At 47.2% G+C, this 144,179-nt stretch overlaps 1 protein-coding gene across 1 annotated transcript; it reads right to left on the bottom strand.

The window, feature by feature from the left end:
• Positions 1-67,464: 67,464 nt before the first annotated feature.
• DBI (diazepam binding inhibitor, acyl-CoA binding protein) lies at positions 67,465-113,304 on the bottom strand. The gene is made up of 4 exons (XM_078682393.1): positions 113,166-113,304; positions 84,573-84,690; positions 80,504-80,566; positions 67,465-67,724 (listed from the first exon to the last, which is right to left on the bottom strand). The coding sequence occupies exons 1-4, from the start codon at positions 113,172-113,174 to the stop codon at positions 67,651-67,653; spliced, it is 264 nt and encodes an 87-aa protein (XP_078538519.1). The 5' UTR covers positions 113,175-113,304; the 3' UTR covers positions 67,465-67,650.
• Between the last annotated feature and the right edge of the window lie 30,875 nt (positions 113,305-144,179).

Here is a 144,179-nt window from a genome sequence, read left to right as displayed (position 1 = left end):
CCTCCCTATTATCTTCTTTGGGCTGCATTATTGGCCCATTTTGAGCTCCGTGCTTGTCGTTTTATTGTGTAACGTCTTTTAATTACTGTCACTTTTTCCTTTACTTATTTCTCCTTTTTTTTAAATTTTTTAACTTCAGTGGCTAGACTCTGACTGTCCTCTCATTTGGTACTTCATCTGTTCAAGAAAATGAGCGGCTTCAGTTGGCTCTCTTATGTTGTGCATCTTATTTCTCCACATGATCTGAGTGCTGCTGGGAACTTCATCTGTACAGTGGCTCCTAGGCCTCTTAATTCTTGCATGTACTGGTCTAGTTCCCACTGTCTGTCCTGAGTTGCTTTAGAAATATCCAACTGGATTCTGAATGACCAACCCCCCTTATCTTGGGGGCCATTTTTTAGGGCCTCGCTCAAGATTCTCTCCTTGAGGGTGTATGTTTTAAAGTTTATTAGTATTTTCCTTGGGTTTTCCCTCTCCTTATTTCTCACAAAAGGGTCGCGATGTGCCCTTTGTATACTTTCTTTCAACCCTGCTGTTTTTGTCCAGGAAGAAAGTTCCTCTATGAGTTGAACTATAAACTTTTTGATATCTGTCCCTTCTTGGCCTTCCGGTACATTTAGAATTCTTAAGTTGTTCTTTCTAGCTTGGTTTTCCATAGATTCCAGTTTTTCATTGATACTTTTATCGCTTTCTCTCAGGACCCTTATTTCCTTCTGATTTATTTCCACTCTTTTGTTCAGTGCCCCAACCACTGATTCTACTGTAGTGACTCGGTCGCCCAGAGTATTTAATTTAGTGTCCAGTGTTTCACACACCTCTCGGATTTTGCTCTGATTTATTTCCGAGACTGCAAATTTTGCTCTCATTTCCTCCAGCATTTTTTCTAGAAACTGGTTTGTTGAGTTTTGTATGAGGGTGGTATTTTGGGTAGGGTTACCCGGGCCTTCGCTGTCCTGTGTCGCTGTGTGCTGAAACTTTCTTGTTTGTCATTTGGCTAGCTCACTCCTGCGCCCCCTCGCACCAATACATCTCTAAATACCTTTAACTCCTTCTATCCCTGTCTTTCCAGTTGACTCTGGCTCTACCCTGCCATCCACTCACCCACATTGATTCAATTGTAGTGGCCCCTAAAATACCAACCCACCATCTGATTACCTCCTCAGTATCCATCTGTTGCTGCTTCGTTTCACCCATATCTGAAGTGCTTTTTTTTATTTTATTTTTTTAGGTCTCATCTACAGTCCGATATAGCTATCCGTAATGCCAATAATTGCAAAAGGATTTGGGTGAGCCCACTTTCCTGTCACTCTAATTTGCTTGCTTTGAATTAGATGGGTTTCTTTCCTCTTCTTGTATTTTTTTTCTCTACCATGGAGCACAGCTTCTTTACCATCCTTTTAATTGGATTAAGTTTATTATCTTTCCACTGCTCACATTCAGGAAACTACTTTTTTCTTCTGCTTTTAGAACTCAATGGAAGAGCTTATTTTTAGGTCTCGCCTAGGCAGCGCATGTGCCCTGTCTCTTCAAGACATGCTGTATTAACAATATAGGCTTCAAGCACCGCTTTGTCATTGGTTCCTCTTACCGTCCTTCATAAATGCGGGCTTTTGTTTGGTCAATACGCTTAGTAGTCCCTCCTTTTCTATCCTCCTGCGAGGACTGCTCCTGTTGCATGTGCTCTTACTCTTTGTTATTTAGGATACTTTAAGAGCACTTTTTTTGTTTCTTGGTCTGCCTCTGTTTGGGTTTTTGGATTGTAGTGAGAAGTGTTCGTGTTTTGTTTACTTGGTGCACCGGCTTGATGAAAGGTTTGCTGCTTCATGTACCATGCTTGATCTTTCCTCAGGTCCGACGCACACTCTTGTTTTTTACATTAGGCACCATGTTAATATTTAATTCAGTCCTTCCCCACTAGGACAGTGGCTGGTCAGATGTAAGGAAGCACCACTGCTTTGTGCTGCAGAATGAATATATGAAACCGTGTGTTTGCTCTTTCCCAGCCTCCCTTTCCTGCTTACTTAGGCTTCAGCGGATCTGCAAATTTCCTGCATGTAGTTGTTTTTTGCCCCACAACAATTCTCTTCAGATTATTCAGTTTCATCCTGGCAGGGGTGTCATTAAAAATGCTGCGATGACCCTGATGTTGTAGCCACACAACTCCTTCAGAGCAATAACACACATTGAGGGGACATTGTGGCGTGCACAAGCGTGTGGATAGGCTTTGTTTAATTACATTGTTTTTTTTCTTTTATGTAAGTAAATGTATTGGCCGTTCAATTAATTAAAATCTTTACAGTAAAATGAGCATAAAAATTGGTGCATCCTGTGCTGTCGTGTAGGGATTGTGGCGAGATGAAGACCGGTACGAGATAGCCTGGACCTGCCACTTCACTGCGTTTATTCCAGGCTGATATCGGGATCTCGGGTGAGAGCAGGTTCTTTGCTTCAATCTTCAAGTTCCCAATTGCATGGCTGAGCTTGGAATGCCAGGGTGAGTCCTCTTCCCTGAAGATGGGTCCCAATTGATGTTTAAGTGTATTATTCGGGACTCTTAGGACCCTAATGTGGAACTTAATTAGGTCCCTCTGTAATGCCAAGTCTGGTCTACTGAGACTGAGTTCCAGCCTTAGCCTGGCTTTCCTGGTTTGTCTCGGGGCTTGCAGCTTTGCTTTATAAGCTTTGACCTGTGCCGCCGCTATGAATGTGCCCAGGGCTTCCGGGAAAGCCAGACGACTGTAATTGATGCCCGGAATTAATTTTACCTTCAGGCCTGTCAGCATTGACTCCGTTGTTGAGCTTATCAGGCGTTGACTTAGTCACTTCAATGTAAATATTAAACGGTCGTCCTTTGCACTTTGATGTTTTATGTGGGTCTCTGGATTGGCCCTCTCTGAGAGGCACACCCCAAGGAAGTTGTAGGCAGATGTCTTCCCTATTTGATGTTCTCCCAGTTGCCAGAGGGCTTGTCTTTTGTGTGGATATTTGCCATATATGACTATCTTGGTTGTGCGCTGGTTTACTTGCAAGTGGGCTTCCTGATTTTACTTATGCAGTTCGTTGAGGGCTATGTGGAGACCCACCGTAGTATGGTCCATTATTACTGTGTCATCCGTGTATTGAAGGATGGAGAGCCTCACCTTGTCCAGCCTCGAGCCACTAAACTGGCACCATTCAGGGCAGACCTCATATCGGCAGTGTAAAGGTAGAAGAGTAGGAGAGCCAAACACAGCCCTGCTTAAGCCTATTGTTGGCATTGACTGCTGATGTTACTGTGGTGTGGCTTGTTTTTACCTGGGTCCATGTCTCCCCGTAAAGGGATGTAATCACTTTCAAGAGCAAGGCGGGATCCCCCAGGCAGTCAATTTTTCCCAAAGCATGCCTTGGTCCACCCTGTTAAAGGCCATGCTGTAATCTATGAAGCAGCAGAACAGGGGTGGGTGCTTTTCCTTGACCACTTGTTTGAAAGATAAGCCAGTGCAATGATGTTGTCCATAGTTGAGCTGTTTGCCCTGAATCCCGATTGATGAAATTGGAGGCTACTTTTGTTATTTACCCATGCTTTCAGTTCCTTCAATAAGATTCGGGCGTAGGCCTTGGCTTCTAGGTCAAGCAGAGCAACACGCCTGCAGTTTGCCGGTTTAGTGTGGTCACATTTTTTTAGGTCTCGCCTAGGCAGTGCTTGCGTGGTCTCTTCGAGACATGCTGTATTCTAAATATGAAGAAGTATGTTATCCCTGTTCACTCAGTATTGGCAAATTTAAGCAATATGTACGTATATAGAACAGGAGCGCTCTAGTCGTCGCACGTAGTCAAGCCGTGCCTTTAATGAAATGTCAAATGTTGAGGGTAGGATCACCTATCCTCTTGGCTGAGCGCAAAATAAACTACGAAACACAGAGGTTTCTTATCAAGGTTCCATGAATTTAAATTCCACGATGTGAAAGTTTCAATTGTTGAGTAGAACATAACGAATCAACAAAAGCTTCTTTGCGTGCTTAATGACATTCTTATGAAATAAGCCTAGAGGATAGGTGATCCTACCCTCAACATTTGGTATTCTGAATATGGGCATAAAGCTCCGCCCATCTTTTTGATTGGTTCCTGTCCTTTGTAAATTTTGGCTTTTCATTGGTCAATAGGCTTAGTAGTCCCTCCTTAGAACCGCCTTGTCTCTTCTTGTAAACTTCCATTAGGACACCCTCTGTTACATGTGGTTGTTTTCCCTAGGTTTTAAATACAGCCTTAAGGCACTATTTTTTCAAAAGGCTTCAGGTAAGTCACACAGTTGGTCCTAAGCTAGGCTGGCAGTGGTTACTTAACTCACTAGAACATCTCACCTTTATATGAGATAAATTTCCCTTCATCAGCTCCACAGAGTACAACCTAATCCGAAATTAATGTAATAATTATTTTCTCACATTTTAAAGCTACTAATTGTATATATGGACATAGCTATTTGAATGTACTTGTAGTACTGTCTTGCATGCAATGCATTATGGGTAGGTTGGATTTACCATATCTTCTGCAGGGTGCAGTACCATATGTGACCAAAAGAGGTCCACAGTGCTGGTGCCTTGCTCACTGGGGACTTCTAGGAGCAGTTTAGGGGACTGCACCTAGACATGCAGTGCTGGTGACTTACTTACTATGGACCTCTAGGAGCAGCTTGCGGTACTGCACCTAGACATGCAGTGCTGGTGACTTGCTCACTAGGGATCTCTAGGAGCAGCTTGTGGTACTGCACAGAAACATACATACAATGCTGGTTCCTGGCTCACTACGCAAGCATTTGCAATACACTAGGTCTCGCATTACTGAAAGTATGAGCTATTGCTGTTATTTGCAATACCTCAAACTATCAGTAATGTGAGACCTATTGCATTGTAAATGTTTGTTATGACTGGGGAATAAGATGGATCCTTTCCATGACTGCCGTGTCATTTCTGTCATGAACGCATAGTTAAAAAGTGGGGTCAGGATTAGAACTAGGTGTGCCTGAGCTAGCTTAAATACCGGGGCAGGGATCCCATTCAGCCCTGGGGCTCCATAATTTATCATTTAGTTGATGTTCTTGATTACCTTGCCTTCTGTAAATGGGGTGCCTTGGGCGATATCTTGGCCTGCTTCCAGGTCACTCTTCGTAGCGAGCCCATCATCTGGGGAAACTTTTGTGTACAGTTCTTTCACGTACTTTTCCCACACATTTCCGGCTACACCATTCTCTTTTGTTGGACCTTGAGTATCAAGCTGATTAATGTATCTCCATAGTTTGGAATGATTCTTTTCATTCAACAGAGAGAACGGTTCGAGCCCTTTCCCTTCAATGAGTTTTCTTTTGTGCTCCCATACTTTCTTCCTATATGTTACCCTCAGGGCGGCTATGGGGCTCACTTCAGACAATTTGCCTCCTTTCTTCTTTACTTGAGTGCCTTTTGAAGGGCACGTTTACACTGAGTTAGGCCCTTTGGAGCATATGGCCCTGGGATGATGATTCTAAGCTCATTCTATTATTTTTGTGTTGGACCTCCTCCAGGTTCTGCTGTAAGTCTACTATAAGGCCTTCCGAGTGTCTTATTACCTTTGTTGGAGAGACTAAAGACTCTGGGTCGAATTTGCTCTTTTCCACCCACTCCATCAGTTTGGCTCCAATGTTAGTTGTCCATTTAATTCTTTGGAGCACCATGTGCCACTCCTCTCCCACAGATTCTCCTATCTCATGCAGCGAGGCTACTGGTCGCACTGCTAGTTGTAGAGAGGCCCGCAGTGGCCCATAATCACTTTCCACTTTGTCATCGACTGCAAAATCTCCCCGATTGTTGGCCAGCTTCTCACTGAGTAAAATGTGAATTGTAGATGCATTGTTAAAAGCCAGTTTGGGGCACCATGAGGGGGAGACATTTTTTTTTTTTTTAATTGAGTTGATCATAACTTGTGATTTTGAAGAAAAGTGAGAAGGGGCGCAGCCTTGCCCTAATGCCTGTATGAATCAATTTTCATGTGTTGAAATCTCCGACTATGATCACATGATAGGATTCATATTTAATTAATAGATCTTCCAGTATGCTCGTTAGGGTTTCCATGAAGGCTTTCTTTTGGCTTTGGCTGGGGTTAATATAGCAGTTTATTAGCATCAAGCGGAAGGGTTGATGGTTCAGCCTCTGGCCCTTGCATCTCAGGGTATTTAAAGAGTATTTTTGTGACTATACGTTGATGTATGACATTGTTCTGCATTCTTTCCATCAACTGTTGTTTTGCATTTGTCACCCGAGTGGGATGGGTATGCTCAGACGTGAGTCCCATGCTCTCCACATCACTTGAGTCAAGCTATCCTGGCTGAAGATGGCTGATTGCCAGAAACCGGTCCTAGGATGCTTGATTCCGGTCCAGGAAAGACATGGCTTGGCAGTTCGGGCTGGACTGTTCCCATGATGCACAGGGTCAAGGCTGATTTGCATATGGCCATGTCTGAACTGGGGTGGTGTGGAGTGCAAAAAAACGATGGATTTAGGCCCAGATCTCTGTACTGGGGTGAATGTATGACATTGTTCTGCATTCTTTCCATCAACTGTTGTTTTGCATTTGTCACCCCGAGTGGGATGGGTATGCTCAGACGTGAGTCTCATGCTCTCCACACCACTGGAGTCAAGCTATCCTGGCTGAAGACGGCTGATAGCCAGAAACCGGTCCTAGGATGCTTGATTCCGGTCGAGGAAAGACATGGCTTGGCAGTTCGGGCTGGACTGTTCCCATGAGGCCCAGGGTCAAGGCTGATTTGCATATGGCCATGTCTGAACTGGGGTGGTGCGGAGTGAAAATAAACGATGGATTTAGGCCCAGATCTCTGTACTGGGGTGAATGTATGACATTGTTCTGCATTCTTTCCATCAACTGTTGTTTTGCATTTGTCACCCCGAGTGGGATGGGTATGCTCAGACGTGAGTCTCATGCTCTCCACACCACTGGAGTCAAGCTATCCTGGCTGAAGACAGCTGATAGCCAGAAACCGGTCCTAGGATGCTTGATTCCGGTCGAGGAAAGACATGGCTTGGCAGTTTGGGCTGGACTGTTCCCATGAGGCCCAGGGTCAAGGCTGATTTGCATATGGCCATGTCTGAACTGGGGTGGTGTGGAGTGCAAAAAAACGATGGATTTAGGCCCAGATCTCTGTACTGGGGTGAATGTATGACATTGTTCTGCATTCTTTCCATCAACTGTTGTTTTGCATTTGTCACCCCGAGTGGGATGGGTATGCTCAGACGTGAGTCTCATGCTCTCCACACCACTGGAGTCAAGCTATCCTGGCTGAAGACGGCTGATAGCCAGAAACCGGTCCTAGGATGCTTGATTCCGGTCGAGGAAAGACATGGCTTGGCAGTTTGGGCTGGACTGTTCCCATGAGGCCCAGGGTCAAGGCTGATTTGCATATGGCCATGTCTGAACTGGGGTGGTGCGGAGTGAAAATAAACGATGGATTTAGGCCCAGATCTCTGTACTGGGGTGAATGTATGACATTGTTCTGCATTCTTTCCATCAACTGTTGTTTTGCATTTGTCACCCCGAGTGGGATGGGTATGCTCAGACGTGAGTCCCATGCTCTCCACACCACTGGAGTCAAGTTATCCTGGCTAAGGACGGCTGATAGGCAGAAACCGGTCCTAGGATGCTTGATTCCGGTCCAGGAAAGACATGGCTTGGCAGTTCGGGCTGGACTGTTCCCATGAGGCACTGGGTCAAGGCTGATTTGCATATGGCCATGTCTGAACTGGGGTGGTGTGGAGTGCAAAAAACGATGGATTTAGGCCCAGATCTCTGTACTGGGGTGAATGTATGACATTGTTCTGCATTCTTTACATCAACTGTTGTTTTGTATAAGTTGATGGGCATGCTTTAGGAAGACCAAAAGTCCTCCTGACGAGCGGCCAAAGATGTTCCTTTTCGTAACAGCTACTTGATATTCAACACACTGTCTCCCTTTGCAAGATTGCCCTTTATTTTCTTGTCCAGGCTAACTTTCCTGCGCCCTGCTATGTTCCAAGATATTAATGTGAATTGTTGTTGTAGATCTGAGGGCTCTCACCTTTTCCGCACTTCAGTGATATGGCTTAGTCTGTTGTTGGGGGTGCTGCGGCCTGGGCTCATCTGTGGTTGCTTGCTGGAGCTGGCAATATGCATCGTCCTGGTTGTTTCTATATAGAATCCGGATGTTTGTGGAGGTGCTTAGTCCAGCTTGGTTGCTTCTGCCGCTTTTGCTGTGATAGTTTGTTCCCAGTTAGACTGTGGGGCCTCCTACCCTCATAATTGGGAATGGGAACATGCAGATATTTTGTCAGGCAGGGTGAGTGTGTGTCTATGCCTCAACTAGCTAACTGTTGCACTTCTTTTCGCACTGCCAATTGTAGTCGCTGTTGACTAAATCCCACTAAGGTGGAGTCCCATTGAAGCTTTGTGAATTTTACCCACTCTAATTTTTCTGAATCAACTTGTGCGAGGGTTTCAATGTGACTGAATAGACGAAGGATGCTGGACCTGTTCAATATGTCATGAGAGCCCTTGATATAGTATCTAGGGGTGAGCACAACCTCATAGATTTGGGGCCTTTCCTTTAGTGTTGGTGCGTCTGTAGTGCTCAGGTCCGGAGCTTGTAAGATGGTTTGGGGGCCTACGTTTGTGGGAGCTCTGTGAGTGATTCTGTGCTGCAGTCAACCAGCTGCCCCTCTTGAAGTGCTTGCTAGACTTTCATTTATCTGCTGTTCCACCTGATACCAAGTGTGATGCACCCTTCCGGGCTGCTCTGCAGCTCAGGTCTTGGATGGCTTGTTGCCTAGATCTGTGTGCAAACATCTGCCTCTTCTGGGCTTACCAACCATTCTTCGAGTCTGGAGGCGGATTCTGGCCCAACTAGAGGCACAGGAAATAGGGCTTACTTTGGAGCAGCAGGGCCTTGCTCCCTTGAGGGATTCCTTTAATTGATCCCCGTGACTTGTTCCTCTGCCTAACAGTGAATATGGAATACAGTGGCCTTGGATTGACACACTCCATTAGACTGCAACTGTGCAAAGTTGGAGGCAGTATTGATCTTCTTTTGACTTCCGTCTTTTTTTTTTTAACAAAAACCTTTATTACACCTTCAATTTACACAGCATAATGCCTACATCCCAGTGGGCTGGCCGCTATATCAGTTTGTAGAACATAGGAAATCTGTGCACAAGTAATGGAACAGTTTTGACTACTCAAACCTTATGTCCGTTGGTAAGAGGCAGAAAATATTTCCGTGAGTATTGGTTTTTGGTTTTACATTTCTTTCCCCCCCCCCCTCCGTAAACAACAAAGAACTTAAAAGAACAGTTAGGAATATTAACGTGGCCATGAAAATAAAATTACCGTTACATCAGGACCCCTCATCTAAGTGTGTCTATCCGTCTTCCCTCTCATGCCCGCCCGCTGCCCCCGGCTACGATGCTTGTGTTCGAGTATGTATCCTTACTAGGCTATGAGTTATTGATTCCCCTTGCCTACTCCCTACTAGTTAATGTGGTGGTGTACCCTTTCTCCATTCCTCCCTCCCTCACCAGGCCCCTAGGCTTTCAACTCTCCTCTTCTTCTTCATCTGATTCTGCTAGATCGTCTTCTGGCAGAGGGTCACAGATCTCCCCTCTGTATACATTCCATTTGGTCCAAATTTTATTCCATTTCCCCGGGCAGGCTCGGTTAGAGTACACCGCCCTTTCGGTGATCATTACTTTATCCATGTTTAGACACCAGGCCTATTTGGTTGGTACTTCTGCTACTCCCCATCGTTGTGCAATATCTCGTTTCGCTATACTTATCCCCACTGTGGCCCAAAGTTGCCCCTGCCTGTTAATATCTGTGGGTGCCCATACGTTCAGTAGGCACCTCCTCGGTTCTGGTAACAGGGATAGTTCTAGTGTTTGCGAGATAGTTCTCATTATTTGCCTCCAATATTCCTGGATCCGGGGGCAGTCCCATATGGTGTGGAAGAACGTTCCCTCCTCCCCACATCCCCGAAGGCAGTAGGGGTGCTGTGCCCGCGAAATGCGGTGTAGCATTGTCCTCGTATAGTATACCCTGTGCAGTATTTTTAATTGTATTAATCTCAGCCTCGCCGAGATGCCCACTTCTTTAGGTGAGGCTAATGCTTCATTCCACTCGTGTTCATCCATCTCCTCAGTGTCCCCCTCCCACTTCTCCTTCAGGGAAAGCATTGGGTCTGGCAGATTGTTAAGCAATTGGCAATATATGAAAGATGTTGCTCGTTCCATCATAAATTCAGTAAGGAGGCGGTCTTCGAGCGGGGAAGACTCTGGCAGGTCTGTGTCTGTGGGTATGGCCGTTTGCAGTGCGTGTTGGATCTGGATGTATCTGTAGAGTTCCCTGCCACTGAGTTCGTATATCTCCTGCAATCTATTGAAGGGTATCACTCCTCCTTTCTCCCAAAGATCTCCCACGGTGGATATCCCTATTGTGTCCCAGTGCGAGAAGCCTTTGCTATTTCTCATGTTACCAAGGACTCTAGAGTCCCACAACGGGGTTAACTTGGTGATCTTCCCCTTCCAGCCCAGGGCCGCCGTCGCTGCATGCCACACTGCTATCGTCAGTCTAGTGGGGCCCACTAATGTGCGGGTTTTACGGTGGTCATATAGCGGGGCCAATAGGGTGTCATTGCCCAGCTGCGTCCTGTCTGCCTGGAGAGCTGGCTCCGTCTGCGGAGCGTGGATCCATTGGTTAATGGGCTTAAGTTGTGCCGCCCAGTAGTACAGTTTTAGATTGGGTAGGGCAATACCGCCGTCATACCATCCCCTATGCAATTTGGATTGGGCAATGCGTGCTGGGAGGGCCCCCATAGTAGGGTAGATATCAACGCTGCAACCTTTTGGAAGAACCTCGGGCCATCGGAAAGGGTGTGTTTTCAAGAACATATAAGAATCTTGGCACAGCCATCATTTTATAAAGCGCGGCCCTCCCCAAGAGCGTCAACGGGAGTCCCGACCAAAACTAAACGTCACGTTTGAGCCTGTCTAAGTGGGGCCTCATATTTTTGTCCATAAATTCCACTGGGTCAGCGGTTACCTGAATGCCCAGGTATTTAAACGAGGCAGTCGCTATCCGTAAGGGACATTCTGCTGCAAGAACTGGGGCCTGTCCCTTCAGGACGTACAATTCTGATTTGCCCCAATTCAGCGTGTATCCGGATATCTTTCCATAGTCATCGCAAAGGTGTAAGAGTGCAGGGATCCCGCTGTCGGGGTCGGTTAAGTATATCAGCATGCATATAGAGACAGCCGGTCTTCCCACCCCTCCTTCCAGCATATACCCCGGAGTTGGGGCGATGTTCTAATTAATGTGGCCAGGGGTTCCAACGAGATTGCGAACAGCAATGGCGACAGGGGGCAACCCTGTCGCGTGCCCCTGCCCAGAGGGAATTCTCGTGATATATGCCCATTAGCCACCACCCGAGCTACCGGGTCAGTATACAGTAATCGCACCCATGCAATAAAGCGGGGACCGAATCCCAGCGTGACAGCGCCTCAAACAGATAGGCCCACTCCACAAGATCAAAGGCCATCTTAGCATCTAGTGCCAAGATGACTGCCCGAGTAGGGACCGAGTCCGCCTGAGCCAGCACCCCATGCAATCTGCGTAGGTTTAGTGCGATGTTGCGACGAGGCATGAAACCGGACTGGTCCGGATGTATAAGAGTCGGCAAGTGGGGCAGCAGTCTTGTCGCCAGGAGCTTGGCCAGGACTTTGGCCTCTGCGTTAAGCAGTGATATGGGACGGTAGGAAGAGCATTCTTCGGGAGGCTTGCCCGGCTTGGAGATGGCAACTATTGTCGCCGCCCTTTGATCTGGTGGAAGTGTACCCTTCCCCAGGCATTCGCTATACATTCCCAATAGATGAGTACTGAGGGTCTCAGGCATCGCCTGGAACCATTCCACTGGTATTCCATTGGGTCCCGTCGCCTTACCCGGGTTTAAGGCGTTGATCGCCTGTTGTATTTCCTCAGCGGTGATGTCCGCTTCCAACTCTGTTGACATTTCCGGGGTTAGCGTTGTAACCTCGATTGGGGCTAGCAACTCCCTGGCCATCTCAGGCGTCACTGTACGCTCAGGGGTGTATACCCTTTAGAAGTGGTCCGCGAGCAGCTCCACGATGGGTCCTGGGTTGGTGTGAACCGTACCCAAATCATCCTTCAGTCTTTGGATTCCCCTTGAGTTCCCTTCTCGTTTGTCGAGCCACGCCAACATTCTCCCCGCCTTGTCTCCCACCTCATATATTCTGTTCTGAGTATCTGTGATGCCGGTCTTGACGTGTACTCTTAGGTGGTCTGTATACAGTTGTTGTTGTAAGGTAAGTGCGTGTAGTGTGGACGGAGTGGGATGCTGTTCATGGGACTTAGTCAAATCCTGCAGTGTTAGCTCCAGGTCAGCCAGTTCCCGGGACCGTTCTCTTCTGTACCCCGTGATGGTGTTTATGGCTTGCCCTCGTAGAACGGTTTTATACGCCTCCCAAAGGACCTCTGCCGAGCTCACCGAGTGGACATTCTCAGAGTAGTATTGTGTCGTCGTTTTTTTAAGAGCCTTACGAATCTGAGGCAGTTTAAGGTATGCAGCTCGTATGGGATATATACGTTTACGTGTCGGTGTTTGGGAGGAAAGTGTGAGAGTCAGCGGAGAGTGATCTGAAATCCCCCGTGGGTGAATCGCCATCGCATCTACAAATTGGAGTCCCTCCCCTAGGGTCAGGAAGTGATCGATTCTAGACAGACTTCCATGCACCGCTGAGTGGAAAGTGTATTTCTGTTCTGTGGGGTGGAGGTGCCTCCAAATATCTACCAGACCCATGGCTGTCAGGAATTGTTGAAGACGGGGGATCCCTCCCCGGGAAACTTGTGTCGGGAACCTGTCGAGTTGTGTATCAAGGATTGCATTAAAATCCCCCCCGAGGATGACCTCCCCTTCTGGGAGAGATAGGATAAAGTCCCCCAGTTTAGGGAGTTGTATCGCGTGAAGTGCCGGTGGGATGTATACCGAAACCAGACTAATGGACCTCCCCTCCCACTGCCCCTGCAATGCTGCGAAGCAGCCTTGATTATCAGTTTTGGTTTGTAGGGGGATGAACCGTGTGTTCTTTTGCATCAGGATTCCGGTTCCCCTGGAGCCGGATGTGAATGCAGAGTGGATCATCATTTTGTAACCTCTCCTATCCAAGGCTTTGATAGCCCCCCCTGTTAAGTGAGTTTCTTGCAAGAGTACTATGGTGGGTTTTTGCCTCTTAATCGCGGTTAGGACTAGTCCCCGCTTCACCTTGTCTCCCAGCCCTCTCACGTTCCACGTCATTAGGTTCAGGGAGGGACGTTGTCTCTCACTGTCAGCCGTCCCTCCGCCATTTATTGAGAAGTTAGCCATTCGGGATTATGGGTACTATGGGATAACAGCGGGTACAAGCAGCCTTGCCAAAGAGTGTTAAGCCATGTAAGGGGGTGGTGTATTTCCCCACGGAGGCTGATTCCCCTTTTACTCTGTTCTCCTTCGGGGTCAACTCAGACAGGAGCCCGATAGTCTTCCGTGACCTAGCATCTAAATTCCTAACTAAACAAAAGCAATAACCTGTCCCCCTTCCCCCCCTCCCTGCATCCCTGCCTAACGGACTTACAACTGCCCGCCCCCCCAACTGAGCAGAGTGCTTTTCCCTTCCCACAAACAGAGTACTTGCGTGTAAGGGGGAGAGTGTCATCCCGAGCAGGCGGCATCCCTGCGAACTTTCGGTGCAACCATGCCAGAGTCCGTGTACAGCATTTGAACCAGGAAATCAATGATCGGCGACAGTCTTTAGCATAGATCCCGGGGTAGGAGTCATCCCCTTCCGCCTGCTTCAGCGAGGCCGCGGGACGGAGAGTGTTCCGCTCCTTCCAGTCGGCCAGACGTTTGTGAGCCATTCCTACTGCCTCCACTGCGATCATGATCCGGGCCATGAGTTCTGCGCTGCCGGCCAACAGTGTGCCATCCATCCAGCCAGTCCCGGGCCGCCTCCGGGGAGTCAAAGAACCAAACTTTTCTGTCCGCTACTACTCTCAGCCTAGCCGGGAAGATCATAGAGTACGGCAGTTCCTTCTCCCTCAACGTTTTTTTCACTTCCAGGAACGTCCTCCTCCTCCTGGAGACCTCCGCCGTGTAGTCAGGGAAGAACGCAACTCTCGAATTCTGAATTTGAATGGCCGGTGCCACTCTCGCAGCCTGTAGTATGGCATCACGGTCTCGAAAGTTGAAAAGTCTAGCCAGTATCGGTCGAGGCGGGCCCCCCGTCTTAGGTTTTCCTCCCGGGATTCGGTGCGCCCTTTCAACTGAGAAGAAGTTCGAGAGGCCCTTGGGCTGGAGTCGGTCTTTGATCATGTTCTCCACATAGAGGTCCATTGCCCCCGTGTCTTCCGATTCCGGCACTCCCAAAATGCGGACATTGTTGCGCCTGGAGCGGCCTTCCTGGTCATCCAGCTTGTCTTTGAGCAGTTTGTTATCGGCTTGTAGTCGCTCCATCGTCGTTTGTAATTCGGACACATCCTCGACCAGAGATTTAGTAACAACTTCGACCTGTTTGACCCTCTCGTTTATTTTCTGGAGGTCCGCCCATATTAATGTGACTTCAGTGGCTGTCGCCCCTACCGTCGCTTGTACCTGTGCCAGTGCTGCCAGGACGTCTTCCAGTGTGGCCTTTTTGGTCCCCTCTATCTCCGCCATTTTCCCGGCGTTTCTGCGTTGTTCCTGGGGCGGCGTCTGTTTTTCGTACGCAAATTTGTCCAACTTGGCCTGGGTAGCGCTGTTCCTGGGGCCTCTGTGTGTCATGACGTGTTCTTTACCTGGTCTACCAGATGTCACAGTGGGCCAGTGGCCAGGTTTTCCGTGCTCAGTCCGGTTGTTTGTATCGCCAAGGCGCGTGGGTAGGCGCACAGTTATGGAGAGTAGTGTCTCCTGTAGGTATGCCGGCGTTTGAGCGTTCCCTCGGTGCCCCACTTGTAGGATGGGTCCAGTGTCTAAGGTGGGCTTTGCGGCCCCCCCTTCAGCAGCGCCGCAGATTTAGGTCGTCTGTCGCGTCTTCTACCTTACATAGGGCCGGGGAAGGTATCAGTGGTGCTTTGTGTGATGATAGCTGCGATGCGGAACGCGCCCCTCCGGTATAATGGTCACCGGGGCCTCCCCTGCTTCAAGCTGCGCTTTCCTGATGGACGGCCTTACTTGTGCTTTCTGCTGTTGGTGCCGAGTTCAATTCCATGCGAACGGCCGCCACTGGGGGTCTGGACGCCCCGCTCTCGCCGCGGGAAAAAATGGCGGCTCCGCTTCCGCAGTCCGCTGCTCATTCATGCGCCCCTGGCCGGGACCCGCTGCTCTGTAGGGCGCCGAGGGGCGTCACGGGACTGTCTTCGTGTGCCTGAGTCTCAGAGGTGAGTTCCGCTAATTGTGCCGGCACCACTCCCGACGAGCCGGCACTTCCTGCCAGCCGCCTCCGCCTCTGGGACACTTCCTGCCGGCTAACGCATCACCACAGCTCCGCTGCTTTCAATCTGGCGGTAGGCCTGTCCCTCCACCGGCATCCGTCCGGTGTTACGATGTTTATTTGGGCCGTCGCCGACTCCAAAATTGCAGCGCTGGTTACCGTACGGACTCCAGGTCCGGTCCGCCCCGCAAAGCTGGCAATTTCAAAGGATTTGTGGTGCGGATTGTCGCGGGAAGCCGCCGTGCTTCGGGAGCCTCTCTAGGTTGCGGCCGCCATCATTGGCTGCTAGCCACGCCCCCCGACTTCCGTCTTTTTTGTTGTTTTTTCAGCTTCTTCTTGGAGCTCCAAGAAAGGGGAGGCTTTTGCCTGGGTGAGTCCCATGGTTCCTGCTGCACCCAGAGTGTTCTTTTTAAGTTCTTCCCCTACACTTGCTCTAGCTACCCATTGGATAGTTGGTACTTCAGGCCTTTCCGTACTTCCCTCTGGGTTTCCAGGGTGGCCTGGCTGCTTTGCCCTTGCCCTTCCTGTGTTTCCTTTGTTCCTGGACTTGGAGAGGGGTGTGGGGGGCAGCTGCCTTTGCCATTTGAGGCTAATCGGAGCTCGGTCCCTGATGTTGGTCTGATGAGATCACTGGTCGCGGTCCATGCTTCCCCCTTTCCCCTTGATGTTGCTACCATGTCCCTAATATTTCAGGCAACTCAGCCCACTTGTCAATGATAACTGCACATACGCACGAACAGGCTTTCATGAACTGGCTGCTGAGGATGTTTGCTTCCATGTTTGCCCTCCTGTTACCCTAGTTCTCCAGGTGTTGCCCGATTGATTGCAGGAACTCTATTTGAACATCCATTTTTGTTGACTGACATAGCAGAGCCCTGGCAAAGGTGTTCTGTGCTTCTCTTATGGATTTCACATGAGGGTCATCCTGGTCGTTAGTGTGCAGCGTCTCTGTTCGAGGTTCCTCTGCTTCTTTTGTCGGCCCAAATACTTTTGGGTAAGTTCCAGTGTTCTTTCGATTATTATCTCCAGGTTTTGAAGAAAGGAGGCTGTAAGATCTTCTGCTTCCGTAAAATCTTTTTGACCGGTTACTGGTGAGGCAGATAAAGCAGACCTTTAGGTAGATAGAGTTTGGTTCTTATTTAAGGCTTCAGAGTCTTGCTCGCTTCGTCGATATTAGCGTTTCGATGCAGTGGGGACCATTTCCTTAATATATTGTCTCCCTGGTGTTCTTTATGTTCAGTGAGTTCTTTCGGGTTGGTGATATGTTGCCACTTTCATGGGGGTGGTGTAACTGTTACCTTCGTTTGCTCCTTGTTTCCCCATTGGTAGAGCTTGGTCAGGAACTTCCCATTCCCTGGGTCATGAGTGTGATCTACTCTTAAATGCGGGATTAGTTAGAGAAGGGTAGCCGGACATGCTATGGCTAGAGTCTACCCATGAGGTTTTATGTTTTATCACATCATCTCGCCCCTCCAAAGAACTGTCCAGAGTTGTTGCTTGACTACAGGGTGTTTGGAAGTATTGTGTAATGAGCCCTTGTTGGGGTGCGTTCACTGGGGGTTGCTCTTGCTTTAATGACTGGGCCATACTTCTTGCTTGTAAACCTTGTTTGTATTGGCCCAATACGTTCTTAAACATTGATGTCTGCCCCTAAGCTTTCTTTTTGGGTGCCGTGTTCATCGTAAAAAAATGCACAAATCTTAGGCTACAGCCGAGTGCTAAAGCGGCACTTGATCTTTAAAATGTGGGCTTGCTGTTAGTGGCTCTTGATAATAGCAAAAGGCTCACCTTAGCTCTTCTGCTCGAGGACTATTTAATTCCCTCTTTCCGCCTCCTTCTTCCTCCTGCGTTCTTGAGCGGGTCTGTGCTGCTCCAGAGGCCCTTGATGGTGGCTTCAATGTTATTTGCTTACACCTGTTTCGTTGTCTGAGCCGCAATGGCCAGGTCTGCAGGTTTTCAAGTCAGGTGGGTCCGGGCACTTCCCCTGTAATTCTGGTTGCCCGTGTGTAATGACCAGTGGCTTTGAGGATGTAAGTGGTGGTCGAGGGTGGAGCAAAGCGTGGCACTCGGGGCTCCACGAGCCGCACCCAAACTATCTGGGCAGCCTCTGTGTAGCTAACCGGGGCACACACTCAGTAGTGGCACTCTAAGGCCGCCACGCTCACTCGACCCCCCCTTTCTTTCAGCAATCACTCCTGAGGCCTGAAAGGACCCCACAACACCAGGAATCTGGGGCCACATGATCTCTCCCACCTGTCTGCCAAACTAGGCCAAAACTAGGCTGAAAATCCCAGAGCCAGGCCGCAAACTCAGCAGTTTTTGATCCCAGGGAAGGATTGTTATGTGTGCCTCTTCTACTAATACCCACTCAGAAATGGCTTTCACCCATAGCGCAAGCGAGGGGGCCAGTGTACTCAACCATCATAATGCCACCCTTATTTTAGCCAACACAAGGGCTGACTGCAGAATCTTCCAGTGCATCCTACCCCCATTGCGTTGTTTTACAATAACTGGCAGACACACCTGAACAGTCAGTTCTGTAACCGTGGGCAGTCACAGGACCAGTCTCCCAGTATGCACATACACTGGGGCAGTCTCACACCGTATACAAGAAGGCTGCACCCTCTCCTCCATACCTAGGACAGTCTGTGCTCCTGTACATCCGACTGAGTTTGACTGTAGTTAGGTATGTGTGGTGAACATAGTTCAAGTGCATTAGTTTGAACCTAGCATTTCAGGAGACCCACTCAGACAGGTCAAGGAATAAGACTTGCAAGCTGGTTGCCAGGTCCTTCCAGGCCCCATGTCCCCAGGCTGTTCGCCTTGAGCACTCTATACAGGTATGTCACTGCCCCAGTCATCACCAAAAAGTGAAGCGTTCGTTTGTGAGGGAGCGGTAGGGGAGTCCATCCAGATTTCCCTTACCATGCTCACTATTTTAGCATACTGCAAGAGTTGCCCACTTCATGAAGCGGGCATGAAAGACAGCAGGTAGACTCAGCTTTTGGATGAAACCTTGAGTCACTTGGGAACCATGAAGAAATTATTCCTCATAATTTTTGCTGTATTTAATACACCTTTCCTGTTAAGATTTGAAAAGGGAACCCCAGTGGGGCCTCCCCTTGTTGACTTTTGGACATATGCTTACGGATACTTGAGGATCCACGTGTGGACTCCACCTTGGCTTGAAGGAGTTCTTTTCCATTTAATGCAAATAACAATCCCCAGCACACGTCGACAGTGTCTCAAAATTTCTTACAGTGCACAGTGTAAGCACAAATTATACAACAAGTATTAAGATTCTATTTTCCTTTTTCTTTATTCTGTTGGTCTTCAGACAGCCAACACCAATTCTAAGATAGTTATATGTGCTATTCTTTTGAGTGGCGCCAGTGAACCAAAATAGCATACCACTGTTAGGTAATTCTCACTTCTTTTCCATTGAATTGCACAGCATTTAGGCTGTCTACATCTCTCTAGTCCTGAAGAAGACCTTCTGTGATGTCTACCTACTAACACTAGAAACGTCAATGGCAATCCCATTGTTTCAGGTCCTCGATCAACTATCTTAAAGCAGTGCCAATAATGATATAGGATGTTTGTGGCACTATGGATATGAGAGAAAACAGAATTTTGTTTGTAATAATTATTCGATGTATAACATGCGAAGATCAGTCTGTCTACATTGTGTAACGTCAATTATTTTTTCACTGCATGTCATTTTATCACTAAGTCACATCTTATTATATTGACAGCCTGATATGAATAAGAAAATGTGTGCATATTATTTAGATATAGGACTTCCAATATACTAATTGTAACTGTTGTTTATTTAGGTGATGTACTGTGGGTTGTTGAATAATGGTCAATTTAGGCATACGCTCTTCCAGCTTCTTGGAGAAGATGGAAAATGCTATTTAATAGTATGCATCTGTTCTTGGCATGTAGAGTTGTATACTTTAGCATAGATCGCCATCTGGTGTTGGACTAGGATGTTTGCACTTTGTTTTTGTTCGAAGAAGTCTTTGTAGTCACAAGATAGGTGACTCCTCATGGTGATAGTGCGCATGGGCATCGACTCAATCTTCAGATGGTTTTTCGCCATACAGGATGATGATGGAGTTAGTAAGAGAATAGAAAAGGATGTCCATGTAATGTATCTAAGTAAGATAATACTGCAACAAATTAAGGTACCCGGGGAGGTGCGTGGGCTTATACAACTCTACATGCCAAGAGTAGATGCATACTGGTAAGTAGCATTTTCTGTTTGAGGCATATGAGCTGTAGATGGTATCCTTTAGCATAGACTATACAACAGTTTTCCTCCCTAGTGGTGGCAATCTTTATCTGTTGCAGTGGTTTGAAAAAGTGTTCTTAGTACAGTCTGGCCCACAGTAGCTTGTTTTTTTGCTTGCACATCTACACAGTAGTGTTTAGTGACAGTATGTGGTGTAGACTAAGTGCTGCTTTGCAGATGTCATCTAGGGGAATGTTCCCTAAGAAAGCCATAGAAGCCCCTAGTTTGCACGTGGAATTAGCTGTAGGGGGAATAGTTAATGTGCGTTTAGCTTTAAGATAGCATATTTGGGTGCATTTAACAATCCACCTTGCAATTCCTGTTCTTGAAATGGGATTGCCTTTGTGAGGTGGGGGAGAAAACTTCAAAGAGTTGTTTTGTGTTTCTCAAGGGCTTATATTCTTTCGATGTAGTAGAGTTTTGCTCTTAACGTCTAGCGCATGGAGAGGGCGTTCTGCCACTGGGTCTGGTTGAGGGAAAAATACTGGAAGTTCAACCGACTGATTAAGGTGGAAGGCAGATACTACTTTAGGCAGAAAGTTTGGGTTAGGCCTAAGAACCACTATACTATGGTGCATTTTAAAAAATGGTTCTTGTATGGTTAATGCCTGGAGTTCACTAACCCTCCTGAGGGATGTGATGGCTACCAGGAAGGGTACTTTCCAAGTAAGGAACTGTAACTGGCATTTGTGCAGAGGTTCAAATGGGGGACCCACAAGTCTGGTAAGAACTATATTGAGATTCCATGCAGGAGAAGGTGAACCTCTAGGTGGAATTATTCTTTTAAGTCCTTCCATAAACACTTTGATAGCGGGTTCTCTAAACAAAGACAAATGTCTGTTTTGGAGGTAAGCAGCAATTGCAGCCAGATGTAGCCATATAGATGTGTATGCTAGGTTACATTGTTGTAGATGCGAAAGATAACAGATAATGTTTTGGATGGAAGCATCTAGCGCAGTGGTTCCCAAACTTTTTTGACCCAAGGCTCCCTGTTTTACAGAGCTTGACTATTAACTGAGGAGCACTTACAATTTCTTCAGTCTATGTGGCTGCCATTGTTTGCATTTTCAAACCATTTCCAACTTATGTTATTGGAGGTTAAAGGCTGGGGCTGGTGTTGGTGATTCCATTCAACAATCTTTTGGAAAAAATGTGGTCTAGTGGTAGAGTTGCAAACCAGGAATGCAAAAATATAGGTTTGTACTCCTGCTCCCTCGCTTCATTAAATTCTGTATTCTTTGGTACTTCCTTTTACGACCAGGTTCATAGGTCACTGGTTAGTCAAACAGGCGGACATATCCAGGCAATTCTGGTTACCTTCAGTGCTAGGCAATAACATTATTTATTCATTTTAATCTGCTGTGATGCTCCTGATACGAGGGTTTTCATTTGGAAATTCGACTGGAAAACTGCAGCCAAAATGCAGGTGCATACATGGACAAATAATGGATCAAAAACGTACTCATAAGCAAGAGGCAGCCCCTTGCTTTGGCTGGAGATTAAAGACAGTAATTTTACACGTATCCGTGCTCCCAGAGAGAACACTGGGATACCACCACAGGTTTATTAAGCAGCGCAAAAACACCCTCTCTCCCAATCATTAAATAATTTCACTATTTAAGAATCCAAAACATATGTCTTCAATATTATGCTTTTTTTGCCTGATAATGGACTTGCTACAACGTTGCGCATGAATTTGAAACAGCTGTCATAATAGGAATGTTCGTGAATGTGATTTGGGTTGAATAGTTTTGCCCTTTTTCTGTGTTTTTAGTCGACTGGAATTTATTTATTATTATTTTTTGCTGCATATTTATATAGCGCAAACTCGACCAGAAGAGCACCAGTTACATTACGACAGTTTATGAAGGTCAAATGTCACCTCAGTTTCATAGAAGCTGGGTAGCAAATAAGCGAAGCAGGAACAATCTCATCGTTACATTATATACGTTGATCTTTCAAGATAAAATCCCCGAAGGGCATGAGTCATGCAACAAAAATCATAACCCAATTTCTTTTCACATTCTTAAACAGGGGAAGGGATAGAGCATTTCTCAGCCCTTACTTGCCACTTTCCTGATGAAGAGGGTTCCACGAGGCACGGTAAACACAGCGGTCACCAACAACAATCCTCAAACGCTCTGAGCTGAGTATACCGGAAATGCTGAGAGTACGCATTTTAAAGCACGTACATATGCGTATGGCGGCAGTGGGCTACTGGGCCAAACCATTTTAAAGGTGGCATTTTAACCCCCCCCCCCCCCGCGCATGTTGCACTTGCAATTTTCATGACCCACATCCTGCGCCGCGGCGCCCTTGGCTTCGCATCACGGCGCACCGGGGTGCCGCGGTGCACACTTTGGGAACCACTGATCTAGCAGATCAATTTTGTTGTTTGTACAGTAAATGACAAATAGTTTTCACTTTGCCGCATAACATGCTCTAGTGGTAGGACGTCTGGCCTCTTTAATGATGTTCATGCAGTCTGGCAGGAGATTGAGGTATAGTCAAACTCTAGGACTTCAGGAGCCAATTCGCAAGATTGGATGTATTGTGATCTGGATGCCTTATCTCTCCATGGTTCTGAGTGAAGAACTTGGGGGAGAGGTGCAGCTTTTGATGAGGCACTGCTGAGAGTTCCAAAAGGGTTGCGAACCATGGTTGGCGTGCCCATGTTGGAGCAACTAGGATCATTGTGAGGGAGTGTTGTTTGAGCTTCCGAACCACTAACGGAATGAGCGGGAGAGGCGGAAAAGCGTATGCAAATTTGCCTGACCAGTTCATCCATAGCGCATTGCCTTTGGACAATGGGTGTGGATATCTGGAGGCGAAGCTTGACCCCACATGTGAAAGAATGGAAGGGGAACTTGAGGATGACGTTCCCATTCATGGATCCGCGATGTGATTGTGTACTCCCGGTAGATGTTCGAGGAGGTATATGTTTTGACGAATAGCCCACCTCCATATGCTTTGCGCTAGTCGTAAAAGCTGAAGGGAGTGTGTCCCCCCCCCCCCCCCTGTTATTGTATGTAGTACATTGCTGTCATGTTGTTTTTACATCGAAGACAGCTTTGCCTACTAGCAAGAGTTGAAAAGACTTTAGTGCTAGAAAGATTGCCAGTAACTCCAGGTAATTTATGTTGAGTTGTTTTTGTTGATGGGTCTATATACCCTGAACGGTTTTGTTTTGTAGATGAGCCCCCCAGCCGGTGAGCGATGCGTCTGTTAGCACTATTTGTGGAACCGGGTCGAGGAACGGCCGCCCTTCGGACAGGTTTTGTGTGTTCACCACTGCAGAAAGCGATGTTTTCGGCTGTCCACCAACACCAGATCTGTAAACTGACCTTGAGCCTGGTTTCACTGATGTGCCAAACATTCCTGTAATGGCCGCATCTGGAGTTTTGCATAAGTGACGATGAGGATGCAAGAGGCCATCATTCCGATTAACTGCATAAAGACTCAAGCTGGCAATGAGTGTTGAGGCTGTCTAGAGTGGCTCCTAAATACTGTTGTATTTTGGATGGTTGAAGGTCAGACTTGGTGAGGTTACTGTGAACCCCAAGTTGTGAAGTAATTGGATGGTTGTGTGTGTGTGTGTGTGTGTGTGTGTGTGTGTGTGTGTGTTGTACACGAGTGTTTTCAGACTCTGCTTTTATGAGCCAGTCGTCCAAATAAGGGAACACGTGGATGTGTTGCCTTCATAAGTGAGCTGCCATCACTGCAAGGCATTTGGTGAAGACTCTGGGTGCTGTGGTCACTCCGAATAGGAGGACTTTGAACTGATAGAGTTCACCGTCCACTATGAACTGTAGGTATTTTTTGTGAGAGGGATGAATAGGAATATGAAAGTAGGCATCCTTTAGATCCAGAGTGGAGAGGAAGTCACCTTGTTGAAGTAGTGGGAGCACCTGTTGGAGAGTGACCATGTGGAAGGGGTCTGATTGAATGTAGAGGTTTAGGGGTCTGAGGTCCAGTATTGGCCTGAGAGAGCGGTCCTTTTTTGGGATTAGAAAATAGAGCGAGTAAACGCCTGTGCCCTTATGGTGTAAGGGGACTGGTTCTATTGCATTTTTTTGTAAGAGAGAATCTCTTGTTTTAGAAGGGTCAAATGTTCCGTGGACATAGGGGGATTGGAGGTGAGTTCCAGGCAGTAACCATACTGGATAATTTGTCCTACCCACCTGTCTGTGGTGATGGAATTCCAGACAGGTAGGAACTGTGATAGACTACCCCCGACAGGTGTGTAGTGGTCAGGGAAGTGGAGGAAAGTCACTGCTTGGTGGTAGGGGAGGTGTGGGTGTTGTTACCGCATCCTATTCCCTTATTTTTGTTGTCCCTGTATCCGCCCCTAAAATAACCTTTGGAAAAGGAACTTGGATTGGGGCTTTTGTAAGATGAGGAAGGTTGCTCTGATGTGTTGGCTTTGGAGCCACCCCTAAATAAGGAGCGACGAAAAGAACCTCTATGGGAAGGTGATTGCAAGGCCCCCATAGATTTTGCAGTCTTTGTATCTTTTTTAAAGATGTGTCGACTGTAGGCCCAAAGAAATGTTCTTGTTCGAAAGGCTGGTTAAGAATACTGCTTTGCACCTCTTGTTTGAAACCGGATATCCGGAGCAAAGCGGGCCTGCTTAGCAAAATGCTGGTATTAACGGCACGAGATGCGGTATCAAGAGCACATTTAATAGATTTATTTGTAATTAGTTTACCTTCTTGTATAAGGTAATTTGCCTTGTCCTTATATTGGTCAGGGAGATCCTGGGTAAGCTTCTCAAGCTCATCATAGTGAGCTCTGTCATATCTTGCCAGCAAAGCTGGGGTGTTGGAAATTCTCCAATAATTTGCAGCTTGTGACGCAATACGTTTTCCGGATGCGTCTGAAAGTTTTGATTCCTTGTCAGGAGGTGTGGCGTCACCTGTGGTTTATGAATTGGCCCTTTTACGTGCATTAGGCACCACAAGGGAGTCTAAAGGGACCTGACCCTTTATGTATATTGGGTCGTTGGGAGCTGCCTTATATTTTTTATCTATTCTAGAACCCTGGCACCGACAGGGTATTTAAATACTTCTGGTGCAGGTTTAAGCAAGCCCTTCAACATTGGTAGGGTGTGGGCTTTTGTGGCTGAGCTAAGGTTTCTAATAGGAAGTCTTCTTCTAAGGGATCTGATTGGACCCCGTGATATTGTGCAGCACTGGTGGTTAGTTGCACTAACCCCACATTGTCATCTGGAGGGAATGGGCGAGAGGGATATAGGTCCGGGTCATTTTGTAGATCCGGATTAGTATTATAATCCTGCCAGGGATCTGGATCTTGTGGGATGGTATGTGTGTCGTCATCATCCCCTTTGTGCATTTGTGATCCTAACCCCATCCCAATAATCACTATCATCATCTAGTGGTGGAGGTGAAATTGAGGGTTGTGGGGAAATGTACTCGAGAAATTAGTAGATTAGGATCAGTAGGAGGAGGAGAGGGTGGAGGTGGTGTAAGAGATGGAGTTATTAGTGCCTATATTTTTTTTATGAGAAACTGGAGAATCTTGTGAATAGTCAGGTTTCCTTTTTGTAATATAACCAGTCTCTGGATCAATATGTATTGTTTTCTGCTTTGGATCTGGCACAGAAGGGTGTTTGGATCCAGTGTCCTTTTTCAGAGCAGAAGATTTATGGTCCGTATGTTCCTTTGCCTTATGAGGGGTATTATCCTGTTTAGGTGTAGGAGTTTTCAGTTCTGGGACGTTTTTCATCTCTGAAGACTTCAGTTTAGGCTGTTTCAGGTCCGAAGGCTTGTCTTTTGGCTGTTTCTGCACAGAGGATTTTGGCACCAATGGTGGCACATTTATTTGTTTGGGCTTTGGTGCCGAAGGTGTTTTTATCAGTACCTGAGCGGGGTTGGCTCAAGCCGGAAGGCTTATCTTTCAGTTTTATAACCAGGCCGGAGCGTCTGAAATATTTGGCCAGTGTGGACCAAGGGCAAAGGTGTTACCGTAGCCTCTTGCGTGAGAGTGGGTAGGACAGAGGTCTCAGTACTCACGAACCGTTGAGCTGGAGTGACTGCGTCGTCAACGTTTGAGTCATAGGCCTCGGAGAACTGTGCTTCCCCAGGACATTTTGTGGCTTCGAGCCAGACGATCACAGTAGCTTCCAGATTGCCAGTGCCCAAACAATGCAGGCATCACAAGCAAAATATACTATAATCCAAAAATTTCCTGGTGTCTAGAGTGTGAATCCGTTCTAACCCATGGACCACTCATGTCTGAGAAACACAACCCCCAAAAAATCTAAGACAACATGGGTCAAGTCTTGTGAGGCAGGTTTGTGTGATTGGGAGGAGGCGGTGGTCCCAACAACTACCATGTTTTGGGTAAAATGTTTTTTTTTAAAAATGGAAAATCTAACACGTCTAGTCCACTGTGCGGTCCCACCCATCCAATCAGGACACGGGTAAAACGGCACCCAGCAACCTTACGCTGAGTAGTTAATAAATGTATATGGTTGTGGTACGTTCCTCTACAGTCCAAGTGTAATACTTGCAAATTTCCAAAAATCACTGCACCCAGTTTATTGCCTGTGGGCACCCTAACCCACACAAAGGATTGTTACTTACCTATTAAGAATCTGTTCTTGGCATATAGAGCTGTAGATTCATGTGTGATGCATACTCCTGCCATCTAGTGTTGGGTCCAGGAGTTTGCTAGTTGTTTTTCTTCAAAGAGGTATTTCCAGTCACTCAGTAAGGCGACTCCTCCTTTCGGTGATGAGGCCCATTCACACCAACTCCATTGTTAGATTGTTTTCCCACAAGAGGGTGAGAATGGAGTAATTGAGCGCAGAATATAGATGTCCATTTGTATGAGTGTAAATAATGAACTGCAACAACTATTGGTTTCAAGGGAGGTGGGTGGGTGCATGTGAATCTACAGCTCTACATGCCAAGAACAGATGCTTACTGGGTAACAATTCATTCGAGGCATGTGTGGTGTAGATACACATGTTTTACATAGACTATAAAGTAGTATGCTCCCAAAGCAGTGGATAACCAGTAGATGTTGCAGTGGTCTGAAAGTGTCTTAAGCACTGCTTGGCCTACATTTTGTTGGCGTGTTAACACATCTACAAAATAGTGTTTATTAAATGTGTGTGGTGTAGACCATGTTGCTGCTTTACATATGTCAGCTAGAGGGATGACACCTAAAAAAAATCTCTAGTAGCCCATATTTTGCAGTGGAATGTGTGCTAGTGGGTACAGATAAAGTTCTTTTAGCTTTTGTATAGTATCTTTGAATGCACTTTACAATCCAACTTGAGGTGCCAGATTTAGAGATGGGATTGTCTTTGTGAGGTGGTGTAGTACAATAAGGCTCTTCTAACAAAGCGTGTAAAGAGCTCAGGTTGAGGGGGGAAGAAAAAAAACCACAGGTAACGCAACTGATGGGTTACTATGAAAAGCAGAACCTACTTTAGGAAAAAATTTGGGATTGGTGCAAAGAACTACCTTCTCTCTGTGGAGCTGAAAGAAGGGTTCATCTAAGGTTTATGCTTGTAGCTCATCAACTCTCCTCAATGAAGTGATTGCAATGAGGTAAGCAACCTTCCATGAAAGAAACTGTAAAGGACAATTATGCAAAGGTTCAAAAGGTCGACCAATAATCAATGAAAGGACAATGTTAACATTACATATTAGCACAGCAAGAATTCTTGGTGGTATTACCCCTTTCAAGCCTTCCATGAAGGCTTTGATTACTGGATCTTTGAATAGGGATAAATGCTGTCTGTTTTGCCAATATGCAGCTACCGCTGCAAGATGCAAACAAATAGACCTATAAGCCAGTCCAGTTTGCTGTAAGTGCAACAGGTAACAGATAATGTTTTGAACAGAAGCATCTAGAGGATTGTTCTGACCATAGACAACAAATCTTTTCCACTTTGCTGCAAACCACTCTCTGGTAGTAGGCTTTCTTGCTTCTTTTAGAATCGTCACACAGTCTGGTGGTAGATTTAAATAACCAAACTAGGACTTCAGGAACCAGATCGCTAGGTTTAGTTCTTTGGATGCCCGATTTCTCCATGGTTCCGAGTGAGGAGCCTGGAGGTGAGATGCAGCTTTTGATGCGGAACTACTGACAGCTCCAACAGAGTGGTTAACCAGGATTGATGGGCCCATGTGGGAGCTACCAGAATCAGCGTAAGGGATGTTTGCCTGAGCTTCTGAACGAGAAACCGAAGTAGCAGGAGAGGCAGAAAAGCATAGGCTAATGTCCCAGACCAGTTCATCCATAGGGAATTGCCTTTGGAGAGGGGGTGTGGGAACCAGGAGTCGAAGTTTGGAGCTTTTGCCTTGTCGACTGTGGCGAACAAGTCTAGTTGTGGGAATACCCATGTATGGAAGTAGAACTTAGAGGTGAAGTTCCCACTCATAAATTTGCTGCTTCTTTCAGCTGAGGTCAGCAATTTGATTGTTTACTCCTGGAAGGTGTTCTGCTCAGAAGATAAATCATGTGATGGATTGCCCAATTCCAAATGGCTTGAGAGAGGTGTGACAGTTATAGAGTGCCCCCCTGTTTTTGTACATAGTAAATTGCTGTCATGTTGAACATGCAGACTAAGAGAACTTTGCCTATGAGGAGAGTTTGAAAAGCTTTGAGTGCTAGAAACACTGCTCGAAGTTCTAGGTAGTGGATGTGGAGACTTTTGTGATTGTCACTTCACATACTCTGGATCGTGTAATCTTGGAGATGGGCACCCCAACCAGAGAGGTTAGCCTGATCTGTGGAACAGGGCCAATGAAGGGCCATCCTTTCGATAAGTTTTGTGGGTTCCACCACTGCAGAGAGCTATGGGTGCGTCCTGCTACTAACACTAGATCGGTTAACTGACCCCGCAACTGATTATACGGACGTGCTAAGCACTCTTGTAGGGGGACGCATGAAGTCTTGCATTGGGTATAATTGCGAAGGAAGACACCATAATTCCCAGCAGTTGCATAATTACTCTGGCTGGTAATGTTGGGTTGAAACTGTAGCATCATAGACTGAATGTTGTGAATTCTGACCACATTGGGAGAGGCTCCAGCTTTGAGTATCGATAGTGGCCCCTAGATAAGGCTGCATCTGTGAAGGATGCAGGTGAGATTTCTGTGCATTGACCGTGAAGCCCAATTGATGAAGTAGGTCTATTGTGGTCCGAGTGTGTAGTAGACCATTTCGGTAAGTGCTGACGTTGATTAGCCAGTCGTATAGGTAGGGGAATACATGAATATGTTGTCTTCTGAGGTGAGCCGAGACTACTGCCAGACATTTGGTAAATACTCTGGGAGAAGTGTTCACTCTGAACTGGAGTACTTTGAACTGGTAAGGTTTGCTTGCTATCACAAATATGAGGTATTTGTGATGAGCTGGATGAATTGGAATGTGAAAGTTTGCATCTTAGGTCCAGAGTAGACATAAAATCCGGTCAAGGGAAGACATGGCTTGGCAGTTCGTTCTGGACTGTTCCAGAGAGGCACAGGGTCAAGACTGATGATGGATTCAGCCCAGATCTGTGACTGGGGGGTGAGTGTCTGAAAAGTGTCAGCACTCTATCCATCATCTCCTTGTGATTGCTTTGTTTGCTCTAAGTTGGTAGGGTATGCCCAGCCGTTTGTCCCTTGCTCAATTTGCCACTGGTTTCAAGCTAGCCTGGCTGATGAGGGGTGTTACCCCAAAACCGGCACCAGGATGCCTGCTTCTGGTGGAGGGAAAACATGGCTTGGCAATTCCATCTGGACTGTTCCCGTGAGGCACAGAGTCAAGAGACTGATTTGCACATAGCTGTGTCTGAACAGGGGTGGCGAAGTGAGCTAAACAATGATGAATTCAACCCAGATCTGTGACTCAGGGGGTGACTGTATGAAAAGTGTCAGCGCTCTGTCCATCATCTCCTTGTATTTGCTAGACATAAAATCTTCCTGCTGTAAAAGTGGAAGTACCTAATGAAGGGTTACCAGGTGAAAGTGCTCCGAGAGTTTATAATGGTTTAACATGGAGATCCAGAATAGATTTTAAGGAGCCGTCCTTTTTGGAGATCATAAATTAGAGACAGTAATCCCCCTGAACTTTGGTACTGTAGTGGATCTGGTTCTATGGCTCCCTTTAGTAAGAGATTGCATCTTTTTTGAGCAACTGCAAGTCATCTGGCGAGAATTTGCAAGAGCAAGATGGAATGTTTCGGGCAAAAACAATGTTGGATAATTCCGATCACCCATCTATCGATTGTTATAGATTGCCAAATGGGGAGAAACTGGTGAAGTCTTACCCGACAGGCGTGGAATGGTCAGAGGGAAGTCACTGCTTATTAGGGAAAGGGGAGTTATGTGGTGCAGTGTCCTTACCCCTGCCTTTGGAGTGGTTTCCTCTATATCCTCAAAAAAAAAAGCCTACTGAGGAAGAGGAGGCATTCTGGTCTGAGGGTGTAGTTTTGGACTCTGCTCGGTAAAAGGAGCAGCAAAAGGAACCTCTGAAGGAGACTGGAGCATTCCCATGGATTTTGCCACTTCGATCAGGCGCTTGAGAAAATGAAAAAGGACCCAGACATCAGGATCAAAGATGCTTTTGTCAAAGGGTGTATTTAAAATAAATTGTTAGACTTCGTGCTTAAACCCGGAAATACTTAACCAAGCATGCCTTAGGAGTAGGACGCTAGTGCCGAACTCTAGCTGCGGTGTCAAATGGCAGCAGATGCACATCTTATGGAAGAATTGGAAATTAGCTTTCCTTCATGTACCAAATCTTGCCCTTTTGCTTTATGCTCATCTGGGAGATATTGGAGCAATTGCTCCATTTTATCCCAGCATGCTCGGTCACCTGGCTAATAGGCCCTCCGTGTTTGCAATGCGCCAGTGATTGGCAGGTCAAACCGCTATGCGTTTGCCAGAAACATCTACGAGCTTGCATTCTTTATCCAGGGAAGGACACTACGAGTGCGTCTAGTAGTAACTGGCCCTTAATAAATAATGGATCTTTTGGGGAGGGTTTATTGATTTTTAATTGACTCTAGGAGTCAAGGTGCGTGCACGCACAAGATCTTTAAAAATTATCAGCATGCATCATACCTTTAAGCATAGGGAGTGTTTGGGTCAACCAGTGTGTGGATCCTAGTATCTCAAAGAAAAGGAAAATGCTACTTACCAGTATGCATCTGTTCTTGGCATGTAGAGCTGCAGAGTTGCACACTGTGCATAGATCGCCACCTAGTGTTGGGCCCGGATGTTTGCAGTTTGTTGTTGTCCTGAAAAGTTCTTTGGAAGTCACGAGATAGGTGACACCTCCTTTGGACCACATTGTGCGTGGGCATCGGCTCCATCCCCAGATTGTTTTTCGCCATAGGGAAATGATGGAGCTTTGCAAGAAAAGGAAGGATGCCCATATAGTTTGTATCTAATTAAGATAATACTGGAACAGACATGGGTAGCCGGGTGGGCGTGTGCAACTCTACATGCCAAGAACAGATGCATATTGGTAAGTAGCATTTTCCGTTCGAAGCATATGAGCTGCAGATTGCACACTGTGCATAGATTGTATAGCAGTACCCACCCCTAGCTGCGACCACCCCTATCTGTTGCAGTAGTTTGGAATAATGTTTTGAGAACAGCATGTCCCACATTAGCTTGTTGTTTGGTTTGCACATCTACTCAATAGTGTTTTGTGAATGTGTGCGGTGTAGACCATGTAGCTGCTTTGCAGATGTCATCTAGGGGAATGGTCCCTAAAAATGCCATTGAAGCACCTATCTTTCTTGTAGAGTGGGCTTTAGGAGGAACAGATAACGTATGTTTAGCTTTGTGGTAACACATTTGTATGCATTTGACAATCCATCTAGCTAGCTATCCCAGATTTTGAAATGGGATTACCTTTGTGTGGTGGTGAGAAAGACACAAAAAGTTGTTTAGGCTTACGAAAGGGTTGTGTCCCCTCTATGTAGTATAGCAATGCTCTTTTGACATCTAAGGTATGAAAAGCTCTGCTACTGTCTGTGGCTGCGAGAAGAAAACGGGCAGTTCCACAGAATGATTGAGATGGAAGGGAGAAATGACTTTGGGCAAGAATTTTGGATTAGTACGCAGAACTACCTTATTGTGATGCATTTGCAAGAAGGGTTCTTGTAATTCACTAACTCTCCGCAGAGAATTAATAGCTACTAGGAACGCAACCTTCCACGTTAAAAATTGTAGTTCACATTTGTGTAAGGGTTCGAAGGGAGGTCCCATTAACCGTGTGAGAACAACATTTAAATTCCACACAGGTGAAGGTGGTACCCTGGGGTGAATTAGTCTTTTAAGGCCTTCCATAAAAGCTTTAATGGCAGGCACTCTGAATAGAGATAGATGCTGTCTGTTTTGCAGATATGCTGCTATTGCAGCGAGATGTAGTCTAATAGAGGTATAGGCTAAGTTACATCTTTGGAGATGCAGTAAGTATCCTTACTGCTGGTACTCCTATGATGTGTTGAATGGACAGAGGATTAATATTGTTGTTGTGACAATATTTACAAATCGTTTCCACTTGGCTGCATAACATGCCCTAATGGTTGGATGTCTAGCTTCTTTAATGACATTCATGCAGTCTGGCGGGAAGGTTCAGATATCCAAATTCTAGGATTTCAGGAGCCAGATCGCAAGGTTGAGCTGAGCTGGGTCCGGGTGTCTGATCTCTCTACGGTTCTGTTTTAAGAGGTGTGGAGACCGGTGCAATTTTTGGTGTGGTACTACAGACAGTTGTAGCAGTGTGGTCTACCACGGCTGTCTGGCTCATGTTGGAGCAACTAGGATGCGGGTGAGAGAATGCTGCTGTAGTTTGCGTACTACTAGTGGCATGAGTGGTAGAGGTGGGAAAGCGTACGCAAATCTGTTTGACCAGTTTATCCATATCGCATTGCCTATGGACAGTGGGTGTGGATAGCTGGCGGCGAAGCTTGGGCATTTGGCGTTTTCGTGGGTGGAAAATAGGTCTATGTGAGGTTGCCCCCACAGCTGAAAGAATGGCTGAAGAACTTGTATATGGAGTTCCCACTCGTGGGTCTGTTGTGTTTGACGACTTAACAGATCCGCTATGGTATTCTGTACTGCTGGAACTTGCTGGGCTAGAAGGAATATGTTTTGAGGAATAGCCCACCACCATATGTCTTGTGCTAATTGAGAGAGCTGCGGGGGAGTGTGTGCCTCCCTGTTTCTATATGTAATACATGGCTGTCATGTTGTCTGTGCGGACTAACACAGCCTTGTTCGATACTTGCTTTTGGAAAGCGTTTAGTGCTAGGAATATTGCTAATAACTCCAGATGATTGATGTGGAGTAACTTTTGTTGTGGTGTTGTGGTGTCCACCTGCCTTGCATGGTGTGTTGCAGGAGGTGGGCTCCCCAGCCGGAGAGCGATGTGTCCGCAGTCCAGATTATTTGAGGAACTGGCTCTAGTAACGGTCGTCCCTTGGCAAGCTTTTTGGTGTTCCACCACTGCAGAGAGCGATGAGTCCAACCGTCTACCAACACTAGGTCTGATAATTGACCTTGAGCCTCGTTCCATTGACATGATAAGCATTCTTGTAGCGGACGCATTTGAAGTCTTGCATGGGGCACTATGATAATGCAAGAGGCCATCATCCTTTTGAGTTGAATGAACACGTGCTGGAAGGGAGTGTTGTAGCTGAAACTTTGTTAGAAGAGTTTGCATGCTGGCAATCCTTGCTGGAGTGGGATAAGCTAGCGCTGTTGATGTGTTTATTGTGGCACCGAGGTACTGTTGTACCTTGGATGATTGTAGATGGGATTTGGCGTGGTTTATTGTGAACCCCAATTGTGGAGCAGCTGTATTGTGGCACGAGTGTGTTTGGCGCATAGGTTGTATGACCTGGCTTTTATGAGCCAGTCGTCGAGGTACGGGAAGACATTATGTATTGTCTTCGTAAATGCGCTGCCACTACTGCTAAGCACTTGATGAATACTCTTGGTGCAGTTGTGACTCCGAAGGGGAGTACTTTGAATTGATAGTGTTGCCGGTCTAGCACAAATCTGAGATACCTCCTGTGAGCTTTGTGAATGGGAATGTGGAAGTAGGAGTCCTCGAGATCTGAAGTAGCAAGGAAGTCGTTTTGTGACAAGAGCGGAAGGACTTGTTGGAGTGTGACCATGTGAAAATGGTCTGACTGTATGTATATGTTTAGCGGTCTGCGGTCTAGAATAGGCCTTAGAGCGCCATCCTTTTTTGGGATTAGAAAATAGAGAGTAAACCCCTTCTTTTGTTGGTGCAGAGGAACTGGTTCTATTGCACTTTGTTGTAGCAGAGATACTACTTCTTGCTTGAACAGTGATAGATGTTCTTGTGACATTGGACGCTGTTTGGGTGGTATGTTTGGGGGGTAGATGTTAGCTCTAGAGAGTAACCTGACTGAATAATTTGTCGCACCCACCTGTCTGAAGTGATGTTGATCCAGCCAGGAAGGAATTGTTGCAGTCTTCACCCCACAGGAGTGGAATGTGGGGGGGCATTTTCGGGGGGAGGGTAGGGGAGGAAAGTCATTGGGTAGGGATAACGGCAGACCGGGAGTTGTTGGTTTTGCCTTTGTTGTTGTTACCCCTGTAACCCCCTCTCTGGTAGCCCTTAGTGAATGTGGATTGGCTAAGGGTCTTGTAAGAAGTGGAGGGACTTTCCGAGGAGGGTTTCTCTGTATGATGAGCGACGAAAAGAACGTCTGGGAGCTTGCTGCTGCAAAGCTCCCATAGATTTTGCTGTGTCAGTGTCTTTTTTATCTTTTCTAAAGACACGTCGACATTTGGGCAAAATAAATGGCTCATCAAATGCCTAGTTAAGGATGGAGGTTTGTACTTCAGGTTTAAAACCTGAAATACATAACAAAGAGTGTCTACGTAGTGGGGTGCTGGAATTGATTGCCCTTGAGGCGGTATCTGTAGCATCTAGGGCACAATGAATGGAGGCATTAGTAATATTTTTACCTTCCTGTATAAGTTCGTTGGCCCTATTTTTGTATTTGTCTGGTAGGTGTTGCATTATGGACTCTAGTTCATCATAATGTGCTCTGTCATATCTGGCCAGCAACGCTTGGGTATTGGCAATGCGCCAGATATTCGCTGCTTGTGTCGCTGTTCTTTTGCCAGAGGCGTCAAGTAGCTTAGATTCTTTGTCTGGTGGTGAGGCCTCACCTTATGTCTGAGAATTTGCACATTTACATGCATTAGACACTACTAAAGAGTCTAATGGTGCTGGACCTTTATTATAGACTGGATCTGTGGGGGCAGCTTTATATTTTTTTTTCAATGCGAGGATTAAGGACCCTTGCCCTGACAGGATCCTTAAAAACTTCTGTTGTATGCTTGATGACACCCTTAAGCATTGGCAAAATGACAGTAGACCTTTGTGTGTTATCAAAAGTGTCTAGTAGGAAATCTTCCTCCACCCAGTCAGTGTGTAAATCCACCCCATGATATTGGGCAGCTCTTTGGACTAGTAGGTTAAAACCTATTGTGTCCTCTGCTGGGGAAGGTCTAGAAGGATATATATATAGTTTTGTGGGACATAAGTAGGGCTCCCGGTTTTCCGTTTTTACGGATTTCTACATATAAATACAGACGGATATCTTCATTTCCTTTGTCTGTATTTATATTTAGAAACTGCAAAATACTAGTAAACTTTGCCTTGCTCGAATCCAGAGTTCTCTCCAGGCCCCCTTCCTGCTGCTGGGAATTCCTTCCCGGGCACACACAGCCGCGCCAAAGTACTTCACAGGTCTTTTGACAGACCATTTACTTGTTAATGAGGCTTTATTGTTCACCCCATGCCGTAGCCTCCCCCAACGCCCCTGACTCCTCCTGTCCCAGGCCCCACACAGTGCCCGTTTTAAGCAGCAGCAGCGCATCTTGGCACTCTGATTTTTTTTTTAAACTACAGCTTGAGGTGGGAACTAATTGTTGAATGCAAAACCATCTTCAAATGAAAGCTTTTCCCTCTAAAATAAACCTTTTCTGCTACATAAACAAATGATACTTGAAGTATAATGTAAACAAGTATTTAAATGATATGTAATTCAGGTCTTATTTTTAAAGACAGTCTTGATAATAGTTCGAGCAAGCCTTTCTTATTTTAATGGGAGCCTGGATTCTCTGCATAGTTTACACAAACTATCAAACAGGCAGCATTACTGCGTGAGGCAAAGGACATTTAATTTCTGGACCTTTAAGTGTATACATTCTGGGTCAGTAGCATCCCACATTGTGATAAGGGCAGCGAAAGAGAGACAATCATTTGTGTACATACCACCTATAGAAGCTGGAGCAAGGCTTTGACGTGGAGGCAAACATTTGTGAACACTGAATTGAGTCCGAAAAAGAGTGGTGGTATTAAATCGAGTGCTGCAAGACACTTTTAATAGAAAAAAGCACAAGATTCCTCAACACTAATTGCAAGCTTGTGAAAACGTAAAATTACTTCCTGGAGCTGGAATATGTAAAGGAAAAGGATATTCTGTTTAAATAAAAGTCTTAAAGAATGTTGGTGTTGATTGTGGAGAAATTAATTGGGGAAACAAACAAAGACTAAACTGCTGCTCGTCGTCATTAAGAAAGACTGGTTTGTATTGTGATAATGTAGTCAAATCAAGCTAATTGAGGGCGTACAGCAGTAAGGCGAGATGTCAGGGCCTCGGGAGTATTGCTTTCAGTAGAAAATATGTCTTGCACAGGTAAATCTCAGGTGCAAGTCTGCAAAACGTTTTCTTAACTAACGTTTTATGAAGAGTAAACAGGATGGCACCCTCGACTTGCAGACGAAAAAACAGACACAGTTTATAGACAATTAAAACACAGTGTGCCCCATAACTGCTGCTGTTTGGCCTGTTCAGCAATTATTCAGATGCAAAAACATTCAGTTATCATCGTCACTTAAAATGTAAAAAACATAAGAAAAACGACTATCTTTTAGGAAGTTAACGCTATCATTTTACCTTAATCACGGTGAGAGGCATTTTGCATTTCTTTTTTTTTTTTTGTTCCATTTAATCAGGAGTGGTGCCCTTTTACTTCACTTGATGAAATCCCACACCCTTTGACCCCATACAAAAAAATTATGCCTTTTCTTTTCAATCTATTTTGATACTAGGAGGTTGTTCTATTTTAGCCCGCTGACCTTGGATAGGGCATCTGTTCTGTTAAATAGCATCAGGTAATTTTTCACTGTGAGACGTTGGCCTGATGTATGATGTCTCCAATTCTGGAACCACCTTATATCAGTCCAAATATCCCCTTATGGTGTCTGGTTGTAAGTCAACCTTATAGACAAGCTATCTTAAGGGTAGCATAGACTAAGCAGCCTTAAAGGCTTAACTCATGAGGTCGTGTTAAGCAAGCTGTTTTACCAATCACAATCCTGTAATATCAAATGAAAGGACACCCCACAAGTATATATTATAAAAATATATGTATTTATTACTCACAATAATCCCCAGTACTCTTTATGAATAAAGGGGCACAAGCGTTAAATCAAAAGCACAGTATAACATACAAAGTTGCACAATTATGGATGAGGGCGAGGGGCCACTCAGACCATATACTAAACAAGTGGTATAAGAGATACCAATCGAACAGTGGTTAGGCCTAGGGCCTAGGGAATCGCTGGGAGCAGTCGGGACAAGCAATGCTGAAGTTGGGAAAAGCCCGCGGGATTCGGGTGCAGTGCTGAAAGCGCACGCATGCACCACTGTTAGTCAATGGTGCGTAAAAGTTACACAAATAGAGTTTAAGGACACTTCCGCTGAACCTAGAGGGACAAAACTTAAGACACAGACCCTAGAGGTGTGTACCAGTGTGGGAACACCGGCGTTGCAATGTTACCTCACCCACAGGAAGCGGGTGCACAGGGTCAAAGTAGTGTCGGGTTTCATCACGCTGATTCTTGGTGCTTGAAGCTGAAGAGGCTGCAGGCGCTGTGAAGGAGAAGTGTCCGGTGGGATCCAAGAGTGGATCGAAGTCGAAAAGTACCTGAAAGCAGAGGGGACAGAGTCTGGGTCACTCAGCAGTGACCAGGGTGGAACCAGGACGGAACCAGGCAATGTCGGGCGCAATCAGGTGGTTGTCGAGGAGCTTCTCTCTGCTGTCACGTGGGCTTTGGGGCATCTACGAAGTCCAGGAGCAGGTCACGATCTGTCCCACGCAGGCTCTCGCCGTCGGCGCTGTCGGCTTCAAGATTGGAGCAAACAACACTTGGCAAAAGCAATCCACGCGGAACCGGGAGATTGCTTCTCACTCGAACCAGGAGGGTCAGAGTGGGGGCTCCTTTTCAGGGGAGCTGGTGCAAATCTGGAGCAACCAGAATCGCAAGTCGTTTTTCAAGTTTCGTCGGCACAGGGGCCACAAGCCGGCTGGCAAGTGACCGGGCCAACGCGTTGAGCCAAAAGAAGCAGAAGGGCCCCACGCAGCACTCGTCGAGTGTGGAGGGCTGAACTTCGGTGCAAGAGTGGCTCAGGGTTGGGGCTTCTCAAACCCCAGTGTACAGCTTCGAGGGTCACTCGTGGGCTGCACGGTCAGCGTCTCGTGGTCTTTTCAAGATGGCGTGCCCCACGCTTCCGGTCGCCTCCACGGGTCTCAGCTCTGCAGGGACTGTGGATTGGGCTTTTAGAAGGCAGGCAAGCTTGATCTCGTCGATCTCTGTCGCTCGAATTCCGGCGGGAACTGCAACAAAGCAGACGTCGAGGGCTGGATGGTGCCTGTTTGCGCAGGGTAGTCACTCCTTGACCACAAGGGAGATTCTTCAGTCTTCTACGTTGAGTAGGATGTCGAAGGGTCCAGAGTTTCGTTTCTTATGTTTCATCAGGATAATCTGAAGTGCTTTGGCACTGCTCCCAGTCTTATACTAATTTAGGGGGCTGGATTACCTGCTAGGTCCCCTCCTATGGGTGGGACCCAGGAAGTGGGTGGATACACCCCCTTCCTTTGATCCAGGCCGCCCTGGCACGAGGGCTGGAGTGCCCCAGAACCGGTTTGGCCGGATTATGCAAGGGGCAGCCTTGTGCTCCCCATGCAGTGTCTGGTTTCTTTCAAACCTCCCTGCTACAATCCACTATCTCCTGTCTGGGGGGGTGTAACACCTCCCTGCGACAGGAAACCCTTTGTCCAGGCCCCTTTGGCTGAGTTTTGGTCAGCTTCAGGGGGTCAGACTTGTGTCTGTGGCAGAAGCATCCATTTTGTGGATCCAAGGTCCTTTTAGAAATTAACCGCATTTAAGCAAAGTAACATGTCTTACCCCTCTAGAGGGGTGGAATGCTATCCCCGTCGCCAGAACTGGCGAGGGGATAGTATTCCAAATCGTATGACACCTTACACGACATGTTTTGATAAAGCCAAACAAAAGTTGCTATATAACCGCGAGGATTATAATGCACTTAAGAGTATATGGTATGGCATTATCCTGAAACAGCTTAGGGATTTGTTCCCGACGGCTGCAGACAGGCCCAGCTCATGCTAGAGCTCCATCTCACATTAAACCACGCACTCTGCCTCCAGGATTGATAAGGCCTTCCATAGGAGTGGCTCACAGGTTTATATGTGTCCAGATATAGGTTTAGATATAGGTATACTATATCTAAGTAAGGGGTGATTACACCACCTTACCCCAGCTGAGTGATCAGCGAGTTGTGTCAATTTAAGAACCAGCCAGGGGTGGCAAAAGATATGCTGCAGCCCCTGGTAGGCCTTGGTGGCACCTATGCCCTGAGCACCTATAGTGCATGGTACAGGGGCTGACAAGGAGTCCATTTCCAATTGTGGTATGTACCCTTTTCAATCCAATTGTGGCACATGTATTAATAATTTAGAGAGAGAACAGCAGGCTGGTGGTCTGATTAGCAGAGCCTCAGTAGTCGAAAACCAGTGAAGCAAAAAGCAAAAATTTGGGGTGACCATAGGATAGCAGACCCTACTCCCCTACACAACCCCCCCCACCCCCCAAACGCAGGGACATTAAACTAACCTTGACCAGATAAGTCTTCATGTTCTAAGTGGAAGTACCTGGAGAGACCATCGGCATTACCATGGTCAGTCCCTGGGCGGTGCTCCACTGTAAAGTCCATCCCCTGTAGGGAAATGGACCACCTGAGCAGTTTGGGATTTTCACCTTTCATCTGATTTAGCCACAAGAGGGGCTTATGGTCTGTCTGAACTAGGAAGTGAGTACCAAACAAGTATGGCCTCAGCTTCTTCAGGGCCCAAACCACAGCAAAGGCCTCCCTCTCAATGTCTGACCAACGTTTCTCCCTGGGGGTCAGCCTTCTGCTAATGAAAGCAATGGGCTGGTCTTGACCATCTTGATTAAGTTGTGAGAGCACAGCTCCCACCCCCAACTCAGAAGCATCTGTCTGTACAATGAACTGTTTGGAGTAGTCAGGACTCTTCAGGATAGGTGCAGAGCACATGGCCTTCTTCAGGTCATCAAATGCCTTTTGACAGCTAACTGTCCACTGAACCTTTTTTGGCATCTTCTTGGATGTCAAGTCATTTAATGGTGTCACAATGGACCCATAGTTTTTCACAAACTTTCTGTAATACCCAGTCAGGCCCAAGAAGGCTCTGACTTGTGTCTGGGTAGTTGGAGGAGCCCAGTCCTGTATGGTCTGGATCTTGCTCTCCAGTGGCTGAACCTGACCCCCACCTACAAGGTGGCCCAGGTACACAACCTTACTCTGCCCTATCTGGCACTTGGTAGCCTTGATAGTCAGGCCTGCCTTTTGCAGTGCCTCAAGAACTTTCTTCAGGTGGATCAGGTGATCCTCCCAGGTGGAGCTAAAGACAACAATATCATCTAGATATGCTGCACAAAAGTCATCCAACCGAGCAAGGACTTGGTTCACCAACCTTTGGAAAGTGGCAGGTGCATTCTTCAAACCAAAGGGCATTACCACAAACTGATAATGTCCACTAGGGGTAGAGAATGCTGTCTTGGCTTTTGACTCCTCAGCTAGTCTGATCTGCCAGTAGCCAGCTGTCAAATCAAATGTGCTCAGAAACTTGGCAGAAGCCAATTTGTCAATGAGCTCATCTGCTCTTGGAATGGGATGTGCATCTGTCCTAGTGACAGCATTGAGACCTCTGTAGTCCACACAAAATCTAATTTCTCGCTTTCCATCTTGGGTATGAGGTTTTGGCACAAGGACCACTGGGCTAGCCCATGGGCTCTCTGATGGGTCAATCACTCCAAGCTCCAACATCTTTTGCACCTCAGCCTTTATACAATTCCTGACATGGTCAGGTTGCCTGTAGATTTTATTCTTGACAGGCAGACTGTCACCAGTGTCCACCTCATGGGTGCACCAGTTAGTTTGACGACTGGTGTGAGTGAAAACAAATGTCTGTGGGCTTGCAAAACTTGTCTGCAGTCCATCTGCTGCTGGTCAGTGAGGCTGCCTGCCAAGGCTACTCCATCAACTGAACCATCATCAGGGTTCTGAGAAAGCAGGTCTGGGAGAGGGTCACTCTCTTCCTCCTGTTCCCCATCTGTGGCCATGAGCAAGCTCATGTCCTCCCTGTCCACAAATGCTTTCAAACGATTTACATGGAGTACCCTGTGGGGACTCCTAGGGGTTCCAAAATCAACCAAGTAGGTGACTTCTCCCTTTTTCTCAATGATAGGGTAGGGTCCAGTCCATTTGTCCTGGAGTGCTGCTGGGGCCACTGGCTCCAACACCCACACCTTCTGCCCTGGCTGGAACTCAACCAGCCTTTTGGTCATGCCAAGCTTTCTGTAATTCTTGGTTTTTGGATGCTCTCTCCATATACTCAGCCATCCGGGAGCGGAGACCAAGTACATAGTCCACTACATCTAGCTTAGGTTTTTTGAGAGGTAACTCCCATCCTTCCTTCACCAAACATAGTGGACCCCTCACAGGGTGGCCAAACAAAAGTTCAAAAGGGCTGTAGCCAACCCCCATCTGTGGGACCTCTCTGTAAGCAAAGAGCAAGCAGGGTAAAAGGATGTCCCATCTCCGCCTAAGCTTCTCTGGTAAACCTTTTATCATTCCCTTGAGGGTCTTGTTGAATCTCTCCACAAGCCCATTGCACTGTGGGTGATAGGGTGTGGTAAACTTGTAGTTTACTCCACATTCCTTCCACATTGCTTTTAAATAGCTAGACATGAAGTTAGTACCTCTGTCTGACAATACCTCCTTTGGAAAGCCCACTCTTGAGAAAACTGCAATGAGGGCTTTTTCCACCACAGGTGCTGTGGTGGTCCTCAGGGGAATAGCTTCTGGACACCTGGTGGCATGGTCCACTACCACCAGTATAAATCTGTTCCCAGATGCTGTTTGAGGATCCATGGGACCCACAATATCTATTCCAACTCCTTCAAAGGGTACCCCCACCACAGGTAGTGGTATGAGGGGGGCCTTTGTTGTGCCACCTGACTTACCACTGGCTTGGCAAGTGACACAGGAGCGACAAAACTCCTTGACATTTTCTGACATATGAGGCCAGTGAAAGTGTGAAACCAGCCTGTCCCACGTCTTGTTCTGGCCTAAGTGTCCTGCAAGGGGAATATCATGGGCCAAGGTAAGAAGGAAACCCCTAAACTTCAAAGGTATGACCAACCTCCTGGTTTTACCAGGCTTGGGGTCTCTAGCCTCTGAGTAAAGGAGTCCATCATCCCAATACACACTATGGGTACCTTGGGCATTCCCTGCAGCCTCATCAGCAGCTTGCTGTCTGAGGGGTTCAAGTGAAGGGCAATCTAATTGAGCCTGCCCCAGGTCTGCCCTTGAGGGTCCCCCTGTCCCCAGAAACTCAACCTGATCAGGCTTAAGTTCCTCAGAGACAGTCTCCTCTTGGACTGCAGAATCAGTTTCCTCTGAAATCTGATCCTCAACCTGGGGCAAGGGGGAAGACAAAGCCTTTACCCTTTTGCTCCTTCTCTTGGGTTGTGGTTGGTCTATTGTTCCAAGATCCACCACTGGTTCAGGAAGGCACTTCTTAGCCTGAGACCTTGTCACTGCAAGGACATGAGCTGAAATCCCTAGCATTTCTGCATGAGTCCTGTACTCCACTTCTGACCAAACTGAGCTTTCAAGATCATTGCCTAACAGACAGTCTACTGGAAGGTCTGCACTCACAAAAACTTTCTTTAGGCCATCTACCCCTCCCCAGGAGAAGTTCACAACTGCCACACTATGGGAAGTAGTGGAGTTGCTTGCATTGGTCACTAGGTAACTTTCACCTAGTACAATCTGTCCAGGGTCCACAAAGTCAGGTGTCACCATTGTGACACTGGCACATGTGTCCCTGTAGGCCTGAGCCAGTTTCTCATTTATCAAAGGCGTCTGCCTATATTTGCCCAGGTTACTGGGACTCACTGTAGTGGACAAAGCTAGGTCCACATCATATAGGAGAACTGCCTGGGTAGGGATTCTGACTAGGCCAGATCCTACCTCAGTACCCAGGGTTAACCCTACTACACCCTTTGGCTGTGTTCCACCACTGTTAACTGTACTAGGGGGTGCAGGTGCTTTAGGAGCTACAGTGGGGGGGACTGGATTTTTCTTGGTGCATTCACTGCCCCAGTGTGAAACTGATTTGCAGGTATTACACCAAGGTTTCTTTGGGCCATCATTCTTCTTTTTCTTGTTACCATTTTGGGAACCACCCTCCTTATTATTAGTTTGGGGGCCTGAAGACTTCTGGTCCTTTTCTTTATCTTTCTGATTCCCACCCTTCTGGTCGGTTTTCTTCTGGTCACCACCTTGGTTCTGGGGTTTCTGCTTAATCCTTGTTCTGACCCATTTGTCTGCCTTCTTTCCCAATTCTTGGGGAGAGGTCAAATCAGAGTCAATAAGGTATTGATGCAACAGCTGGTTTGTACAGTTATTAAGGATCTGTTCTCTCATGATAAGATTGTACAATCCTGTATAGTCTGAAACTTTACTTCCCTGCAACCAACCCTCCAGAGCCTTAGTGGCACAATCAACGAAATCAGTCCAGTCCTGAGTCGGTGCTTTTTGGGTGTCTCTGAACAACAACCTGTATTGCTCAGTGGTTAGGCCAAACCCTTCAATAAGAGCACTCTTCATGACAGAGTAGTTTTTGGCATCCTCAGGTCTAACTGTGAGGAGCCTATCCCTCCCTTTCTCAGAAAAGGAGTACCATAAAATTGCAGCCCACTGATCCTGAGGAACCTGCTGTACCATGCAGGCTCTCTCAAGTGCAGTCATCCATTTGTGGATGTCATCCCCTTCCTTGTAGGGGGGCACCATTTTTGTCAGGTTTCTATTATCATAGCTCCTGTCTTTTTCTCTAGGAATATTGCTGCCACCAGTGGCATCTAAGCCACACAATTTCTGCTCTCTTGCCAAGGCAAGTCTAGCTTGAGCCAAGGCTACCTCTTCCCTCTCTATTTGGAGTTTGACAGCCCTCATTCTGGCCCTAAGCTCTATCTTCTGAGAGGCAGTCATACCTCTCTGAGATTCTCTTGAGGCACTAGAAATAGGAGAGTCCCCTGAGGGAGATCTCACTCTTCTGTTGCCTGGGAGAATGATATGGTGGGATCTGGGGAGGTGCTGGCCCTCTCCATTTCCCAGTAGGTCTAAGTTGGCCTGGTTAAGCCTGGCAAATAGGACCTGGCTACCCCTCTGATCCCGATTTTCTGGGTCCTCTACTTCTGAGTCCTCCTCCTCCTCCTCTTCCTCCTCTTCTTCTTCCTCTGGAGGGGTATCAGTTACAGGGGGGTTCACTCCATCTCCTGACTCTAAGGGAACTGCATTCGCCTTTTCTAAGTCATCCTGTTCTAGAATGGCTATCAGGGAAGGACTGGTGGGACTTCTGCCCCTTTTTAACCCTCTTGAGATGCACAAGGCAACCAAGTCTTTGTGGGTTAGTTTGTCATAGCTGGAAGTTGCCTTGGTAAGGTCAACTGTCACAGGAGCAGAGCCTGAGGCCTTTCCTGTGTCAGACATGACTGCTAGTGAGGTGCAAGTGGTGCACTTACCTACACTAAGTGTTTTCCTACTGTACCTTGCTAGTGAGTTGTAGTCAGGGTGTGCTACTCCCTTCAACCTACAACTACTAAGTTCAGTAGAACTTAATATGCTAAGCTTTTGATTTATATGTACCTAAGGTACTTGATGTGATCTTTCAATTTGATGAAAAGATTGCAATGGTAAAACAAACAGCAAGCTCAAATCCGCACCGCTGCTCACCAATGTGAGAAGTTGGCCTGATGTATGATGTCTCCAATTCTGGAACCACCTTATATCAGTCCAAATATCCCCTTATGGTGTCTGGTTGTAAGTCAACCTTATAGACACGCTATCTTAAGGGTAGCATAGACTAAGCAGCCTTAAAGGCTTAACTCAAGAGGTCGTGTTAAGCAAGCTGTTTTACCAATCACAATCCTATAATATCAAATGAAAGGACACCACACAAGTATATATTATAAAAATATATGTATTTATTACTCACAATAATCCCCAGTACTCTTTATGAATAAAGGGGCACAAGCGTTAAATCAAAAGCACAGTATAACATACAAAGTTGCACAATTATGGATGAGGGCGAGGGGCCACTCAGACCATATACTAAACAAGTGGTATAAGAGATACCAATCGAACAGTGGTTAGGCCTAGGGCCTAGGGAATCGCTGGGAGCAGTCGGGACAAGCAATGCTGAAGTCGGGAAAAGCCCGCAGGATTCAGGTGCAGTGCTGAAAGCACACGCATGCACCACTGTTAGTCAATGGTGGGTAAAAGTTACACAAATAGAGTTTAAGGACACTTCCGCTGAACCTAGAGGGACAAAACTTAAGACACAGACCCTAGAGGTGTGTACCAGTGTGGGAACACCGGCGTTGCAATGTTACCTCACCCACAGGAAGCGGGTGCACAGGGTCGAAGTAGTGTCGGGTTTCGTCACGCTGATTCTTGGTGCTTGAAGCTGAAGAGGCTGCAGGCGCTGTGAAGGAGAAGTGTCCGGTGGGATCCAAGAGTGGATCGAAGTCGAAAAGTACCTGAAAGCAGAGGGGACAGAGTCTGGGTCACTCAGCAGTGACCAGGGTGGAACCAGGACGGAACCAGGCAATGTCGGGCGCAATCAGGTGGTTGTCGAGGAGCTTCTCTCCACTGTCAGAGAAGCGTGGGCTCTGGGGCATCTACGAAGTCCAGGAGCAGGTCACGATCTGTCACACGCAGGCTCTCGCCGTCGGCGCTGTCGGCTTGAAGATTGGAGCAAACAACACTTGGCAAAAGCAATCCACACGGAACCGGGAGATTGCTTCTCACTCGAACCAGGAGGGTCAGAGTGGCGGCTCCTTTTCAGGGGAGCTGGTGCAAATCTGGAGCAACCAGAATCGCAAGTCGTTTTTCAAGTTTCGTCGGCACAGGGGCCACAAGCCGGCTGGCAAGTGACCGGGCCAACGCGTTGAGCCAAAAGAAGCAGAAGGGCCCCACGCAGCACTCCTCGAGTGTGGAGGGCTGAACTTCGGTGCAAGAGTGGCTCAGGGTTGGGGCTTCTCAAACCCTGGTGTACAGCTTCGAGGGTCACTCGTGGGCTGCACGGTCAGCGTCTCGTGGTCTTTTCAAGATGGCGTGCCCCAGGCTTCCGGTCGCCTCCACGGGTCTCAGCTCTGTAGGGACTGTGGATCGGGCTGTTAGAAGGCAGGCAAGCTTGATCTCGTCGATCTCTGTCGCTCGAGTTCCGGCGGGAACTGCAACAAAGCAGACGTCGAGGGCTGGATGGTGCCTGTTTGCGCAGGGTGGTCACTCCTTGACCACAAGGGAGATTTTCAGTCTTCTACGTTGAGTAGGATGTCGAAGGGTCCAGAGTTTCGTTTCTTATGTTTCATCAGGATAATCTGAAGTGCTTTGGCACTGCTCCCAGTCTTATACTAATTTAGGGGGCTGGATTACCTGATAGGTCCCCTCCTATGGGTGGGACCCAGGAAGTGGGTGGATACACCCCCTTCCTTTGATCTAGGCCGCCCTGGCACGAGGGCTGGAGTGTCCCAGAACCGGTTTGGCCGGATTATGCAAGGGGCAGCCTTGTGCTCCCCATGCAGTGTCTGGTTTCTTTCAAACCTCCCTGCTACAATCCACTATCTCCTGTCTGGGGGGTGTAACACCTCCCTGCGACAGGAAACCCTTTGTCCAGGCCCCTTTGGCTGAGTTTCGGTCAGCTTCAGGGGGTCAGACTTGTGTCTGTGGCAGAAGCATCCATTTTGTGGATCCAAGGTCCTTTTAGAAATTAACCGCATTTAAGCAAAGTAACATGTCTTACCCCTCTAGAGGGGTGGAATGCTATCCCCGTCGCCAGAACTGGCGAGGGGATAGTATTCCAAATCGTATGACACCTTACACGACATGTTTTGATAAAGCCAAACCAAAGTTGCTATATAACCGCGAGGATTATAATGCACTTAAGAGTATATGGTATGGCATTATCCTGAAACAGCTTAGGGATTTGTTCCCGACGGCTGCAGACAGGCTCAGCTCATGCTAGAGCTCCATCTCACATTAAACCACGCACTCTGCCTCCAGGATTGATAAGGCCTTCCATAGGAGTGGCTCACAGGTTTATATGTGTCCAGATATAGGTATACTATATCTAAGTAAGGGGTGATTACACCACCTTACCCCAGCTGAGTGATCAGCCAGTTGTGTCAATTTAAGAACCAGCCAGGGGTGGCAAAAGATATGCTGCAGCCCCTGGTAGGCCTTGGTGGCACCTATGCCCTGAGCACCTATAGTGCATGGGTACAGGGGCTGACAAGGAGTCCATTTCCAATTGTGGTATGTACCTATAGCACATGTATTAATAATTTAGAGAGAGAACAGCAGGATGGGGGTCTGATTAGCAGGCCCACAGCCTCAGTAGTCGAAAACCAGTGAAGCAAGAAGCAAAAATTTGGGGTGACCATAGGATAGCAGACCCTACTCTCCTACATTCACCCGAGGAGTTCTGTCTATATTTTAAATTTGAAAGGAAAGCTTGAGGTGATGAAGCATTTCACGAGGCAGATCAAATGCAGTTCTTCTGCCATCTACAAAGTATGACTAGTACAATTTGCCAAAAAATGGCCATCTGCTGTGGAATACCAATTTCACACAGCATTCTGTGGTTGAGAATGATCATTTTTTAGAACAGCTTCATATGTTCATGCCCTTCAAACTTTGCTGTGGGTCTGAGAAAACATGGATGGAGTGGAATAAGACAATTTATTCTGCTCGCTGGGATCACCCTAGAGTGGTTTAGCATCTATTTTCAGTTGGTGAGCCTTAGACTGAGATAGTAACGTTCAGGGCACGTGGCGTGTAGTGGCGTGTAGCTTGGAATCTATCTATCTACACATAAACACACCACCAATACAGGTAACCTTACGTACTTTCTGTGTGAAAACCATAGACATTTGAAGGCAGATTTGTGCCTGGCTTTAGATGGAAATACAGAAGCGCTGGCACATGTTTGCTCCTGATAAGTGCCTGTACTCTATCCTAAGGTGTTTTTATAGCAGAACTGAGAAGCACAGGTACTCTCCTTTTCAAATTACTCAGTACCGGACCATTCAAAGCACTGCTAAAGCCACAACAAATCGCTAGTTTAAGTGAGCGCATGTGTGCATTGCCAAATGTGGAAAAATACTAGCTGTAGCATAGTCTTTTGCTTGTGGCAAAAATAAATGTGGATAAATACAGAAAACATGCCCAAAAAATAAATATGGATAAAACCAGACGGAAATGGCAAAAAAAATAAATACCATAAAACCGGGAGCCCTAGACATAAGGCACATCAGGGGTGTTGTAATCATCCCATGGATTAGGTGACTAAGGGGGACTATTGGTCCCTGCTGGTTCATGTGCACCCCCACCTGTGTGAAAGGGACTATGTCTGCATCATCGTCTGGGTTAGGGGATGGTGTAGGGGAATGGCGAGGTGGAGGAGATGTAGGAGGAGGAACAATATGGGGAGGTGGTGGCGAAGGGTCCCTTAATGGAGAGGTTGCAATGTCTATTCTTTGGAGGAGGAGGTGCTGGCGCCTCAAGTGGTCTCTTCTTGGAACTGAGAGTCAAGTGACCAATCTTATGATCCTTTACAAGGGTTTTTTGGTTAGGATCAGATGTAAAAAGTTCCTCTGAATAGGGCAAATCCTTCGGCATTGAGGATTTTGGCTCCGTATGTTTTTTCGGCACCGAGTCGGTAGCTGGTTTTGGATCTTTTGGTTTAGAACTGTGCCCTTTTGAAATGTCCTTTACCGGAACCTGTTTCTTCAGTTCCGGGTGTTTTTTCGGTTCCGAAACATGTTCTTGAGCTTTAGGCGTTTTTTTTAGTCCGCTCCGAGTGCGGTTTCTGCATCGATGAGCCGCTGCCAGTCTTCGGCACCATGTGCTTAGGTGTCCGAGCAGCGGTCGGCGTGGTTGCGGAAGAGGGCTTTTTCTTCGGTGTCGGTATAGGATCAGCACCGGGGATAGGCTGGCTTGAGCCCGAGCTGCCTGAAGGCTCAGTAGGTTTCTTTGCCGGGCCCGAAGGCAGGGCGTGGGAAGCAGTCTCTCGGTGTGCACCCAGGCCCGAAGGCGAGGGTGTGCCCAAAGCCTTTTTTTTGAGGGTGTCGAGGAAGGGTTTGAGTCGACTATCTTACTTATGACTCGTTGAGCTGGAGTGACTTCCTTAACGTCGGAGTCTTCGGTGTCTGAGGAGCTGGTACTCTCTTCGGCGTGCTGGTGTTCTGGCACGTCAATGCCCTCTTCGAAGATGTTGTCGGGGACGGAAGCGGATGAGCGGGCCATAGTTCTTTGAGCTCGTCGGTCAAGGATCGTCTTCTTGGAGCAGAAAGAGGCACAGGCGGAACAGTCTTTGGCCTCGTGCTCCGGTGAGAGGCAAAGGTTACACACTTCATGTAGCTCGGTGTGGGGAAACTTCGACACACATTGAGGACACTTTTTGAACGGCGTGCTTTCCATGAGCCAGGAAGTAAGGCCTAGGTAGGCCCGAAGGCCTTCGTCGACGACCGGAATCGAAGACTTCGAAGTGGTGAAGAGTTGCGTTGATGTGGAGCGCGATTGAAACTATACCGTCGAACTGGGTGAGGATTGCGCACCGAAGGAAATTCAGTTCCAAACTGGAGCGCATGAAACACATCTGAAACCGATGGCGGAAAAAAACAATCTGGGGATGGAGCCGATGCCCATGCGCAATGTGGTCCAAAGGAGGAGTCACCTATTTCGTGACTTCTAAAGAACTTTTCAGGACAACAACAAACTGCAAACATCCGGGCCCAACACTAGGTGGCGATCTATGCACAGTGTGCAATCTTCAGCCCATATGCCTCGAAAAAATCCTTTTCTGAGGATTCTTTGTGCATTACCACCCAATGGGATTCTGCGGCCCTGACAAAGAGTTCCTGAGAAGATATGTTGTATTCTGGTTGAGATGTCTTGGCGGGGTAAAGGACTGGATCATGGTCTAATGGAGGGTCAATTCTGTAATCCTTCCAATGATCTACTGGTAATTGCATGTTCCCCTCATTAATATTGTCCCCATCATGCTGAGATTGTGAAGATTCCCAAAGTGTGATGTGCAAAGGATTTAAAGTGGAAGAGGCTGGTGGAAGTGGAGGTGATGCTGGTGGTGGATAAAAAGGGCTGGTACCAACATTCTTCTTTAAAGGGATCTTATAACGACTGTTGTCATCAGGAAGTTTGTGTGGTTGAGGCAGCTTGGTATGAATATGTCCCATTTCTGGGTTAACCTAAAGTGTCTGTTCACCAAAATTGGAACCCAAACAAATGTCTAAATGTGGATCCAAAAGGGACATCTTTCGGTTTCGGCATCAACATTTTCAGTGCCGAGATGGGTTGGCCTTTTTGCACGGAAGATTGGCATTTTTTTTTTCCTTCTGCCCAGAGCTGGATTTGGACTTTGACCTGGAGGGGTTCAGTTCCGAATAAGTTTTGGATCAACTCTGTCTGGAGCCTGAAGGCTTGACTGGTTGTTTCGGAGCAGAGCCGCAACATTGGAAACGTCGTCTCTGTGCCGTCCTTGGCCAGAAGGCAGAGGTGGGGCCGAAGCCGTAGGTTTTTTTGAGTGTGGGTCGATGGGAAAAGGGGTCTTTGGTACTCCCGTCACCTTGTCCCTGCTTTAGTTCTTAGACATCAAGGTCTATCTTGAGCTCAGAATCCGACATGGAGAAGGCCTCTTCCTCCTCTGCTGCTGATACACCAATAAATTGTGGCCCGGACTCTTCACAGGCTATATCTGGTGTGTCTTCAATGTTTTGACTCTGCACTTAGATGTCGAGCCAGACAATTGCGAAGTGTTTTCTTCAACTGAAGCGATCTGCAAGCGTTGCATTCTTCTTTGTGCTTCGGAGATCAGCACAAATAAAACACCTGGTGTGAGGATACTTTGCGTGGCACAGAGAACAGAATTTGAACAAAGTCCGTATCCATCAACAGAGCTGGCCCAAAGCGGTTAGGCCCGAAGGCCGTCCAAAGCTTTCCGATTAAAATTTTTTTAGATTTTGCTGACCGAACTATAGACGAAGAAGTGGGAAAAGAGTACAAAACAATACCATCGAGGGTAGAGTGGCCTGCGCATTGAGGGGAACGCAGAGTTTGATTTTGAACTGGAGTGCAGCCATACACGTCCGAACCAAATGCCGGAAAAAACAATGAGTCAATGCACATGCGCAGTATCACAGAAAGGAGTCGCCGCCTTACCTCATGACTGGAAAGACTTCTTCGAAGAAAAACAAGTTGCATACATCCGGACCAAACACTAGATGGTAGGAGTATGCAACGCCTGTGTATCTACAGCACACATGCCTTGAACACCAATGTATCTACAGGCTTGGGAGACCCAGAGTAACAAAGGTCAGGACAGAGACGTTTCAAACCCTGGCATGGAATATGGGTACCTGCATGTGTGTGACTGGAGAGAAATAGAATCTTTTGGAAAGAAAATACTAAAAATCTTACAAACGTCCTGTTCAGGGCGATCTTGCCGACAGCTAATGAGGTACTCTGTAATAGAAACCTTACAATGTGAAGGGGTTAACAAAACAAGGACTGTAAATGGGGATTTAGTTTGCAGCTCTTCAACAAATTTCCAAAATGCCCTACACCCAGTTTATTACCTGTGGGCACCCGGAACCTATAGAAATCCCATGTATGTCTTGCACCTCCCAAATAACAACCCCCCCCCCCCCCCCAAAATGGTATCACGCTGCACCTGGTTAACAAGCCCCAATCAAGGCAACACTGGTCTTGGGTTGCTGGTGTTCCAGTTCAGAGAGGACCTGGCTTGGCAGTTCAGGCTGGACTCTTCCTATTGGACAGGGACAGACTGACCTCCATATGGCTTGGTTTAATTTGACCTAGCATGGTGGGCAATAGGAGGATAGGTTGGATTGCTATCTGAGCGATTGCCAGTGGTTAGATAAATTGCAAGCATTGCTTCCATCGCCTTCTGTTTGTTTAATGGTAACCCAAATGCCCAGGAGACCCAGAGGTTGGGGATCAAATCTTAACATAGATATGTTCTTGCTCACGAGACACTAATTGAATTACCATATTTTGTCAAAAAATGCTAGTACGCCAACAAAGCCAAGAGCTCTTACACCAGTAAATTCCTTCATTTGTTCAAAATTAGAAATGATGTAGGTTTTAAACTTACTGCATAATCCTGAGTTATAATTAAATCCACAGTGCACCATGAACTAAGATTCAGCCATAATTGCACGATCTGTGCCATTATTAAATAATTGATTGTACAGACTACTTTCCTTAGGAAAACCCACACATTTGGAATTTCCATACTCTAGCCATTCAGGGCAACATTTTCTTGGTTAGCGTTGCAGAATCTTTTTGTCCATTTGGGAAACAAAACATGGAGCAAATAAGTTTTGAAATAAATGGAAAGAACTCCACATTTTGATTATACATGCATGGTATAATGTGATACTGACGCAAGGCTTGTGCCAGCCAACACATAGGTGCACATAGACACCAAAGAAGTACATGTGGTGCACATAGACACCAAAGAAGTACATGTGCCTGAACAAACTGCCATTTTAAAAATATATTTAAATCTTCAGTACAGAGGTGCGCAAACACCCTAGCAGCAGAAGGGTTAATCTTAGAATCATTTGAGCAAGGTATACATTCAACTAATTGAAGCACCTTCCTTTGGCAGGCTTCAGTAATAACTTGCAGTACAGCCGGAATTTAAAGCAGTCCAGGGCAACAACACACACAAGGAAGGGCACAGCACAACTGGTCGCTTCCACAACCAAACTTGCATTTTTTTTGTAGGAGTACCATGACCTACACCGGTGTCCAGATGAGCGAGCAGTGAATTATGTAACTCGTACAAACAGTTTTAAAACCTTTGTAAAAAGGAAAACAAGGACAACAGCTCAAAATAATAAGTCTTCCTTGAGGTTTGAGTTTAGAGGGAGGATTCCAAATAAAATTCGGTCAAGGGATCATGGACAGAATCTGGGGATTAGCCTTGGAGTTTACTTAAACAAAAACAGTCTTAAAGATCACCCTCCATTAGCTAATAAACCAATAAAGACATGTCTAATTAGGGACTGCATTATTTTTGAAACCTAAAGACTCGACGGGCGGTCTTATTCTGGATAGGCTGCAATCCCTTCCATTAGTAGAGCTGAAGTCCAGAAAACCAGGAGTCTAACTTAAAGGTTTACTCTTAAGCACTGACCCAGCTGGGCATGCATTCACCCTTTAGTCATCATTTTGGCTAGAGATCAAACAAACAAGATGAGGGAGTAATGGTGCTTCATGGGAAACAATTTCAGGAAACCGAGGCAAATAACACCTTATTTTGTGAAGCACAGCAAGCTTTGGGGTCAATTACAAGCATATGCGTTTGTCTACGGTACACGTAGAAGTGAAAATAGGAGTATGACCCCAGAGTTCTTAAACTGTTTGAACAGAAGGAAAGTCGACCATGAGCCTCGTAGGACACCTCAATCTACTTTCAGGGAACTTGACTGTAAGAAGGTGGTTCTGACACTAGGGGCCACCCAGATTTTTAGCTTTTTGAGCACCTAATTGTTGAGCTTTTACTGTGGGGGAGCCCCATAATCTGGGACTCATCCACAGTGAACTCATAATGAGTGAGACTGCATGGAGATTTTACTGGTGTCCCCCTGGCTTGACTAGGCCGCTGTGCAGCAGCTGGAGTATGGGACACCGCGCTGGTTACATGCAGACATGTGTACATGCGTGTGCACACGTGTAGGGGCTGCGCAAGGGAAATTCCTAGCGTGCGCAGTCCAGGAGCAGGTACAAACTGAATGGGGTGGCAGGACCTATGCAGAAGTGGGTGGTGACATGGAATAGGCTTTATGCACTGGAAAGAAACAGGCCAGGGAAAGTCAGTGTGTTTTTCACTTCATTATTTCCTTATGGGGAAGAGGAACCCATGGCAAGAGTAACTTCCCAAAGACCTACAGATTCCAGACAAGCACAAAATTCCTGTGTAGCGGATGGAAAAAAGAAGTATTCTGCAGCGTCCAAAGTAATATTTGTACTGCTTTTGGGTCATCCAAAAATGTAATTTCTCCGAGTCCCTGGCTGGGGTCTGGCCCTGGCAGGTTAGATTAATGACGTTTCTTCTCAGAGAGAAGATCTTCCCTCCAAGGAGAAAAGATAGGTGGAGCTACAAGCCAATCCATCAACTGCTGTCGTTGGGTGCCAGGCACCAAGCTGAACCACGGTAACTGCAGTGAGGGGGGGGGAAGGAGTTGGTTTTCAGAGGCCATGTGGCCAGAGACACTGGACCCCATCCCCCGAAGTGCCCCGCCGAAGACTGGGAGCGCCGTTGCGCTTCCCGTGCGGAGGAGGGGCCCGGGACCCCATCCCTGGGCCCCGAAACAAAGCCGGGGGCACCATCACACCCCCCGTGAAGAGGGCCCTGCAGAAGTAAAGCCGGGGGAGGGCGTTGCGCCCCCCGCTAAGAAGTGCCCAGGACCCCATCCCTGGGCCCCGGAGTGATGAGGAGGTGGGAAGGGGGGCGGGGGAGGAGTGCCCTTTAACTCCCCTCGAAGAACCGCCAGCCAGTGAGCCGCCTCCGCGTCTGCCGGCCGGAGCGGGCAGACCAGAATACACCCGCTGGCTTTCGCGGCTGCACACAAGGTGGCGGGCTGGGAGGGAGCCGGCAGAGACAGCCGGGGATGGGCTCCACGAGCTGCCCTCACCTCTGCAATCGGTACGGGGGGCCCGGGTGGGACCGGGACCCCGCAGGAAGAAGGGGAGCGGCAAGGGCCCGGGTGGGACCGGGCCCCCATCACCAAGCGGCAAGGCAGGCGGTGGGCAGATGGACATACCTTAGGGGTCCGGGTGGGACCGGCCCCCCAACGAAGCCTGGAGAGGTGTTACTGAAGCCACAGCGGTGAGATTGCAGCTCTCCCCAATGCAGTGGGGGAGCCGCTGCTACCATATTCACTGCTACAGAGGAATCGCCCCATAATGCCTTGCAGGCCAGGATCGGCCTGCAGGGTCAAAAGAGCGTGTTTGTTGCTTGTGGTGGCCCCAGGAAAGCGGAGTCACCCCAATACATGTGCTAAGGTGCTGGGGGAGCTGCTAGAGCAGCGCAGTCTCCCCCCTGCACGAAGAGGAAAGTACCACCCTAAGGGGTTCATTAGGATAGCGAGCGGAAAATCACCCCGACCGCCATGGAGGCGGAAAACAACCGTCCGCCGGGACGGCGGATAAACCGGCGGTCAAATTAGGATCAACCGCCAAAAAAGACCGACCGCTGCGGTAGCGGGCTAACAAAAACCGACCGACGTGGGCGGTGACGTCTAAAAAACGACCGCTGCGGTCGGAAAAGCTACACCCCGCCGCAAGCATAGCGGAGACATCGCACGGGAAATTAGGATTTCCCCGATGGTCCCGCGGTATGAACTGCTGTTTCTGACCGCCGCAGTCGCACACTGCAGTGAATGGGAGGGACAGCGGAAGAGCTGCAGTCTAGCCACCGCAGCGGACGGAACATGAAAAACATGGCAGACGAATCCAAAACACCGCAACGATGCCGAACTGAGCACAAATCAAAGTAGCCATGCCCCACAAATACACAAAACACATACTAATGTTAAAAAAAATGCACAAAAAAACCTATCGCAGGACAACACCCACAATACACCTCACAGCAAAGGCCCAATTGGACACACCCACACAGGTGAGTATAAATACTGGCCCTTTACTGACCATAATCCTTTGCAACACTCCAGAAGAGCAGGGCATTCACCAGATCTGAGAGGAGAGGCAAAAGAACACACCACACACACACACCACCACCATCACACCAGCACACAACACACCTCACACCACACCCAACACACACACCCCTGCACCCACAAACACTGCAAACACCAACCACCATGGCAGGACAGAAAATGCCAAAATTCACAGAGGGTGAGTTGACAGTCATGGTCAATGAGATAGTGAGAGTGGAACCACAACTGTTTGGTAGCCTGGTCCAACAGACACCATTAGCCACAAGGACACAAATGTGGGAAAGGATAGTCCAAAGGGTCAATGCTGTAGGGACCACCCCGCGATCCAAGAAGGAGATCATGAAGCGGTGGCATGATCTCAAGAGGGTTGTCAAGGAGAAGTGGAGCAATAACTGGGAGCTGGCGAACGTGACTGGCAGTGGCCCTCCCATCCCACAGAAAACATTCACACCATGGGAGGAGAAGGTGCTTGCCATACTGCATCTTGAGAGTCTCACAGGAGTAGCCGGGGGAACGGATGCTGGTAAGTACAAACAAATGCCAACCAACACACTGATAAGTACTTCCTTGCACAACCCAAACACCTTTGCACTGTTCACCCTCACCTAACAGGTAGGCAGCCATCCTCACTGGGGACATGTCTGGGTGTGGGAGGCCTGCACTACCACTCCCAGCATGCCCCCTGTCCCACACTCCAGCAGCATGGAGGTCTCCCCCCACCTAGGAGCCAACAGAGAGGGGCAAGTCCTCCGACGCTGCTGACCATTCCGCAGACTCCCCACCGCCAAAAAGATCAAGGGAGCATCCAAAGAAGAGCCTGGGAGTCTCCGGAGGCAAAGCACCGGTCACACGCCAGTCACTGAGCCAGCCCTGATGGCAACCCTCTTTCCCACTGCATTGACTGTTTGGACTGTCTTTCCCCACATTTCCTTGGCAATGGCACTTGTCTGTTGGACTGGGTCACCACATCCATGTGGTGTCTACTCTTGCATCTCATCTACCCTGACTGTCAACTCCATGCTCATTCCCCACCTTCATGTAAATATTCCCGCACAACTCACATGTCCACTTTGCAAATAAAATACCAGACGCACCAGATTTTGTGCAGTATCATTTTTAGTGCAATGTTTACAGTGTTGACAATGTCCATGATGTGTCCAAATGATGTACAGTATGTAGGGCAGGATTATTCTGAAGCACCTAGGGAGACACAACAGAACAACAGTCACTGGTGTCATTGTGGCATCACAGACAGAACACTACACAAATGGCATACAAGACAATGGGCTGCAGGTGTGAACAAATAGCATACGTCCCCATATGGAACGTCAATGTCACATTTCCGACACACAGGTGACTGAACGTGTGCCTGTCTCTACCATCCGCAGATAGCCCTGCACAACAACAACCACCACACCAGACAATGTACTAGCTGAACATCTGTACACACCTTCAAGTGAAGTAGCCGTTGATGAGCTGTTAACGAATGTCAACTCCTTCCTCCTCTCCACTGTCCTCATCACTGGACTCAGGTCCTTGGGCAGGTGCGGGCCTTGGTTCCTCTCAATCATCCAGGAGCAGGGGAATCCTCTTGTGAATGGACAAATTGTGCAGCATACAGCATGCCACAACGATTTTGCAGACCTTCCCAGGCGAGTATGCCAGTGCTCCTCCAGTCCGGTCAAGGCAGTGGAATCTTGACTTGAGTTGCCCAAAAGTCCGCTCAATGACACGTCGGGTCCTGCCATGGGCCTCATTGTATCCGACGTCAGCCGGGGTCCTGGAATTTCTCACTGGACTCAGCAGCCAGGGTAGACTGGGATATGCAGTCACCTAGGAAATAAAAACACATTGCAATGTCGCACAGGCTGAGTGCAGCAGGTCACAAACACACCTCACGCCATATCACAGGGCATACTCACCCACAATGCAAGCACGATCGGGATGTAGGTTAGCCATCATACGGGGCACCATGCTGTTCCTTATGACATAGGAATCATGGGCAGAGCCGGGGAATTTTGCACACATGCAAAATAGTCATGTCCGCAGGGCACACCACCTGCATATTTATAGAATGTTTGCGATTCCTAAAAATATGCTCAGTGGCCTGTGGTGCCACCAGACCTACATGGGTGCAATCAATGGCACCAACAACATGTGGTATGTGCCCAAGGGCATAGAAGTCACCCTTCACTCCTGGCAATTCTGCTCCCCTGGGGAAATGTATGGATTAATCCTTATATAACATCATGGCTGCAAGAACATCCCTCAGCACCATGCTGATCATGGGTTGCGACATCCCTGCAGCGGTGGCCACGGTCTCCTGGAAGGAACCAGTAGCAAAAAAGTGGAGGGCTGCCATCACCTTATATGTGGGTGTGAATGCAGTTGGGTAGTGGTGACGAGGCTGCAGGTGGGGCTCCAACTGGTCACAAAGGGTCTTGAGGCTAACCCTGCCGAGGCGGCATTTTCGGATGATCGCTACATCCTCCATGTCCCCCAGCACTGTCAGGTGGTGTATGAGATTTGGCCTCCTCCTAGGTGGATGTGCATGGACACATGTCAATGACAACCATCAAGAAGTGGAAACAGCACATACCGTGAATCATGTTACGCAAAACCTTATAAATTCCATGAGAGATGTGTGACACACAAGGTTACATGTGTATAAATTGGGGACACACCAATCCATGTAGCTAAAACGTCCCGCAGACATAACAGAATATCAATGTAAAAAGCACAGTTCCTCAACTGGACATTCCACATGTGCACGACTCATCCAGTAACATCCACAAAAGTGTGTGAGATGACCATGAATGCATCACACACATCTGCTTTACCTGTCACCTCAATGCATCATGTGAAGCTGCGCACATCAAGAGCACAATGATCACAGTAGATGTTAAACTTGTGTGCATGGGCTGATATGGTAGCACACGTATGGAAGAACACCATACAGTGAGACAAGCCTTGCCAAGGTCAGCACAGACCCACAGCACAGAGCTTGGTTACACATTATTAAGACCAGCTTAACACCGTCAGCCATCAACAACCAGAAAATGCATCAGTGACAATGCAGGAACACAGAGCAATGTGCGTCACACATAGCGTGCAACCACCTGTGCCTGATACCAAGAGATGGCATTGTGAGTACAATGATGTGCCATTAAACCTGTTGCTGCTGTGTACTGATTCAGAGTTCACGGTTCAATTCCCCATTGCATGTGACCAAATTTGTGGAAAACACCGCCTGTTGCAGCGGTGTGACGCCAGCACCACCCCCGTACACAAGTGCGGTAGCTATTGGCATGGGTAGCTGGTGGTGGGCATGCAGCGCCATACATATGGCTGTAGCAACTGCCATATGTGTGGCGCTGCATACCCACCGCCAGCAACCCATGCCAATGGCTACCGCACTTGTGATCGGGGTGGTGCTAGTGTCACACCGCCATGGACAGGCGGTAGCAATCGCCATATGTGTGGCGCTGCATGCCCACCGCCAGCAACCCATGCCAATGGCTACCGCACTGGCTTACGGGGGTGCTGCTGGTGTCTAGCTACCGCCTGTCCGCGGCGGTGTGACACTAGCACCACCCCGTACACAAGTGCGGTAGCCATTGGCATGGGTTGCTGGCGGTGGGCATGCAGCACCACACATATGGCAGTTGCTACCGCCTGTCCGCAGCGGTGCGACACCGCCATGGGGCATAGCCTACAGCCAATGGGAGCGACGATTGCGGTGGCATGATGCAGGTTTGAAAATCGCGGAAGGCGTGCTCCGCCACCGCGGAGCCAGGCATTGGATGGGTTTGAAAGATGCACCATCGCGGTAGCGCACCCCAGGCCCCTGCGGTGCATCACCGCCATGGAGCATTGCCTACAGCCAATGGGAGCGATGTGTGCGGTGACATGATGCAGGTTTGATTATCGCGGAAGGCGTGCTCCGCCAACGCGGAGGCGGACATTGGATGCCTTTGAGTGAGGCAGACCTGGACAACTAATAATTGCAGCTTTGCACCTCACAAACGAGCCCAGGGGGCTATAAATCTGTGGGAGTGAGCCCAACATTTCCACTGCTCACAGAGCCTGCTGTCTGGGACCCTCTCCTGCCTGAAGTGCCTGCTGCCTGGGACCCTCTCCTGCTGCTGCCTGGGACCCTCTCCTGCTGCTGCCTGGGACCCTCTCCTCCTGCTGCCTGAAGTGCCTGCCGCCTGGGACTCATCAACACTCACTTCAAACACAGGTGTCACATGTCCACAGGGATGGCAAGAACTGAGAAGATCCGTGCATCCCATTCACAAGCGAGGTGCTAGTGGACAAGGTGCTGGCACAGTACCAGAGGCTGTATGGTGGCCCCAATCTAGTGGTAAGTTATCATTGAGGGTGGTGTGTGGGGGGGGGGGGGGGGGGGACAGTCATACATGCATGGGACTGGTGATGTGTGCGACCCACAGAGGGCTTTCATTACAGTCATCCTGCATGTGTGTGTTTGGCATGTAGCCTGTACGCCCCCATGTTTGCATGCTATGATGACTATTTGGCCCATGCAGAGTGCCCTTGTGCGGTGTTCCCCAGTTTGGGTATTGTGGGATTCCAATTGGTCGAGACTCTACGTAATGCTACTGTAGTGATAGATGTGGGTACATGACACTGTAACTGGTAACCTATCCTACTTTTCTCCCAAACCTGCAGCTCAAGGTATACCAACTTAAGGCCGTGTAGAGGGCCATTGCTGCCAAGGTACAGGCCCTGGGGGTATCCAACAGACGACACATCCACTGCCACAAGAGGTGGGACAACATCAGCCGGCTGGCAAAAACCGTGGCCGAGATGACCTTGGGGCTGCAACCACGCACTGGGCGTCTGGCATGGCGAAACTTAACACCAATGATGTACCGCATATTGGCAGTGACTAATCCGGAGTTGGATGCACATCTGAAGAAGCATAGGCAGCAAGGCAGGGGTGAGTATTTGGAGAGGGTGACTTTGCCTGGGAGCCAATGCATGTGTACAGAGCCAGTTGCAGCGGTGAGCCATTTAATGTTTGCGGGGTGGTGCAGTGATGTGTCATCTGAGTGGCTGCAGGGATGTGTGCTAGTGTCAGGCATTTTGCATAACGGCTCATAAAAAAGTTGATCATCCATGCTGTGCTTTATCATAGCCAGGTGTGTTGGGATACACATGGTCATTCCGCATTGTGATGGTGTGGGAAATGTATTAGGGGGTGAATAGAAGAGTCCACTATCTGAGTGGGAGTTCATGTATTCCTACTTTTCATGCACCATGATTGTTGAGGGCCACACGTCTGACTACAAGGTGCCCCTGAGTAGCACATGTTGCTTGGTATGGCCTACTTGGCATTGTGGACCGTCATGTCCTAATAGGTGTGTGTTCTCCCATCAGGTTCCCTGAAGGCATGTAAAGGTCACTGAGTTTTGGGACATGATAGTTGTGGGCATGTGAAGTTGTGTGTGGTATACTTCATCCACCGGCAAGGTGTTGTGCTGTGTGGCGGAACATGGCTCAGTCATGGCAGGTAGTCAGTGTTGCAGGCACTGTAGTAGTGTATGTAGTATGTTTCATCAATGTTTATGCAGGGTGTGGTGGTCAGCATGTTGATTTGGGCATCCCCTGTATGCATGGTTTAATTAGCTTAGTCCTGATGAGGTCATTTATACAACCCTGCTTCTGTCTCACATGCAGAATCGCCAGTGTGCACGGAGGAACCGGAGCCCGAAACCAGTGGAGGGGAGAGTAGCACTACAGCTGCACCGGAGGCCAGTGACAGCTCACCAGCGCATATGAAGGAGACAGGAGTGTGCAGGAGAAATCCGTGGCAGAGACACAGAGTACTACATCATCTGATGCGAGTGGTGATGCATCCATGTTGTCTGGCACAGGGGATGGGGAGTGTGCTACATCAGCTGCCACTCAACGGCCAGTGCCCAGCCTCCCATCCACTTCCTCTGGTGCTACCCGTGTCCGTAAGAGGGGACGTGTTACATTCACACCTGGCACCGCTGATCCTACACTTGTCCACCCTGCTGCCATCAATGCGGAGTGTGTAGAGCTCCTGCGCCAGCTTTGTGTGGGCCAGACCGCCCTGCTCAATGCCTTCAGTGACCATAACAAAAAAATAGGGCAGGTGGTTGCCTACATGGAGGGCATACACGGACTTGGGTGGGCTCCATCGTACAGTCCAGGGTTTGTCATCCGCAGCGACGTCTGCCCTTCAACAGGCACATGCTCCCATTCCTGTTCAGGTGCTTTGGTCCACCCCCCCAGTCAGTGGCCACATCAGAGGACAGTGACCACGGTTCACATGCATCATAGAGACGATACAGCACAAGGAGCACAAAGCAGACACAACCCAAGCGGTCGCGCCCAGAGACCCCCCCCCCCCCCCACCCCCCCAGAACAGAGCCAGCCCAGAATGCAAAGACAAAAGCCCGTCAAAGAAGAGCAAGGCCAAAAAAGCAATGAGGCAGATATCAGCCTCACAAACCTCAAGCATCACCAGCTGAGGACTCTCCTGTCCCTAAAACTTCACGCAGAGCTAGGCATGCAGTGTCTGTGTCCACTGAAGAGGTGTTGCATGGCAAGGGTACACCTAGGAAGGGCAGAGGCCCAGATACCCCCACCACATCAACTCCAATTCCAAGCCCAGTGAAGCAGGTGGAGGAGGGCACTGTAGGGGCCACCTCAGGCAAAGAGGCAAAGGAGGGCACTGTAAGTGGGACACCTAGCAAGCAAAGGAGGGCACTGTAAGTGGGACACCTAGCAGACAAGCAAAGGAGGGCACTATAAGTGGGACACCTGCCAAGCAGGGTAAGGTGGTCCAGAGGCGTAGCCAGACAAAGCGTCCTGCAGGATCCAGCACATCACCAGAGGGAGTGCCAGTGTCAGAACCAGATGCAGGCCAGTTGGTGTGTGTACCTGTTGTGTCATCAACTGTTCCCATTAACCCCAAGAGAGGGAAGCCATTTCGAATTCCCAAAAAGTGGAAGGGCACCCCTCCAACCTCTCCCACCCACACTGTCGCAGGTCTGCATGACTCCACCTCCACGTGCCACTATGCCACCTGGTCCAAACAGCCCTCCAGCTTGCCAGACGACTGATAACCCTACATCACCTGTTTCTCAGTCTCCCCAGTCAGGTGTTCCTGCTGAGCCCGAAACACAGCCAGCTCCAAGTCAACCTGACAGCCAGATGTGAGTGGCAGTCCCCCTATTACACCTGTCTCTCATAGAGGTGTGCTAGTCCTGACCATTGTTTGCCACCTGGTTGTATTGATGGCCATGCAAGGGTACAGTCATACACACTCGCTGTGCAGCTTCACATGCACTGACTCTGCACTTGTCCCTGGCCACTGGCCTAGTCGTTCACTGCTGTTCTGGCCTTGCCTGTGCAGCCTCTCGTACTTGCTGGGCCACCTGCCCTGGACACTGGCCCTGTTGCTCTGCTGTATTGTACTCTCACCTGTGCCCTGGACACTGGCCATGTTGATCTGCTGTGTTGTACTCTCACCTGTGCCATGGACACTGGCCCTGTTGCTCTGCTGTGTTGTACTCTCACCTGTGCCATGGACACTGGCCCTGTTGCTCTGTTGTGTTGTACTCTCACCTGTGCCATTGACACTGGCCTTCCTGTTTGTATTTTGCTGGTGCAGGATATCTTGCTTTTGACCTGCTTTTTGTACCTTGATGTTTTGTACAGTTGTTATACTTTCACATCTGTGCAATGTGAATACAGTTACTCCTGTTGTGTCTTTTGTCGGTGTCCTTGCAGATTAAAGTTCTTTTTGTGTGTGCATTTGGTTGACTAGGCCCCATTCTCTGTGTCACTTCAATATTGCCAAGCTGTTTGTCCGCGTCACATTTATTAACTGGGGTGACAGGGGCTACAGTCCATTCAGACACTGATACTTGTGTTATCTGTGTTGGCTCTTTTAGCTGTCATGCAGTTATCTTTGGAGTGGTTTTCTGTTGTTGGCTACGTGGTTGCCATGTCAGTTTGGGGTACACTGCCAGCACAGGGTGTGATGCTGTGCACAGGTTTGCATGCTGGCTGCGCACTGTCATGATGTACGTTTGTTATTCCTGTATATATGCCCAGCTGTGTATGTGTATGGTCATCCTGTGTTGGCCCGTAGTCCTGGTCCCCTGGCATACATTAAATGTGTGCTCTTGGGTGGTGAGGAGGTGTGCAGTGTGAAGGGTGTGATTTTGTAGTTGATGTGAATGTGTGTGCCCCTGGATTGTGAGACATACGTGTCAGCCTGGAGTTGTGTGCCTGTTTGGATTGTCCTGCCCTGTGTAAATGATTTAATGCTTGTGTGAGTTGTCTGTTGCGCACTGTGCAGTGTGTTGGTGTGTCCATGCAGTTCTGTGTGACTCCTTGTTGTATTTGTCACTTGTGTGTGTGACTTGCACATCAGTGTTGTGTTTGATCATCAATGTGGGTTGTGTGCGTTTGTGTGGACTGTGACCCTGCTGCTCCTCACTGGCAGTGTGTGACTTTATCCAGCACTGCAGGCACATGGTGCATTTTCTCCTCCTGTAAGGCATGGTGTGTGGTGTGATGCCAATCCCTATGTGTGCCACTTGTGCCTAGACATTGTGGGTCTGCATTCACTCACATGTCTGATACTGACATGCAAATCAGTTGATTTTGAGGTCAGCTGTCCCCTTTGTTTCCATGTGTATGCGCCTCCCCATTTGTGAGAGTGTGCCTTGTGGTGCAGTTTTTGGGCCAAGTGTGCTGTTCCACTCTGGACATGGCCCCATTGTTTTATGTGTGATGTTCTTCTGGTATTCATCAGTGTTGATTGCCCTTGAGCTGTGTGTGCTGCCCAGTGCTCTGATGTGGCTGGTTGTGCTGTTGTATCCCAGAGTGGTGCATCCTGTTGTGTTGGGTGTCTGTGGTGTTGCTTAACTTCCTGGGTGTGCTGTGCTGATTTGTGGTGTGTGTTGTGGTTGTGTCAGGCATGTCTGTGTGTAGCGGTTGTGCTTGTTGTGCACACACTGCCTGTTGTGCATGCAGTGTTGTGTGTCTGTGTGCTTGGTATTGCCTGATGTGCATCCCCTGATGTCCTGTGGTGTTTGTGTGTAGTTTTGTGCAGGCATCTGTTCAGGCTACCCTGTGTGTGTGTTCAGTTTGTGGATACACCCAGGTTGTGTGTATGTGCTGGGAAGTATTGTCAGCCTTGAGTGTGTGTGTCACTGGTGTAGTGCGTTCCTTGTCAGCTACTCCTGCAGTGGCTGTCTCCCTGGTTGTCTGTTGTGCGGTGCAGGGTGTGTATTGTGCTTGCTTGTACATGTGCTTGTTGCTGTGCATGGGGGTGTACAGGATGGGCACCTGGCATGTGACTTGATGGTGTGTGTTGATGTGTGGTTGGGGGTGGTATGTCCCTGTGGTGTCCGTGCCCTGCCCATGCCTTGGACTGGCCCTGCATTGTGCGCATGTGTGGACCGCGGCGGTGACGTGACCGGGACGTTGGCTAGTTCACGGTCAATGTGTGTCCCGGATGCAGAGGGGTGACTTGTTGGCAGATGGGTGATATAGGGGTGCCCTTGTGGATGTGTTGTGACCCCCCAGCAGTGTGTCTGTGGTGGACTTGGAGCTTGTGTCGGGCAGTGTGTTGTGTGTTGTATTAGTGTATTTGCGTACCTGCGTCGTCGCCCGCGGTGACCCGGTTGATGGTAGTGCAGTAGCAGGTACATGACCGGATGTATGTCTAGGGCTGGGTCCATGGCGTTCATGACCGGGTGGTGACGACCTGGTCTGTGCTATGGCGCTCCGCGGTCGAGTTTCCGCCGTGTCTGGTTGAGCGGTGTCTCCGCTGTGGTGAGTCTGCCTGTTTGGGCCATCCTAATTTGTGGAGCGGTGCAGACGTCATTCCGCACGGCGGTGAGTCTCCATTGGCTCCCAACGCCACTGTGGCGGGCGCAGTTTGACGGTGGTGCGCGTCGCTCCGCGGCAGATGGGAAATGACCTATGTTTTACTATACTAATATGGCAGACGAGAGTTCCGCTGTTCGCGGGCGGAAAAAGGCGCATTTCCGCCCCTCCAGCACCGCGGTGGTGCCACCGCCCGACATCCTAATGGACCCCTAAGTGTCTTGGGGGATTGGAGAGAATAACCCCCTCAAGGGCTCAGCATGCATTTTAAACCTTCGGGGCTGGAACTTTTTTCTTCAGCTGAGGGTGAATGAAAAGTGCTTCATGGAGTGAAGGGCTTAGGTGGTGGATGTCTGGAAGAAGGCATCCCCTGGAGGTGAAGAGGTGTAATTGCACCACAAATGCTTTTATTCTTTATAGAGGGACTGAAGTTCATGTGTTTAATGTGAAGTACATGATTAAGGTGGAGTCATAAGAAAGTGGATTTAAATGGCTAAACATTCCTGCTAGGGTGTCTGACTGTATTTACTCAAACCTGTGATTGTATCTGTGATGCCTTTAGGGGCTGTAATTGCAATGCATTCTAATGATATCTTAATGTTACGAGTACTGTCACTCTAAAGTGATGCTTAAACATGCATTCTTGCTGCTCCGCTTAGGTGAAGAACTCAGACTTTTAGCCCTTAAGATATAGATGTGCATACCTTATGGTCAGTAGGAAATGCTTGGACAGGGTTGTGTGTCACCAAGGCAGGGTTACCTATTTTAAATGCTGGTTGAAGTACTGAGTGGGTCGCCACTGGGATGGTGCCCGTGCGCAGGGCCCTTGTTCCAGGTTATGATCCACTAACTGCATTGAGGGCAAGATGATGTGCATACATGGGAGTGATGGTGCGAGACCCCCACCCCCACTTGCGGGAGTGGTGGAGATGTTCTGCAATGCCACAAATTCCAACAGCTTATGTATATTTGTAAATTGGTGCATAGTATCGAGTAGTGTGTGTAATATAAGTACTCTTACTTTTATGAAGCAAAGTACAGACTGGACAATCAGTGTTTTTCTGCTCACTTGCAAATGGTGATTACTACCCCACACTACCTCCCTCGAGTAAGCCTCAGACTGCTCTTCAACGCTACCCTCTGAGAGTCAGGCGCTACAATTGGGTGTTTGGTTCACAGTGAAGGACAAATGTAGCCATGTTATTTGTGCAGGCCTCACAGATGCGGCCTCGTTTTCCAACAAGGACAATAACGGCCCCAAGAGCGGCGGGGTGGGGGCGGGTGTCCACACAAACGTGACCGGTGAGGACACGGTCAGAGTCTGTTCAAAGAGGCTCGCTCCAGGTAATAGGTAAATGGCTGACCGCATCAAAACAATCCCGACACTAAACCTCACCAATGTATCTTTCTCCGAGTGGGACATAGATCAGACACTCTTAAGATGCACCAGTTAAACGGCACACTAAGAAATTCCTCAATCAAGAAAGAGAAGTTTAACACAATTGGGTTTATTTAAAAAATATTCCAAGATTGCAATTTATTTTAGTTGCTAAGCAGCAGTCATACAAAAACAGAATACTTCATTTGTTACATTTTTCGACTACAGTATCAAACTCTAGGAACAGGAAACCAATTCCTGCAAGGACAATTCACCAGAAACCTGCAGCCTCAGACTCAAAAGCCGCATTTTGTTTTCAGCTGTTCCACGAGTGCAATGTATTCTTTCATTGCATCTTCCTTGCTCTTTCCTATGAAAGAAAGAAAAGTTTTAAAAAGTGAACAAAAAAAAAAAAAAAAAAACTAATTGAACTAAAAATATACGATGTTAATGTGACAAGTGGGGGACTACAAAAAAGCAAAATAAACAATATTTCTTCTCTACATTAGTAACGAGAGGTACATGTTCGCACTCAAATAAAATGCAAAGGAGAGAACAAAAGTTTTTAATGGAAGTACTTATAATTGGATCCCCACCCCGACCCCCAACCAAAAGAAAAGCTGCTGATTAGAGTCTGAATCGGTAGAATTAACACTTCAGGCACAGGTTTTCCAGCCTGTATCAAGCTATTCCTCCTCTAAAACTAACACAATTTAAAATAAAAACCACAATTTTATAAGCCATTTCATTCGAAGGTCGCTCCGCTAATCAAATACACTCCTGATGTACTAAAAACATATTTCTAAGTAAGTGATGTAATCGTACACACTTTACGCAATTACGGTGTTGGCAAGCTTTGAAAAATACGACACTGCCAAATAAAGAACCAACAGGGTTACCCAATCCACGGTCGTTTAGAGTAGAATATAAATTACAGCACTTCCAAGGTTACCTGCAAGCCAGTAGGATCCAGAATCAGGAAGGAAAAAATATATTTTAGGGTACTATTTCATTTTGGGTAAAACATTCACACACCCAAATACTATAGATAACTAGAGGCAGACATCAGGAATCACCCATCCTACTTGTGGGTAAACCTGGTAGAGGTGGTACACTAATACGAGTAGCGCAGAGGCTCCCCGGGTGATGACCAGAGGGGAAGGAGAGTGGCTCAGTGGACTAATGCGTCCATTGCAGAGGCATGTGTTCGAACTCAAGGTCACAGGTTCAAATCCCGGCGGGTCCACTCAGCCTTTCATCCATCAGAGGTCGATAAAGTGAGCAGCATTGAGTTGGTGAACAATGAACATCTGTTAGTCAGTGCCAAGAGACCTCTGGGTAACCGTTCGCTTTACAAAATACACGTTATGTCGGAGTACATGTGCTTCGGAGCAGATCGGAGCCAAATGGATTAGTTTAGTAACACTAAGTGGGTGCCATCTTTTATATGTCTTTTTATTGATTTTAAAATATTTGAGAAGGATTCTATAACAGGCCATCATAGGATTTACAGGATGTTAAATACAGGTGAAAATGTTATTCACCTGTCTGAGACCTACAACTTGGTTTAGTACACTGACAGAATGATTTCTAACAATACACGTTTATTGTTGCCATTATAAAAATCAATAACGATATGTTGAAAACCATTTTTTTTGCTTCGTAATCACAAGAAAATTAAATGGTCAGTACCAAAAAAGAAGATGTGAAGGTGTCTGGTGTAATAGATGAAGATAAGCAAACTCAACAACAGTGCCAGTTGATGCACGTTAATCCTCAATTTGTACTCAGGACTGGGCAATGAAAAATGGACAGCATCACACAGAAAATTATTATTGCTTGTGGGTCTGTGAGACATCTCTGGTGGCCGGTACTTTGAAACTTGATTGGGTTATCGCCTACTCCACAAAATAAGAAATAATGGGATTTTTTGTTTTTCTTTTTAAACTCCTTCAATACCTAGTTAAGTTAACACACTTAGCTATAGTTAACCTGGAGGATCCCTAAACCTTTTTACTTGGCTGTGGTCATCTTTTGGCTGGACGAAGGTCATATCTATTACAAAGTATTAACACTACAAGACTAATCTTTGTATCAATTATTTGCAAAAGTTGCACTTGCTCCAAGATGGTCAGAGTTTGAGGCCTTATAAATTTGTCTAGAGAGCATTTTACTGACCTAGTCATCTAGAGAAATTTAACTCTACAAGATCCCTACAAGATCCGATACAGAAGAAACTCAAGACTAGGTCATTACTATAAATCCTTACATTCAATTAACAGTGCCACAGAGAGGGGCCACTTTAGGAGCAAATCTGTGCAAGGATATTCCATCGATCATTTTGAAAACAAGTACTTCAAATCACTCAGCCCAACCCTCTTCATTATCTACATGGCCCCCTTGGCGCCAACGTCCGACAGCACGGCCTCAGCATAGTATCCTAGGCCGAGGATACCCAGCTCATACTCTCCCTCACCAAGGACTCCACCACCTTCAAACCCAACTTCCAGGAAGGAATGCAGAACGTTGCAGCCTGGATGAGCAACAGCTGCCTAAAGCTCAACTCTGAGTAGACAGAACTTCTTGTCACCCCCCCCATTGGCATGGAACACCTGGTGGCCCACCGACCCCCGCGGATCACGCCAGAAACTTCAGCATCGTACTAGACTCTTCCCTCGCCATGAATCTACAGATCAATGCAGTCACCTCCAGCTGTTCCAACACCCTCCGTAAGACTTTCAAATGGAACCTCCCGACCCCCCCACCCCGGAGTTAATCACCCACACAACCATCACCAGCAGGCTGGACTATGGAGACGCCCTCTACACCGGCATAAACTAGTCTCTACTCCGCAAGCTCTAGACAATACAGAGCACCGCCAGACTCGTCCTCTGTATACCTCAACACAAGCATATCAGCCAACACCTACGGAAGCTCCAATGGCTCCCCGTTGAGAAGACTCACCTACGCCTACAAAACACCAGACCCCAATACCTCAATAGAATCACCCTCCACGTACCCATAAAAAACCTCTGCTCTGCCAACCTCGCCGAGACCACACGTATCTGCATAACCAATCTCATTAAAAATGCTTCTATGGCTCTATGAAGTGGTTGCAAGTGTGGGCACGTGGCAAAGGTATGTACTATATCAGCGCCTAAGTGGTCACATCGAGGGCAGTTAATTCCAGCTGTTACTCCCCATAGCGCAATCCTGGCAGGCGTATAGTAGAGCGAATACATTTTTTATAATGCTGGGCCTGAAGGGCCGCTGAGCAGAGAGTGTTTCGACCTAACTCTAAAGACTGGCGAAAACACTCCTGCCCTATCCCTAGCTCATCAGCCCATTTGGTTTCATATTTCCCCAAATCATCTTTACTCGCAATCAACTCAGCATAGAATCTTTTGATCGTACAGCCAAACTCTACCTTGAATCACTTCCATAACTGCATTCTTCCCAAACCCGGCTGGTCCTCCTTTTTTAGTAACTAAAAAACTCCTAACCTGTAAATACTTAAAGTTCCTTGAGTCAACTCCATATGTTGACTGAATATCAGAAAATGGACACATTCCACCCCACCCCCCCATCCAGTCCCCTACCTTTGTTACCCCCCCGCTGCCCCCACTCTGAAAAAACTGAATCTGCAAATATTTCCCGCGGGAGGGTGCGATTCCCAAATAACCGGGTATATGCAGTAAACCTCCCCAATCACATTTTTTCCTAAATGCTGTCCAAATGTGTGCTGCAATCACAGTTTTAAACTTCATTCTTTTAAAATAACTGGGGTCTGTATATTTCAAAAAGGCATTCTCTGCCTCCCCACCAAGCACCAACGCATATACAGCTATAGAACCTAGAGCATCCTCTGTTTCAGTCTCTCCTCCCCCGAACAACCCAGTCATACTGCAGGGCTGCTGCCCAGTAGTACATTTTCAAGTCAGGTAGGGCCCACCCTCCTCTTTCCCTAGGAAGCGACATATACCGCAGAGCCCTTCTGGTCTTACCGTGCGTCCAAGTGAATCTATTTATCATCTGCTCTAATGTAGTGAACCACTTTGCCTCAAACATAAGCAGGATTGCCCTGAAAAGATAGAGAAACTTTGGGAGAAGGATCATTTTAATAATGTTCGTGCGCCCCACTATAGACAAATGAAGATTGTGTAGCCGGTCCAAATCCTCCTTAGTTTTATTAATTATCGGCTCTATATTAGTCTGCTCCAAGCTATCCAAATCCGCGAAGATATTAACACCCAAATAGGCACCAGATTGCACCACCCGAGGGTCCCAGCACTCCGCCTTCTCATGCTTGATTATCTGCGTCTTGGACCTATGCAGGGCATACCCAGAAACCTGGCCAAAAGGCGCGGCTTCCAACTCCACCTCTCTTATAGCCTCTGCGAGTGCTGGGGTGATAACCGCCAAGTCATCGGCGTACGCCAGAATCTTACATTGGCCAGTTTGTGTCTCTATAGGAGGGATCCTATCATTCACCTCTATTTTACGGACTAGAGGATCTATATACAAAGCAAAGAAGAGTGGTGAACACGGGCAGCCCTGCCTCGTTTAATGTGAAGGGGCAATGTATATCCAGCGTTCACACACACTCGAGCTGTGGGAGCTATATATAATGCCTGAAACGCTTTAATAAAGCTTTTTCCAAAGCCAGATCGTCTTAGAGTTAACCAAAGAAATTCCCAGAAGACCCGATCAAATGCTTTCTCAGCATCCAGCAACATAACTGCCATCGGGTCTCCTGGAACCTCCGAGGCATCAAACAGGGTAATAACCTTACGAATATGCGGTGTCGTGCCTCTTCCTGGGACAAAACCATGTTGATTTGTGCTAACCAGTGTATCTATTACTCTAGATAACCTGACTGCCAATGCTTTAGAAAAGATCTTTGCATCTGGAGTTGATCAGTGTTATTGGCCTGTAGGACCCTGGGTCTGTAGGTGGCTTCCCTTTCTTTAAGATAATCACAATAGCCGCTCCTGCCCGGGTGCCCAGGACAGATATCCCTAGCTGAGCCGGTTGTATTGTGGTAATGAGATACAACTTGATTACATCCCGGAAAACTTAAAAAAATTCAATAGGGATCTGATCTGGCCCTGCTGCTTTACCAGAAGGTAGGCTTGACAAGGCAGCCATAATCTCTTCTGGCTCCAAGGGTGCATCTAGGTCTTTTTTGTTCTCAAAAGATAGAGTAGGGATGGGGATATCACTAAGATATGATTGGATTTCACAGGGGTCTTTTGGTTGTACCTCATCGTAAAGTGTGACATAAGTGCCTGAAGGCTTCGCAGATCCCCTCTGAGTCTATAAGAAGTCCCCAGAGCTATCCATGATCTTTTATTTCGCCTATAGCTGCTTTCTGCCTGGCTCGAACTGCTAGAGTATGACCCACACGTTCGCAGAGTTCATAACACCGCTCCCTTTTTGCTAAGAAAGTGGCAGCCGCTTTACTAGCTATACTCTCCTTTGCCTCGGCTGTCGCCCTGGCAACTTTGACGAGTACCTGTTCGAGCGGTGCGCCTGTGACCGTACACAGATCCAAATCCTCTTCAGCATGTTTAAGTGCCCGGGTTAATTCTGCCATCCTTAACCCCTCCTTCTGTTTAAACAAGCTATAACTAAGTGTCTCCCCCCGGACCCCTGCCTTAAAGGCATCCCAAGCGGATCCTGAGGCAGTAGTACCCCTATTAATTTCCCAGAAGCCTTTAATCCACTCATGTGCGGAACGTTATCATCCTTCAACAACCCCCGCTGAAAAGTCCACACACGTTCCTGCCTGACTTTCCTTGGTGCATCTAAGGAAAAAAAACAGAGGGTTGTGGTCAGAAATGATCCGGGCCAATTTTTCAATTTGTGAGTTCGGTAATACAGTGCGAGACAAAAAAATAGTCTAGTCTGACACAGACCTTATGGGGAGCCGATTAATAGGTAAATCCAGAATCACTAGGTTTCAACATCCACTAATGCATTATTAATTGCCAGACTAAGGATTGCACGACACACTCTTCTTCCAGCCCTGATATCTCCCGTTAGAGTCCAAACCCAAACCACCTGCCCCATTGATATTAAAGTCCCCAGAAAGAATAACACGTGGGGCCCATGTGGTTAACTCGAAGTCTAAAAAGGCGAATATCTCCGGGTCGTCCTCAGTTGAGCCATATATTGACCCCAAGGTAACCCAGTCCCCATTAATCAGACATTCTATTAAAACCAATCGGACCCACTGATCCTCGAGTTTCTCACCACAACATCTTTAAGGCTAGACAATATAGCCACCCCTCTAGTCTTAACCCCTTGGTTTGAATGGGCAAGTAAGTGAAACCCTAATTGTTCTAGTAAAAATCCCTTAGTTCTCTCAAAGTGCGTTTCCTGAGGACACAAAATCTGCTCGCGTATTTCTCAAGAGTGCAGATGCTCGTTGTCTCTTAAGGCGATCATTCAGGCCACACACGTTCAGTGTAATTATACGTGTAGACATTAAAATACATCTGGTGCCTGACCTAGCCAATTAACCAGCAAAAATATGATCAACTTTTCCTTAGCATCTAGTATTCCAGCAGAATCCAGTTCCACATTCAGTTTGCGTTGCATACTCCAACATGTGCCATACATATATTCAAACCAGTGAGAAAATGTGTTGTGCCCTGTGCCCTGTGCCCTGTGCCTGTACCCCTCCCCACTCCCCCCCTGGCCCGCTTCCATCAGAACCCCTCCCCCCTTACGGGCAAATAGGTCAATACTGACCTGTGTGACAGCTAAAGCCCAAAAGAAATCGTGTCCCCCCCCCCCCCCCAATGTGTCCTATCCTAGTAAACGTTTGCTGTTACGGTGCTCTTATTGATAAATGTCTTACTAAATCACCAAGGCTGCAACTTAATTATATCAGTTATCAATTCTCAATGCGGCGCTGGTGCCCCTTTGCTCACTTTTTTTCTTTTAGCTCTGTTAAAATATGCTTGGGCCTTTATTTCTGAAAAAAACATCCTGACTTGACTGTTGACCAACAACTTCAGACAAGATGGAAATAACAGAAAGGCCTCACACCCCAGTTTCTGAAAGGGAGCTATCAATTGTCTCAACCACCATCTTCGCTACACTGTGGCGTGACAAAAGTCTGGGCAGGCAAAGAATGTCATGCCATTGTATGATCGCCTGGCCTCGGGTTTAGCCTAGTCCATAACCTCCTGTCTGAGTAAGTAATTCCCCACATAGCCTGGGATGCTGCATATCCTTTCCTCTGAGTCAAAGGAAACCGGTGAGCACGCTGCACTTCGCTCTCCCAGTTCCATGCTGTTATTTCGGGAAAAGCCCCACTGAGCAAGGCGATAACATATGCCCGGACATCCTGCCCTTCTGTCCCCTCCGCCACACCTAGCAGTCTAATGTCATTCAGTCTTTGGCGGTTCTCGAAATAGTCGAGCTTCCATTGCACATCCTCCGAAATTTTCTCTTGTGCCTCCTTGAATTCCTGCCATTTAGAAACGTCATCCTCCAGTTTCCCCGTCCTTTCCTCCACCTGGATAACTCTTCCTGCCATATCTGCGTAAAGTTTATTCATTTTCCTTAATGATCCCTGTATTTTGTTTTATTTGCCGGCTTAGCCCTTCGACTCCGACCTGGCCTCCCCCTGCATTTGTTTCAAGGTGGTGTATAGCAAGTCCATAGTGGGGGTCTGTGGAGGGCTAGAAGAGCGATGCTGTTGCTATGGATTCGTACCCCCCCCCCCCCATCTCCTGATACAGCTGAGAGGTAGCGGAGTAGTCCCAGTCTAATTTCTTAACCCCCCCTCTGACTGTGATGGGCTCCCTACCACCCTCGGTTTAGAACGGGGTCTGTCTTTCTGGTGCTTGGACCTTTGAATAGCCGAAACCCTCTGGACCGAGGTGCTCTCTACTGCAGAGAGATCAGAGTCCGAGTCCCCAGTATAACTTACCTCACTTGATAGTGATGAGCCAGACTCATCACTCAGGGAAAAGAAACAGTCATCGTTAGGAGAACCTGGGACTGAATTGGGGGGGGAAACATTCTCTGTAAAGGGACAGCCTGTCCGGCGGGAACAGGTAATGTTGGAGGTGGGGCTACTTGCAATCCTCCCGGGAGCGGCACTTCTATATCTCCAGCAGCCACAACAGTGGGGTCAGCAACAGGGTCTCTAATGCTGCCCTTTGTTTCTACAATAATGGCCAAAGTACCCAGCTCACTGGTCGTGTCGATGTCCTGTGGTGAGGCCTCCCCGCCGCCTACGCTGACATCAGTGATTAAGCAGTCATCCGCTATTGTACGCGGTTGTGGTTGCAGCTCAGACCATGCATTTGCTTGCCCAAATACCTGTGCTTCATGAGTTCCGTGGCTGGGACAGTCTGTATTCCGAGCTGAGTCACAGGTTGCATCGCGGACTGGGAAGTTCTCGCACGCTCGTTATCCTCGCGATTCCCTACCTCGGTTCTCGATGCCTGCAGAAGTTGGTCCTTACGCCGACCATCCGCACGGTCATCGTTCGGCTTGCTTGGTCTTCCTTCGATCCCAGGATTGCCGTAGAGCTGTGTCCCATCCGGAGCCAGAGTGCTTCCAGCAAGAGGCGCCTCTGGGTTCACTGGCGTTACGGGGAAGGACACAAACAAGGTACGTTGCCGCAAGTTGGTTTCCTTGGTCGCGGCGCCTTCATTCTGCCAAATCTTGGCAGTTTTAACGGTGCTGCCCTTGTCCTTATCTTGGTCTCCGAGGGCACGGTCCTGTAGGTCATCAGAAACTCCAGGCACTCAAGGATTCTTAGCGGTCTGCCTGCATGCTTGTGTCTCTGCTCGGAGGTTAGGAGCAGACACAGGGGTCGGTACCACGGGGTCGCTAGTGGTTGGGGACTCCTTCTGCTCCGAGTCTTTGGTCCTCTCGGCGCCATTCTGGTTATCAAGAAGCGCGAGCTCACAAAAAAAGTGCATTCACTGCTCCAGTCACCAAAGAGACAGCTCGCTGATATAGCGGTCGAGTTTTTACCTCGGATGGCCAATTCAATAAGCACCGCAGCCAGCTTAGTGCACCCAGCATACTACAGCATACCGAGATTCCTAGGGAGAGGGGAAAGGATGCGCCTGCTCCCTACGGCTGGTCAGCGGCCATCTTGCCTCCCTCTTGCCCCCCAGATTGAAATTCTAATAAAAAAGTCAAAGCTTAAAATTCATCGGGAATTTTTAATGAAGCAGCCCCATGAAGGTCCAGGTTAGTTGCTACCAACAATTTATTACTGACTAACAATACATTTTTCTAGTAATTGATTTCTATAAACTATTCCTGGCATTATGTAGAAATCAAACAAAAAATGTGAAACTAAACAGTGCTAATACAATGCAAAACAGAATTGATGCATGGGTTTCGACAATGATCAAATCAATTTGCGGATCTGCACAGTGCGCTGTAAGATAGGGAGGAGAAAATAGGGGCTCAGTTCGAAGGTCCTAAAGATGGGCCACGGGAAACACATGCATCCGTCCCGGTTGAATGGAAAGCAGTTTCAAGGAGCGTGACATTAAACTCTGGCTGGTTGACACTGCTAAAAGACCAGAGGGGAGGGTTAGCCTGAGGCACTTCCCTGTACTATTTAGCAGACTATGCAAGATGGATCAGATGCAAGAAGAGTTACATACTGCAATTCAGAGAGTTCAAATCTAAGCAAGGCTGCAGTGTACCATGCCTCGGAAAGTGGTAAACTGAGTAATCAATCAAATCATTTGTAAAGCGCACTACTCACCCGTGAGGGTCTCAAGGCGCCGGGGTGGGGAATGCTGCTACTGCTCGAAAAGCCAGGTCCGGAGGACTCTTTGCTGTTGTGCGCGTTGTTGTCTAGGCGGTCTTTGAAGGAGGCCCTTTTGGCGGATCTGATGAGGTGATGGTGTCTGCGGGTGGCATTCTTGTGGGCAGCGTGGCTGTCCGGTGTTTGGTCCTGGAGCCAGATCTTCTCCTGCTTTCGGCAGGTTTGCTTGGAGGCCCGGAGGTCTTCAGTGAACCAGCTGGCTTTCTTGTTGGAGGGTTTCTTGATCGGGGCATGGATGTTGGCGCAGTTGTTAATCCACTGTCTGAGGTTGCGGGCGGTGGTGTCAGGGTCGGCGGGTGGGCTCTGGGCGAGGATGGTGGTTAGCTGGTCTTTGGTGACTTTGCTCCAGCAGCGGGGAGGCATCTGTTGGGTGCGGTGGTGCGTGGTGGGTTTCTTGAAGGTGAAGTGGATGCAGCGGTGGTCGGTCCAGTGGAGTTCGGTGGTATGGTTGAAGGAGAAGTGGGGGCTTGCGGAGAAGATGTGGCCAAGCGTGTCACCGGCGGAGTGGGTGGGTATAGTGACTAGTTGTCTGAGTCCAAGGTTGGCAAGATTGTCGATCAGGGTTGTGGGAGTTGGTGTTGTCATTGTTCTCGAGGTGGAAGTTCAGGTCCCCGAGGAGGATGTAGTCCGTGAAGGCGAGGGCAGGTGTGCTGACGAAGTCAGCGAAGGAGTCGCTGAACTGTGGTCGGGGTCTGGGCGGTCTGTAGATGAGGGTTCCTCTAAGGGTGGTGTTGGGGTCGGTGTGGATCTGGAAGTGCAGGTGTTCGGCGGTGCTGAGGGTGTCGTCTGTGTTGGTCGAGACTGAGAGTGTTCCTGTGGACGATGGAGATTCCTCCTCCCGCTCTGTTGGTGCGGTCCTTGCGGGTGATCTTGTAGCCTTCCGGGACGGCTATGGCTATGTCGGGTGCCAAGGCGGGGTTCAGCCATGTCTCCGTCAGGAAGGCGATGTCTGGGGAGGTTGAGTCGTGTAGGTCCCAGAGTTCAACTGCATGTTTTCAGGCGGAGCGGGTGTTGAGAAGGATGCATCTGAGGTGGTTGGGTTCTTTCCTGGTCGGCAGCACAGTGGGGCGGATGCTTGTGAAGCTGCAGTTCCGGCAGGTGAAAGCTCTGTGGGTGCGCTTCGGGACGGCCAGGAAGCAGGTGTGTGATCGCCCGGTGTTGAGTGCATGGAGGGTTCTGGCATCGTAGCGTGTCGGGCGTCGTGGTGTTCAGGGGTCCTGGCGCTGGGCACGGTCCAGGCACAAACGGGCTTGCCATAGGTGCGCCAGCGGCGCGGCCGCTGCTCAGCCACGTAGCGGCTTCCATATGAAAGGGTGTGGGAGGGAGGAGCAGCTGAGAGGCGGGAGCAGGGCAGCGAATGGGATTGCAGGTGGGCTGGGCCGCAGGGACGCAGCGGCGGGAAAAACGGACGGGGGCCGCGGGAGAACTGGGCACAGGAAGTAAAAACAAGTTTAGGCAAGAAAACAAGTACAGAAACAGAGGAATAAAAACAAGTCTGGGCAAGAAAGCAAGTACAGGCACAGGGGAATAAAAACAAGTCTGGGCAGGAAAGCAAGTACAGGCACAGGGGAATAAAAACAAGTCTGGGCAAGAAAACAAGTTAGGCACAGGGGAAAAATACAAGATTATTTTTGCCTAATGCAGGCAGAGCTGTGCAGCAGCGTGGGGAGCGACCTGCCTGCGAGCAGGGTCATAGGCCGCTCCTTTCACCGCTGCGCAGCTTCCATATGAGGGGATGGAGGGAGGGAGGAGCAGCTAGGAGGCGGGAGCGGGGCGGCGAATGGGATTGCAGGTGGGCGGGGACGCAGGGACGGGGAAAAACAGGTGGGGCCGCGGGAGAACGGGGCACAGGAAGGAAAAACAAATTTAGGCAAGAACACAAGTACAGGCACAGAGGAATAAAAACAAGTCATAAGGCATAAGCATTTATTAACAATGCTTAAAATCAGATGATTTGGTATAGAGCTTTGTCCCACCAAGTATTTTGAACAAGCTTTTTTAAATTAACCATTTCCCATACTGGAAGCTACAGCAGAGCCCTCAGGGCTTGAATAATGTGTGCAGCCTCAGGAGAATCCATGGTGGCTAGTTTTAGGAATATAAAGGATACAAGCAAAAACCTGCTTTAGCCTGCTTTATTTAATACAGTTTAGTGTCAGATTCCAAGGTGCCATATTGCTTTAATCCTACCTAGTTTGTCTAACACACCACAATCAGAAAAGCTGCACAACAGGCCCCATCTATAATAAACATCCCTGTAAAGAACAAAAAGGTTCTGTAGCAGTCTGGGCAGCTGGACTTTAGAACATGGTGTTAAGGTTGAAAGCGTTAACGAAGTCACTGTTCTCCAAATGCCCATATCAGCACAGATGAAGAGTAGGTGTTGCAGTAGTTAACAGACAAAATGTAGGTGTGTGTAGTCAGGCTTACTTGCCACTTTAGAATACCCATGAAACAAGAAATTACAGGAATCTATGCAGAAACCCATTCATAAAGTCTTACCACATCTCCTATTTGCGCTTTTGAAATGCCATACATCTATAGTATATTCCGGACCACCATAAGCAAAACATATTTAGAGCCCTAACTGCAAAGCCAAAGAAATATCAAATTGCATCTGCTGCAGCATAGCATATGGTTAAATCCCCCATCCAAGAACCCTAATCCACCATAGTGTTGGTATTGAATCCAGGAAAATAAACAGCAGGTATGCCCGTAAATTACATGGTAATTTTATACATCTATCAAGACAATTCAAAGACCGGTATAAAGAACAATTTTCAAATGTGAAAAAGTGTAATTCTCATTAACACAAAGTTTAAAAGCTTAGTAGTTATAAAGTAAACATAATCAGTTAAGTATAGCAAACAAGTCTCCACCACTCACTGTCTTGGCTCAAAAGGGTCTCACAAAACTATTGGGAGAATCCTATTCAGGCACAACCTAGCCCTTGCTACCCTCTTCTCACAGATTTTCTCCACAGCCCTCCATTGAATGGAGTGCGTTCCTCTTCTCATTAAAGAAAGACAGGCTCACTCATATTCCCAGGTCGATTTGTGCTACGCCCCACTTCAAAGTAACACGGCACTTAACATAATTCCACAAAAGAATTCAGGTACCGTTATTCTTTTCTTCTAAATAGTGCTAAATATAGTAGTAATATTCTGTTATCAATAAGGAAGCTACTTAAACCAGCAAAGAGAACGAACCTTTGTAATCATCTGTGATCAATTGTTAAGCAAAAGGGATATTGGAGTATCTTACACAAAAACAGTTTATATTTCACAGTATTCCATATATGGTATTACTTATACAGTAAGTAAGAAAAATACCTTTTTGTTTCTCCCAGGCATCCCACTTGGCTTTGCCTTTGAAATCCAACATGCCAGGTCGATCTGAAGATAAAACGTAAAGAAAGGTTACATATTTAACATAGTAGCTTCTATTAGAAAGCACCAATGATTCACAAAACATTTCATGGAGGTAAAGAAATTGCATGATAAAAAAACACAACAAAAAACGCCAATTCAAATAGTGTAAACTAAAAACAAACTATGGGATATGGTTTCACTATAGAGGGGTTATTCACTCAACGAGATGGAGTGGAAAATTACACTCCGTGACATGGAAGAAATCTGAAGAAAGGTAAGAGTTGAGGCAGGACCCCACCCAAAAAAAGGCTATTCAGACTTGCTTATCACATATGTAACAAGTTGAGTAGTACTGTAGGCTGAAATGACCAAAGAATTTGGACCACAGCAAATCAGTAGTGAAGAGGCCCTTAAATGGAGTACATAGGACTTTGGAACCACAGCAGAAGAGATGCCAAAAACGAAAGTCATACAAAAGATTTCAGGACAGAGAGAGAGGAGGGGGGGGGGGGGATTTGGCAATATGGGTGGCCCACTCTAAAATGACAATTCTACTATCCCACAAACTTGCAGTTTCTCGGTCCCATTCAAGTGTAGGGGGAACCTGCTAATAGGCCGATTAAGCAGCCACCGGTCACTACTACCTGGCTGATGTCTTTTGTCCATCTTGATTGAGTTTTGTCACTTACGGATGTCCTCTCAATGCATATTTTCCTTAACCAGGTCGTCCATAATATGAGGCTGGACCGACGTAGGCAGGCTGAATTAATAAAGGCCTCCACACAAAGAAGGCAGATCTCCATGTACAAAGGTGGCCCTCTGCTGGATGGATGTGGGAAAAAGCTATTGCTGTCTTGGCAACCCAGAGGGTCTAGTGCCAAGTTCTAAATTACAAAGGAAGCACACAAGAAAATGGTGCAGAATCTGGATGCTTTACATCTCTTACCTCTTCCTCTGACACTCGAAACATGATCTTCCGGGAAAAAAAAAAAAAAGAATAAAAAAGGGTGTCCTTTGTAGATCCAATCCGGACTGGATACAGGCAAGATTTTCAGGCCATTTATAAAAGGTGCTTTTACATAGGATGAACTAAAGCAGAACTTTCATATGAGGTTATGGTGAAAAACTAACATGGTCTCAGCCCTTCTTGGCATATGATGAACAGTCCTGTCCTAGATTTCATTTAAAAAAATTGCTAAGGAAACTGGGCCATATCATGAAAATGGGGGGGTTCTCATCAGTATTAAGATACCTGCAAGTAATTCAGTAGGAATAGGGGAACTATGTCCCCGCCCGTGGAACTGGGTCTGCACGGTGACGCGGAGGTGAAGGACAATGCTTCCAGAGAATGTTAGGGCTAGTGGGGGGTGTCAATGCCTGGTCCTTGGCTATGTTCCACAAAGCTCCAGATGGAGACCTTGTGTAATATGTGCAGCTTCTCGGGATTACAGGCGCATCGTATGTGATGATGCTGGGCAACATGGTCACCAGATTATGGTCACTAAATACGCTACAATTGATATTTTAAAACAAAGATATAAAACTCCTCAATGTACGAAAACCACAAATGTCGATAATTAATGAGCAGCCTCTCCCTTTGTAAGTCCGGGCACAGCTATATCCGGATGGGTGGCAATAAAGGCCAGCGTGTGAGATAACCCATAGATGTTTAGAAGGCCACTTCAATCCGGTCCTTCTTGAGTATGTTCCATGTGTTGTCCCTCTCTTAGTGTACAGGACGACCAGTCACGATGGGTCATCCTCAAGTTAGGACACAGATGACAATTAAAATCTCCAACTAAAATCAATTGGGACTGTGACAGACCTACATCATGTATTTGCTCCAGCTATGCGGCGGGGGTGTTGAAGTTATCCCAAGTTAGTCACCTCCCTCCCACTTGATGTACCAGTGAAATCAGGCCAAATGTCAGTAACCCTGCACGAGCCCTCGCCTTCTTGTAGTCAATCTGTATCATTCAGGTCCCTCAATGGTGCAAATGCATTTCTTAAAGTCAAGCCACCCCCCCCCCGCCCCAAGGTACAGCCCTCATCCTGTCTTGCAAAACATTGGAATGATTTTAAGCTAATGGTGGCCTATAAAAGAAACCCAGTGGTAATGGTTTGATCACCGATTCTGCTCGGAATAATTGTGAGGAGGGAAATTGGATCTTGTGGACCAATTCAGGGTACCCAAGCGTGACAATCACACTGTCTCCTGAGAATGCTTTCCTAGCCCTGCCACTCATTGATACCCTCCTGCCCATCAGAATATGCATGTGCTCCGCAAAATTAAACCCAGCCCTTTTACACAGCCAATGGATCACTTTATTGATTAACTGGGCGGTGGACTCCTCATTTGCACTGTTAAGTCCTGGTACACCTGCCAAGACCAAAGTATAAGGGTAGCTTGCTGGTGGAAGGTCTATGACTGGTAAGTCTGGGGTATTAGGGGCAGCTAGAGCAACACCCCCTGCATGGCTACTGTTGCAATCGGTGGTCGGTCCCTTTGGTGACTCCTATGAGTCAACTCAGTGTTAGAAGTAGCCAGCTGCCCAAGCATCATGAACCCTGGGTTTGTGACCTGTGCCACAGGCCTTGTTGCACCAGGAGTAATTTGAGTGATCAGAGTCTCGGTACGAGTCTCTGCTGGAGAAAATACTTGTTGAACCTGCGTTTTGCATGGCCTGGCTAGAGGGAGACAATGTGCTGTACATTTTAACGAGCGTTGCCCTTGTTGCGGCTCGTACTTTTGCAAATTCATTTAAAAAAACACATTAAAAAAGGCCAATCACTGTTTCCACAATTTTTTGTTTCAAGGGACCCCACAAATCTTCAAAGTCCTTAGCAGCCTTCATGCCCAAGCCTACAGTGCCTTCCCCTTTCTTCGCCGGAATAATTCTTTGTTGCTTTAAGTTGTTTATTCAGGGCTGGTGAGCCACTTTGCTCCACACCACGAGAGCCGTCGTCCTGGCCCTATTTCGTGTGTTCTGACCGACTGCTGTGGTAGTTAGAATGGTGCCAGAATGGTGCCAGGGTTGGAGTCTACTGAAACGTTCACAACCTCATCTTGACATTGGCCTTATCCCAGAGCAACCTCTGCTGGTTTTCAGCCACCTCGGACATGCAATCCTCCATGAACGGCATGGCCACCACTGCTTTTTCTAAAGAGAGACATCTCTCAGCCCTGTATCTCTTTGGTAATTGCCCGCAATGCTTTTACCAGAAACGAGTCAATGGTTTCCTTGGATAAGTCCTGTGGGGAACACGTGGGGGCATCTTTCCTCTTCCCCATGGTGTATTTAAACGATAAGCCTAATAGACCCACCTCCTCAATAAGAGTCAAAGATGCTCCGAGAAGCTTCAGGAGGGGGGTCAAGATGGAGAAAGTGCTAGCTGGTTCAGCAGTCACCATCCCCAGGTTACTTCCTTGCCCTTATGTCGCTATGCCCAAGTTCAAACAAAGATCACACCGCACCAGCCCAGGTTGATGTAGAGGACATACTGTCCCACTAAGAGTGAGCCGGGCTGGCCCTAAACGGCTGTGGACAGGCCCGCTGTTGGCACGGGCACGCCCATCCCACGATTACTGTATGTGCCTATGGGCACAGAAAACCCACGTCAGCACCTCCTCGCGCGATTGCTCTTGGGGGCTGGAGTCCCCGGTTCAGGCTGCAATGTGGCTGTGAGGCCTACCATCATGCATGGTTACCGCAGTGGGTGGCACAATGAGTACTGCAGCCACTGGTGATATACAAATTATCGGCTTTGGGTACACTTTCGGCACCATGTACTAGGGACTTCTAGGCAAGAAAAATAAGCCAGTTAGGAATATGCCGGTGTCACCATGTTGAAAAGAGGAGCACAAGCAATTTTCCACGGTTTAGCAGGGGCAAACTGCACAGAGTTCTATAGCCAGTAAAAACAGGGCCCAGCTAAAAGAAATTCGGGGTTGACCCTGTAGAAAGGGCAAATTTACAATACTACCCATCACAATAGTCTCAACAATAGTACTAGATAATTTTTAACATACCTGTATTTATATCCCCGACACCCGCTTGCTTGTACAACGCATACACCATTAGCATATCTTCATCTGATGGTTTTGTTTTTAGATTCTTCACATCTTCAGCAGCTTTATCAAACTCAGCCTTGTGGAGAAACAAAACAAGTCAGTATTGTGCTTGGATTAATTATAACAAAAATCTTTTCTGGCAATAGTAGATGGTAGTTAGTTCAATGTGGCTAATATGACAGCTCACTGGTTAATAGTCCTGCTGCAAAGATATGTGAAAATTGTTCTCCGGTTCCAATGGATATGGACCCACACAGGGTTTACACTATGGTTCTATAAAAGGAGTGCGGAGTTAGGCGATACATCCATTAGTACACAGCAATATACCATCAAAAATCAAGTAATCATAATCAAATTACCCAAATTAATCACTCAGTATGTAAAGATGCTAAAGGCCTGCTCACTATTTACATATACTAAAGAAAGCTGCTACAAACAAGTCCGGCAGTAAACCATCTCCAGTCTCTTTGCAACCCCTCAATTCAGCACTTGCTCTTAGTGTGGGCAAGGGTGCAATATATCGAACACATAGCTTACTAACAGTGGAAGCTGAGGAGACGATTTTCATATCCTTAGAAATAGACAAAGGGTTTTGCAAAGTTGTAGGAAAATAACTTCCCCCAACTATGACAGACCGTTGCAATATTTCAGTTTACTGCTGAAGAAAAGGACAAAAGCGAAGAATGAGTGGACGACTCACTGATTTTGTGGCTGCATGAACTCATAGTCCCATAACTCAAAGCCCCAGGAGGAAGAGGGCCTGTTTGTGCCTTACCCCATGTGCTATAAAGCGACTTGACAAACCACGCTGCGCTGGCCGGACCTGTCCTGCACCGATTAGCACCAAATCAGGGATACATACTCTTCTTGGCTTTGCGGTAGGGCGCTGTCTGATACTTCTGGTAAGACAATTTCTACATTCCAGGTATGAAACCAATTTCTGCTCCTGTCTGCATTTTTTTCCAAGCTCCTGCTGGGGTGGGATTCTGTCTCCCGGCTTGTTTGGGCTTGGAGAACTGGTTGCATGTGGATTCTCACTGCTTGAGCCGCTTCTCACTTTAGCTCCTGTTTGCACTTCCTTTCTGCCTACCAGTATCCTGCTTGTCCCCCAGCTTGCTTTTGAGGAGAGGCGGAAGTGTGTGTGAGGGGACCGCACACAGCTTGAACTTTTTTGTATTTTATTTATTTATTTATTTTTTTCACCCTACTCCATGTTTCCACTTCCTCCCGCTAGGGTGGGACTACATCTGCCAGACTGCCCAAACCTACATCTCCTAGCAGCCAACAGAACCAGGAGGAGGGGCACATCGTGCTTAAAAAATATTTTTGGTACCGCGGCTTGTGATGTGCCACATTCAGCCAAAGCTCCACGATGTTGCCATTGTTGTGCCCATCCTAGCCTGGAGGAGGCTGGGCCACTGCTCTTGCCTTAGCAGTTGCTGTAATTTGTTGTGTTGGGATTGGACATTAGGGGGTGGGGAGCGCAGCCCCTAGAATCTATCGCAAGCCTCAGAAGCTAACACTTCTCGGAGGTTCTTAAGGTACTGGTATGGTAAGCTTGGAGTTTGAGGACTACACTTTTTGCTGTGCTGGGGAAGCGTAAAACTCAAACAACCGCTAAATCAAATTGTACTTCCTGTTCCCTAGATCGCTTCAGTAAATGCGTAATGGGGCATGGGGAACGTCGCCACGCTGGCAACTTGAAAAAAGAACTGTCAGGTCCCATTTCCTCGTAGGAATCTGGTTCAGAGGTTTTGTGGGACATTTTGCAGAGCCCAGCTAATGGAATGGTTTTAGTGCCACCTCCCTCCTCTAGTAACAGTCCTCCTGCCAAGCAGAAAAGGCGTCTGGGTTAAGGAAGCCGGACTCACCTGTAGACCAGACCCTCAATCTAATCATGCCTTTGACTCTCGCTCATCTCTGTGGAATTAAGACTCTTCAAAAGACTCTTGGATAATGTGAGAGGTGCGATTGGAAGTTTGCTTGCACCTAAATGTTCTAGGCTGGGGACCACTGAAGAACTTTAATCTAGTGTTAAGGCAAGGTGCACTACTTCTGTCGTCACTCAGTCTACTATTCACTCGCAGGTGGCTGGAGGGCTGCTAACATGCCCTGCATCACCCCCTCAAGATTATAATTCAATCTTTAGTTACCTTTGGAATACTCTACTTTAAACAACAAAAGCGTGTAATTCAATGAATGCATAGAAGCACAAAAGGGAAGAGGATGGAGGAACAAATCTATTAGATTTGTATAGAAAGCCCTCACTCACCAACCTGGTTGGTGACATGCTTCATCATCGGGCCCACCGGTAGAAGCCGAATGCCTCCCCGGTGTGCTTCAACGCCAGGTTACTGCGGAGCTGGTTATTTGTGAGGAGCGTGCAAGTGTGAAAGGTTAAAAATGTACAGATTGTGTCTCACAAAAAAAAAAAAAATATTCAGTGGCCAATCGGACATATTAAAAGCAATGTGTTTGGAAACTACCAAATTAATTGTTTGGTTATTTCCACTTAAAGTGGGGTCAACATGTTTCTGCGTGATTTACTGGGCATTCGTCAGGACCATGGGGAGTGTAACTCGGCGGTATGGGCACGCTAAGGCCCACCCTTACCAGAGGGTGTGAAAGTTAAAAAAGGTGCGAAAAAACAAAAACAGGTTTTGTGGGGGAAATTACCTCAAAATCAGAGGGACCTTTATAGTCTGTAAAAAAGGACATAGACATATAAAGAAGACAAAACACATAATTAGTCTTAGATTTGTTATGCTGGTTTGTAAAAATAAAACCATGCTGTGCTTCTGGGTTACCACTGGATGAGTGGCTGCCAAATCATACAGTAATAATATTTTTTACAGTGGTGGGTTTACTGGCTTTGCAGAGAGATGCCAGTAGCGATGCATGCAAAAATATATTACATCTAGGCACCTGTACGCCGATTCTGGCGTTATACCGGTAATCATGTTGGTTAGAGATCAATGGGCCGTTAGGCGAGGCCGGTGGATTGTAGTGACATAGTTGGAGAAGCGTGGCTCAGTGGTTAGAGGCGGCAGACCCGGAAGCTGAGATCGACCGTAGACCAGGGTTCGATTCCCCGCCTCGGCGGGTCTCGGGCTCAAAAATTCCATGGACTCAACAATTCTCGCTCTGGTGCCTACTCAACTCACGGGGGTCACACTCTGCGACTCTGGGCAATAGCTTGCTTAATCTCCACTACGGCCCCTCGCGGCGGGATGCCTGGCTTTCACCTTGTGGACACCCTCACTGGGTTTCTCACAGGGGAATACCAGGACGGGTTCCCTAAGCAAGCGCCGGGACGCTTACGGGCAGCCGTGCGCTCGACAAATCCAGCACATTTACATTTACATAGTTATGACCCGGCACATACGGTTTGCATCTTTACAATAGATAGACTCTCAATTGTAGTAGAAAAGATCCACGCCCCATAGGTCACGGGAGGGGGGTGGAGGTGAAAATGGCATACCCTATAGGATGGAAGGGAAATCTAAAGCAAATTTGAGAAAGCGGCATGAAAATCGCTCGAGTCAATGCGAAAGTACTTAGCTGTATTAGACGGGGATGGAACTCACGCCCGCAACGCCTGGGACCCGCTCGATACCTGCGTGTGGCCTCTGACTGGACCTCGTGGATATTGTTTGGTTCAGACGGCATTGTTAAAATAGTTACTTCAAGGAGGGTGAACCCGAAGTGGTCCGCAATGGCCTACGTGGGTTTTGGAGTGTGCATCCAATCGTAGTCCGCGTCGGGGTATGACGTGGGGGAAAGGACTAGAACATGGACCCAGAATAGTTTTATGGCAAGCGGAAGTCTCAAAAAGGGTGCTTTATGCGCGGGTTCGGCATACCTTCTCAGACAGTTCTGTAGGGTTAAAGTGTGATAAATGTTTACAGATAAAAGAGGAACCCCTTATAAGGTTAGCTGATAAACAAAGGCGATCAGGCAAAAAAATATTTTGGCAAACAGGCAAAAAATGTGTTATATATATATATATATATATGACGGAAGGGACTCCAGTCACTAAATAGGTGGAACTGATGTCGATTCAATTAAAACTTTATTGAATTGTGGAACATGACAAACGGCGAGTAGTTCACCACCGATTGTCTTAAGGGTGTCTGAATGGGACCATGGTGCATTCAATACACACAACGGGGTCAGTCCTTTCATATTTCTCCCTAAATAAAGCAATGTGTTCATTAAAAATAGCCATGATACTATTGGTTGGTAATAGGTTGGCGGTACAGAAGCCATGACCAGCTACTTGTTAATGTTTATTCATAGCCTATTACCTACTCAAACGATGTGGGGGTTTGGTACATTGCTAGGCTCTGTTTACATTAACCCATGAGTGGAGGGTTTGTAGTGAGCCTGGTTGGTGGTATGTGTTTGGGTATATTTACACAAAGTGGTAGCTATGATTTAGCGATACAGAAACCATGGCCTACAACTTGTTCTAGTTTATTCTTAGTGTCTAGCTTACTCACACGATATGTTCAGTTAGGTACATTCATGAGCTCTATTTGTATTAACCCATGAATGGAGGGCGAATTATGGGCATTATGTTGGGCCAGAGATAAAGGGACTTTGAGGACATAAGGTAGTGAGCCTGGTTGGTGATATGTATTTCGATAGATTTACATCAAGTGGTAGTTATGATGTTTAGCATTTTAAAACTGTTGACCATGGTATCCCATCATTCAGGCCGTTTAGGTGCGTTCCCTAACGGTAGACCCAGCATTGTTCTTTTTCGAACAGTATGTTGGGGATGTTTTTGCCAGTACACACTTTTTCAATAATTGTCCATTTAAGATCATTTGTAGTATGGTTTGAGAGGAGGAAGTGTTCACTCATTTTGGTGGTGATCTTGAGACACCTGATGTTGCTACGGTGTTCGCATATTCTCGGTTTAATTTTGTGTGTGGTCATGCCTATGTACCTTTTTTTGCACGGGCAAGTGATCAAATAGACCACATTGGTAGAATTACAGTTTGTGTGAACTCGTTGGGTCCATATTTTGCCTGGCTCCAGAGTGAGTTGGTTAGTATGTGTGGTCAGATGGCACACGCTACAATTAGATCAGGGGTAGTGACCGGTCACCGGTGCTTGACCCCAGGCATCTGTGATGGATTGCTCTATGGTCTGGGTGTCATTTTTAGGGCGTGTATGGACAAGAGAGTCTTTCAGGCTTCTTCCTTTTTTTTAATAGAAAAGGGGTTTTTCCCAGGTTTTGTTGTTGCTGGTGATAATAATCCAATTCTTGTTAATTGATTTTTTCATTGCGTCTGATAGGGTCCTATATGTGGTGACGCAAGTGAGTGGTATTTCTTTGCGATCTTTCACGTTGTCTTCGAGAAGTACTTCGCGAGGTTGATTTCTAGCTCGCTTGTAGCCTTTGTCCAGAATATTCGTCGGGTAGCCTCTTGATCTGAGTTTTGAGGTTAAGTCAGTAGCTTGTTCCCGGTAGTCCTTAATGTTGCTGCAATTTCTCTGGTTCCTGAGATACGGACCATAATGTAAGTTTTCCCTAGGGTGAAAGCTCGAGAAATTGAGCAGATTGTTCTTGGCAGTGGGTTTGTAGTGTGTTCTTGTCGTAAGAGTTGTACCCCTCACTGTGATTACAACGTCTAAGAACACAACTTCATGTTTGATCCAACAGTGGGTGAATTTCAAGTTAGGGTCTAGGGTGTTTATCCAGTCGAGAAATTGTTCCAGGAGGGTTTCACCGCCCTTCCAGATAAGGAAATCATCTATATACCTCCTCCATAATCCTATGGAGAAGGAGAAAGGGCCTTCCGTGGGTAAAATGTGTTTCACTTCAAAATCATGGACGTATAATCCCGCTACACTGGGGGTGAATGTGCTGCCCATTGAAGTACCAGTGCTTTGGAGGTATAGTTTGCCCTTGTATTCGAAGAAATTCTCTTTCAAAGCTATTGTCGCACATTGCAGGATAAAGTCTTTAGGTGTTTGATATTCCCAAGTTATGGAATCAAGAGCTGATCCCAGGACCCTCAGGGTGTCACCCTGAGGAATACTTGTATAAAGACTTTCTATGTCTAGTGTTACAAGAATGACCGATCCTTCCTCAAAGGTGAGATTTTGCAGGAATTGTAATACACTTTTAGTGTCTTTAAGGTAGGTTATGGTACCTTGTATAATGGGTTTCAAGAAATGGTCACAGAACACAGAGCGGTTCCAAGAGTGAACCGATCCCTGACACGATCGGTCTGCCAGGTGGGGGGATTTTGTTCTTGGGTGTCTTCGGTAGTGTGTACATTTGAAATAGACAGATGGGTCCCCCCCCCCCCATTTTGCACTGTAACACTTCACAATTTTGCCCACAATATGTGGTTTCTGGGCTCAGGAGGGAGGGTTATTCTAACATCATGGGGGTGGTTTAACTGTGGGTAGGTCTTTTAATTCTGTGAGGGGTGTGCAACACCCTAAATCAGACTGGTCTCTCTAATAGCTAACTTTGTGTAGCAACCCATACTGAAAGCATGGGTTAGGAGAATACAGGGGTGCATAGCTGAGGAGCTGGATGCCCCAATACGAATGGGATTAATTTACCCCTGCCCTGCCTGATGTCCTTATGTAGCAATATTAGCTAGTGTCCCACCGTTACCTCGGAGCTCAGTCAAATCACTAGTCCAACTAAGGAACAACGTTTTGCACTGGCAACAGTCCAAGTCAATTTTCCCAATCTCTGGTTCTGATCAAATCCTGATGACACATAGGTTGGGCTTGATCGTCCGTCTAGGATATCCTATGATGGAGATTGGGGTCTTCATCAAGTTCAGGCAGCTCCTGCATAAGTCCTCGGCTGACTTCTCCAAGGATGGTGCATTGGGGGGTGTTGGTAACGTTCTGCTTCTACCCTTGGATTTTTTTCTATTGTCACCCATCTCAGGCACCTAGTGTTTTTATCGATCCTTTGACCACCCCACCCCACCCTCCATTACTGCTGCTAGCGATCCCCCCCTCACACTTTCAAACAGGTACAATGCTGTGAACAACTGGCAGGAGGTTTCCAATATCAGGGTCAAACTAACTGCAGTAAGCAACCATAATCCAATTGTGTCATCCATGATTTTTTATCCTGATCGCCCTAGAGCCTTTAACTGCCTATTAAATATTGTCCCTATCAGGCCGAATGGTGTTCATGTTAGATGGTCAGGAGTCAACCCTATGTGCCTACTGTGAAGGTTGCTAGTCCCCGATGTGAACAATGAAGGCTTGGTCTCTGCCTCGGAGCTAGTTACTAGAGCTCTTACCACCGTTCTGCTGTGGCCTGCTATGACAGGGCCATTCAACAGAAATGGCTGGTTCAATCAAGTGTGTACGCAGGCCTTAAGAAGCTTAGGTTTAATCTCCATTGTGTCCCACGTGACTATTTGGTTATTAAACCTATATGGAAGCATTATAACAAGGTGCTAGTGTCTAGGAAAATGGAGCTAAAGGAAAAAGCCTGATCAGACCTGGTCCAAGCAGCCAAGACTAATGACAATATCCGGTTTTGGAATACTGTAAATGCCCAGTTTGTGAAAAGCTATCCCCTTCCTGAATTAACAGCACGCCTCCCTCCAAGCCTGGGTCGATCAATTCGAAAGGATCTTTGACCCTTTCGTTAATAATGAGTTAATGTGCACCCACCAGGCTTGTAGAAATGGGTTCTTTTCTAAAAGTTGCATATCCCTGGAGTTTACCCTAGATGAGGTTCGTGAAAGTTTGTGCCAAAGGTAAAGCTCATGGACAAGACGAAATTCCAGTTGACCCTTTTATGTGTGGGTGAGCTATGGGGGCCAATTTTTGACTGGAGTCTAATGCAGTGGGGCCAGTACCCTCCACGTGGGCAAATTCCATCATTGTTCCCCATTTTCAAGAGGGGGGGGTGGTGGGAAGACACTGGTCTAACTTGAAGTGTTACCGTCCTATCTCCTTCCTGGATTCATCTGCAAAACTCAAGGGCAGTGTTGTTTTGCATAATGGGCAACAAATAATTCTATTTTGTTCGGCATTCAGCACAGAATTTCGTATGGGGCTCAAGAAAATATGGTTGGTCTTCTTTCCCAGATGTATAAGAATCTTTCAGCCAAGGTTTTTTCTGATCCTAATGGGGGGGATGTTCCCTTTCTTTTAGAATTAGGTGGGCGTGAGACAGGGGTGTGAGCTGGGCCCATCTTTATTTTCCCTATTTATAAATGGTGTAGATGAGGCGCTTCGGTGCTTGCAGGCTGCGGAATTGCTGGTTGCCCAGTTCCTGTTATCCTGTACGCAGACGACACACTCTGGCTACAACTTAAAGAATAATAAATCCAAGACATTTATAATGTCTTGTAGAAAAACCTCGCGAGAAGGTGAAGTCCTTTTTTTTGGGAGGGCACTCCCATTGCAAAGGTAAATTCCTTCCGTTATTTGGGAATTCTTTTTCTATTAATGGTTCCTAGGTCCAACACATACAGAATACCAGACTTAAAATTAATACTGTGGAAGGCCGTTATAATTTGGCTGGGAGGTTCATCACCAATCCTAACTTGTAGGGGTCCTAAATTTATGATTGAGATTGGAAAGCAGCTACAGGTCCGTGCTTGATCTGGTTACATATTGTCTGAGGCTACTCCCTCATAACGTTCGTGACGGGACCCGACAAAGTTTTAAACTTTTTTAATTTTGATATTAACTTTTGTTTTAGCAATTTAATGAAATTTGTTATGTGTATTTAGGCCAACCGTACCTTTGCTATTGTAAGGATTTTTATTAATTCAACACTAAAAAAATTGTGAGATCTGAGTTCAATACTGAGGGAGGGTGTGTTCAGGTTTGCCAGTAAACTCGGATGCAGCTCTATCAGGGATACGATTACCATCTATAAAGTGATCGCATCAACAGACAACATATGGCAAGGTGTGTGGTGTCATACACCTTGTAGCCCCTACAAGTGGAAGAAAATTCATCTTTAATGCGTCTTTGGGGAATTCCCCTTTCCATCATCTACTATTCATATGGTAGTGGGGATAACTCACCTTGAAGACATGTCACTCGAACCTATCCTATAGTGGCATTCAATAGGAGCTAAACCTGAGAAAACTACGATCTTCGAGTTAAATCACGCCTTTAATATCTCATAGTTGCCCTACATCAATGACACCCTCAAGCAGGCATTTGGCTTCCCTGGGCTCGAGGAGCATTCTAGAATTTTTACGCACCAGAAGTCGAAGGTGAAGACAGTTTTACTTAATGCTTGGGCATAATAGAGAGCCCATGTTGATGTTAGGAAAGCCACTGTTGTCACGTACACTGTATGCCCTACCTGAGGATTTCAAACATCTGTCTCTGGTGACAACCACTCAACACAACTTTGCTTTGACCAGAGTGCAACTAGGCATCATACATCACCTTGTCATGTTCCCTATTATTAATCAATGGTATTTAGCAGGGGTCCAGTGCCCATGTGATGGAGCCTCAAAAACGCACTTCATGTTTTTCTGACAATTTTACACAATGCTTTTCTTGTGCATTATGGAGGCCCACGCAGTGTGTTTTAGTATTGCCTCTTACATCTGGGAAACAATTCATGTTGGAAAACTATTCTCTAACAACTGTTGTAGTGTTTTGTATGTATGATACTGAGCCTAGAATGAACATTTTAACGTTCTTAACCAGTTTTATGATGTACTGTATTTTTTAAAATTGCTCTTTTATGGCCTATGCCGATAGTGCCAAAATAAAGATTTCAAATTGAGTGATGTAACTTCAGTGGTTAAAAGTATGTTTGATAAAATCAGATTCTAGAGGGAATTATGCAATAAATAAAACTTCACATGGGAAGGTTAAGGACTATTGGTGTTAAGGAGTTCTTTCTTTCCACTTTGTCTACTTCCACATACTCATGCAACTACTCCAGTGACTATCAATAGATACTCAAGAATTGAGCCACTGCCCACACAGTGTCAAGTATAAATGGATGAAGCGAAAACCTGCTCAACTACTCTGTAGCCCTTTGGGTCATGCCACCAATAAGGAATCTATTATTAATATACTCCCCACTCCAAATTCCAGGCTTGCTACCTGAAAGTAATCGGCTTGGTTATATGGCATTTGCTTAAATGAACGTATCTAAAAAGCAAATTTACATAATATATAACCATATATGCTCCAATGAAAAGGGGTTATGTTATACATCTTAAAATAGGCAAAAGTGTTTACATTTATATAAAAGTTTTATTAAATACTTCAGCATATACACCAATTAGTCCAAACATATGTCCTTTTTCGGTTTCACTGGCACAGCGCTATTGAAATCTATTGTATTTAATAGAAATCTTAAAAAGGGGCCTACACCCTACCCCCTTGCTTTCCATTAGTTCCTGTGCTGCCACATACTTTGCTTCAGTTTCTATTTGCTTAAGCATACGGTTTCCTGTTCCTCGTGTGCTTCTCTTATCAGTTTCCTGTTGCCGAAGTACTGTTTCCATCAGTTTTTGTGGGATCAATTTTTAAGGTTTCACCTGCACAGCACTTGCGCTGTGCTAGTTTTCATATATACAGTGCTGTCATTCCCATTTAGTCCTAGCCGCGCTCTAAACCAGGTCTGTTTGTTTTCCTTTATTTTCCCAGCCCCTCCCCTTGTAAACGCCTGTACTGTGGACAAATTACAGGAACACAGTTTTAATCAATAAACAGTTACCAACAGTGTCCCCAATTAGGTGTGCGAATCACCGTCAGGATACAAGCTTTCCAATGGTCCACTGACACTCAGCTGTTCACAGAGTATCTCAATGCTATGCGCACAGACAAGCACTGGATTTTTTCCACAATGGCTGCCAAGATCTCCACCGAGTTGGAGATTACGCTCTAGACTCTAGGAGATTGTGATTGTTTCTCCTAGATGCTGCACAGCTTCAGGAGAGTCTTCCACAGTATGTGCAAACGGCCTCATATGCCTGCCACCAGAGCGTGTTCACCACAGCACAAGCACCTGCCAGGAGCCAAATAAACTTAAGCCCACTCAGCTGATGTCCTCTTTAATGGCCTTCCTTTTCTGATAATGTGCTAGGATCCCCGGGCCTTTGCAAATATTTATACATAAAAAGTACATGTTTTGTTGTTCCGTTATGTAAGGTTAACAAAATTTTTAATAATTACTGAAAGCCACATTTCTTGGTGAACCTTTGGATCCTGCCACTGGTTTCGAACACAAATTGTCGCCAAATGTAGACTGACAAATTACAGGAACTCAGATAAATATGTAATTATTGCTATGCAAGTAATATACTATAAGGCCCAAAGGAAAAATGCATGTACAGCAAGTCTGACTCTTGCATTTGTCTGCTAAGCGTGGTATGCCAGGTGAGATGCGGCACTGTGCAAAACAAGCCAACAAATCAAATACAATGACAAACAGACATCATCCCAGGGGAGCAAAACTAATCTCCACAGTAATGCTCTGTCTGCACAAGTTCCGTCTCCTTTTTGAAAGCGGTCACCAGCTCTGATGTTTTCTGTTTACAATGCAAATTGAAGTTTGATATGCATGAGTTGGATGTGTGTCTTGTTTAACACAGCTTTAGAATAGCCTTGTCGGCACCTGTAGCATTGGGGAAAGGATATGGCGTTACACCAGAGCTCCCGACTTTGGAACTGAAGGAAAACATTTATTGCACGATTACTTAAAGTCATAGCAATTTCCCAAATGTGTACAAACACAAAATCATTACAATTTTGCAAATTTATAAAAACATATTGAAGTTAAAATACAATTTACCCCGTACTGGACCGTACATTTTTAGGCTTCATATGCACAGCACATGTGAAATCTACTGTATTAAATATAAATCTTAAAAAGGTGCTTCCATCCTGCCCTTGCTTTTCAATGGTTCCTGTGCTTGCAACTTACTTTACCTCCATTTTGATTGGATGTAGCCTGTTCCTCGTGGGGCGTGGCTTGAGCGCCGACTGAGATGGCGGCGTGAGCCCGGAGCTCCGTCCGGGATCCCGTATTTCTCCTGATTATAGCTGCACCGGGGCTGACGAAACGACCGGAGCGGTCGCCCCCCGCACCAGACTTGCAGAGGCGAACGTTGCGGGACCGGCGGAGGTTCTGCGGCAGTGGGGAGAGCCTGCGCGGAGCCCCTGTGGGATCGCGACCCAGCGCCTAAAATGGCGGCGGCTGTACCCAGGGCTGGTGTGACGGAGGTCAGTGGAGCTGCCTGGCAGTGGTGAGCGGGGAGCGGCTGCCGGCGGGTGCCCAGCGGGACAGCGACCTGACCGCGCAGGAGGGGCCGGCGACACCTGTGCTGAGGAGAGCGCTCAGCTGACAGACGGCTGGTGGGTTGGTGGCCCTTCCCCCACCGCTGCGCTTGGTGGGGCCGAGGAGCGGGCTGCCCTACGACGACGGGACCACCACTGGCGCATACTGAGGGGAGGAGGAGGCGGTCACCCCAGAGGCTGCCGGTGTCAGCGCGGAGCAGCGGGCCCCCCCGCTGAAGTGGAGCGGCTGCTTGGTGGGAGACCCCAGGACACACCCGACCATCGGCAGAACCTGAGAGGTCGGCGGGGGAGCTGAGTGCGGGTCATAGCACTGCACGGAGTGGGACGGCGCTACCTAGGGCTCGCGCTGTCGCCCGCGCATCAGGTACACTGCCAGAGGGGACGACGGAGGCCATTACATCACGCAGCTAGGGGCTCTTGCAGGGCCTGAAACGGAGGACTGCATTGGAAGACCCACGGAGGTGGCGGAACTGTGGGCCCAATCTTTTCCACCTTTGGGCCTCCGGCGTCGGCTGGCAACGGGGCACCGAGTGGCGGAGAGCCGTTCACTTGTACGTGGGCGTGGTAGGCTCCGAGCCTGCACTACCGTATAGCTGGGGCCTGCAGTCTACATAGGGATGAGTTGATCCCGGAGAAGCACGTGGACATTGCTCATTTTCGTAACTGGCGTGCACTCCCTTACGCCGGGCGGCCCTCAGTGGAGTGGAGAGCGCCTGCTCCAGACGCGGGTGCAGTGCTGGCATAGGAAGATAACCCGGCCTGCGGAATTGGGACTGTGGCGGCACTGTTCACCCCCAAGTGCTGTGACGAACATTTGTGGGTTCTTTCAGATGGCGGATGTGGATGGCAACATGGCGGCCGGACGGAGTCAGAGCATGACGGCTGGGCCAGACGGGGCTAGCGCTCCACAGGAATGCCCTGAGGCATCAGCGCAGGAACGCAGGTTAAATGCTCGCCTAGATAGTATATTGGAGGCGATCACAGCGACCAAAGAGTCATTGCACCAGGACATAGGGCAGGTGGCTACGGGGCTGGGCCTCTTGAGGGCGGATCACGCCAAACTATCTGATAGGGTGAAGGACAACGAATCGCTTCTTCAGGAGCTTAAACCTGCGGTGGTCACCGCGGAACATAAACTTTCTGATATCCTGGCCCGACTGGCGACGCTGGAGAAACGAGCGGAGGATTCCGAAAGTCGCAACCGCCGGAACAACGTCAGGGTGGTGGGCCTGCCGGAAAAAAATCGAAAGGGACGATGCTGTGGGGTATATGGAGGACTGGTTCAGGTCCACGGTTGCTCCTGAAGGCTTGTCTCCGTTCTTTTCCATTGAGAGGGCGCATAGGGTCCCGTCTCGTCCTCCCATGCAGGGCCGTCCCCCCCGACCGATGGTTGCCAGGCTTCTGCATTTCAAGGACAGGGACCTGTTGATACAGAGGGCGAGATCGGCGGGACCCTTCCAGGTGGACAATAGCCGAGTCACAATCTTCCCGGACTACACCCAGGAAGTTCAGAGAAATAGAGCGACATTCGTTGCGGTCAAGAAAGAGCTCAGAGAGGAGGGTATTCAATATTCGCTGCTCTTCCCAGCCCGGCTAAGAGTGATACTGGATGGAAAGACCCACTTTTTCCACACCCCTGATGAGGCCTGGTCATGGCTGGAAATGCACAGGGCGGGAACTGACCGCCAGCACAAGGATGGGAAGGAGAAGAAGAGGCCGATTCAGATTCGAAAGTCTCAGCGGATCCGCAAACGCGACAGGCTGAAGCAGGCGATGAAGGAAGATGTGTTGGCGGCGGAACGGAGGGGAGCGTTGGCTGCCACGGCGACGATAACAGGCTTGCAAGCTCAGGGAGTTGGAGGAGGAATCGGAAAGCGGAGGCCGCAAATCGGGTGGTGAACTTTCTGAAGCGGACAGCTCTGTGGGACTGTCGGTCACGCCGCAAACGGCGGATGGGATGTTTAATGTATAAATGTGGGGGTGTGCCGATGGCTCTTCATTGATGATCACTTATCCAGTTGATCGGCGTTTAGCAGGTACTCTGTTGTAATTTTCACATGGGATCTTGGGCACGGGGTGTGGGTTGGCCCGCCGCGGGTTGGTGTCGAGGTACCCCCCTATTGCCCTTAAGGCTCCTGTGGCGACTGCCACAGATTAGTGAACTGTGTGTACTGTTGTAGGTTTGGATGGAGGCTGACGCTGCGTTGTTAGGTCCTGTCCTGGGGAGTGGGGTTGGGGAAGTTTGTTGGGGTGTTTGGGGGGGTGGGTGTGGCTGCAACGATGTGATGGGTTGGTTGATACGGGTGGAGGGGAGGAGAGACAGCAGCGATGGGGTCATTACCTGATGTAAAGTGCATAACATGGAATGTTCGGGGTCTCAGAACAATGTCTAAGAAATACAAGGTGCATGCTTATCTAGTGAGACGGGGTGTTCAAATTGCCATGCTGCAGGAAACTCACTTAACCAAACTAGAATGTGATGCATTGCAGAAAAGGTGGCGTGGCCAAGTGTTTGGAACCTCTTATTCGGCGTTTGCGAGGGGGGTGCTGATATGGGTCAGAGCGGGAGTCCCATTCCAGGTCACGGATCGGGTGGTGGACCCAGGAGGTCGGTATGTGGCAGTGAGGGGGAGGCTGCATGGTTCTGAGGTGGTATTATGTAGTGTTTATGCCCCTAATGTTGACCAGACCGATATTTTGACGTCCTCTCGGGCTCCATGGCCCACTTTCTGGCGTGCCCCATTATCCTAGGGGGGGACTTTAACTCAATCACAGATATAGTATGGGATAGGTCCCATCCGCCGTTGGCGGAATCCCCGGTGCGTAAGCTGTCGGACCGTAGGAGGGACTGGCAGGAACGATGGGGTTTGCTGGATGTGTGGAGGATGCAACATCCTGCTGATAGAGATTACTCCTTTCACTCGGCGCTGCACGCTCTACATGTCAGAATAGATTCTATACTGTGTAGCGCCCACATGGCAGCCATGGTGACCCATACTGAATATCTTGCTAGGACCATCTCGGACCATAACCCCCTGCTGATGGCGATCAGATGGCAGAGGGCAAGATCTGAGATCCCTACCTGGAGACTACGGCCGGACACTTTAGAGGACCTGGCGTTTGGGGAAACGGTTAGACAGGGCTTAACGCTGTATTTCGATGAGAATGAGGGCTCGACTGCAACGAGATCGCTGGAGTGGGACGCAATGAAGGTGGTGGTGCGAGGTGTGTGCATGGGTAGCTTCTCGAATGTACGGACGTCCGTCCTGGCGGATTTGGGAAAAGCGAAATGTGTGTTGAGAGACATTGAGAGGAATAGGCCGGAACGACCGGATTTGCAGGAACGACTGCTGGAAGCGAAGGAAATGGTGGCAAGGGAAACAGAGAGATTGAGATGTTAGGATTATAAGCTATACCTCATAAAGGTCCATGCGGAGCGGGATAAGGTGGGTACGTTGTTGGCAAGGATTGCTGACCCAGTGCCGAGGAGTGGCCCGATTATGTGCATCAGAACCGAAACGGGGGAGGTGGTCCACTCGCCGGCGGCCATTTTGAAGCGTTTTCAGCGGTATTACACGGGCCTGTATGATACTCGGTTGGAGGCGGGTCCCTCGGCCATGAGTGATTATTTAAGCGAGATACAGCTCCCAGTGCTAGACGAGGAGCCGGCAAGGGATCTGGGAGGGCCGATCTCTCTCATGGAGATCCGAGGGGCTATTAAACAGATGGCCAGGAACAAGACGCCGGGGGTGGATGGACTGCCCATTGAGTTTTATGCGAAATACGTGGATGTACTGGCGCCCAGATTGTTGACGTGTACTCGGAGGCGATGACACTGGGGCGCCTTCCCGTTTCCATGAGAGAGGCGCTGGTGGTCCCGCTTTTGAAACCAGGTAGGGATGCACTGGAGGTGACGTCGTATAGACCCCTGTCTATGCTGACAGTAGACTACAAAATCTTGAGTCGCGTGTTGGCTACCAGACTGCTCCCGCATATGACCGGGTTGGTACACGGTGATCAAGCAGGGTTTATCCCTACTAGGAGCACCGCCATTAACACACGCAGATTGATCGGTATATTGCAGGATGCCTTGGGCTCGGACAGCGCATCGGCTGTTTTGTCAGTGGATATCGAGAAAGCCTTTGACAGCCTTGAGTGGTGCTACCTGGATGCGGTGCTGGAGAGGTTCGGACTCGGTGAAGGGTTTGTGCGCTGGACGAAAGTTCTATATTCGTCGGCCACGGCCAGGGTGCGAGTGGGACCACTTATATCATCCGCTTATCCGGTGCGTAGAGGGACTAGGCAGGGCTGCTCGCTTTCTCCCCTTCTGTTTGCTCTTGCGATGGAACCGCTGGCGGCACGGGCCAGGGCGGGGGAGTCCGGTGCGGCGGGACTACTCATTACATCTCCTTATATGCCGACGACCTGTTGCTGTATTTGGAGGACACGGAGGTGGCTTTGCGTGGGGCCATGAGGCTGCTCTCCTTCGGCGAATTGTCGGGGCTTAAAGTGAACTGGGATAAGACCTGTGTTTTCCCGCTGCGAGCGGATGTTCTGCGCCCTGCTCTTGCGGTGAACGTGGTATGGGCGGACAGGTGCTTTACATACCTGGGAGTCCGGATCTACCATGATGCGGTGAGCCTACTGGAGGGAAATGTGGGGCGGTGTATCAGGGGATTGCGTGGCTGCATGTCCTTCTGGGCTACTCTCCCTTTGTCGGTGCAAGGACGGGTGGCATTGTTGAAAATGGTGGCACTCCCTCGACTGTTGTATTATTTCAGGACCCTGCCTATCTGGATCCCGCAGCGGATTTTTCAAGATCTGCGATCAATGATTATTGAGTTCCTTTGGGGGCTGGGCAGACGCAGGGTGGCGTTGCACACCATGATTCGGCCCAAACTTGAGGGGGGGATGGCAGTGCCAGATTTTGAATTATATTATCTGGCGGCCCAACTCCAGATTCTGACACAGAATGTGGCCAGGGAGTTTAGGGGTCCTGACTGGGTCCGGGGGATGGGTATCCAGAGACACGTCCTCTCCTACATTGTTATGCAACAGAGATTGGCATTGCGGGAGCTTACCTTAGAAGAAAGAACCCTCCGACTCTGTTGGAATAGGAGCCTGAAGCGGGTACAGGCAGTGCGACCGTATGCCCCGGAGATTCCCATAGGGATGCTGACGGCTCTACCGCATGGGGAGATTGGTCTCCGCTGGCGGAATGGGAAGAGTTGGGGCTACAGGTGGTGGGCGATCTGTTTGTGGAGGGGGTGTTGGCCCCGTTTGCGGTGCTCCAGGAGCAGTTTGGTCTCCCAGATGGGGATTATCTCCTGCACGCGGCGGTATCTGCGGCAATGCAGAAGCACTGGAGGGGGGGACTGACGGAGCCGAGCACGACCATGGCCTGCCAGTATGTGATGATGGCCGCGGGTACAATCAAGGCGGTGACCTGTCTCCAATCGCGGATGTTGAACGATGGGCTGGAACCGCTCACGGCGCTGAAAGCTAAATGGGAGGACAGTGTGGGCAAGCCTATTCCGGACACAGAGTGGGGCCACATTCTGGCTCCGACATGGAAGGGTAGCAGAAATGCCAGGTTCCAACAAATACATTTCTTCCTCTTGCACAGAGCATATCTGACTCCGGGCAAACTCCACCGGCACTTTAAGGTGCGAGACGCGGCGTGCCCGAGGTGCCTAGCTCGTGAGGTCGAACTGGACCACATGATGTGGGGTTGCCCGAAGCTGGGTACGTATTGGCCCGAGGTGGGTGCCTTTCTGAATGCGGTTACGGATAGGGAAGTGGAATTTGACATGGCGCCATGCCTTCTACTATGGTTTCCCCACACAGCAAAAACGAAAGTCACGAGCAAGTTCATTGATTTGGGGCTTATGCTGGCGCAGAGGGAGATCACCTGGCGTTGGAAAACTAAGGAAGGCCCGGCTGTGGGACGATGGACGAATGAGTTGTTGAAGTGGTCGAGGTGCGAGAGTGTATTGAGATTGCGGCAGGCCACGAAACTGGGGAGGGAGAAGAGCTTAGAGGCGGCTAGAGCTTGGGAAACGATTGTGCAGGCCTTGTGTGATTACTTAACGGTAGAAACGGAGGAGAGACTCTCGGAGACTGAGTTCCAGGAGACTAGTAGCACGAACGTTTGATCAATATTGACGACGCACTGCTATGTCCAACGCACATCATCACCACCCACATCAGCAGCGGTTAGAGGGAGGGAGGGGATAGAGGAGTACGTAGACTGCCCTGTTAGAGCTGAAATGGGGATGGCGCAGAGTATTCACCGGGCGGGTTGTCATGTTGCTGTAGGAGCGGGACTAGGCTCTGTGGACCTACTGAACTTGAGTGTTGTTAGTGTGGTAGGTACGACCCCTCTAGGGGGTATTTGGGGGGGGGGGGGGGGGGGGGGGAGTTGTTGTTGAGGGTACAAAAAAATGCGGAACCAGGACTGTGTTGTTGACCTGACGTCCCTATGTACCAGGCTGGGAGACCTCTCTTGCACATTGATTTCACGCCGCCCTGCCTCCGGGATGTGGGCTGATGGGCTGTGTACTACTTAGGACAAATGTGGTATCTTGTATGAGGACGGGGCTGATGGTTGACATTCCCGATGTTTTGTCTGTAATTCTGCAATAAAAACATATTTTCCAAAAAAATGTAGCCTGTTCCTCGTGTGCTTCTATTACAAGTTACTTTTGTTACATGAAATATAACAATTTTTTTTTTTACATTAAGTATAAACAACCTTTTGGCCAACCAAAACTACGATTCAAGGGCAAAAGTGCAATGTTTCCAGTGGCGGCTCCTCCTTAAGGTGGAAAAGCGTAGCCTCACTGACCAGACCAAAAGAAAAAAATATTTTATTTTCCCCTTGCTCAGCTGGGTAGAGGCAGAGCTGCTCTGCTCACAGAGCAGGGAAGGAGTTGTTTGCCCACATCATGTGTGCTGGGTAGGGGCAGGGCTGCTCGGCTCACAGAGCAGGGGAGAAGTAGTTTGTCCACTACATGTGCGCATGACACTTTGGCAGGCCGGTCAAACAGTCTTGCGCACTTTGTATGTTCCCCAGGTAGGCTGCATTACAGCCTGCATGGAGAACACGCCCAGCCTCCCATTCACTGGCTGAGCACCGATCCTCGGAGCACAGACCAATCACAACACTGCACTGCGAGTGGCTAATCGGGATGCTGGGTGCAGAGGACCAAGCAGAGGAGGCGGCAGAAGATAGGCAATTGTTTATTTTTCATTCCCTCAAAACCCTCACCACACCACCCCTTCCACACCGTTGAATACCAGCCGCCTCTGAATGTTCCTTTCCCTAAAAAGCGTCACCTATGATCTTCTCGGGGAGTTGTTCCTAATACACAGAATTCACATAAAAGGCTCGTATGGCAGTTTCTCCAGCCCAGGTTTGTGAATACTGCTGTAAGCAAGCATAAAGTATGCTAGTTATGGAATATGAATGGTTATTTAAATTAACTTTGAATATCCTTGCTTTTGTCCCTTTAGAATACTTTTCGCTTACATGTCCTTTCTCTACCACCCCCCGCATCTTTGTGAAGACTTGGCTCAGTGGCGCTCCACCCCACACTTTGTTATCTTATGTAAATGTATTCAGCGCAACAGCTACCCGTAGGTTTCCCGGCGCTATAGAACGTCAAAGCAGAGAGGAAGAATGTCAGAGAATGATCTATTGATTAAAGAGCCAAGTCTTTAAGTCCTTGCGAAATTTGTAATAATGTGGTTCTGTGCGCAGCAGAAGTGGCATGGAATTCCAGAGTGCTGGGGCCAAGTATGAAAAGGAACGACCTCCCATCCTGGATTTCTTAATTCTAGGAACTGAAAAATAGTGCTGACGCGCAGAGCGAAGGGATCGTGAAGGGTGGTAGTGATGCACCAACGCTTGAAGATATTGTGGAGCAACTCCAACATTTATCCTATGCATATAGCAGAGCGATTTAAACTTAATGCGGCTTTCCACCCTTAACCAATGAAGATTCCGAAGTGCAGCCGAAACTGACATCCTTGCAGGAAGATTGCAAAGCAGTCTGACGGCCGCATTCTGGACTGTTTGTAATCTGTTCACCATCAATTACAGGTGGACCTTTCAGCTGTAATATAAGCCTACAGACAAGTATAGGAAACGCACTTAAAGATTGGAGTAGACACCAAAAGCACCACACCAGACTGGGAGTGGATAACATTTGAATAGAAGTCCCCAGACTACTCACGACACCTGCTTAGCATGGGCGTAGGAACTGTGGGGGACGCGGGGGATATATCCCCCCAGATTTTAAAGTGGGGGGGGACACGGGGGACAAGCATGGGGAGGGGCGAGGGGACAAAAGAATTTCCCCTCGCCCTTCTGTTATTCACAGGGCCATTAGCGCGCAAAAGCGCTACCTAATGGCCCTGCACTTGACCTGCCTGGAGTCCGAGAGGCCACCCGCCCTCTGCCCTTTGTTATGCTGCAGGAAGGCTCGGCATCCTCAGGGCAGAGAAGGAAAAAAACTCTGATTCTTTTCCTTCATACCCAGAGAAGGCAAGCAGAGTGTCAACTTCTCCTGATCTTCCTCTGGCAGCGTCGCGACCCTCCCCCCCCCCCTCTCTTTCTTTTCCCTCTCTCGTTCCGTCTCTGTCTCCCTCCTAGTTACGTTCTGATTTCAAGAGACAGCTCTTACGTTCTCTCTCTTGCCTCTCCTAGTCTTTATTTGTTTCCTTGTGAAATGGATCCAAAATAGGAAGAACACTTTGGCTGGAAATGTCCTCATTTGCTGATTTTATAATTCCAAAGAAAAACCTCGGAACGGAGAGAAACAATTATGAAATACCTAAATAAAGCGATACAGAGTGGTCAGCAGACAGGCCAGATTGTTATTTACACCCATTAGCACCACTTTACAGAGTTTGCCAGTGAAAGCGCTACTTTCTTTTTTTCTTCTTTCTTTGAACAACATTGTTTTTCCAGGGCGGGGAAGTGCTACATTCCTAAAGGGACTGCAATACCTGGTTGAGTGGAGTAGAAACGTTTCATATGATCGTTTTCAACTGTTTTAATTATTTTAGCGTATAAAATGTGTACTGCGGCTCTCTGTTCGTGGATGTGGTGTTTTTTTAAACCAAACTGCTTACATTTTGAAAGGATATAAGCAATGGACATTGAAACAGGTCCCTTCCTGCCTGGTCCTGTAGCCATGTCCTGAATTTTACAGGAAAAATCACTTACTGATTTCTGAATAATGAGTTTAAAACTGTTAAGGTAACCATGTTGTTCCTGAAAATATTTCACATGCTTTGCTTACTCTTGCATTCCTAATGAGTGTTTGCTTTTTCCAGGGTGTTATTCGTTTTTTTCAGGCAGCATTTTACTCGTCCAATACATAATTTGAATTTAGTCGCAGCACAATTGAGTTGTAGCTTAAGGCAGTGCAAGTTTCTCTCAGTGGGCCACTATGGTGTTCAGTGTGGGAAAGGATGTGGCACTCTGGCCAGAGCTGCTGAATTTGGAACGTGAGCACCATTTTCAGCCTTCATGACCAGTCCACCAGACCACACTCCTGACAGAACTCATTCTGATGCTACACCTTAGAAGGCTTCGCAAGACCTTAGAAGCCCTGGTGTCTTAGCACCCGCAGGTGGACCCTAACGGCGGCAAGTGTGTGTTAACCTTGAAGGCCTGTCCACCACAGTTCACCTCCAGTCTTGCGAGCAGGCATACAAAGAAGCACACCCTAGACACACCATCGACAGTGACTGTCACTGAGGTCACAAGATCCTTGAGGCCAGTCCACCGCACCCATTGGTACCTCCATTGGCCTCTTTCAGCAGTAGTTGTGCAACTCACCAGGGATCAGCAATGAAGGATTTGCATGCACACCAAACTTAGGGGGTAATTATAATGGAGGTGGGACTGCCACGTCACCCAGTCAGTGGCAGTTACACCACCATCGGTGACTGCATTACCGCCAGCCATATTACAATGGCGGGTGGTTCCCTGGCGGTCGGAAAGACCCCCGCCACACATCCAACTGGTGCCTTGAGCCCGCCAGTGCGGCGGAAGGGCTCGTGGTTCCTACAATACTGGTGGTGCCTACCAGCCACCACAGTAGGGATTATGATACCCTTTACCCGCCAGTCTATCCATGGCTGTTCACCCCCCATGGAAAAGTTGGTGGAAAGGGACATTGGGGGCCCGTAGCAGGCCCCTGTCCCTCCAACCCCCAGACATGGAACTCGGTGGGGGGGGGTTTTCTAAGATGCCCCCCTACATATCACTGCACCATGTGGCAGGCACCTCATTGTGCCTGCCACGTAGTGCAGTGTTATATGGAACATGTCCTTTTTAGGTCTTGGCCTGCGTAGGCTGCGCTTGCGCAGTCCCACTGGTGAGAAATTTTGTTTACAGTATGGGGGCTTGAACCTGCCCCTCCTCTCCATTGGCTGGCTTCCTAAACAGAGGCCAGCCATTGGGCGAGAGGGGCGTCTGTCCTTTTAAGCCCCGTCTTTTTGGGATTGAGGGGTGTTTTTTTTTAATTTCTTTCTATTTTCTTTCTCTCCTCTTCCCATTGGCTGGAATTTTACATTCCAGCCAATGGGAAGAGGAGAGAAAGAAAACACGCCCCTCAATCCCAAAAATGACGCTGGGTTCTCCGAGGCATTTCTGCCTCGCCTCGGAGAAATGTGGTGGTGTTTGACTCTTGTGCTCACGGCATCGTGTGAATCTGACGGCTTTTTTTTTTTTAGCTCCCACAGGCTAGGGGTAGCTTCGCTCTACGCTCTCTCTCCCTCTCTCTTAGAGCGGCAGCCACATGAGTTCCACTTATCCAGACAGCCCCGCTCAGCCGCGCAGGCCCATTCCCATACCCCCAGGGCAATGTAGGCATCTCTCCGCTGGCCTCTCAGTTCTTGAGGCGGTTAATGCTAGTCGTCGCGCCAGGTGGGTCGACTCGGCAGGCGATATACAGCCCAGTCCTTCCCTCTCAGGCGCCCGTGCGAGCCCGCAAGACCCCGCTGTCCTCATGGTGGCAGGGGCACTCGCTCACCTCCTCACAGCAGCTCTGCCCCCTACACAAGTCCCAGGCGTATGCAGCGCAGCCCCCCCTGTACATAAGCTCTGCTCGCATCAGCTCAAAGCCGCTGCACGTTACCCCTGCTGGGCCCGATCTCCCCGGTGCCCAAGCCAGCGCAGGGGCCCCCACCCGGTGGCCGCCCCTGCAGCAGGATCTCGCCGCGCAGATGGGTTGCTTAGAATTCACAGGTCACCTTCCCTTCCTCCTCGGGGTCACAGTCGGCCCCGGCAGCCTCACTTCACTGCGGCGGCAGGGTGGGTCGGTCCCTGATCTTGTTTCAGGCCCGCTTTCAGTCCCCACTGCACTCTGACTCCCTCTGCCAGACTCTGTTAGGTCTTCCAGGCTCCGCCATCTTGGGACGCGAAGCTACGGGTGGATCAATTTGGTGGGGCGGATTCCAGGCCACGGAGCACCTTCTAATCGGTTGTGCTGCACTCAGCAACGTTCTGCCCCCGCAGTTCTATGGGGCGAGGGAGGGGGTTCTGGATGTCGCTGGATCAGGCTTGTCGCGAGGAGCTCCGAGGTGAGCTACTCACTCCATCAGCGTCAGGCCACCCTTTCCCCTCCAGACCCCCCCCAACACCACCACTTGTCTTGCCTCTGTTCTCTGCTTGTCATCGTTTTTTCTTGCCTCCTTGTTCTTTGTGCTTGCTCTCCCGCCCCCTCGTTGGTTGTGCTTGCTCTCCTGCCCCCTCGTTGGTTGTGCTTGCTCTCCTGCCCCCTCGTTCATTGGGCTTGCTCTCCTGCCCCGTGGCTGTGCTTTCTCTCCTGCCCCGTGGCTGTGCTTTCTCTCCTGCCCCGTGGCTGTGCTTTCTCTCCTGCCCCGTGGCTGTGCTTTCTCTCCTGCCCCCTGGTTGTGCTTGCTCTCCTGCCCCCTGTTCCCTCGTTGTGAGCGTTTTTTCTGGCCTCTGTCCCCTGTGTGTGTGGCTCTGTGTGTGTGTGGCTCTGTGTGTGTGTGGCTCTGTGTGTGTGTGGCTCTGTGTGTGTGTGGCTCTGTGTGTGTGTGGCTCTGTGTGTGTGTGGCTGTGTATGTGTGGCTGTGTATGTGTGCCTCTGTCTGTCTGTGCCTCTGTCTGTCTGTGCCTCTGTCTGTCTGTGCCTCTGTCTGTCTGTGCCTCTGTCTGTCTGTGCCTCTGTCTGTCTGTGCCTCTGTCTGTCTGTGCCTCTGTCTGTCTGTGCCTCTGTCTGTCTGTCTGTGTGTGTGGCTCTGTCTGTCTGTGTGTGTGTGGCTAGCTTTTTTTGTAGGTGGCTCTATGTGTGGGTGGCTGTGTGTGTGTGTGGGTGGCTCTGTGTGTGTGGGTGGCTCTGTGTGTGTGTGGGTGGCTCTGTGTGTGTGTGGGTGGCTCTGTGTGTGTGTGGGTGTCTCTGTGTGGGTGGCTCTATGTGAATGACTCGGTGTAGGTGGCTCTGTATGTGTGTGGGTGGCTTTGTGTGTGGTTCTGTGTGGGTGCAAATGCAATAGGTCTCGCATTTGCGAGCGATTAAGCTCTTGGCATTGTAAATGACAATGCCATTTATTTATGTTTTAAAAACAAAAACATAAATAAAAATAATGTCATGAGCAATGCCAATAGCTCTAACTTTAAGAATGCAGAGACCATTGCATTGTAAATGCTTGTTTACATTGCGGCAGATGATGCAGCCAGCAGTACCTGCTACAATGTAAAAGATAGGCACTTGCGAATGCCATAGTGGTGGTCGCATTGTAATGCCTATCGTGAGGCCACCACCTTGAAGGCCAGCTGTCCCATTCCCCGATTCGATGGCGGACGGACTGAAGTCCGCCTGCCATCGTAGTCAGCCCCTAAGTTTGCAAACTTCATGGTCTCTGCTTCATGCACAAACACTTTTAACATGTGCAGCCTGCTTTCGGGCCACTGGAGTTAAGCAGCAATGGAGGCCAAAAAGATGTTGCAGTGTTGACTAAATTATGCAACAATAAAAAGGCTGCAGCGTAATGCAGTGCATTTTATGATACTTTATTATTTTGACATATTTATACATACTAACAGCCTCTGCAAAGCTTTTGCCTCATTAGTAACTGTATAACATACAAATGCAGCAGTGGGAAAGGTGACCAGTCAACCTTTGCAATGGGCCCTACACTTCACAGCAACATAAGTCACATTTCTCTTAGTAATTTTTGATCCGTTTGAGCAACAAAACTGTTTTGGGTGAAATTGTTAGATTATGCAGCAGATGATGTATTATGTGGCAAATATGATACAGCCATAGTTAAGTGGAAAATATTTTTCCACTTAACTTAATTTTGCCCCAGCATTGTAGTTGATCAATTTGCAAGTTCCCCAAACCCAAAAGTCAGGTTTGGGCACAATTAGCATTTTAAAAGCAGTCCTACAACACAGGGCTACTTGTAAACTGACCTCAGGCTTCAGCAGTGTGTAGTAACTGACTCCACGCAGATAGATGAGTTTCATGAGGATTTATTGAAGTTAAGAGGGAGATCAGAAGTACACTAGTATTCAGCCCCATCAGGAGCAGCCAGCAAGGCGCCCAGCCCTTCTCCAACTGTGTGATTCATACATCAACATTCTAAGTGACATCATCTTAAGAGTGTTCCACTGGTGAAGCAGTGGAAGACATGTAAAGCATAATAACCAAGATACTACATATCCTCCTTTCTTCCAAAGAAAACAAAAGAGAAGAAAGTATAATCAGATGTATAAGCTAGTAGGAAGAACTAGAGAGGAGAGTGACATAATCTTAAGAGTGTTCCACTGGTGAAACAGTGGAAGACATGTAAAACATAACCAAGATGCTACATATCCTCCTTTCTTCCAAAGAATACTACACAGTGCACACATGCAAACACAGAAAGGGCTCCTGGCCTCAAAACTGCCATGCCCTATTATATTCTAGGGACTTAAAGGTAGTTCTAATCCCCCTGCCCTATTATGTACTAGGGCCTTATAGGAGAGGTCATGCCAATCATAGGGGTACCCCAACCCATAGTGCACGCTAGTGTATGTAGGTGTTTTCACAGTATCTTTAGGTGTCTCTTTAGGAATAGCACTGGCCCTGTAGAGGCCAGGGTCAGGTACCACCAGTACCAGTCAGCAAAACGTTGGGGAGTGCCCAGGGCAGAGGATGGCTTTGCACCACTAAAGAAGCACAAACTCAGAATTTAAAACATAACACCATGGTTGTGGGGTTCTCTTTAATAATCAGAATTGATTTCTATCCTAATGAACCCATTTTCCAACATTAGGATAAGGAAAGACTGGGGAAAAATCATAACGTTCTAATCTATACCTTGAAGTTTTCATTCAGCTCTTTGATGATGGTTAATAGCTCACTGTTCTAGGTTAGGATTTTAACTTATAAACTGCAAATACCAAAAGAATCTTTCAGACAAAAGCAGTAACTCACTAACCTATTTACATGATATGCATGTTGTGATCTGCGTGGTACACGTTCTTTGCTGCAGGCATATTACACCACTTTGGCTACCTTACCAAGAGTCAAAACTTCCACTAGACAAACCTCCGATCTCTCTCAATAAAGGTTATTAATCACCAAAGTTATCTTCACATTTTTATTGTTGCCTGAAAATTTCTGGATACCAGGAATGCAGCAGCAGGTATTTTTCAAACCATAATGCACTTGCAAACACGATGTCCACACCCTAAGTCCACGACCTTTGTTTGCTTGGTGCATGAAGATGCAGGATTCATATACATGTTTTTTTAACATTTGGTCTGATTACTATATGAAATAACAAAGAAGCATACATGCAAACTGTGACAACATGCCTGCTTTTCTCAAAATTTCACTTCGAAAGTCTGCGATTGTATTTGTTTAACGGGCGGTGATTTGTATAAGGTCACTGGGAAGTCCACAAGGTTGTCCCTGTCCCCCCCAGAATTTTAGTGTCTCCTACGCCCCTGCTGCTTAGGGTTGTCAAAAACTGGCAGAGACAAGAATACAAAAACATAAAAATGTGTTGTTACACTAAGTGTTACGCAGTCTCATTGTACTGACTTACAACTTGCATAAATACAATATAAAGTACGCAAGAGTGAGCTACACATAACATCTTTGTAAATCAGGTCCCATGAGCGGGGGAAGCAATGAGAAATTACCCGATTGTAGAATATGTGATCGATCCGTGTGCATAATAACTGGTATCCTGAAATGCTATTGCATGAGGGAGAACGTTTAACTGTTTTGGCGTTCAGAAAGGCCACATGTAAGCAACAACCAAACTTGCCAAAAAAATATTTATCTTACACACCAACGAGAGCAAGAACTTACAATTTTGGTGAAGGACGCAAACGTTCACAAAGTTATACAACAAACTACTTTTTTGCCAATTAAGTTTGGTCTGAGCAAGGAGATTAACAGCAGAACTACGCTAAATCACGGACTACAATAAAAGTAATAATGGCATATAAACTAATAAGAAAAAAGTTGAAGGTTGGCTGACGAGTATTTTAGGGTTTAGAACGATGAATAGCGGGTCTGCTTCACGTATTTCCCCATTAGCCTTTAACGTTTACATCTTCAGTTTATTATTCGTTTAAGGTGTTAACTCTTCTAATACCCCACCCCCCTCTAAACACTATTCGTATTCACTGCTCAGATTGCATGACTCATCCCCAGGCTTAGCAAACATGCTTATTCCCATTCTAAGCAATTAAAAGAAGGCGGTGTGCTATTCTTCAAACCCAGGAGGGGAAATGTCAGTTTAACATTTCTCTAGCAGCTTTAAAACGATAATCATTTCAGCGCACATTTCTTCACAAGCATCAGCACGAACTGCAGAATAAAGGTTGTCAAATCCTGGCTGGGTTTCTTTGTCTCTCTCGCTCTATTGTGTCCATTGCGTTTTTTTTTATTCGGTGCCTACATACTCCTTTTCCAAGACCTTCCCTGACTGAACATCTCAAAACATGATCAAATGAAATATACGCAAACACACACTGTTCAATTAAACGTTTTAATTCGCGGAATTGCATTACTGAAAACCGCTTACAACGTACAGCGTGCTAACATGAGTAGCAATAAATTCCGTAAATCCCCATACTAGAACACTGCCTCCCTGCCAAAAATATATATAAATGTCATTCATATTAATATAGCGAAGTGGTATGCCCCTCGCCTCCCAACACAAATCATGGAACCCTTAACCCTTGCAGAAGTTTGGAATTGGGTGTTCCCTGAGTACCTGAGACATGGTAGCTGTTTAGCTGCTGACAGGTGCCGTGAAGCCTTCAGTGAATAGATACGAATGAAATCGAGCAGCTGCCGAATAAAGAACAAGACCCAGGAAGGTGGGGTGGGGGGAAGGGGCAAAGAGCATAGGGCGTAGCCAAAAACGCCATCGAGACCACGCCCCCGATAGATACTAAAAAGAGACTGACTGTACTGCCTCTGTACCTTTTGCGACAAGTGTTCCCAATCAACTACAGAGGATTGTATGTGTAAGAGAAAAGACATTTGTAAAAATACTTTTGAAAAAATAAGAGTGCGCATTTAACTGCATACAACACGTTATTTCTACAATATAATCAAATTAGCATTATGTATATTATGTTCCATATTTATTAAACGCTGGGTTGAAGTACATGTTAAATAACATAAACAGGTAGTGTTATCACTCAGATAATGAAAATAATGATGATCCTAATCTGCAATTGGGCGTCGCTTATCACTTACCCATCATGTTTTCCGCTCGGCAATGGCGGAAATCTTTCAAGCAACTGTGGCCCACGGCGTGCACAAGTCCTTTTTCAGTTTTTGAGCAGCGTGATCGAATGATCTAGTCACGTGGGTAATTGAGCGGGAGGAAAGGCGGCTGCAGGCCACAGTCTCGAGCTGCTTGCGCAATTATTGTCCGAGGCGAGGGTTGGACCCATCGGTCTCAGACAGCATCTTTGGAGCTTCCTGTGTGATTGGCAGAAAACGCATGCTCACCAGCCAGATTCTCTGCAGTGCGTCACTTTTATTCGGCACTGTCAGCATCGTTTGTGCCAGCTTTTTGAGCCGACATTCTAAGTTTTCACACTGTCTGTTTTCAAGACCAGGAGATTGTGCATTTTGGAAAGGACAAGGTTAAATAAGCGTTGAAGGTCAGCGAGACAGTAATATTTTGTTTCCCAAATTAAATGATTTTACATCACATAGGAACAAGCATTGACAGAGCTGATACTTGTTCCATTGTATTCAGTGATTTAATTGGAAAAATAAAAGTGCAGGTACTCTGTAGCAGAGTACTTGCTTGTTTCTGAGAAGTGCTGGTACTCTCCAATTAAAAGTATTACGTCTCTCTTGAAAGTGCTGCTACTCTCCATCTCAAAATAAACAAGCATTTACAATGCAATGGTTTCGCCTTTGGAAAAGTTAGAGCTATTGGCATTGTAAATGACAAAATTTGTATTTATGTGTTGGTTTTGAAAACAGATAAATAAATGGCATTGCCATTTACATTGCCATTAGGTTAATCTCTGCAGCCACTCTGCACTCCCTAGCATTCTGCAGTCACTCTGCACTCCCTAGCACTCCCTAGCAGTCTCTCTGCAGTCCCTAGCACTCACTAGTCACTCTGCATTCTCTAGCACTCCCTAGCACTCCCTAGTCACTCTGCACTCTCTAGCACTCCCTAGTCACTCTGCACTCTCTAGCACTCCCTAGCACTCACTAGTCACTCTGCACTCTCTAGCACTCCGCACTCTCTAGCACTCACTAGTCACTCTGCACTCTCTAGCACTCACTAGTCACTCTGCACTCTCTAGCACTCCCTAGTCACTCTGCACTCTCTAGCACTCCCTAGGCACTCTGCACTCTCTAGCACTCCCTAGGCACTCTCTAGCACTCCATAGCACTGCAGCCAGCCTTCCTGCCCCAGACTGATATCCACTGAAGCGACGAGGAGGTCCGGGCACTCCCTGGGACGCTCCGTGCCAGGGGCTGAGGGTGGCGATTAGCGAACGTGCATTCCACCGGAAATCTTTGAAATAAATCCAGTTTAAAGAAAACGGAGGGTCGGTGGCAGTCAGAACAGAAATTCTATTAAAAAAATATATAACCTGCAACCCACGGGCTGGTCCAAGCTACGAGGGGAGATACGCAGCAGCGCGCGTCACCCGAAATAAACCCACGCAGAGAATAAAGTATCTAAGAGAAGAACTGGGCAAAAGCAAGACAAGCTGGTTAAATACAGTAAGACTTGTGCCAATCGGAGGTTTGAAGCCTGGCAACAATGTGATGCAGCCTAGATGAACAAGGCTTTGAGGCGCCTTCGGACCCGGGAGAGCAGGTGGGAAGCCGGGCACAGCGCTCGAGCCACATCCGGGGAGCCCGACTGGCAGGTCGGTGCCGGGGCTAAGGGGCGTGTGCACTGCCGCGGAGCCGGTGGGGCGGGCCAGATGTCACCTTGAGGGTCCGCTCCGATAGAAGACAAGCGAAAGGACACCGAGAAAACTTTCAGGGAGCCGAGCCTTCCAGCTGGCAAGACGAGCAATTCATTCCAACCTCCCCTGTCTGTCTCCCTCTCGTGGCCTCCTCCTCTCCCCTTCTTTCTGCCCTCCTCCTTCCTTCTTTTCCTCCCCTGCACTGCCCTGCCGCCCCCTTTCTGCCCTCTCTACTCCTCTACCCTCCCTGCCTCCTCCCCTTTTTTTCTCCTCTGCCCGCCCATCCTTCACAACATGATACAATCTACTTTATTGGCACGACAAGTCAGACAAGTATTGCCAAAGTAAATACATGACAGACCCCCGCCCTCTCGTCTTTCCCGCCCACGCCCCCGGCGTCTACGTCATGAATATACACATATATACATCCATAGAGCTATACAGTATGTTGACGCCGCCTGCTGCTTTGCCTGCTATTGGCCCGGGTGGCGGTGACGTGAAACACCCCATGCCCTTCGTTGCCGCACAGCGTTCAGTTTCTGCATCATGGCTCTGTTGTGTTATTTATTTTATTTTATTTTTTTTCTTCGCATTTCAGGTCATTTGTATGTTGCAGGTGAAAATGCTGGCAGGGTTCACGCAGGCGAAACCAAAAAACACACGTTAGGAAAATGAGCTCTCAGAAAGCAGCGAAAAAATGTAGAGCTAGCGTTAAGACCCATTACACCACTTCCCGATCAGTCTTCTCGAAGAGAGAGGGGGGTTGGGGGAGGGAGGGGGAGAGGCGCCAGAGAGGTCTGGAGAAGTAGGAGGAATTAGCACGTCCCATTAGCCTCCGTCTAACCATGTTAAAAATCGGTTGTCTCCAGTCTGAGGAGCCGAATAATTTTTATTTGCGGGCAGGCGTCCCCGTGTGCCAGAGCCCTGCATGAACACCCCCCACGCCATGTGCAGCGGAAGGAGGCCGCCCCCTCCCTCGGCGCTCGGGGAAAGGAGGTCAGTGCAATTAAACAAGAGTATTGAATTTGGCTGGGGGCTGGAGTAAGCAGATGACCGCTGCTTCTTTAGACCCGCCCCCGTCATTCAAGTAACCTCCGAGGCATCCCCTTGTAACGCTCTCCTCCCAGCCCGTCTCTGACTCACCCCGGAGGGGGGAGGTGGGGGTGATCGTGCCCGGAGACAAACTGAGGAGATTAATCACCATCATTAGAGCAGCGGCCCCCGAAGTGAGCCCCCGCCCGATCGATAAACACGGCGAGGTACATACATACAAGCATCTCTGTAGGTAGATACTGTCAGTGATACCACGCATTCGTCCCCCTAATGGGGGAGTTTTACTCATGGTTCTGGCAGGATGCTCGTGCTTCTGCACCTACCCCTTCCAGCGGCTGCCTTACATTGACGGTGTTCGGCCTTCTATAAGTATGCCGCAAATCTCGTGGCGCCGGGTGTGGTGTGCTCCATTTCCGGGATCGGGAAGTGGTGAGCAGTGTTCAGTGCGAGTGCAGAGTGGCTGCGGCAAGTCGTGAAGGAGACGCTGCGCATGCGCAGTATCGTTCCATCAAATGAAAAAATTAAAGAATGACTGACTGACTGACTGCCTGCCTCTATACCGGGTGAAGGAAAAACGCCGGACTAATGTGCCTTAATAAAGAAGGTATCTGACTGAACACATAACCCCACAAGACGGGTATACTCCATAGGAGAATCCTGGTGCGGAGCAGTGGGGCCATAGGGGTCAATCAAGCCTGGACTTCCTCGGCCGGCCGCCAAATGGCAAAAAAAAACCTCAACCAGCCAAAAAAAAAGCCCCGCCCACCGCCGCATGACGTGGGCAAAAGAGAAAAATTCTCCTCCGAATCTGGTCCGGCCTTGACGGACAGATCCGGCACCCAATGGCTAGCCTCCATTTATGGAGCTAGCCAATGGGAGCCGGGGGACGTTCCCGAAGCACTTATAGTTAACAAAGGATTTCGCCTGCGCCGAAAAGCTGCGCAGAGCGCAGCCTTCGGCAGGCGAAACCCAAAAAGTGCTGGTACTCTGTACCGGCCCATTTAACCCGTTTACCGTGGCGAACATTCCGCCGTGGTGCTGTTGTTCTATTAGGTGGGTGGGGCTGCGTTGGCCAACGGTTGTGCACAGCACCAGGGAGGTAGTGCCGACGCGAGCACGGAACGGGTTAAAGCACTGATTGTATTTACTTTCATGAATTCCAACATGTGTTCGTGTTTCACAATTTTTTTTGTCCTCATAACACCTTATGCCTACAGAATCCAATATCAACATCCAATAACTGGGAACACACAAAATAACGGGTGGTTCCTCCATAATGGCGGAGGAGCACTGCCACCGCTAAAAGACAAAAAATAAAATGATAATAAAAGCAGTTTATCATTTTATTTTTGCCTGTCTGACCGCTGATGACACAAGTCTTTAGCGGGATGGGCCAGGCAATTCTGTGTAACAGGCATGGCAGGACGAGGAGTGATGCAGACTTTTAAGTGCGCATGTGAGTTTGACCGGCCGCACAGACATGCATATTTAGGTTTCTCCAACTCAGCTGTGTTATGCACAGGGTTGGAGATACGTCACAGGCCACCAGGCACTGTCTGAGTGACAAACCAGACTGCTCAGATCAATCCTCGCGCATCTCTCATGCAGAGAGAAATGCCTGGATGAGCCTGCGCAGAATGCAGCTGGAGTCGATCAGCAGAGAGGAGCAAGGCGGTAGCCGTCGTAGCGGTAGGTAAGTTCAATTTTAAAACTTTTAATTATGTCTTCCATTTTGATTATTTTCTTTCCCCTGCCTCACCACTAAGCAATACGAGCAGCCGCCTCTGCGAAATAACAACCACATGAAATACCATTTGGCCTATCAGCATTTCCTTCATTACTTTTGAGGAATCTAGTTCTCTCACCCACAAGCCTTGGCTGATGGCCATGACCTGTTGAGAAGGTCATAGTATAACCATCACACTGTTTACCTAGTCTCAGCTTTTGCCAGAATTCATAGGGTTCCCAAGAAGCTCTGATTTTGGATTATATTGGCCCTGACAGGCTATAGTACGGAACATCTTAGATTGATCTTGTCATACCACAACTTGACAGGAAGCTTAGGTCTGATTCTTTTGAAAGATTTTGGTAACCCAAATTTAACATTATTATTATTATTAGGAGTTTTATATAGCGCTGGCCAGACCCGAGGGTATCGGAGCACTTCACAACAGATTTAAAGCAGAAATCACATAAAAAAGGCAAAGGTTAACGTAAAAGTTCGACGGAACTCATTGAGTTTTGCGTCCTTGAGGAAGGGAGGTCCTGAGAAAGCATCGATGAGTGCACACTGTCCTGGGTTAAACCTCTTTCCAGGGGGAGGAAACGAGGAGGGGGTAGGGGAGCGGGGATGAGGTAGATAGGAGTGTAACAATGTCAAGGGGTTGTAAAGTGCAGTAAGAGGTAGGTTGTGGTGTAACATTGTCAAGTGACAGCGGACTTACGGTTTGTGCGTTTCATTGGCGATTCTCGTTTCGGGAAGGCACGGTTGAGGTAGAGGTCTTTTAGGAGACTTTTGAATTTTATAAAGGAAGGGATAGTCCTGATATTGACTGGGATGGAGTTCAAGATTTTGGATGCGTTTCCAGTGAAGGATCGTGTAGCAGATTTTTGTTTGCGTGTTTTCATCAGGATGAGTAAGAGGGTGTTGGAGCTCCTGAGATTTCTTGTCTAGCCAGCATTCTTGAGTTTGGAGGCCAGATACTACAATTCAGAGGGGGACCCCACATCAATCTTAGGCAGGTAGACGGGGAAGAAAGAGCATCAATTGCGGGAAGGGTACCTGCCCGGTAAATTTAGAAGAAGCGGCCTCGGAGAGGTCCTCTGTATTTATGTAAGAAAGCCTGAACCCAAGCAAATTACGTCACAAATACTAATTTCTTTTCATTTATCAAAATTTATTTTTTTCTTTTTTTTCCCATATATGTATATTTGTGATTCTTATTCGTTATAAAAAAATAGACATAATTATAAAGTTGATCTATGCCATAATAAATAAACACAATGTCATAAATAGGCAGTGGTTCAAATTCCGCTCTAACATTTCATCCACACTCATACAACAATCATTCACACATCTAACAGCACCAAGCGATGATGGTTTTAGATGATATTGGGACCGATGGTCTAGTGTCCGGGTTGGTTCAGTAAGTTCCTGGGTGGGAACAGATGCCAACGCGCGTTTCGGTGTGAGGCCCCGTCCGGGGCTACACCTTCATCAGGGCACGGTAGGAGGAAGGAAGAGGAACCACAAACAGGCAAAGATTCTGTGTGAGAAACATTAAAAACAAATATTAGATGGACATACTTGCAAGGGTTCGAGGCACAAACTAACACAGGCTTACATTTTTGTATAGGTAATGACATCCAGTTTGTTTTTGGTCGAAGCTAGGCCTACACTTAACACACGGACATTATTGACAATGAAGGAGTGACATGTGGATTTATAGAAGGGGAAGATCAAAACACACAAAATTGAGGATCGGCTGAATGTGTAAATGGCATACCGGTTGGTATCACTGGGGAAAAATAGAAGCACAAATGGTTATTAGTTTTACCTTTTAATCACAGGTAGTACAGCCTCTCTGTTAAGGCGTGTGTTAGTTTCAGCTTGCACCGGAATGTTTACAACATATCCCAGGGACGTGTCTATGAGAAATTAATATGAGGAGAGCTCAATGTGGGCATCAGCGTTCCCAAAGTATTTAAGGTTTCTATTTAATTGGAGGCCAGATAGTCCGGTTTCCCTGTGTGCAGGGGTTTGTGCGTGAGGCAGGCAGTTCTGATGCTGGCACGCTTTTTGACTGGGAGCCATTTTAGTTCTCTGAGTGCGGGAGATAAGTGGTTGTATTTCTTGACCCCGGATAACATTCTAGCAGCTGCATTGAGGGTTGTTTTGAGTGGCGCTAGGTGAGATTGAGCTGTACCAGTGAGGACAGCGTTCCCGTAGTCGAGTCTAGATAGCACTAGTGATTGCGTGGCTTGTTCCTTGGGCGGTATGAAGGGCTTAATTTTGTTGAGAAGCTTTAGATTGAGGAAGGCACTCTTCGTGGAGATCTTAATGTGGTCGGTCATGTTCAGTTTTGCGTCAAGGGTCATTCCTAGAGATTTTTCCTAGTTAGCCAGGTGAGATTGCCATTGAGAGCATCGATTGATTTCAGCCACTCTGCGATTTGGGGGTTTTCCTCTTTGTTGGAGATGAGGAGAATTTCGATTTTGTCTTGATTGAGTTTAAGGTGGTTTGTTGCTAGCCGATGTTGAATTTCTTTGAGATTGTTGTTGAGTCTTAGAATGTCGTTAATGGAGGAGGCTTCCAAGTAGATCTGGGTGTCATCTGCATATAGGTGAAAAGGGATGTTGGCTTCTTTGAGAAGGTTGGTGAGGGGTTCCATGTATATGTTGAACAATTGAGGGTAGAGCACAGAGCCTTGGGGGACACCTCTGTTGACTGGGTGTAGGTCGGACGTGAAGGTTTCGATTTTTATCCTTTGGGAGCGGTTGTGTAAGAAGGAGGAGAACCATTCTAGGACCACCTCATCCGCACCTACTCTGTCCTGAAGAGCCTTGATGAGTAGATTGTGATCCACCGTGTCAAAGGCTGCCGATAGGTTAAGGAGGATGAGTAGGCAGCATTTGTCAGCATCGAGGGATTTGTGGATGTCATCCACGATGTTAAGGATCGCTGTTTCAGTGCTACAGCCTTTTCTAAAGCCCGATTGGTGGTGATCTAGCAGGTTGATGTTGTCTACGTGCTGCCTCAGTTGTTTGAGAACTCACTTTTCAAGGATTTTGGATAGGAAGAAAGGGTTTGAAACAGGTCTGAAGTTGTTCAGCTCGGTGTTGTCTAGGCCTGGCTTTTTCAATAGTGGCGTGACTTGACTGACTTTAAGGCATTCTGGCATGCTGCCACTTTTCAAGGCGCAGTTTATGATTTCGCTCCGGAGTGGGGTGAGTGATAATTTCAGCTTTTTGGACATTTGGGAGGGTATAGGGTCGAGGGAGTGGGATGCGGGCTTGGAGGAGGAGATTAGTTTAAGAATCTCAGCTTCAGGTACAAGGTCGATGGATTTCCAGGTTTTCGAGGGGGGCTTGCTCGTGGTGGTTTAGATTGTTGGGGTTGGGTTTTTGCATGAGGGGTTAAGGTTGGTGTCAAGAGAGAGTTCAATTTTGGTGATTTTGTTGTTGAAGAAGTTGGCGAAGTTGTCACACAGGTCTTTGGATGCCTGGACTGGGGTTGCAGAGGTCTTGGAAGTCTGTTGCCTGATGATGTTAAAGAGTTCTTTGGGCCTGTTTTTCGCGTTGTCAAGTGCGGTGCAGAAAAAGGTTTTTGTTCATTGTTGATATATTTTTTGTAATTCCTTCGGGTTGCTTTGAGTTGCTCGTAGAGACTTGTAGAGGGATTGTGTCTCCATAAACGTTCTGTAGCTCTAAGTTGTCTCCTTTCAGCGTTAATATCCTTGTTGAACCAGGATCTGGAAGGAATATTCATGTTTTTTTTCAGTTTCAGAGGGGCAAGTTGGTCTAAAATGGACGCCATGGTTGTGTTGTAGTGGGATGTGAGTTCTGTTGTGGAGAGACCGTTAAGGGAGTTGGGCAGGAGCGTGCTTATTTTTTCTTCTAGGTCGACCATGTTGATCTGAGATAGGTTTCTCGTCCACGTGGGAGGATTGTGGATAGGAGGTTGATACATGATCCGTTGCGTGATGTGGAATAGAATTAGGTGGTGATCTGACCAGTCAACTGGTAGGATATGATCTATTGTGATTGCTTCATGTTGGGCGATGATGGCATCCAGGATTGCCCCTTTGTTGTGTGTAACTTCTGAGCAGTGCTGGGTAAGGTTGTTGGTTTGTAGTAGCTCGTTCAGGTTTTGTATAGGTGGGCTGTTTTTATCATTCCAATGCAAGTTGAGGTCACCCAGAATTAGGTTGTTATTGTCTCGGAGTGCGCAGTGTGCAATCAGGTCTGACATGTTCAGTGAACGTGGGGGTGTTGCCTGGGGGATGGTATAAGAGATGACATTGTAATATTTTGTTGTTGCTTGTGTTGATGTTGGCGGTTAGACATTCATAGGTGTTGTAGTTGAAGGTATCTATTTGGGTCACAGACAGGTTGTTGTTGTGAACGATTGCTAAGCCCCCACCTCTTTGGTCTTTTCGGTCTTTGTTGATGATTGAGAAGCCTGGGGGTACGAGGGTGTCCAAGATTGGAGTCAAGCACTCATTAAACCAGGTCTCAGTATGAAGGCTATGTCTATATCATGGGTGAGGATGGATTCTGCAAGCTCTGTGGCATGTTTGGTGGCTGATCTGCAGTTTATGAGCATGCAGTTAGTAGGTGGTGTCTCTGTTATTGTTTTTTTCTTTAAGGCTGCAGTGTGGATGTTGATGAAGGAGGCTGGGGGTCTACGAGGTTTCTGAGTGGAGTGCTCTCTTCTGAATCCAGTGATTACCTGAATCATGGATTGAGGAATGGAAGCAGCGGGGTGTCGTACGAGGAGGCCAGATCAGCCGCTTCATCCGAGGATATAGCCTCCGTAGTTCTTTTGGGCTTCAGTGTATGACTTGAGGGGGAGGGGGAGGTCCCACTGGGTCACGTAGCCTTGACGTGCCTTTGGTGTAGGGTTAGAGAGAGTGGGAGTACCGTGGTGGTTTTTGGACGGATTGCGAAGCGTAGCAAGGCTGTTTAGTATATCATTGAAACCCTGTGTTATAATAGCTAATTAGCTTTCAAGCAGGGAGAGCCGGCGCCCGTCTCATCTTGGGTTAGGGTGGGTGAATTCTGGGCGGGGTCTTCCTGGAGGGGCGAATGCCTGACAATGTTGTGGTGCCTTCTGGTAGTTCTTGCGTTATCAGTGAGGGCTTTGGGGAGGGTCGTGGGCGTGGGGTGCGGGGGGTCGTGATGTGGCAGCTGCTTTTGCGAGTGGGTATAGGAGGGTGGTTGGAAGTCTTCGCTTGAACTGTGAGGGCGGACGGTGTTGCTGGAGGAGTGTTATGAGCAGGGAGCTGTTTGCGGGGACGAGCCGGTGGGGGCATGGGGGTCTTGTTCTTGGTGCCAGAGGTGCTGGTGGTGATACGGGTAGGAGAACGGGGGTTTATGATATCTGGCGCAGGAGTGGTGTGGGTGTTCTTCTGGGGGGTTTGGATGTCAGGGTGGGTGGGTGGGAGGGTTGGGTGGGGGAGATGAGTATGAGCGGAGGCAATCCTAAGTGAGGGGAAGAGGAAATCAAATGCCTCAAGGTTGTCGTTATTGGCTTAGATCAGGACTGTGCCGTTGGAATAGATGGTCGCAGAGGTGTTCCCCCTTCTCATCGAGCGGTTACAGATAGGGAATGAAAGTTTGCAGCTATGGGGTGTATTCGTAGTTTTGGTAATGTGGAGTTGTGATCTGAGGGTGGAGATCCACTTTTCGGGTCTTTCCGTGTGAAAGATGAGGTCCATTTTTACTTGGCCTTTATAAGAGCAGTGATATATGTCCGCAAATAGTGATTCGGGGTATTGCCTGATCAGTTTATGTTTGAGGTTTTTTCTCGTTTTGGGTGAGAGGTTGGGGGAGACTAATCGAGAAGGAGTTTGGGCCGTGCGGTTTAACGTAGCTCGACGTGAGGGGGTTGGCGTAGGTTGGTGTGATAGAAGGCATTTTGACTAAGCTGGGGAGGGGTTGGTTCCTTTAGGGATTGGTGTGCTACACTAACACAGGGGTCATGTGGGTTGGGGGTGGCCTTGGCTGGTAGGGAGGTGGTAGGCTCTGTGCTGTAGGGACCGTTGTAACTTATTCTAGACGAGGCCGGCAGGAACAGGGTGTATAAGGAGTGTTTAGTGTGAAAGGGGACTCACCGGAGCAATCTGATCCTTGGTGAGAAGAACTCCTTCTGTGTGGCCAGCTTGGGTTCAGATGTTGCAGAGACCCTTGATTGCTCGCAAATTGATTGCCCAGTGGCGGATTAGTGTGCTTTTCCTGGGGTTGTTTGTCTTGTGCTTCAGTATTGGAATGCTCTACAAGGCGGTGGTTTCCGTGGAGGAATGACATAAGCAGTGGCTACTCGTTCTGGTTTAGGCAGCTATCTTAGGACAGGCGTTGTAGAGCTCTGTGTGGTGCCTTGAAGTTGCAAGCAGTTTAGTGTTTATGGAGGGTTACCCTTGTCGGATCCACATCGGGGTGGCCATTTTGGGGCCAGGCACTGCGAGGCTCAGCAGTAGCTTGTAGTGAACTAACTGAAGTCCCCCTGGTGCCAGTTTGATGATCCCTGCAAGTCAGAACTCTCAAGTGACCAGATTAGAGTGTCTTTGATTCGATTACAGTCGCCAACAAAGCTTGTTTTCATTTGTTGCTATACCATTTTGTGCGGCCATTTTTAGGTCAGGCGTTGCGGGGCTCGGCAGTAGCTCACGCTCCGTTTCCCCGTTTTCTCCGATTTCATAAAGGGCCTCGGTTGTTAGTGCTCGCTTGTGTCCATTGTGGGATTTTTTTTGTAACGGACAGTCTGTTGCCCACAGAGTTACTTTTATCGGCTCCACGATTGTGTGGTAAATAAATAAATAATACCTCTATTTTTGACTAGATATACAATAACAGATAGCTCAATAAATAAGAGTCAAGATTCGAGGTAGTAGGAGTTTGCAGGTTTAATACAGCATAAAGGACAGGAACAGGACAACCTGCACGGGAATAGGATGGCAGCGCTGCACGGGGCAGGGACAAAGGAATGGCAACTTTTAATAACAGTGCACAAGTATATATACTTAAACAAAATACATGATGTTCAATACAATAGGCGTAGCAGTGGGCAGGGCCTGTAGCAGTCGCGAAAGATAAGGCAGAAAGTAGGTGTAACAAGAGGCGTGAACAGGGCGTATACATAGACATGTGATGTAAACGTAACGGAATATGTCACAAATGGGGCGGAAACATGGAGGGGGCTACCTAAGGAGCCGGGACCTCTAACCTAGTGGTGCGCGCAAGCTGGCAATGACGTGTTATCAGGGAGAAGCTGGGGGCTATGACTTCTGAGCTAGAAGGAGAGACGAAAGTCTGGAGAGTCAGAGCGACATGTACCTAAACACTATCTAGTATCTGATGTTTAGAGAACATGTTGATAGAATCCAAAAGTTATCAGGGTAAAGGCTAACAGACACTAAGACTGGTGCATGCATTATTCTACATGTAGTGCGTGTTGAGGAATATTAAATGACCATAAATACAGTATTTCTCTTACATGGAGACGTAAAGGCTAGACGATGACTGAAACTATTGATGCGATTCAGTAGCTTAGGAATGCAGAGAAGGAGGGCTGGACTGATAACTAGAATCATAACATACTCTTGGCAGACTGGCAGGCAGAGCCAGGCCGAGCCGGGCACTGTGAGGCAGGAAGTAAGTGAAGGGTCAGGGATACAGGTGGGGGCTGTATCGCTCCTCGGAGAGGGTTCAGGAGACAGGAGCTGAATCTGAGTCCGGGCCCTTTTGAGGCCTAGAAACGGGGACTTTCAATGAAATAACGTGCACACTGAGAAACGTGGCAATGTAGCTTTACATAGGCCTAATACTCGTAGCTTTCACGAGAACTGGAAACTGGCATACTAGAGATGGACACAACTGTAATTGCGTCTTTAATCGATCATGGGGAATACATATGCATATTAATCATGCACATATAGCATAAGATGGGGAACACGTAGGGACACAGAACATGGCAAAATTTTACTTTTCCACATTCCCTCCTTGTCACTACGTTTCCATCAGGAAACATCGATATTCATGATACCATCTATCATTTCATACAGTATCATTTGCTCGTCTCGAATTTTCTTGGAACGGGATCTAGGACGGGACTTGGGACTAGGAATACAAGAGGTAGCACAAATGCCGCAAATCGCAGGGCCACATTGTATACAGAGGCAGCAACTGAATATGATCGCTACTGCAATACCTAGAAAGGACAATACTTTCCATCCCCAGGCAGACATTATACTCCAAAACCAACCGGACCATGTCCAGGTGCCTGGATTCTGGTGTAACTGATGGGCAATTTTATGAAGTCTGGTTATAGCTGAATAAACAGACGGCGCGTTATTAGGAATGAAAATGCAGCAACTAGATCCGATGACTCTACATGCTCCTCCTCTATCGGCCAGTATGACGTCAAGAACGAGACGATTTTGGAGCACGACAAATCTCATAGCAGATTGCTCTTCGGTTAAGTTACCTAGAGCAGAGGCAGTCTCATTCACTACTGCCTCAAGGGTTCTGGTTAATCTACGGATTAACTTACTATTCTGGATAGGTCCTATAAAGAAAAAGAATCCTCTATTGAAATCTGTATACTGTTCTAGAGCAGTTTCAGTTTGATCGACAATTGGGGACTCGATCTCCCTTCTATGTCTAATGTGTACTAGATGTGTGTTTCTATGATAATCAGATGGGGCTAGAAAAACTGGTGGCAGTAGGAAGGCAATGTAACAGGTTCCCTCCCAATCGAGGGGCAGACGAACATATGCGGTCTGACCACAAACAAAATAAGAATGACGTGAAGCTTTGAAAATAGATTTCCCACTGTCACTATACTCGACAATAGTAGTACAATCACTATGTCCTACATGTACGGAACCATTATTTCGGACACATAATTCGCCTTTGACTGGTAATACTGAAATAGCAGGTAAGTCTGGAGTAGGATCAGACTGAACATTCAGAACCATGAAATTCGAAGAATAATTACCCAAATTATAAACTTCATTTTCTAGATCTAACCCTGTTCTGTGGGGAAGACCTTGCTTGTCTGGAAAACATGTACTGTTCAGAAGGGACATATCAGTTGAGGATGACGTTAACGTGGACCATGCTCCACATGAACCATTATGTGAAAACGGATAAGGAAAGAGTGGCAGAACTCCCTTCGGTGTCTGGAAAGGGGGGAGTCGACCACACACCCAACAATTAGTGGCATTGCTGGTCTGGTGTGAATAATGCAACATACGGATAAAGGTATTGTTGCGCATAGCAAGACGATAGGATAGTTCGTGAGGAGGCAGATCACTAAATGTGTGCTCTACTGTAGCATTAGAAAACATATTTACATGAGAAATTGGAAAACATAAATGAAATGCATAACTCGTGCAGGTAACCATTAAGCTTAAAAACAATATAAAACTTAGAAAAACGATACATCGGATAGAGTTTTGACTAACTCTCTCACTATGGGGGTCTATCTCATACATGTCAGATACCTGTCTAACCGTTTCACCCAGGGGGACTTAGACAATTAAACTGGCTGACTTATTTTACTAGACCGGAGCTTACTTTTATACTCCTGCTGCGGAGTTTTCTCTAACAGGGAGGGCTTGGTATCAATGTCATTTGCGGGACAGTCCTTAAGAATAGTATCTTGGCAGTCTTTAAAATCTTGACAATCCTTGGAAATGTTCTTGGAAACAGTTTTTAGTCGGAGTCCGTGAAATTTCTTGACATGCGACAGGTGCACCCACCCCTTCCTGCCTTCCAACTTGACGGCAGTACGGGTGGTTAGAAGGACTAACTTCGGCTCCTTCCAGCGAGGCTCCAGCGGACTTGAACGATCAAAATTGCGGACGAGGACCAGGGTGCCGGGAAGGATCTCGTGTGGCTTGACTTCAGTATTGTCGGGAAATGCAGCGGCAACCTGTGAACGACAAGAGTGTAGGGCAGACATCAAGGAAGCTAGGTAATCTGTCAGCATATTACTGGAAACATCTGTAATACTTCGGGGTCTAGGTGTACCCCACATATTCGGGGGGCGGCCGAATACGACCTCATAAGGGGACAGACCTGATCTGGAGTGTGCAACCATGCGCATATAAAACAAAGCGACTGGCAGAGCAACTAACCAGTCTACACCTTTTTCTTGACAGATTTTGGCAATGCGGATTTTCAAGGTTTGATTATGTCTCTCTACGAGACCGGCTGCTTCTGGATGGCGTACACAATGGAACTTCCACTGGTACCCTAACAAAAGGGAAACGTGCTTCATTAGTTCAGATGAGAATGGCTGGCCGTTATCAGAATACACGACCCTAGGGAGTCCATAACGGGGGAAGAATTCACGAACCAACTGCTTGGCAGTGGTCGCGGCTGTGTAATCTGGGACTGGATATGCTTCTGTCCACCTGGACAAAGCGCATACAACTACAAGGACATACTTGAAACCTCGACATCGCTCCATCTGAATATAATCCATCTGGAGGACTTCAAAAGGGTGGTCAGGAGGTTGGAATCCACCTTGTTCCACCGGGACACTTTTACCTGGATTGAACTGGCAACATATCATACAAGTACGGACTTTCTGCTTGGCTGCAGCTCGTAAATGTTTGTTAAACCAAATGTTCTGGATACTGTCTAACATGGCTTTTTCTCCTAAGTGTGCTGGACTATGTGCGGTATTGATAATGACTTGAACCATTGAGTCGGGGAGAAACCATGTGGCTTTTCCCCTCGTCAACCATCCCTGATCTGTCTGGACCCCTCCTTGTTCGGACCATTTCTTAATTTCCTCGGGAGTAGCATGTAACTGGATATCTATGATATCTTGAGTAGGGTCCTTAACTGTCATACAAGTAGTCTGTTCGAGAGTGGATGTCGGTGTCTTGTTAACTGGCATGTCTGGAGTCTGTGCTGTAAGCTTGGCTGTTCGATCTGCTAGATCATTTCCTTGGGAAATAATGTCAGTAACTTTAGTATGTGCTTTGCATTTCATAATAGCGATGGATGTCGGTAAATGTATTGCATCTAACAGAGCTTGAATGAGGAGACCATGCTGAATCTTGGTTCCATGAGAAGTCATGAAACCTCTCTCCTGCCAGAGCACTCCGAAGTCGTGTACAACTCCGAATGCGTAGCGTGAATCTGTGTAAATATTAACTTTCAGGTTCTTGGCACATATGCAGGCTTGTGTCAGAGCGACTAGCTCTGCTGCTTGAGCAGACAGGGTGTCAATACGGTGTGTTTCAATAACTTCAGTGTCAGTAGTCACTGCATACGTGGCTACTAGTTCTCCTGTACTCGTTCTCATACATGAACCATCCACATAAAGTGTCAGGTCGGGGTCTGGTAATGGAATATCTGTCAGGTCTTGTCTCGGCTTAGTCATAGTGTTAACTACTTCCACACAGTCATGTGTGGCAGGATTTGAAGTAACTGACGGTAACAGTGTAGCAGGATTTAGAACGTTGCAGCGTCTGATTTCTATGTGTGGCTGGAACAGTGTCAGTTCATAACCTGTCAAACGTGCAATTGTCAAGTGCTGAGTCTGTGTTCGGTTTAAAAGAACTTCCACGGAGTGTGGAACTTGTACTGTCAAGGAATGTCCTAATACTATGGAATCACTTTGTCTAATAGCTAGTGCTGTGGCTGCAACTGACTTGAGGCACGCAGGCAGAGCCTGGGCTACTGGATCTAATGTGCTCGAAAAATAAGCACAGGGCTTGTATTGTCCTGCTTGATCTTGTGTGAGAACGGATAATGCTGTACCATCACGTTCTGTAACAAAAAGCGTAAAAGGCTTACTGTAGTTCGGTGTAGCTAGAACAGGTGCTTGGCATAAAGCTTTCTTTAACTCATTGAAACTAAGTGTATGTTCAGATGTCCAAGGGAGGACAGTCGATACGGCTGCCTCCTGTGTCGTTAACTGTATCAGTGGCTTGGCTAGAAATGCATACTGAGGAATCCATTGTCTGCAGTAAGAAGTGAGGCCGATAAAAGCACGTACCTCCTTCTGTGTCTTGGGCTGAGGGAGACTCGCTATTAACTGGATACGGTCAGGTGTCAACTGCCTACCCCACTTGGACAGTAAGTGGCCTAAGTAGATCACTTGCTGGACACAGAATTGAAGTTTTGAAGGGGACACCTTGTGCCCCATCTCGGCTAGGAAATACAGAACTGTGAGTGACGCTCGCTCGCAAGCACGTTCAGAACGGGCAGTGATCAGTAGATCATCGACATATTGGAGCAGGGCAGTGTCAGTTGGCATGTGAATATTGTCTAGTTGTCTCTTAAGTGCTTGACTGTAAATACTAGGACTTTCTGTGAAACCTTGAGGAGCTCGTGTGAATTTATAGCTCCTTCCATTTAAACAGAATCCGAAAAGGTACTGGCTGTCTGGATGAATGGGGACACTGAAAAATGCATTCTTGAGGTCGATTACGGTAAAGAATATTGCCTCAGGATCAATAGCTGTCAATAGAGATGAGATATCTGGAACAACTGGGTACTGGGGAATGATACATTTATTGAGTTCTCGAAGGTCAATCACTAATCGATATACTGGGGGTGCATTTGTATCAGTACGTTTCATGACTGGAATGATAGGAGAATTACATACATTGGAGTCAGTTTCTACAACTACTCCTTGAGCAATGAGCTCGTCAATAATTTTGGATAAGGCTGCTACAGCCTCAGGTGGCAATCTGTACTGTCTGATTCGTGGTAACACTACACCTTGCTTGAGAGTCACACGATGGGGTGTGATTCGCATGAAACCAACATCAGTTGGACCTTGCGCCCATAGATGTTGCGGGACATTTGACAATCTCGGATCAAAATCTCGTAATACATAGTGACCCTTGAAGTCACGTAAAAACAAACGTATCCCCTCTGGGGAACAGCAAATAACTGCACCTAATTCTTTCAGTGTCTTAATGCCTAACAAATTTTCTGGACATGACTTCGTAAGCAATAGATCAGTAGTTCGGGACAATGGACCAACTTCTAAAGTAACTGGCTTTGATATCTCGTTTACAATAGGCTTTCCTGAAAATCCAAGGGAAACATTTCTAGAGCCTGAGAGCGGAGCCCCTGGAACCTCGTCGTGACTAATGGTAGTCCTACTTGCCCCTGTATCAATCAGAAACTTTCTGTCTTTCCCTAATACTTGACTGTGTACGTAGGGACCTTCTTGATCTACAGGAATCTCGATGAGAGGCAAGCCTACCTCCCTCTCTAGGCTGTTTCATGAATACGCTTGATACTCTGGATACTCGGATTGTGCATACTGGTACATCTGCTGTGTAACATGCTGTGTTGCAGCTATAGGCTGCGGTGCTGGAACTGTCTGTTGTGCATTCTGCGGTGACTGAGAAGTCTGTGAAACTTGTTCTTGTCTAGGCGGACGTGGTCTTTCTTTAGTTTTGCCAGTGGCTATATTGTGTTTCAGAACTGCACACTCGTTTATAAAATGACCTGGTTGTTTACAATAATTGCATGTCCCTTTAACGGGAGCTGCAGGATGACTGGCTTGATTCGGACCCCTCTTATGACTGTCTTGAGGAACAGATTGTGCAACTAGTACTTTCATTTTCGTGTCTTTCATACGTCTCCTCTCGTGTTCTTGCTCTTCTCTGATTCTATTCTGGTGATACTGGAGCATTTGGAGCATCTGGGACGGGGTACTAGCTTGCCAAGTACTTTCGACTTTCAAAACTCTATTCTTAACTTGTGGACTTGAATTCTCGACTAATTTAGTAACAAAAAGATGAGGGTATGATCCGCTACTCGTCTTCAAACCACTGTTTATTATAAAACATTTCTCAAATCTAGAATAAAAATCACTAGTATCTTCGTCTGGTTTCTGTTTACATGCTGAGATTGCATCCCAGTCTTCCTTTTTCGTGGCTAATAACCTAGGCAAAACTTGTATCAATAATTCTGGTAATTCTTTACATTTGTCTCCAAGACCGGTACCTGGTACACGTATCTTATCTTCAGCTTCTAGAGCTGTCCAATCGATCTTTTTCTCTCCCACCTCCCAATCCTTTTCCTTGAGTTTTTCATATATGCCCGCAGGCAACAGGACTTTTAACATTTTAATAATATCTGGATACGTGTATTCTCCCATACGGAGCATGTCTTTTAATTCTCGGTGGAACCCTGCTGGATCTTTGTCGTGACAGGGAATTAATTTCTTCATCTCTAAGAGTTCCATCTTGGTAACTGGGGTGTAAACAAATACTCGTTGCATTTCACCACCCGTTGTCCTAACTGGGTGTACTTCTCGTAACGGATGCTGTCTGTCTATGTAAAACGGTTTACTTTCTGGAGGTGAGACATGAACAAAATGCGGATTTAGGAACGTTCTATATTTGTGGCGCTGTTCTAGAATGACACTAATTAAATCGGTGCCTAAACCTTTCCATCTATACTGGAGTAACTCGTTCAGGACATCATGTAACGGACCTGGATCAGAATGTTGACCCTCATACAGAGTAATGAGGTGTTGGATCATATACATACCCACCAGTCGCTGCTCGGCTGGGGGCAGTTTCAGAAACATTTGTGCCACTATTTCGTCTGGAAAAGTGGTAGAATCAGTAATCCATCGGACTGCTGATCGGGCTAGTTCTTGTTCATGCATGGTACTTAACTCACTATAACCGATTCGTGATTTCAGAATGTGATCGGTAGCTTGAAATACTTGTTCTAGAGAACCTTGTTCTGGTGCTGGAAGAGGAACAGTTTTCTTGTGTTCTAGGCGTAAATGTCGGTCTGGAAATCTAGATTTACCTACATACGCTATTCTGGCGGTGTTCTCGTCGTCTACCTCTTCAGTAGGAGAGTCATTTTCTTTCTCGCTTCCTAGAGCTTCTTTGCGTTGTTCGTGTAACCTTATTTTTTCTTTACGTATTTTCTTGTACATACTCTATACTATTGAGTGTCTTGTGCTTACCCTCGGCTATATTATCACTCCACTTTGTCAGAATTTTCATTTCGGTCGGATCTTTAGTCGGGGAATCTTGTTCCCTAATTAAACAATTGATCAGAAACTTTAACAGCATGAACTGGATCTCAGATTTTCTGTGAGACATGACTTCACCAATACTTTCTGGATCTTGTCCTGTACGAATGAAACGATACATTCTGTCTAGATCTTCTTTCATATTCGGTAGGGTGTCCAAATACTCGGTCACCCGTCTTACACGTAATGAATATATAACCATACTATCATCACCTGGGACCGGATCATAACGGCATTCGGTAAGAGCTCGTCTGATATCTGCAACAGACTGATGTTTGGGCGTGCGCTGTAACGCACGTTCATGTAACTCGACTGACGTTACACGTTTGTGTGGCGGCGGGGTTCCCGGAGGACCTCCTCCCGCGGCCCCTAAACTGGAATCGTCGACTGATACTCTTCGTGCTGGCAGAGTGACCAGTGTAGCGGGTACTTGTAATGTAGGCTGGACCGGGGGTACCGTAACAGGTGCTGTAACAGGTGCCCCGGTGACTGGAGGAGCAGGATTTACATTATTTACAGGAGCTGGCGGAACAGGATTTGCATATTCTGGGACTGTGTCGTCCAAATAGGACGAGAGAAAAATATCAGCTGCGGTCGGTTTGTGACGTAGCTTGGTCGGAACTAAGGGTGGCGGAAAATTACTGGATGCTTCCGGGGTTGCTTTAGGCAAGCCCTCGGCAAGAAGAGGATACATACCCTTAATGAGGGCATTCCTCTGTCTGTCTGACTGTTCGGTTTTAACTCGTTCACCTATTTCGATTAATTCCCTTTCTTGGGCTCTTTCTAAGGATTCTCTACTTAATTCTGACTTTCTGATTTCTTTTTCGGTTCTTTTATGAGATTCTTTGCGCCATAACTCGATGGCATCTTTCTGTGACTGTCTGGCTTTCTTTTTCCATAATGCTTCTTCTACTCGCATGATGCACTCGGCATCCCATGTACCCGATACGGGCCATCTATACTTTTCTTCTAACTGTTTGGTGTACTCCACCCACAAATCTAGATATAATATGGCACTTATGCCATGCTTTTGATACATAAAATGACCTGGACTGTCCCTAGGCGGGACAGGAACTGCTTCTTCTAACAGACCTTTTCTAGTTCTTAACTGACGTAACTTTGAAAACAATGGCATGACTGGGCTGGAGTCTAGACACAATTACAATACACAATGAACACGATAATTACTGAAGGTACACCACTTTCATACCACGACATTGAAATACATGAATGACATTTAAAATAACAGTTCGGACAAAATACTACCTGGAATACTGGAAACAGAATACATGAATTTCTCGAGAACAGAACGGACTAGAACAGAAACGAGGTGCACTGCTAGAACAGTACGAAACTTACCGGTCTCATAAAGAGACACGTCAGGACCCGCATCCACCTAAGTGGACACTTCGTGTTGGATCTGTGTACCCAAACCCACGGACCAGAGACAATGCAATTGACCCTGTCTGGATACTACCCCAGCAACAGTACTCACCGGGCAGCAAGAACGGAAGGCCTCGGACTGGACTGGACTGCTACGACGACGGACGGACGAACTTCGGACTTCAGTTACAGGTGGGCCTCCGGATACCTCGGACCTTGGACTCTCGGCTTGGGCTCTGGTCGGGACTCGCCGCGTTCCTCCACCGCCTCGTCTGGACGCTGGACCGCAACCTCCGTCTCCTCCGTGGGCCTGAGGGATACTTGAAGCAGAAATATCTGCACGTGGCCGGTATGGTTCCGTCACGGCTGCAGAGGATCAGGGGGCTTGCGTGGCTTCACCGGCGCGTGGGGAAAGGGCAAGTCCCTGTTCGGGCGCCATTATGTGGTAAATAAATAAATAATACCTCTATTTTTGACTAGATATACAATAACAGATAGCTCAATAAATAAGAGTCAAGATTCGAGGTAGTAGGAGTTTGCAGGTTTAATACAGCATAAAGGACAGGAACAGGACAACCTGCACGGGAATAGGATGGCAGCGCTGCACGGGGCAGGGACAAAGGAATGGCAACTTTTAATAACAGTGCACAAGTATATATACTTAAACAAAATACATGATGTTCAATACAATAGGCGTAGCAGTGGGCAGGGCCTGTAGCAGTCGCGAAAGATAAGGCAGAAAGTAGGTGTAACAAGAGGCGTGAACAGGGCGTATACATAGACATGTGATGTAAACGTAACGGAATATGTCACAAATGGGGCGGAAACATGGAGGGGGCTACCTAAGGAGCCGGGACCTATAACCTAGTGGTGCGCGCAAGCTGGCAATGACGTGTTACTAGGGAGAAGCTGGGGGCTATGACTTCTGAGCTAGAAGGAGAGACGGAAGTCTGGAGAGTCAGAGCGACATGTACCTAAACACTATCTAGTATCTGATGTTTAGAGAACATGTTGATAGAATCCAAAAGTTATCAGGGTAAAGGCTAACAGACACTAAGACTGGTGCATGCATTATTCTACATGTAGTGCGTGTTGAGGAATATTAAATGACCATAAATACAGTATTTCTCTTACATGGAGACGTAAAGGCTAGACGATGACTGAAACTATTGATGCGATTCAGTAGCTTAGGAATGCAGAGAAGGAGGGCTGGACTGATAACTAGAATCATAACATACTCTTGGCAGACTGGCAGGCAGAGCCAGGCCGAGCCGGGCACTGTGAGGCAGGAAGTAAGTGAAGGGTCAGGGATACAGGTGGGGGCTGTATCGCTCCTCGGAGAGGGTTCAGGAGACAGGAGCTGAATCTGAGTCCGGGCCCTTTTGAGGCCTAGAAACGGGGACTTTCAATGAAATAACGTGCACACTGAGAAACGTGGCAATGTAGCTTTACATAGGCCTAATACTCGTAGCTTTCACGAGAACTGGAAACTGGCATACTAGAGATGGACACAACTGTAATTGCGTCTTTAATCGATCATGGGGAATACATATGCATATTAATCATGCACATATAGCATAAGATGGGGAACACGTAGGGACACAGAACATGGCAAAATTTTACTTTTCCACAATTGGGTGGCCATTTTGGGGACAGGCACTGCGGGGCTTAGCAGAGGCTCGTAATCAGATATCTGAAGACCCCCCCCAAGTGTCTGTTTGGTGATTGTTGCGGATCGGGATTCACGAGTGTCCACCTAGGAGAGACTAAGGATTCCTTGCAGTATGCTGGTCGAGTCTTGTTGCTTTTATTAGTCCCACAACTTGTGCGGCCATTTTGGGGTTAGGCGTTGCGGAGCACATCCGCAGTTCGGGCTCCGTTTTCACTCGGTTCTGCCCGTGCCAGCTATGTGGAAGCAGCGGTCCGGTTTCGGGGCAGTCCGGACTCTCGCGGGTCCGTGATGGGATGTTCTTAAATCGAGAGAGGTCTGTTCGCCGCCGATCACTTTTGGGGTAACAGTTTCCCTAGTAGAGATGTCGGGTCGCAGATCCTCCAATCATCCGTTCCAGCTGATGATGGGAGCTCGATTCAGGCATATCCACCTTGGGGTTAGGCCGGTAAGTGCTCGTTCTCGAATTGCAGAGATGGTGGGGAGGGCGGCATGGGTTCTCCTTGCAGCGGTGATCCCAATGCCTGGGAGCTCGGTTTCAGAGCTCAGTACCCACGGCCATCTTGCCTTCTATACATAAATCCTGTTTCTGTTATGCCTGCAAAAATGCTCCTCCATACTCTTCCTATCAGACTTAAATCTGGTGTTCCCATCTGTCCTCTACAGTTCTTTAACTGAAAAGCCAAACATTATAACTGTAGGTCAGGTGCAGCCAGCCCCCCTTAAAGCTGTTTCCGTCTAAGTTTTTTCAAAGCAATCCTAACACCTCTGGAGCTCCAAATGAAGCTACTGATCCTCCCCTGTATCTTTTGCAACCTCTTCTTGTCAAAAGCTACATTGCAACAAATCTAATTAGGACATTAATAACATCTGTGCCATTTTGCAGTACAGTGAGTATTGGAACCATTTCAAACAGCCCACTCAACATGTGGTACAACACTCAGGTCAACTAAACACAAAAAAGGTCCCAGGGGTATGTTTTAAGACCCTGACTGTTAAACCCCCTGATTAGAATTGACACCAACCTTGATTAACAGTGAGTCCACACAAAAAATGTACCCGAATATACAACAAAACAACAGGGAAAAGTTTAACAAGAACGAGTTCCCATCAGTCCACCATCGAAACCGCCCTTCATCATCTGGGATCTCTTGTGTATATATATATATATATCACATTCAGGGGTAAAACACCTGTCCTGGCAGACGATATACCATGCGCAGGAGTAACCCAAAACAATTATGCAGATATGAAGGAATGGCGTGCCTAGTGGGGAACTGAATAGCAGTGCTTGGAAAAATGTGTGTTGTGAAAAAAGAAAAGAGAAGAAGGCTCTAAAATTAGGTCGTGATCGGGGAAAAAAACAATTTTAATATACACCCTCACACTCCTAAATCAGTAAAAACAGTGCAAATTAGTAGTATAACAAATGACTACTAAGAAAAGATGTAAGGTCGACATGTTTCTGCAGTCGAATGGAGTCTCGAGATCTCCTGCTGCTTCCTCAGGACCATTAGTGCTACTGCTAAGTTAAAATAAAATTAAACCATATCACCTGAATAGTGTATGTATACTCGTCTTCCCGTCCTGAACACAAGAAGAAAATAATATATATAAGGGTACATTATGAAAAAGTAAAATTATCATCAATAACATGCACGTTGTGCCCTCATTATAATGTTATTTGTATTGGTCATAAACAGGTATTGACCATCATCAAGACCATCATAGTCTGTCACAAATTACCAATTCGTAAATTTGCAAATTTGAATTCACTCACCCACTTGATGGGAAGGAAAAGCCCCACCTCACCTGGCACGAGCTCAGGTAGTGGATGCACCGCACTACAAAGGAAACAACAAACAAAAAGATGTATATACACCTAAATACATTCCTCATCTAACTAGTCTAAACATGCGCCAAAAACGGCGCCGCATTCGCCTGCCGATGTCTGAAAACACCACCTGGTCACATTCACCGCTTATGGGAATGTTTTGCAAATTGTTATCGGTCCTGTGACTCTAAAACCAATAACTAACAGACCCAGAAGACCGAGATCGGAGGTACACACACACAGGTTCGTATTCCTTGGTGATTGTAAGTAAAACTTACCTCTCCGTCGGTGCACCGGTCGTCCCTCTAAGCTCTATCGTGGGGAGGAACCGACTCGGTGCACCGGAGGGAGATAAATGCCTGTCCTACTTCCGCATTGAGCGTTGGGCGTGTACAAACGTGCCCGGCGCGTGATTACGTCTCGAACGCGCTATTGCTGTCGGGAAGTGTAGTTCTAAAGGACATTACATCAAGATTAGGAGTTCGAATCCCCGTTGAGAGACATAAATACTCGAATGGGACAATCAGCAAAGTGCGAGACCCGCAATATTGATGATTGATAATTACATCTCTCAAAATTATGTCTAATCATTATTAATCAATGCCTCGGGGAAAACAGTTCTAATCCCCGTTTGGACTCTTACTCATAAAGCTTGAGATTGCCGGGTGGGCAAAGGTTAGATAATATTCTTACTGCTCAAGGGTCAGTAGGTTTCTGCACTCAATATGATAATAGTCACACTATATATATCCCGCATGTAAGTAATATGTTCATGGAATAACCACATTATCTCATGAAACCAGTATTGACATTCTCAGTAATAGCCACTTATTACAAACATACTGTGTATTGTCTGAGGGATTATATGTTAGAATAAAAATATTAATGATAATATTGAAAAAAGTGCCTGGCATTTAAAGCGACATCCATGGGATGTCTTCGTTCAACCCACATTTATCGCTCCGAAGTCTGTAGACCCATTTTTGTTCACATTTGAACAGGAATTTGGAGGTGTCAGTTACAGAAGAAGGGATCCATGGTTGGTCCAATACCGTCCAGAAAATATCAGAGGGTTGATGACCTACTCGCAAAAAGTGATTCGTCAGTTTCGTTGCTTGTTTACAACAGCGAATCGAATTTTTATGCTCAGAAATTCTTAATTTAATTTTTCTGGTGGTCATCCCCACGTAGTTCAGTTTACACGGGCATGTTATCAAATAGATCAAGTTCGAACTGTTACAGTTGGTGAACCGTCTAAGCTGCCAAGGTCTATTAGTGCCTATGTCTATAGTGAGTGTTTTGGTCGTTTGGGGACAGGCCGCGCAGCTACCACAAGGATGGTGTCCAGTAACTGCGGGCAAGTCCCATAAAGTACCAACCGCCCGGGGGATCACGGTTTTAGGTCTTGTATGGACCAGCTGATCTCTCAAGTTTTGGCCTCTCTTGAAGGCAAACAGAGGAGGAGGTATTGAATCAGTACCTGTATTAAGAATCTTCCAATGTTTGTTGACAATTTTTTGGACCTTATTAGAGAGTGTGCTGTATGTATTTACACAAGTAATTCTTTCTTGTTGGATTTTCGGAGGTGCCAATTCTAACAGACATTCCCTGTTGTTATTAGCAGCCCTTTTCTTTGCATATTTGATAAGGCGTTTAGGATATTTCTTATCTTGTACATTTCTTTCAAGGGCTTGGGAGTGTTCTTGGAAAGCAATTTTAGTGGAACAATTCCTCTGAATGCGGAGGAATTGCCCAAAGGGTAAATTATCCCTTAATGCTTTGGGATGGAAACTCTCATAATTTAACAAGGAATTCCTTGCCATTGGTTTCCGGTATAACTCAGATTGTAGGCCCCCTCCTGATGCAGAAATTAACAAATCTAGAAATGATAATTGATGTTTATCAAACTCAATGGTAAATTTGAGGAATTGATTCCTTTCGTTCAGCCATGCATGAAACTGACGAAGTTCATCTTCCGTTCCTTGCCACACGACCAAAATGTCATCTATATATCTTTTCCATACTTGCAGACACTGAAGATGGGGGTTAGTGTCTGCGAGTACGTGTGTTTGTTCGAAGGTGTGAACATACAAGTTAGCGAGACTAGGAGCAAAGACACTTCCCATGCTCGTCCCGCTAACTTGTAAGTAGATCGATTCCTCGTATTGGAAGAAATTTTCAGTCATGGCAACCGTTGCCAGAGTCATGATGAAACTGACCGGGGTGATCAAATTAAGATCTCTGTTAGTCAAGAGGGCTTCAATAGCCTCTAATGTCTCGGTTTGTGGAATTGATGTGTATAAACTCTCCACATCAAATGACACCAAAAGGTCAAGGTCTTCATTGAATTCAATATCTGGCAAGATCCTTAGGACATCTTTGGTGTCCTTAAGGAAAGTGGGCATCTCCCGCACTATTGGCTGCAAGAAAAAATCTACGAATGTAGATAAAGGTTCCAACAGTGAACCAATACCCGATATGATAGGTCTACCGGGTGGGGGGCGTTGTGTCTTATGTACTTTTGGTAGCGTGTAAAAGTACGGCATTTTAGGATTGACAGTGCATAGGTATTGGGATTCCTTTTGTGTAATCCATCCTTCTGCTAGGCCTTCCTCAACAATATGGCCAATAACCACGGTCAACCTATCAGTGGGGTCACTGTCCAATTTGCGGTACGCCCTTGTGTCATTTAATTGGCGCATACATTCTTCACGATATGTATCAACATCCAACGGAGAGGTAAGTTTTACTTACAATCACCAAGGAATACGAACCTGTGTGTGTGTACCTCCGGTCTCGGTCTTCTGGGTCTGTTAGTTATTGGTTTTAGAGTCACAGGACCGATAACAATTTGCAAAACATTCCCATAAGCGGTGAATGTGACCAGGTGGTGTTTTCAGACATCGGCAGGCGAATGCGGCGCCGTTTTTGGCGCATGTTTAGACTAGTTAGATGAGGAATGTATTTAGGTGTATATACATCTTTTTGTTTGTTGTTTCCTTTGTAGTGCGGTGCATCCACTACCTGAGCTCGTGCCAGGTGAGGTGGGGCTTTTCCTTCCCATCAAGTGGGTGAGTGAATTCAAATTTGCAAATTTACGAATTGGTAATTTGTGACAGACTATGATGGTCTTGATGATGGTCAATACCTGTTTATGACCAATACAAATAACATTATAATGAGGGCACAACGTGCATGTTATTGATGATAATTTTACTTTTTCATAATGTACCCTTATATATATTATTTTCTTCTTGTGTTCAGGACGGGAAGACGAGTATACATACACTATTCAGGTGATATGGTTTAATTTTATTTTAACTTAGCAGTAGCACTAATGGTCCTGAGGAAGCAGCAGGAGATCTCGAGACTCCATTCGACTGCAGAAACATGTCGACCTTACATCTTTTCTTAGTAGTCATTTGTTATACTACTAATTTGCACTGTTTTTACTGATTTAGGAGTGTGAGGGTGTATATTAAAATTGTTTTTTTCCCCCGATCACGACCTAATTTTAGAGCCTTCTTCTCTTTTCTTTTTTCACAACACACATTTTTCCAAGCACTGCTATTCAGTTCCCCACTAGGCACGCCATTCCTTCACATCTGCATAATTGTTTTGGGTTACTCCTGCGCATGGTATATCATCTGCCAGGACAGGTGTTTTACCCCTGAATGTGATGTATATATATATATATATATATATACAAGAGATCCCAGATGATGAAGGGCGGTCTCGATGGTGGACTGATGGGAACTCGTTCTTGTTAAACTTTTCCCTGTTGTTTTGTTGTATATTCGGGTACATTTTTTGTGTGGACTCACTGTTAATCAAGGTTGGTGACAACACTCAGGTCAGCTTCCCCCAATTTGTTGTTAAGTTCTTGAACAATATGGCCTGTACCTTTTGAATATATCTCTGCAGGCACCAACTCCTCATTGACAATCATTCCACTTGCAATAATTTAGAAATTCAGTGTTCACTGAAGCATCAGCAATGTTTTGGTGAGTTAACATCTCCAAGTTCATCTTGGTCGATGTTAATGACCAAAATCCTTCAAATTGCACAGGTAGAGATGTCAAATTTTTGATGCAGGCAAGGTCAATTGTTCCACTAGCAGACATTTGTGTAATTCTCTCACATTCTTTGACAGATAGTTCAAGATAACTATCAAAGACAATGTGCCTTTCTTGCAAGGTGCACACTGACTTTGAAATCGGTAGAATAGTCCGAACGACCTCTTTGAAGTTTTGCATGGATGAAATCTTGACCATTCGCAATTGTGACATAGTCCACAACAACAGCAGTTTTCAATGAGGACACCTTTTGGAATTGAAATTCTTCATGTAAAAGCTTTTTTTTCGAGCTCTTGTACGAGTTTGTGATTCACTGGTTGGGTTACAGCATCTCCATTAAATAATGCGTTAGTTGGAAGAAGATCATGTAACAGAATGTCCTTGATAAATTCACCCCCTTCATTTGCTACATTCATCTCACTATGTGCTTGCGAAAGTTGTTTGTAACTTGTTTTGTAGTGGCTGGTTGGACGAAACTCGTACTATGGCAATTAAAGCTTGGACGTTTAGTTTTAGTGATTATGTCAAACAGCTTTTTCTCTTTCAATACAAATCTATCTTGCTTCAGTTCTGCCTATTGTTTCGATCCATGTTCCAAGACATCTAGTGGAAGTGTCTTTATATCGTTATCCATTTATTGTTTGTTCACACAGTTGTGTAGTCGCACAGGCTCAGTCATTTTAAAGGGGTTTCCTTGCTGTTGCATGAAATGAAGAAGGCTGTCAACATGTTTATTAAAACGTTCCCCTCTCTTTCTCACAAGTTTGTGGTGAGGAGCAGTTTCACAATGGTCCATTAATTTTGAATTTGTCATCTCTCTGAAAACATTGCAAATGGAAAGGACTACATAGTAAATTAGCTGCCATTGAGCAACATATTCACTTTCATGTTTCTGACCAAAAATTCCCTTGGCGCTTTTCTGTTATCTCTAGATTCCGTTCCAGTGGCATATCTGGAGCAATACCATTGAACACCTTCCCTCTCTGTCTTTCAGCACAAAATGTCTTTGAATTAATTTTCTGTAGAGGTATAGTTTTTCCACCTCTACCTCTTCAATCTTCCCAAATACCAGGACCCATATCTCAGGTAGTTTATGAGTCAAATACGCAAAACTCAGTAATCAGTGACTCCACAGTCTTCACATGCAGCTCCCAATCACCTTCCCGATCAGCAAGTATCATGTTTTTCATTAGAGCTATCATGTGTAAAATATTTCCCCAGTACTTGCAAAGTTCAGATTTTTCTTCACTTTATTGAACACTGCACTGCTTTGCATTATGTATTTTGAATGAAGTGCACCCTGTGCCTTGTTCACTTCTGAGATGAGATATGCAAAACCTGATTTGTCATTCTTGTTCCAGAAAGCATTTAAACAAAATGTTTCTGTAGCCTCAGATAATGATGAGCATACCTTGTAACAAACTAACATAATGACTGGACAGTTTTGCTTCCGAAGATTTCAGCCTCAATAAGTGCATCATCTATGACACATCCACTGCACTTCCTGCACACTGCAACTCACCTTTTGTCATGTGGAACACACCCATCATTGGATAAAGATCATCAAATTCTACTGGATTGCTCATAAAAACGTCAGCTAAAATACGGAAAACACCTTAATCGCAGAAAATTGGCAGGATAGGCTGGTCTTCAAGCTGAGCACGCACATTTTAAAAATCTTTTAGCGCTATGTATACTGTTGCATAGTTTGTGACTGGAGATGGTATTACTGGTAAAAACCCAAACTTCTTCAGTGGGACAGTATTCTGGGAGATCAGAACATTAATTTCAGCCCACAGTTGAACTGGCTTTTCTTCATCCTTCAGTCCGCACCGAAGAAGGTATACAATAAATGCAATTAAATCAGCTTTGCGAACCGCAGCATCAGGTAGAACAAGATCCACTTTGATACTTTCTGGTAAACTCTGACGTTTTGATGGCTTGTAGTGATTTTGCACATGTTGGAAAGGCAGTTGGGTTATAAGTTTACATCTTTGTTTATTAATGCCTACTGCTGACACAGCTTGTTTTCCAACAGCTACTGCATTGGTACAT

Source organism: Lissotriton helveticus, chromosome 3_1 (assembly GCF_964261635.1).
Source record: "Lissotriton helveticus chromosome 3_1, aLisHel1.1, whole genome shotgun sequence".
Taxonomy (NCBI): domain Eukaryota; kingdom Metazoa; phylum Chordata; class Amphibia; order Caudata; family Salamandridae; genus Lissotriton; species Lissotriton helveticus.
Note: the sequence above shows the minus strand (reverse complement) of the source record. Positions and strands in the feature narration are given on the sequence as shown.

Excerpts from the sequence above, each read along its gene's own strand:
- DBI (XM_078682393.1), bottom strand. Across the intron at positions 80,567-84,572 it reads TGTCGGGGATATAAATACAG|ATCGACCTGGCATGTTGGAT; the intron begins GTATGTTAAAAA and ends TTTTATCTTCAG. Across the intron at positions 67,725-80,503 it reads TGCCTGGGAGAAACAAAAAG|GAAAGAGCAAGGAAGATGCA; the intron begins GTATTTTTCTTA and ends TTTCTTTCATAG.